Source organism: Canis aureus, chromosome 2 (genome assembly GCF_053574225.1).
Source record: "Canis aureus isolate CA01 chromosome 2, VMU_Caureus_v.1.0, whole genome shotgun sequence".
NCBI lineage: Eukaryota > Metazoa > Chordata > Mammalia > Carnivora > Canidae > Canis > Canis aureus.
The window spans coordinates 5,768,901-5,885,052 of NC_135612.1; the positions used below are offsets into that span (position 1 = coordinate 5,768,901).

General features: G+C 35.4%; 2 long non-coding RNA genes across 6 annotated transcripts; one reads left to right on the forward strand and one right to left on the reverse strand.

Moving 5' to 3' along the window:
• Positions 1-1,486: 1,486 nt before the first annotated feature.
• On the reverse strand, positions 1,487-97,899 carry LOC144290039 (uncharacterized). Of its 5 annotated transcripts, none has more exons than XR_013357912.1 (6): positions 97,599-97,899; positions 73,842-73,897; positions 69,686-69,722; positions 22,789-22,844; positions 12,335-12,404; positions 1,487-1,675 (listed from the first exon to the last, which is right to left on the reverse strand). It is a non-coding gene; the product is annotated as an uncharacterized LOC144290039 (long non-coding RNA). The 5 variants fall into 5 exon arrangements; XR_013357917.1 differs by lacking the exon at positions 12,335-12,404 and adding an exon at positions 79,301-79,398; XR_013357914.1 differs by lacking the exon at positions 69,686-69,722.
• LOC144290033 (uncharacterized) lies at positions 42,134-45,363 on the forward strand. The gene is made up of 2 exons (XR_013357907.1): positions 42,134-42,490; positions 44,473-45,363. It is a non-coding gene; the product is annotated as an uncharacterized LOC144290033 (long non-coding RNA).
• Positions 97,900-116,152: the final 18,253 nt, after the last annotated feature.

A 116,152-nucleotide genomic window follows, 5' to 3' on the forward strand; every position in this document is an offset into this window, starting at 1 on the left:
TTTAAGAGATTTATAATAAAGTAATGCTCTATAGGCTTTTATTTACTTTTGTGACTCCATCCTAAGGAATCAGTCAGTCACATAATCAAAGATTATTCATGCAAGTAAATTACTATCAGAATTACTTATAAGCATTTGGAAAGAATCTAATTGCAAACAATTGGAAAATGTTTAAATATTGTTTGAAATAATCATGAGATGGCATTTTATGCAACCTGTTAAATATTTAATGATTTGTTCATAATATAACATGAAAATAAATAAATACAAATACTACATACAATATATTATCAATATTGCCTCATACACAGGTACTTATTTAGGCCCACAAAAGATTTATATTTTCAGAGAACAGCACCAGAAAGAAATACATTAATATAGGAGTACTTCCAGATTTTCTTTATGCCTTTTTATACTTCCACAATGAAATCCTATCATTTCTTTATAATCAGCTAAAAGGATAAATGGTACAAAAGTTTAAGATAGGTGTCCATCTTTTTATTAGGTTTTATGGGAACGGATATAAAAAAAAAAAAAAGTGGTGGGCATTTTCTCATTGTTCCTGACATGTAATTATGAGAGGAAGACAGAAGAAGTAGGAAAATGGAAATATGTAGTTAGTTCCCTGTGGGTGTGTTAATTTCTTTACTACTAGAAAATACACACTAAGCAGACTTTTGTGGTTGGAAGATAGATTCATAATTTAAGAATGAGGATGTTGGAAGCTACTCAGCAGTCATTTGACTTCCAGCAGGACTACATGAACACTAGTATTGTATTGTCTTGTGGCTGAAAGAATAGCCCGGAGGAAGTTATCCTGAGTAATTTCCATGTGCTTTGTTTATGTTGTGGCCTGCCAGAGAGTTTTCTGTAAGTACCGTCATGAGTCTCGAGTGCCAGCAGGCTCCCTGGCCTGATGCATGTTCCAAGATGCTAGAGTCACAGATTAGACACACAGGAGTACATATCAAATTCTGATGAGCATCTCACTAATTACGCTCTCAACGTTATGTAACTACCCAGAGGTTCAAAAAAGAAAGAAAATAAGTCCTGCTTGTTTCCCCACATACATAACTTACACTGATACGTTCTTAAATAATTTCCTGGTTTCCATAGTATAATTTTGAGATTTAATAAAGATAAGTGGGCAGGAAAAGACAGGAAGCAAGGATCAGTACATTTTTTTCCCATTTTTCCCAAGTAACAAAACAGATTTGATCTGTCTCTAAGAGTATTATATTTGAATGAGAAACCACCACGTACTTTAAAAAGTCACTGACTAAAAAAATCCTCAAAAATATCTGAGATAAAATCCGGTTTTCTGATTTCTAGTTGGGTGACATTGTGAAGTTATATAACCTCTCAGTTGCAGTTTCCTTTTCTGTAAAACAAGAGTAATAAAATCTACTTTATAGGGCTGCATGGACTTTAAATGAGATTGTTTGATTGGAAGTGCAATACAAAACATTAAAAACATATAGCACAGTTAGTTCTCTATTGTCCTTTATTAAAAAAGATTTTATTTATTTATTCACAAGAGAGAGAGGCAGAGACACAGGCAGAGGGAGAAGCAGGCCCCATGCAGGGAGCCTGATGTAGGACTCGATACTGGGTCTCCAGGATTACGCCCTGGGCCGAAGGCAGGTGCTAAACCACTGAGCCCTCCAGGGATGTCCTTTAAAAAAAAAAAAAAAGATTTTGAGATTTTATTTATTCTACTGCCCTTTCTTTTTTAATTAAGACCTGCGGTCTGTAATAGTATGGGACTTTGTATCAAATTTCATGCGTTCAAATCCTAGAACAGACATTTATTGACTGAGTTGAGACCTGGGTTTCAATTTTTTTCATCTATAAAATGGAATATTATCTATATAAAGTATAGGATGGCTGGCTGAGAGTTTTGAATAGAATATGGTGAATTTTTAGACTCTTATCATTTATTTGCATATAATTATCACAACTGTTCCTAAAAAGCATGTACTAACAGAGAGTAAATTTCACAGGATCACACAAGTGTTAAGATGTAAAAGGCCATACTTAACTAAGAGCCTTTCTAATATCAAAGTCTCTCCAATTTTTTCATGCTGCTACCTTAGGATTGTGGCAACTGGAAGCTACCCCAACTTATGCTTCTAGGTGGCTTCATTGCATTGGATAAATTGGATAAATTTATCTGGACTTCTGTGTCATCTGTGTTTCTGTAAAACAGAAAGCTGTATGAAGTTAATTCTTTGTGATTTGGATTCACTGGAGGTTATGGGTTCCTCCAATCTTCTCAGGAGCAACTTCATGGAAAATTGAGACAAATTAGAAGGTTCTATCTCTTCAGCTCCTTCAGAAAGAAAAACTTTTCAATAGAAAAGAGATAATAATCTATTTTTTCTCTCATTTATATGCTTCTGATTTCATTTGCACAAAATATTACATTGTTGAAAACAAGCTTGAGAACTGCTAGATTAGATATTCTCTATTTTTTTTATTTTAATTCTAGGGGTACCGGGGTGGCTCAGATGGTTAAGTGTCCAACTCTTGATTTCAGCTCAGGTCATGACCTTAAAGTTGTGAGATCAAGCCTCACCTTGAGCTTTACAAGGGCATGGAGCCTGCTTAAGATTCTCTCTCTCAAAATATAAAATAAAATAAAATGTTTGATTCTAATTAAATATCTTTAAGGGCCACGGATTCAGAATAAGTAACGGATAAGTAATCAAATGAATACTTAACCATAGAAATGTTTACCTGGAGGATATGCTCAGTAAGAGTGGATGGGTGAGGCAAATTTGGGGACAGTTGCTTGTGCTGCTATTTCTGATAAAAATTAAGTACTTGGATCAAAAGAGCAAACATGAAGAAGATTAATTAAACTATTTGAGCATGTCTAAGAGAGTAGTAGACAGCTTAATAAGTAAGTATATTAATAAATACATAGCAACCAAAAGAAGAGTTGGAATCAACCAATTAAAAAGCAGATGTTCTGGGAGCACCTACAAACCAAGTGAAGTGTGATAAAGCATGAAGAAGCATAATCAAATATTCACCAAAGTCACTGATAAAACCTGTCCTGATCACTCATGGACAGATGATTGATGCAGCCGGAGGAGCAAGAAGGCACCTCCAGGGACCTTGAGGTTTACAGCTAGAATTTGAAGGCTGTAAACAAGGACATGAACATTTCATCCCATCTTCTGATTGATCCACTCATTCATCCAGTGATTCACTCAACATACATTTACGAAGAATGATATAGTCAATGAATAACTGATAGGAAAGTTATTGAATAGTCAAATTGACTTTCTGGGGCTATTACTTATGATATCAAAATCATGGGTTCTCAGGAAAGGGTAGAATTCACCTAAAATAGATTAAAGATAATGTTTGGGGAAAGATTCAATAATGTAACGAGTGAAATGTAAAACAACACTACCCTGGGGTGGGGGGGCGGGCGGCTGTGCGCAGGGCAGGGCGGGTTGTGCCTAATAAATCAATAAAACTAGATGCTGTGGGGAATAATCTGTTACTCTTGAGTCCTGTCCATCTTCCTTACTGCTACCCTAGCCATACTCTCTACCTTGGGATTCTAAAATCGCCCTTCTAACTGGTCTCTGCACTTCTTTCTGTTCAACCTCTGACTATTCCTTACTTACAAAGAAGCCAACATACTCTTTTTAAAGCTAAAAAGATTGTATCCTGTCCCTCTGGTAAGCCTCCAGTGGCACACTATCCTACAGAGATTCTCTCTATACAGGCCCTACTTCACTCTGATCTCAGTTTGTGCCACTGACCTCTGTCCACAAATACTGACCCATGTATGAACTTTGGTCTATTTCTCAAACCCTTCAAATCAATCCAGTCTTAAGGCTTTTGTACCGCCTATTCCAGCTGAGTTAAAATTCTCTTTCCTGTCATCTTTCTATGGGAGAGTCCATTCAATGGAGAACTAATTCTAACCTAAGCTTACATATAAATTTCTCAGAATGTTTTGCTGGACCATCAGATCTGAAGTAGTTCCTCAGACACTTCCTATTTCATCACTCTGACTCTCTACTAGACCTGTGAAATTATCATTTGTATCTTCATTCAGTCACTATATTCTCTAAATCTAGCTGTTATCTGATAGAGGCTTAATACCTATCTACTGAGGTGTATATATAAATGTATATATATCACAAAAAAGCCAAAGGTCAAGGTTATTACCAATCCAAAATAATAGAACAGTGTCAGAAACAATATCCATTGCTTAAGATCATTATTATAGATGCTTGAAATATGTAAAATAAGCAATGCTTATCTAAAATTTTCACGGAGACAATGTTTTCTCACAATTGTTAACCGAGAGATTGTGAGATTGAGCTTTTGTCGAAGAAACGTCAGTGAAAGAACACTTCACATTAGAAAGAGATCTAAAAGAGGCATGGAAAGGAGAATATGCAATACTCATATTCTATACTATTTCATTTAATCATAGAAATAACTCAGGAATATTTTTAAATATTTTATCCCTGTTTATCAAATACTGGAACCGAGACCCAAAGAAAATGAGGACAATCCTAATGACATAGAACTAATGGTGAAGGTATTACTTAATTCATGTTCATCTAATTTAAAATAGTTTCCCATCAGGCCAGATATAAAACACCCTGGAAAATGTACTTTAAAAGCAACAAACCACTTCCTTAAAGTCAAGATCTTATATGGAAGCCTAATATGTAAAACAAACCAGAAAAAAGTGAAAAACTCTTCTTTTTGTATGGATTTCATTGAGAGCTGAATTTTCCTTTCAGAGCATTTCACATGTTTCTTGTTTATATTTTCATATGTCCAGGCAAGTTTAGTCAAATCTAAAAGGCTTAGATGTCAGTCTGTCTTCTAAAAGTCACTTCACCGTTTTGTGCTCTGTACATTTCTCCATTGATTTCATTGACTTTTCCGAAATTCATTTAGAGGAAGAGTGTAGGGACAAGGATATTGTTGAGAAGAAAATTTTTTTTTTAATTTAAAAAGATTTTAAGAGGAAATTCATTTTAAAGCCTTATTCAGTTTTACTTGGACTAGATGTTCATTTGGAATGCTTTTAAGTCGGTGAGTGGAAGTGGTGCTACAGAACTACTGATTCATTTATAGATAATTTCCAAATGACATTATCATTTTAAAGTTATTACAACCTCCCAATACTGATCAGTTAGAGATAAGGATAGATACATACATACATACATGGATACATACATGCAGAAGTGTTCTGATAGTCCATTCTTCTTTCTTCAGTTTATGTTCTACAATCATTATTATAATTTTTATTTTGGGGGGATTCTTGATTATTGACTCAAATAGAAAATATGAGGGTGAGAAACATTTATCTCCTGAAACAACCAAGAAGAATGCTGGCTGCACAGTAGTACGTGGCATGGGCAGCTCAATTTTGATGCACAAAATTAGGATATAGTTGCCTCTTTTATGCTCCGAGAGGAAATTAAGACATTGGATCCCAGCAGGGACGTGCATGGTTGTACTGGTGGTGGAATGACGGTTTGTATGCTCAAGTGCCAAGCTGAGGTGAATGTTCCCACTATCATGGCCCTAAGCTTCACCTTTCCATAGCTGTTGGTTGGCCTTCCAGGCCTTGGGATTCCCACCTTGAATTCCACTTGGGATTCATCTCTAGCTCTGAAGCTCTATTTAAGAACTACCTTGGGAATCCACTATGTTGCAGGCAGAAATCCCAAAGATTTCCATTTTCTTTACCTCTATCCAGGGTTTTTTGTTTTTCCCAACAAATCCTCCAGTTCCCCTCAAGTGATTGGATTGTAACCCTTTCTCCAACATGACACTGCCTGCATTGTTTTCTAATAATACTACAAGCATCTAGGAAACTAAACACTTTTTTCTTAAATCTTAAAGGTAACTTATCTCTCAACTGTGACCAAGGGGAATTTCTGGCTTTTCACTTGAATATTGGGAAAAACATACTTTCTGGATAGGTATCACCCTGGCCTTTTAATACATTTTTTTTATAGTGCCTGTAAGATTAGTTCTACTCTACATCACACCCTATCCCTAAATCCTTTTCCTTGGAAGCTCTTCAGGATTGTCGTGTTTCATCTGGAGCTTCATAGTTCTGCTTCAAGGATAAGTCACCGAAATGCTCACCTCACACACAAAACAGCAGTTCAATAATTGTCCATGCCATTTTCTCCCAGGCACTTCAGAATACATGGGATGAGATTCATACCTAGCAATTTTTTCTTCTCTACTTTTTGATCTGACAGTAAATTGGTATCATTAATCCTTACACTTGAACATTTTTTATAGTACTTCCAATTATAAGTTATAAAAACAGTGATCATCCTTGTACCCTAGTCATTTTTTATTTCTTTATATTATACTATTTTATTTAAAAATATTTTTTTAAATACGTTGTTACACTATGCTATATTTTATTATACTATACTATCTTATCTTACCTTTACTTTTTTTTGTCTATTTTCTATCTCACGAATTGTATTGAGAAATCATTGAGAAAAGGAACTGTTTATATATCAATCATTGTACACTGATATGTCCCAAGCACTTTGAACATTTTGCAGCCCATAAAATCTCCTCAGATTTAAATCACACAGGTCACTTTTTTTATCTAAAAAAGTCATTAATTTTTCATTTGGGGGGTACCATACCATGTAATGAGTAACTACTATTAAATCATAGGACATTCAAAGAACATAATCAACAATATATAATCATTTGAAAAGTCAATTGACCAGAAAGACATTTCCTTTTAATATTGAATTTTGCCTCACTGTTTTTGAGTGGAGTCCTCTTTTCAAACCATCACAGGATGCAAGCCAAAATATCTATTTAAAAACTTATAGGGATCCCTGGGTGGCGCAGCGGTTTGGCGCCTGCCTTTGGCCCAGGGCGCGATTCTGGAGACCCGGGATCGAATCCCACATCGGGCTCCCGGTGCATGGAGCCTGCTTCTCCCTCTGCCTGTGTCTCTGCCTCTCTCTCTCTCTCTCTGTGACTATCATAAATAAATAAATAATTAAAAAAAAATTTAAAAACTTATATGTTCTGTTTTTCGCTTGTTCTAATATGTCTTTTATAATTGTTACATTGTAACTATCCCACAATCTTAACAATAAAAAATCAGTACTAGAAGGAAGTACATGGATAGAGTGAAATTGTCTGAAAGAAAGTTCTCAGAATATGCTAAATTGTTCTCAAAGTAGCTTTCAGCTTGTGATGCACTATTTATTTCCAGTCAGGATTATTGAACCATTTGGTCAATGAATCCAGTACGTAGGTGAGAAATATAGATCAGTTCTTCCCAAAGTTCTTTGACAATGGATCAGTTGCAATATCCAGTAGTTTGAACAATACCAGAAGTTTGTCAGATGTAATACATTACTAGGATTAAAAAGGTGGCAAAATATGACTTTGTAAACAAATCAACCACTGAGTTATGAAAATATAGTCATATGCTTTTTATTATATATGAAAAAAACAGAGAATTGCATCATCTCATTTTATTAGTGTATATATGTAAACCATCTTATGAAATGTAACAAATTTATTCTGAAATTACCTAATATGATACATGATACCATTAACTAAATCAGAAGTCAACAAACTTTTTTTTGTTTTGTTTTGTTTTTGGTAAAGGGCCAATGGTAACTCTTTTAGCTTTTTTGATCTATACAAGTCTGTATCATAACTACTCAACTCTACCATTGCAGCACAAAAGTAGCCGCGCACAATACGTAAAAAATGGGTGTAGCTGTGTTCTACTATTATTGTATTTACAAAAGCAAGAAACTGGTCTTATTTGGCCCCAGGATCATAGTGTGCCAACCCGTGGACCTAGATTATTAACTAGATTGTAGACAATGCAGTGGTTAGGTAGTTAGTATGCAGTATATCAATGCAAGGAAATAACAACCAGGCATTTGCTCAACAGAGAACTGATGGGGCATTCTTCAATATGACCTATCTATTTTTTAAAGGCAGATTAAATATATAAAAGCTAGATGAATTTTACAGGTATATGCTATATTTTACCTACAACAAAAAATATATTTTGGCTAAAAACTGTGGCTACCTTATAGCAATTTTCTGCTTTTTCCTTCTCTTCGTCTCTCCTTTCTTTTCCCCATCTTTGACTTTATTTTCCTTTGCTTTTATTAACATCTTATACAATGCAATTCTTTTCCCAACACAGTTCAGGAAATTCTTTTTGAGATGAGACAGGACAGTAGTGCATTTTGTTTTATATAATCACAGTTTTTTTTGTTTGTTTGTTTTTGCTTTTGTTTTTACTTTCAGTGCTTGTGTTCTCGGGATAATTGAGTTTTTCACTTGCTATGGCTCTAATAACTTATTTTTTAATTTATTGGTCAGGGGTAGCAAGCTAGCAGAAATTATTTAGATCTGATGTAGAAAGGTAATGTTCTTCAAAAATATGATGTTAAAAAATTAAGAAGATTCAGTTAGTAAAGACAGCAGTCACTTACAATCACTAAATAACTATTATCCTTGCTCATTTTCTATTTCCTATGTGTTCATAGAGGTCTGGAAAATTTAATTCCACTCTGTTTTTACAGACAATATTGGAATGCAGTCTTAAGCAATTTCAAACGGATTCAACATGTTTGAGATTTGGTGTGACCTGAAGTCCTTTCCTCACTTAGGATTTACCAGTAACAGAAAAGCAGCCAGGTGGAGAAAACAAAACAAAACCAACCACAACAAGAAACCTTTAGGGGAGTCCCCTCCATTTACCATTCAGGAAATAAAGCTAAATAGGCTAAGGTGTTGGGAAACAGAATACAGGAAATCTACAGAGACAGGAGGACAGAAAGCAAGGAAACAAAACAAAACTCCATAATCATACCTCAGTCACCCAGGAAAGCAGTCTTTCTTCATGACTGAATACCAGAGCATCATATTAGACTTCTTTTCTTACATGTTATATTGTTATACATGAACAATATAAATGATTGACCAAAGCACCAATTTGGTCCTAGATTTTGCTTTAGTTTTATACATTTTATTTATTTATTTATTTGAAAGATAGAATGAGACAGAGAGCCTGAGCTGGGGAGAAGGTGAGGGGCAGAGGGGGGTCCATCCCAGGACCCCGGGACCATGACCCGGGACCATGACCTGGGCCCAAGGCAGACACTTAACTGACTGAGCCACCCAGGCGCCTGCATATCTTCTTTCTTTAGAAAATATTAATAAGGAGCTTTCGGAATCACTTCCTGGAAACTGATTTGCCCCAGAGTTGTTTTTTTGTTGTTGTTGCTGTTTGTTTGTTTTCTGAATCATGGATACTTTTAATTCCAATAATTTTTCAAGCTACAAAACTTCAAATCAGTTTCTCTTTAACTTTTCTCCTTTCTCTCCCAACCAGTAATTCCCGAAGCTCTCTCAATGATGGCTCTTATTTGCATGGATTGAAAGTTTTCTTCTTATTCATTCTAACTCTGTCTGCCTTATCCAGGCCCTCATTATTTCTGTTCTGAACCACTGAAACAGCCTCAATTCTGTCTTTTTTTTTTTTAAGATTTTATTTATTTATTCATGAGAGATCCAGAGAGAGAGAGGGGGGGGGGGCAGAGACACAGGCCAAGGGAGAAGCAGGCTGCATGCAGGGAGCCCGATGTGGGACTCGATCCTGGGACCCCTGGGGTCGGCTCTGAGCTGAAGGCAGACACGCTTAACCGCTAGGCCCCCCAGGCATCCCTGAATTCTGTCTTCTAATTCTGGTTTTCCCTCATTCCACTCCGAAGTGGATCCATAGCCCCAAAGTCATTTTGTGACAATACAGAGCTGAGCAAGTTAAGGTATTGCTTTAATAGTTTAATGTCTCCTCCACTCCTTTAGGCAAAGGTCCAACTATAGTCACCGTTATATACACAATATATGATTTTACATTGCCAGGGTTTTTGCAGGCTGTTTCCTGGGTCTACATTGCCAAGATCCAAAATCTCACTTGTCTCTTGAATCTCTCAATGTCTTCCAAGGAAATGACTACTTGTCATAAATAAAGCAGCATACAAGTTACATTTTGTCTGAAATTGTGCAAGGCATCATGAGTTCAGCACCTCCCTCTTCTATAGGTTACGATAAAAATAATGCAATATAGTAGCCTCCAAAATCAGTTATTATATAGTTCATCAAGGAAAAGGATAATACTTTATTCAGGCCACAATGCCTAAGGCAGTTCACTGACCACATGAAAGTATTTGGGCTTCAGATATGCATGTAGAAAATGCACCATCTGCCAGAAACAACTAAAAACTTATTCCATCTCAGTGCTATAGAAGCATTTCAGGAGCTGAAGAGTAACACAATGGACACCAACTTTGATGTCAGGCTGTCCAAGTTTATATATCTGGATCTACCTTTAATTTTGTGGTAGTGGTCAAACCACCCAGACTAGGTCTCATTTCATCTTTAAAAAGGGTATAATTAGTACCTACAGATTCAACTTTCAGATCCAGACCTATCTGGATCTGCTATTCCTCAATGAATAATAGCAATTATTAACTAGATTTCAAAAATTTCTCATTTATAGCCATTTTAGTGCCCCTTCACTGAAATCTCTATTAAAGGCCACTGTAGGAGTAGTTCATCAATAACTCTGTGTTAAGAGCTTCGTTTTATATTTGAGAGTTTATAAATGCCAACTAGATTTAGAAACTTGGATCTAAATTTCTTTCCTCTCTCAACTGTTTGGATATGAAAATAGAGATTTCTTAACAAAATGTATAAATGTTTGAATTTCTTTCTCACATACAAGAGTCATTTTTTAAACTTTTAAGCTACAGATTTAGATCATACAGATGCTTTTCTACATTGTTTTGAGTAGTTCTTTATGTATTTATTCCTGGTGTGTCCTAATCACATAAAAAACCTAAAAGAAGAATTATACCTTATTTACACTAAAACAGTCTCCTAATTAATATAGGGTTGTAATAAAAATTTCCTGGTGTAAGTATACATTTCCTGGTATACTTTAGAGAAGCTTAATCTATTTCTTAACTTTTTGTTGGCTGCCAATATTTTTTTTCTAATTATTACCTAATTATTTTTGTTTATATGATTGTATTGATTGTATTTCCTTTCAAGGATAGGCTCATAATAGTTGTTATTTATAATTTGACTATGAATATTTGTTCAAACCTGCCATACTTTTGAATATTTCATTACTACAGAGAGTTTTTAGTATAATAAAGTGGAATAGTCTCTTAATTCAACATGTACCTTGATTCCATGTATGTCTTTTATTTCTTTCCTGAAATATTTATTGTGGTTCCATATGAAAGGAGCCTATGGTCAGGAAAAGTATAAAGTTTTTATATGAATAAAATTATCCTTTTCAATCTACAAATAAAAAGTATGTGAAGTGGAGAAAGAACAATTTTTCTGGATAATTAGAAAAAATCATCTTAATAAACAGCTAAACTCAATGTTATACTAAATCTTTACTAATGCTTCTTCCTTCTTTAAGAACAAAATAATGCTCATTTAATAAAAAGTATACATTTAGTGTGCATTGTCTTCTAGTTTATGTTATTTGAAAACTCCTCATGGTTTTCAATTATAACTAATCAGTGGGTAAATTTAATGCTTACTTAAAGAGTATGAAGTATGATTCAAGTATTGTATTAGGTTCTATTGATCAATGTTTTCTTCTCTAGTAGGCTTCCGTGACATTTAGGTTTCATCTTTAGTAATCTACATTTTTTTTCTTCAAAATTATACTTAGATATCAGCCGGAAAAAAATTCACCTACAATACTGTTTTATCAGAAACTGGTCATATGCTGGTTTTTTTTTTTTTTTTTGGTCATATGCTGTTAATAAGAATAGAAGGATACTACAAAGAATGTTGACAGCTTTATATCTGTCAGAAGCTAAGTTCATTTCCTCCTTACTTCAATTTTTTTGGAGTATAATTGTGTAAAAATTTATGTAATTCACATCACAAAATTTGTCTTATTAAATTTGTAGTTATTTATTCTGAATTATATGTATTAATGTTCTATCACAGAAATGCTTAAGTAAATTTTTTGAAAGATTATAACAGTAGTTCAATGAACTAGGAAAATTATCCTATAGGATTCCAGATAGGTAATATTAGTGACATATTTAAAGTGGTGATAACTTTAACTTTACACTTATTTTCAAGAAATTACATTTTCACAATCTTTTTTTAAGTGAAGCAGTTGAACAAGCTAACAAACATAAAAGATGTCTTCTAAAAAGAGGTTTTATGCCTGCAGTCTATTAAAAGAATAAATGATCTTTACTTCAATATAGATTAATTGCATTACCCCTAGGCCAAATGATATTTTCTCTCAAGGACAAGAGATTAGTTCGGGAGTCCAAGGTTCATTTTGTTAGCTAAATGAAAATAAATTGGTGACAACTTAGAGTCAGCGTCTAAGAACTTACAGAGAATTACTCTAACTTGAAAGGGAGATTAGGCATTCTATAAAGAAAGATATCTCTCTCAAAAATGCAAACCTGGCACTATTTCTATCAATCATATCTGTAAATCATTGGACACACAGACACACACACATACTTGATGCTCAGCCAGTATGTTCCAGTGTAGTGTAATAGGTCCTTATTACTTCTCATTTATTTTGTATTCATTCTGTTTACTTTATGCTTATGCCTCTCTAGTCATTAGATTATTTGATTATCAGCCCTTTTTATACATACACAAGTATGTGTGTCTGAATGAAAGGATCACATACTATGAAAAATCTTTCTGAGGATGCAATTAATACTAAATGGGAATTGAAAATCAAACTCTTCCTAAAGTGGTGTTTATTTGAATGCAATTCTTTTTTTATTAAGATTTTATTTATTTTATTCATGAGAGACACACACACACACACAGAGAGAGAGAGAGAGAGAGGCACAGACACAGCCAGAGGGAGAAGTAGGCTCCATTCCATGTTGAGAGCCTGACGTGGGACTCATCCCGGGTCTCCAAGACCACACCCTGGGCTGAAGACGGCGCTAAACTGCTGAGCCACTCGGGCTGCCCTGAATGCAAGTCTATATAAATGAAAAAACAAAACAAAAAAACAACCAAACAACTTGCTCTTAAATAAGCTGAAAGAATATCCAGGATAAAGACAGGTTTATGGGGGGTAAGGAGAAAAGTCTGAGGTATATGGTGTATATAGAAGACTCAAAGAGTCATTGACATATGATAAGTGTAAAGAGAAATATTTGGAAGTAACATTAGAGATCTTTGAATTAGCTAAAGAGAAAAGGCACTCTCTGAGAGTCAATGAGAATCATTGAAAATGACTGAAAAGAAAATAGGTATGATCCAATTAGTGATTAAGGAAGATTTACATCATCTACACACATACAGGGTTCAAGTAGTAAATTTAGAGGACCAGACTACATTTTTCTCATTTAGCTTCAGTGTTTATGAAGAAATAATACCAGTAAATTGAGCTCAAATCTGCTCTATAATTCCACAAACATAAGTCAGGGAAAAACATTTTTTTTTTTCATTTTTGAGCTCAAATACTCTCTTTTCTGACAGTGCGCGGTTGGTTACTAAATTTTCTTTGTTATATGTATATGAAAAAGGTTGGAATGGTGGACTCTAAAGTAATGCATAGAATTTAACTTACTCACCATGCATCTTTATCTTATTCTCCATGAGAGGAATTGGATACATATAAACACATAAAGTAAGCTGATCAGTTCTTTTATTCAAGGCCAGAGTAATGGAATCAAGTTATGGTTGATTATAGAGTTAATTTTGCTACTACGGTCATAGTTAATAAATGATTATAGTTCTAGATATAAAAGGAAAGTCGAGAATCAAGCAGAGTTGACATATCTAAGTTCAACATTGGGTCAAAAGTTTTGGGAGTTAGGCTGAATAAATAAGTAAAGGCGGCACAGGGAGGGGTGGTGGTAGTGGTGAGGTGGAATGGCTGGCCGCTTAAAGAAAATGGAAGAAAGGAGCCAGAATCAAGTGAAGAACAAGGGTAATTCTATTTTTTCAATACCAGCACCTAGATCCAACAAAGCCAATCTATGTTGACATAACCTGAACTAAATAGTTGTTGGTGCTTTGAGATCTCATGCTGTGGAACCCCGCAAATAAAGATGAGAATGCTGTAACATTTGAATCCAGTGAATGAAATATATCAAGAAAAAAATAAATACCACAAAATATGCTAAGAAATTGCAGATTGTTCTCCCCAAAGAGATATGAAAATACTCTTCTGAAGCAAAAGAAAAGTCAAACAAAGAGAAACGTTGCTAATTTTCTTTATCTGGGAATTTCATCAAAGGCTTAGCATTTTGGGGTTTGTGGTTAACATGATTCATTGCTTGTGTCCATGCTCTGCCTAGATTTTCTTAAGTTGCCCTCTAATTTCTGCTTAAGAAATTATGGTCAGCAGTTTTAATGGTTTTGAACCCAAGGAAGAGGGAAAATCTTTTTTAAAAAATACCAATTGTTTAACCGTATCTTTTGGTAATACAAGAAACAACACGACAGAAAAGTCTGATCATAAAAAGTGTCCACATCCAATCAGAGTCCTACTGTCCTCTTCTGTGTGCTCTCTAGTGACCTGTATCTGTTTTTTTTTAAGATTTTATTTATTCATGAGAGACACAGAGAGAGAGAGAGAGAGAGAGAGAGAGAGAGAGAGGCAGAGACACAGGCAGAGGGAGAAGGAGGCTCCATGCAGGGAGCTGGATGCGGGACTCAATCCTGGGTCTCCAGGATCACAACCTGGGCAGGCACCAAACCGCTGACCCATCCAGGGATCTCTAACTGGTATTGATAGAGTCTGGAAGACCTAGCTACTCCTGACACACTATTCTTTAACTATGTACTTTTAGCCCATAATTCTAAGAGCTCCTGAAATTCAATTTTCAATCTGTTTAAACCTTTTTAAATCTCTCAAAAGGGATTTATTATTGAGGATTCCCTAGAGTCCTTGTTGATACTGAGTAATTATAAAGCTTTATAAGAGTAATGCTGTTATGACCTGTGATTCAGATCTTATACAATGAAAACAGCTTCAATACATTAAAAAAAAATTTTTTTTTAGAAGTTGCTTTGGAAGCCATGGGCCTCAGTATAGACATGGGCAAGTTCGAGAACCACACCACACACAACCAGTCATGAAAATGGCACAGACACGGCATCAAGAAATCCTGGTCACAAAGGTATGAATTCTTAAGGAGGAAGACCCCAAGTTCCTAAGGAACATGCACTTTGCCAAGAAGTGCAAGTGCCTGAAGAAGATGTAGGCAAATGATGTGAAGGTCCTGAGTGTACATGCTGAGGTCATCAGTGCCCTCATCAAACCCAAGGAGGTCAAGCCCAAGATCCCAAAGGGCAGCAGCTGCAAACTCAATCATTTTGCCTACATCCCTCACCCCAAGCTTGGAAAACACACTCATCCCCACATTGTCAAAGGTCTCAGGCGTTTCCCGCCAAAGGCCAAGGCTGAGGTTCAAGCCAAGATCCTGGCTTGCAGCTGTGACTCTGGCTCCAGCTCCTGCTGGTTCAGGCTCCCAAAGGTACCCAGGCCCCAACAAAAGCTCCAGTGTAGAGGTTTCTGTCTGCCAGAATGAAGACGGGAGGACTGGTGTAACCCCTGGGCTTCTGTCTGCATGGGGCTGGTGTCCTCCTGTGTTATTTGTACAAAGAAACCTGTAGCAGGATCCAATTTTTTTTTTTTTAGAATTTCTCACAATTTTGCTAATTCTTTATTTTAACGGAATCTATCTATCTATCTATCTATCATCTATCTATCTATCTATCTATCTATCTATCTATTCATCTATCAACCTATCTACCTTTGGAAAAAACTTTTCCTGAGTTGTTTGAAAGAATAATTAACCATGTAAGTTTTGCATTGAACTATGCAAATATGAAGTGCCACCTATAAAACTTGTTTGTAAAGAAGAATCAAAGCACAAGCTCAACCTAAGAAAAACAAACAAAAGCTGATTATGAATGTTCAGAAACAGTCAGTGTCTGAGCATGGAGGAGAAATATTACTCCTGCACATCACTTCTATAAAGACTAAGAAATATTAATAGTAATTCTATAATTCCATAACTCTGTGATTACCATTCTAAAGAACAAAGGATAAAGTCCTATGGGTGATTTGGGAAAGTATATGAGTTATATAGAGAGATTAATTAAAAAAAAAAAAAAGCTTTTCACTGGGCAGCCTGGGTGGCACAGCGGTTTAGTGCCGCCTTTGGCCCAGGGCATGATCCTGGAGACTGGGATTGAGTCCCATGTCGGGCTCCCTGCATGGACCTGCTTCTTCCTCTGCCTGTGTCTCTGCTTCTCTTTCTTTCTTTCTCTCTCTCTCTCTCTCTCTCTCTCTGTGTGTCTATCATGAATAAATAAATAAAAATCTTAAAAAAAATCTTTTCACTTAAAGGAAACTCATTAAAAAAAGAGATAATATGCCTCTTTTACATGGAATTTTATTAAAGATCAATGTAGATACAACCAAGGAACCAAAGGCTCAGAAATATCTCTTCTTTTTTCTCCTCTTCCCCTATTTCACACATCTACCCACCCCACTTTCCTCTGGGAGCCGCCAGTTTGTTTTAGTATTTATGAGTCTGTTTCTGTTTGTTTTTTAGATTCCACCTATAATTGAAATCGTATAGTATTTGTCTTTCCCTGGCTGACTCTTTTCACTTATCATAATACCCTCTAGGTATGTCCGTGTTTTTGCAAATGACAAGATTTCATTATATTTTATGGCTGAGTAAAGATGTGAGATGTATCTCACATCTTCTTTATCCATTCATCTATCGATGGGCCCTTGGGTTGTTTCCATCTCTTAGCTGTTGTAAAGAATGCAAGAATTCTGTAATAAACATAGGGGTGCATATATCTCTTCAAATTGGTTTTTTTGTTTTCTTTGGCTAAATACCCAGCAATGAAATAACCAGATTATATGGTATTTCTATTTTTAATTTTTTTAAAAACCTCTATACTGATTTCCATAGTGGTTGCACCAATTTACATTTCCACCAACACTGCACAAGGGTTTCCTTTTCTCCACATCCTCACCAACACTTGTAATTTCCTGTGTTTTTCATACTAGTCATTTTGATTGGTGTGAAGTAACATCTCATTGTGGAAGTCACTTTATTTTCTAGACATAAGTCAATTATATACACATTTGTTCCATTCCACTAGAAAAGTAGTAGTTAAATCTACTTGCACATTACAAACTCCCTAGATTTTTAAGGATCCAAGCCCAGGCTCACCCATGGAGAGTCTAATGTAATTGTTTGGGAGTAGGACTCAGAGATCGTTAATTTTCTAAGTGATATTAATGTGCAGAAAGCTCGGGGAATCATTGCATTAGATCGAGGGGATGGTGATTGTGTTAGTTTATTCCGCGCTGGACATTAAAATAATCTTTTTATTTGTATTATCTCATTTAATCCTTCTAGCATTCCTACACTGCAGAAATAATCTCATTTTGCTGTTGAAACAAGCAGAAAATTTAAATACATAATTTGCCAAAAGCAACGCAGCTTAGAAATGTTGAAGCAGATGCAAACTAAGGCTTTATGAATTTAAAGCCTGCATTCCTAAGCATTCTTATTATCTAATTTCTGCATCTAGGTTACAATAATAGAAGCATCCTGGGTTTTTTCCTATCTATTTTGGCCCAAAGGTGCCATATGCCATGACTCAGGGCAATTGTCATCACTTCTTCGGAATTAGGTAATATGTGAAAAACCTAGAGGATAATGTAAAAACTTTTAGCCTCCTCCAGCATCTGGTGAATAGACATGTTTTGTGAGTTGCAGGAGATATGTAAGATTTTTCTTTAAATTATTAAAGTATATAAATATTGGAAATTTTGCTTTAAAAATTAGATTACAAGTTTCTCTTAGAAGTTATGAAATCTGTACAATTCTGAACCTAGACAAATGAAGGTCTATAGCCATAAATGGGCTGTCCTTTCTCCTCTATTTGCCATATTTCCTACAGTTGCCTATTGTCTCATATGCCAGTGCTTCCTCAAAGATTAATCATGTTCACACGATTAACTGGAGGGTCCTATCAAAATGCAGATTCTGATTTGGTATGACTGGAGTGGAGGCAGAGATTCAGCATTTCCAGCAAGTTTCTAGCTTGTGCTGATGCTCCTGGTACTCAGACTACACAACTTGAATATCAAGGTCATATAATATCTTTAATACTTATTTGCACTACTTGACCTTACTTAAATCAATTAATTTCATGTCTTCTACTTATATAATCTTTGTACTTATGTAATCTCACATAAATCAATTCACTCCTGCTTTATTGGATAAAAACAAAAATATGGATTTATAATTTTTTACCTTCTTTTTCTAGAAAGTGGTGTTCTTTCTAAGCCTATTACTTGGAATGTAAGAAAGGATAAAAATACATTATAGATTTAGAGCTTAGGTTCTCCAGCCCAAATTCTCACAAGTGTCATTAAGAAAGCCATTTGATACCTCCACACACAGTGTGCTGTGTTGTAAAAGAGAAGATGCAGAGAATTATTTCAATCACTGAGCCTAAGTTGACCCACCCAGAAGGGAGGTATAAGTCCAGAGTTTCACAAAGTCTCCAAGGGTTACCCACTCAATTTCAACAAAAGGCCAGTTTCAAGACAACAGCTGCTTTCCAATGGTGTACATGGCAGCCATGTCCAGGAAACAACAAGTCTTAACAAGGGACACCTTATGTTGCCAGAGATTCCAATTATTAAAATCCTGTCATAAAGACATCTAGTTCAAAGTGGTCTTTAGGGTTGAGGGGTCCCCCAAATAATAACAATTTTCTATAGAATCACTTTGCACTTTGCACTTACGGGATGGGGAGTAACAAGGATATAAACCATCAATACCAACTGAAAATTCAGGGGTAGAAGGCATTAAAACAGTACACTGAAGTGGCCCAACTGGTCACCCCCACTGGTAACGTTCGCTCTTACTATAAACAATTCTCAAATGCCATTAATTGACTCAATGCCCATTTGCACGTGAGCCTAGGCAGGATGTTTACTTGAATGTATACGACAGTGAATGTATACCACAGTGCCATAAATCCTTGAGTCCCTTCCTTCCCCAACTTTTCCAGCCTAACTGGATGTGTGCACATGACCTTCAGTGCTTCTAGAAAATAGGACATCAATCTTGTTTCTATTCACATTGTCATTATAGCAGTTACATTAGGGCATAAAAACTGGGAATGATCAGGTGCATGAAAGATAAAAACAGTCCTATTCCAGTAAGCAATACACATTTGTATTTGGTTGCAAGCACTATGACAACAGCAAGTAGCTCAATCAAATGAAACTTCCATATTTTCTGTTCACTCCACATCCAATATTGGGCACTATCTATCTCAGCTTTGGATATATCTGGATTTTATACCGATAGCCACATTGCTTTCCAGCTGTGTCCATGGGATTTATCCTCCTTGGCTGATTTGGGTTTGACTCAGAGTGGTACTTCCTTTTATCAAATTCACATGAACCTGGGGTTCCCTTACTTCTTTTCTAAAATAAGATCTAAGTTCTTACCCAGTTTCGGTCTAAGGGCTAAGTGAGTTTCCAAGGTAGGAGGGGTGATTATAAGATTTTATGTACATTTTGTTGGGCCAGTTTTTACCTCTCTCTTAGATAGCCTTTGTCAGCATTGTAAACCCAACTTAGGAGAATAGTATCCCCAGATAACAGTAAACCTTGCATATATGGTTTCTACAGAGAATGGTATGTCACAGCAAATCTCCCTAAGAGAGTCAAAACTCTGTTTTAGCAGCGAGGACCCACTTCAAAAAACTATGAGCTCTTTTACTGTAATCTCCAAATGGATCTAAATCTAACTTGATAGAACATACTGGGGGCCAGAGGTGGGCATGTGTTTTAAGACAGTACAACTATTTTCATTATTTAAAAAAAAAAAATTTAAATTCAATTAATTAGCATATAATGTGTTACTGGTTTCAGAGGTAGAGGTCAGTAATTCATCAGTCTTATATAATGATGCTCATTGCATCAAATGCCCTCCTTAATGACCATAACCCAGTTACCCCATCCCCTCACCCCTTAAAATAATAATAATGAGACAACCATACTTATATGTAAAAATAAATATCAGGTTGGATAATACCATTAATATCTCAGGCAGATTTTTTTTGTAAACCATAATCCTAAACCCAGAAGACAGAGAGATGTAAAGTAGGGCCTCCTGTATGAGATTTTTCTCCTTTCTGCAATTGTCCACTGCTTTGAGTGTGGAAGGTGTTAAGAAAGGGAACAGAAGTCAGGATGCTTAAAGCAGCCCAAATTTCTTCTTTTGGGTCCACTTCATTCCCCTGAAGAAGCTTTAGAGCAGAGTTGTTGTTACCTGTTCACTCACCACTGCAGTCCTGGGCTCTGTCCCATTTGTTGTATTATGCAATCTGTCAACAGCAGCATGGCAAAGAGCAAGGCCTTGACTCAAAAGTTTGATCCTAGATAATTCTCTGGCAATGGCTTCTTACCCTTCTTCTGTCTTCTCCTACCCCAGGGAATTCTTAAGAGTCTTTATGTTGATTCTTTCTATCCATTCAAAATCATTTTTTCTTCTGTGGCATCTCTAAGGTTGGACGAGGGCAAGAAGCCAGCAGCCTGACCTAGTGTACCATCTTGACAGCAACAGCATCTTTTTTCCTTTTATCTTTTTAGAGCTGTTCATTTTCTTGTCCATTTTGGCTAGAATTGATAAACTCATCCTCACTGAGTGATATTGAATGTCACTCTTTTTACTTACTATGTAATTGGATTTAAAGCTGATCCTGTTAGGCATTAAACAATCAATATATTATTTTTTCTTCTTGTTTTTGTTATTGCTGCTTTTTTGTCTCACCACTAGAAATGGAGTTAATATTTTTTATTCTTTCCTATTTCACTCTGTTATAAAATATAAGCACCCTGAATCAAAAGAAATAGTAAAATGCAATCTGGATTGAATTTCATGATAAAAGGTATTTTTGAAGCAAAGAGATTTTTTAACAGTCAAGAATTTTTTCATCAATAATGTAAGCTGCTTATTTTAAATTGCAGCACTATTACAGATGTGCATGATAAATTGCTCCTGAATGCATGCTATCCTACAGATTTGAAACATATGAGTACGATGAATATCATATTGGCTATGAAGTAGCATAGCCTTACAGACAAGCTTGACAAAACATAGAATGTATTCTATTACTAGCAAGTGCTATCTTGCCATTTAACAAGGAGATTATTGTAGAAATAAAAGGGAAAGGCCAGCCTTGACTTCGTTAAATCATGAATTCATCATCATCCTCCTTGATTTGTTCTACTAGATTCTAATTTGGACATCCAAGAACACCCCTTTGCAACTCAGAACCACTCCATCCTGACTTTGCCTGGCAGGTTTTTATGCTTGGACTATTTCTGGTCTTATGCTCTTCAGCAAAAATCCATCCATTCTGAAACCAACTTTCAACTAGTGTTGCAATGTATTGAGATTCCTACCTCTCCTTTATCAAAGGTAGTTTTGGGGGAAGTAACTGATTAAATCAGTGCTTCTTAAAGTGCGGCCCAAACTCAAATACAATTTTCAAGTAAGGTTCAGGGATTGTTTGTTTGTTTGTTTAATTAAACTTCCTGGGTGGTTCTGAAGTGCACAAATGTTTGAGAGGCATTGCCCTAAACTAAAGGAATAAATAGCCATAAAGTGAGAGGAATCAGCTGAAAGGTTATAAAAGAAAAACACTTAGGCAAATTAGACAATGGTGATTTTGTTCTACACATACCATAATGTTAGTCAACTATCAGACCCATACATAATGCTTGTCAGGAATCAGTTAAAGAGTATTTAAATATTCATTATACACACTCTGCAATTATGCGATTGCTATGTGATTTCTACCTTTTGAATACATAAGATATTCCAAATTTGTTCTTGGTATAAAACCACAGATGAACTAGTCCCATTCTCCATACAATGTAATAGGGAGGCATATGGGTTTGGGGCCACAGTGGAGAATAGGTTTCAACATATGAAACTTGGGGACATGTTATAATCCATGCCTTAAGTGCAATCAGGTTCTTCTCAGAAGTAAAGGTTTCCCTCTAGCCTCTAAAGCTGGTCCTCAACTTTCTGTCATACACCCATAATCTGTGGTTAAGGGAACAACCTTCTATAGTTCTACTTCACCCATTTCTTACTCTGGCCATTTGGGGGAATCTAGTGCTCTTTCTCTGGAACTATAATGGTATATAGGCTTTGGAAGTATCCAGACAGTTTTTAGCCCTGTTTGCCACTCACTAGCCATGCTACATAGAGCATTTATTTTTTTTACTGACATTAAAAAAATAATAAAAAAAAAACAAAAACAGATCCTGGTTGGTGTGAAATTCTTTTGGCCAAAGAGGAGTATACAAGCAGTACGTATGAGGCTTTCTTCCCTTAACTACTTCCCTAACCTTTTGTTTTAGACCTAGACAAGAGAGAACCTCTACGCTTTAAAGGGCACCACATATCACAAGCATAATAATAGTATTTAGTATATTATAAAATTTTAAGTATACATGAGTGCCTTTTCACTCAGTTCTAGGGCTTAAGGATGACATAGTACAACTCAGCTGTTTTAGTAGCTAAAATCTGTAAGGCCCCACAGAAATGGGATGTGTCTCCACATCTCTTGTATTATGTCTTCAAATCAACAGGAAAATGAGGTAATGCCACTGCTTACATTTTGACGAATAGGGACTGCTTTGGAGTGAAGGGAGAATTTAAGTTACAGAGTACCTGTAAAAGAAAAAATATGTATTAATTAACTTATTAATTCATTTATCTTATGTAGCATAAATGCCAATTGATTATTATATAAAAATATTATTTTTAACTTTCTCAGTTATGTCAGGGCATTCATTTTCTGGTTTTGCTTATTATTTTTCCCATGTACTAATTTATTTTTCAGAATTAATCATTAATTAGCAAAATTTTCATAATGATTACACTAATAGTCTGAGGATAATTTTGAAGTTATTAAATAATTCATATTGCACTATACTTGTACATGTTTAGGTCCCGTTGTAAATGCATGCCACATAGCAGCAATTATTTACATTAGCAATTGCATAGGCACTGAATATTGAGGTTAAAATATTACTGTTTTTGTAAAAGCAAAAATAAAATTGAATAAAATATTAAAATGTAAATTGTCAGCGAATTTTGATTTAAAAATCCAATATGCATTAACTATAAGTTGTATATGCCTTTTAATTTTAATAGATACATTTAAATTTTGAGAATATAACTGTTTTGAAAACACATGAAAATATTACTTTTATATTAACCTCAATATTAATTTACATGCATGTAAAATCTTATCCAAATTTTGCTTTGAATACAAATGTAATTGTTAAATCTTTTAGATAACCACTGACCATAACAGTTCATCATAACAACATAATCACTCAAATTTTTATACAATAACTAATAATTTATATATATTTACTTATGTCTCATCCATACATCATTTACCTATAAAGCCTTCCCATACATGTGTAATTATTAAGTTGTTTTTGATATTTTTTTTACTATCATGTAATAAGTATAACTTTACACATATTTTTTCTATTTTGTCATAAATTATATTTGTCATGATATACATTTTGTTTAACAGTTAGCTTGATTTATTACTTTTAATATATGGATTCACAGTGTATAGGGCCTCATTTTTACTTCTTGCCATGGATGCTATATATTTTAAGGGTAGGCCTACTCTTCCCCAAAGCATGACAAAGTGGAGACTCAGAAGTGAGAGTGAAGTTTTTATTTGAACTAAATTGTACTGTACCTATATGTATGTGTGTCTGTGTTTATCAGGTATGAGATCTGCCAGAGATGACAGTTGATGGTAATAAGAAGGAAGGAGAGACTCCAAAATAGTTTAACCAATCTAGTTAGAAAATCAAAAACAAGCACCATAACAACAAACACATTTTATGAGTCACATCGACAATGTCTGACTGTTCAATTAATTGGGCATATAATTCTAGAATTAATATTACATTGATTTTTCTCCTGTAATTAAGACAGATATATTTTCAGATATAAGTTTTCTGTAGTTTTTCAAAAGATGCCAAAATATGATAATAATAGGAAAGCAATCTGATCTTGATAGGCAAGGGACTATTTTGCAAATAAAATGCTAATTTTTTGAAGATAGGTTTCCTCTCTTCCTCTAAACAGTCAACAATTTTTATCATATGAAATAGAATAGGCTTATATATTATTCTCAGCAGTGATTCACTCCCACTGTATGAATTTAAACATTTAGGGAAAAAAAGAGAAATGTTGAATGTAACTTATTTATCAAGATAGAGCATTTTGTTCTACCCAGTAATGGCAATATGTACCCAAAATACAAATATTGCATGATTCCACTTATATAAGTTATCTAAAATAGTCAGATGAATACAGTCAAAGAGTGGAATAATGATTCCCAGTGGCTGGGGGGAGGGGAAAATCAATGGGTATGAATTTCAGTTAAGCAAGATGAATAAGTTCTAGGGATCTGCTGCTGTTCAACATCGTAAATATAGCCAACAATAAAGTATTGTACATATAAAAACTTCTTAAGAGGGCAATTTCATGCTAAGTGATCTTACCAAGGTAAGTTATATGGTGGGAAAACTCTAGATGTCTTGTAAAGATAAAGCCCTGGCACTTGAGATTATGGGTGTCCTGAGAAGATTTTCCTGAAATCTGAAGAATGATTAAGGATAAATTAGGCAATGGGTGGGGAGGGAGTGTTTCGAATATTTGAAGAGTAGGAACAGCACATCCAAATTCCTTGAGATGAACAGAAGTATGACAGGAAGGGATGGTAAAAAAGACCAGTGTGATTTTATCACAGAGATGGATGAGAACACTGGCAAAAGAATGAGCTGCAAAAAAAAAAAAAAAAAAAAAAAAATGCATAGGCCTGATGTGAATGCCGTTATTGATCTGAAGGATTTTATACTTTATCCAGAAGACAATGGAAAATCATTAAAATATTTTACATGAGAGAGTAATGCAATATCTTTTTCTTTCTAGAAGATCCTTATGGTTTACTATAGAAAGGAAACTACAAAGGTAAACATAGGGAGAACTGGTAGATGGTTACCAAACATCAGACAGAAGTTGAGTAACTCAGAATAGGGGTGATTAGATAGAGATGGAAAAGAGTGCCACATTTGAAAGCATTTGAGGAGAACATTTTGAAAGGAATTGTGATAAACTATATAGTGGATGAGTATGGAGAAAGTGGCAAGAGGCATTCTAATTTTCCACCTTGTTTATTTTCTGCATGGAGCTGGAAGGCATGCCTGAATTTAAAAAAATAATTTTTAGAGGATAGAACCATTAATTGAATAAGGGCATGAATAAATAGTATGGACCAGAGTTGAGACTGAAAAGTAAAGAATGGCTTTGGGCTGTAACAGTTAAAGGTCAGGGGAAAGTGCCAAAACAAGACTGAAAAGGGGCCAGAACATAAACAAATGATGCAACGTCATAAAAGCAAGAGAAATGATTTCAGTAAGGAAGGATGGTAAACGGTGTTAAATAAAGCTGAGGGGATAGAGTAAAACTGAGCTTGAAAATGCCCATTGGAATTAAAGACCCTAGAGAAAGTCATTATTATAGAGTGATGAAGGTGAAAAACCAACCTCTTATGGATTAAATAGAACTGTACCTCTGATTCCTTCTAAACAGAAACTAAAATTATGAATCTATTAAAATTAGGCTAAAACTTGACTCTGTGAGTCAGTATCAGTGAGGTAATTACAATATGAATATGTCTAGAGATTTCTATGCAGAGGAGACTAAACCTAAAGAGGAAATGCAACGTCCTACCAAATCAGCTTTTTTGTTTTTGTTTTTATTTTGTTTTGTTTTGTTTGGATCTAGTGATTCACTGGCCAAGAAAAAGTGCCGATATTGAAGAATTTAAGGCAAGAGTAAAAAATTTGACATAATGGGGATTCTCTCTGAAGTCTTCTGTTAGGACTTATTATATCATATGTACTTACTTTGATTTAATTGTATTTGTAACACTTTTTTTTGCCATGATTTTTTAGGAGGGGAAGCTATCTGCAGAGTGCAAATTAATGGATATGTATCAGAAATCACTTGCGTGTGGGGTAGAAAAAACATACAAGGCTCTGGGTTTGTTCTCAAGAGGCTGACATGCACAGACATGCATATATAAAGCTTTCAAAGACCTTAGATAGAACAAGGAAGGTGATAAATAAACGTGCTTGTTAATACATTTCTCAAGCCACAGGTCAACACATGCCATAGGAGTAGAGGCCTGGCTCTAAACTTTCTCTGTCGGTGTAGTGCATTATTTCTTGGAAATTGTCCAGTTAAATTGTCATTGATCAAAACATACACAGAAACGGGCAACATTACCATGTAACATTAAACCAACTTTAAATTAACTTGTACATTTAGTTCAAGGAACTTCATAAGTGCTGAATTTTTACTGACAAAGAGGATTTCTCTACTCCACTAACTTGAGGCATGTTTTACAATCTCATTCACCACTTTCAGTGTGTTTTTTCTCCATTCAAGATTTTCTTCTGCTTTTGAAAACATTTCTGTTCTCTGATCGATAGTTTCTATTTTCCTATTTCTTGTTATTTTTCTATGTGTGTATGTGTGTATGTGAGTGCTTGACTACATATGGAATGCATTAGGAAATAAAAGTGGCATTTTAGTGATGTATCAATATAACAGCCATACATTTGCTAATGTCTGCTGACCAAAATAAATGAACAAAACAGTATGTATCTTTTAATGCTCCAGCTAGCAGAATTATTATGTGACTGAAGTATAGATGATAAAGTTTTAAATAGATCTAGAATCCCATATCTGAAAACCCCGAGGCCACATATATTTTGGAAGTCAGAATTATTCAAATTTCAGAAAGATAATGCAGGCGTGAAATATATAATATTCCCAACAAGTTCTAGAACAACATCCTCTAGTTTCATAAATTGCTATCACCAAAGTTAAACAGTCACGCTACTTGGGATAAAATCATAAATTATTTGTGTTTAGCTACAGTCAAACTATATAGTAATATGTTAATAAGTGATATGGTGGATAAATACAAACTGTAAATATTCCAACACTCCTTAATTTTTAAAGTTTATATTTCTATCTCTAAATTTATCTATCTATCCATCTATCTATCTACATGTGATAAATATTCGTTATGTTAGTTTGTTTGGGAATCATAGAGAACAGGTCATCCAGTGTTGACACCTTCACTGTTGTCAGGTTGAGGTGGATATGTGATGATGCACAGAGAGAGTTCTCACACAAGGTGGCAGAACTTTTATAGTTGACTTTTAAAGAGAGATTTCACTTTTGCCTCCTCATTGAATAGCCTTCTGTCTAAGCAGAGTCTGAGTAAATTGCTATAACTTCCTGTTGATTGGCAAATGGAGCATGATCAAGGAAAGCAATTATTTGATGACAATTTTTTTTACCATATTTCAGAGATTTTCCCCCTATGTTCATGAACATTACTTTCCTCATGCTCACCATTTCAGCAATTTCTTCATCATCCATGGAACTGGACAACAGTGCATGATTGTAAATGCTCCCCATTCATTCTCTCATTTTTCTCCAAGGGCTGCGGTTTTTGTCAGTCAGAATCTTATCAGATTTGTCAATGTAATTTTCATCTGCTTCAGGATTTGCAGAAACCTTTTGCTATAGGTTTTCAGATATTTAACATAATGCTTCTTGAATTCCTGAATATTTACATTTATTCTTTTTTTCTAGTTATTTGTAATAAACTCTACCTTACTTCATCACCAGCAAATCAGTTAGTGTAAGTTTACTTCACTGTCAAATCTACTTAATCAGTACCAGTCAGTCATTATTTTTTGTTTATTTGCTGTTTATTTTACTATAAGGCATTTTCCCATTTTTCTTTAGTTCTTGTAGCCACTGTCAGGCTCAAAAAAGTTCAACAACTTAGGTTTCTATTTCTTCATAGCATATACTAAAGACTTAAAGCAATATGGAATTCTGTACGTCACATTGCCTCACGATGATACCACACACATATATACACCTTGAAGAAGCTAATGCAGTAATCACTTGTCAGATATTGATACTAAGTTTTGCTGTAATTTTTATTTTTTGTTATCATATATGGAGTTTTATGTAATACCTTTGACAATTTCACTATTCGGTTTACCCCGGTGTCATAAAATACAAACAAAAAGCCAAATAATGAGGAAAATAAGTGTGTCACTACTAGAAATACCAAATCTCAACACTTCCTTTTCTTTTTTTTAAATAGATTTTATTTATTTATTTATGAGAGAGAGAGAGAGAGAGAGAGAGGCAGAGACACAGGCAGAGGGAGAAGCAGGCTCCATGCAGGGAGCCCGACCTGGGACTCAATCCTGGGTCTCCAGGATCAGGCCCTGGGCTGGAGGCACTGCTAAACCACTGAGCCACCCAGGTTGCCCAAATCTCAACATTTCAAATAAGATTTTGGCACAAAATAAGTCTTACTGCCAAATTTCAAGAAGAAGGAGGGGGAAGAAGAGGAGGAAGAGAAGGAGGAGGAGGGATAAGAAAAATAAAATTTAGATCTTTGAGCTTTTCATGTTTTGAAGTTGCCCTGAAATATTGTAGATCTGTATTAATTTAAGATGGAAACTTTAGTATATGAGTTAAGGAGAAATTCTACTCAACATATGAACACTCATGATTAATCTTAAAAGATAATAGATGTTAATTAAAGACACATGATACTAGCTGTTTAATTCACTCCATTATGATCATTGAAGTTAACATTATATATTTATAGCCCTCTAATTATAAGATTTTCATTGATCATGAACATCCCATGTGTATCAAAAGTGCTAAGAAATTTTTATTTTATGTACTAAAAAAATTTATCATTGTTTACCGGTATTAAAGAATACATTTAGGGATCCCTGGGTAGATCAGCGGTTTAGTGATCTCTGTCTCTGTCTCTGTCTCTCTCTCTGTGTCTCTCATGAATAAATAAATAAAATCTTTAAAAGAAAAAGAATACATTTAGAGTTACAGACAGCAAGATGTCCAGTACTCTTCAAAAACTATTCATCTCACAGTCACTGATTTTTTTCAATAAGAAAACATGTACTTTACATGCAAAATATACCACAAACTGTAAATGGTAGCTGAAGCCCTGGTATTTGGAAGATTTTAGATTTTTCTGTTTTGAGTATTTATACACAATTTTCTCACTTTTAACACTGTCTGTATATTACTCTGGTTGAAATGGTTTTCATTCATATTACTAGGAAAGCAATAATTGAGGATATTACTCATCACATTTATTTATATTACTAAACAAATTTTTATTCTCTTCCTATCATGCCAGTCATTGTTTCAGATCCAGCAACGAAGGAGTCAAACCTCCTAAACTATGAAGAATAAAAGGAGTTAATACAATATGATGCTTAGAAGAGTACCTGACACACTAAACACTTAATAATTATAGCCATTAATAATATTAGTGGTGACTGCATTTTATTTCAAGCAACTCTTCTGGGAATTACGTACTATAAATATAAACATCAATTATAATATCATTTTATGTGGAGACTGATTCTTTGAATTAAACACAGCAGATTTAATAGGGCGGGGTGTACTTTAGTTAGAATAGTGAGAAAAAAAATCCTTTCAGGAGCTGATATGTAAACTTAAAACTAAAAGAAGGGAAATAACTAGTCCTACAGGATTCTGGGGAAAGAGTATTTCAGGTAGAATAATATTTAATTGCAATGCCTACAAGAAAGGAGAGATTGGTATGTTTAAAGGCTAGAAAAAATGTACCTGGTACATGGTACACCAGGAAGAAATAGGTAGAAAATGAGGTCAGAGATTTGTAGGTCATTATATACCTTGGAGGATACTGAATTCTATGCCAATTGCAATGGGAAAGCAAGTTAAGGGTCTTAAGAGGAATGATATTACCTGATTTGAAGTTAAAACATCATGCTTGCTGCCCTTTGCTCATGTTGGGTGGGTTGGGAGTGGGGGAAGAAGTCCAGTTAGGAATCTAAAACCATACTCCTGGTTAGACATAATGTTGGTTTGGGCCAGTGTTAGAAGTTGAGACGATGGGTTCAGGATATATTACAGATGGAGCACTGACAGAATATGTTGAAGAATTATGTATAAGAGATGAGAGAAGGAGAGGAATCAAGAATGGGTTTTTGAATTGAACATCTGAATAGATAGTGGTAACCTTATTCTAGAGAATGCTACAGGAGAAATAGAATTGATGAGTGAATGAACCTGTATACGTATGTGTGTGTGTATGTGTGTGTGTTGGGGGAAGTGGGAAGTGAGTGTGTATGTATGGAAATCATGACTCCTCTTTTGCTAACTATTCAAATGAGACAATGTTCCTAAAGTAAAAGCTTATGTGATAAATTCCCTAGATTACATTTCCAGAAAAAAAAAATTCTACGAAGCCTGTTTGCTTTCTTCAATCTGCCACTGAGTTTATTAGTGGACAAAATGTTTTCTCTTTCAAGTTGGCTACCTGGAAATGGAGAGATAAATTTCATGCTTAATTACAATAAATGATTAATTCCAGTACATAATACATTGCTTTCCTTCTTTTGTTGTCCTTCTTCCTTCTAACTGGATTCTGAGCAAACTTTGTATTTTAATTGATTTGCTTCATATGTGTCTTAATGTATTATATGTTACTTCACACTAATTTGAGGACTGGTTACTCCATAAAGCATAGATGAATACATAAGTGTATGAGTGAATTAACAGATATCAGTTTCTCCAAACTCAGTCCATCAACAAATTTGAATCAATAACAACACCACACACAAAATGCACTAATTAAAAAGGTTAACGGTATCTAGCGCTTAAAATTAAGCAATGCGTCAAATTTAACTTGTGAATCATAAATTTCTTCTCTTTCCTGAAGAATCAACATCTCAGTATTGAGCATCTTTTTCTTACTGAATTGACAAAGAGAGTTGGTAAAATGTAGAAACAGCCAGTTTGCTTCAGAGCCACCGATTTAATGTAAGCAAAGGGGCAAGAGATTGCTTTCATATACAGACCCAGGAAAGTCTTACACACATCGTTTAAGAAGTATCACTTGAGTGTTAATTTACATATTCTTATTCAATGGCTTAGCTAATGGAGAAACAATGCATGCATTTAGTTTTAGCCTTAAAAGAGATGTATAAAACTTACTTTGTTATGTTTTCAAAGAAGCTAATAATTCTGGCCTTTAAGTGCTTTACAAACACTGAACTCACTTGTTCTCTCTCAGTTCTGGAATAATAGCATAGCTCCACACCCATTTCAAGGAAAACATTGATTGCTTCTAGCCCATTTCCTCTTTTCCTTTGCAACACAAGAGGACTGTGCCACCAGTGCAAGCCATGGTTCCCCTGCAAACTAGCCGTGGGTGCTCTTAGACAAACTGCTTACCTTCTGAAGCTTCATTTATCATTAGCAGTCTAGACATGATAGAGTACATTTTTCTTACAATCACTGATAATAAACAAATCACTTAATAGAGTTATTCAAAAAGAGTAAGTGCTAAATTAAAATTAGCACACTCACAAAACCATTTTTGGTTTGTTTGTTTGTTTTGTTTGTTTTTTGCCTTTGGAATGCTCATGGGATTAAAAGTGATTTTAGTAATTTCTTTGTGGGCACTCTCCCTCCAGCACAACAAACAGAAAAAACTCTTGACTCACACAATGAAGTCATAGTCATGAGTATTTAGAGGTCACCTAGGAAGTGTCAGGGCAGTAGGTATATCTTCCTCATTTAGTTTTACATTAGGGAAGATAAAACATATAAAATATTTGCTTGACCAATAAGCTTAAAATGGAGAATATTGGGGAATGCATAACAATCACCAATGGCTTGAAAAATACGGTAGTTATGGTTTCAGAAAGATAAGTATAAATAAACTAAATGTAGAGGTGGGGGAAAAGGAGTTCAAAACAGGAGGAAGACCAAAGATAATATATAAAAAGCCAAAACCATATGAAAAGAACCTCAATATAACTAATCATTAGGGAAATGCAAATCAAAACCACAATGAGAGATACCATCTCACATCTATCACTACCATAAAAAAATAAGTAAAGTGTGCCCGGGTGGCTCAGTTTGTTAAGTGTCCAACTCTTGGTTTTAGCTCAGGTCATGATCTCATGGGTTGTGGGATCCAGCCTTTCAATGGGCTCCACACTCAGCAGGGTGTCTGCTTGAAGATTCCCTCTGTTCCTCCGCTCACTCACTCACTCAAAATATTTCTAAAATATTTCTAAAATAAATAAATAAATATTTTTTAAAAAACAAGTAAGGACAGAAAATAACAAATGTTGTTGAGGATGTAGAGAAGTTGGAACTTCTGTGCACTGTTGGTGAGATTGTGAAATTGTGCAATGATGGGAAAATAGTATGGAAGTTCTTCAAAAAGTTGAAAATAAGGCTACCATATGATCCAGCAATTACACTTCTGGGAATATATCCTAAAGAATTTAAAGTAAGATCTTGAAGAGATACTTACACACTCGTGTTCATAGCAACACTATTCACAATAATCAAGAGAAAGAAACAACACGGTTATCCACCTATGAATGAATGGATAAAGAAAATGTAGCATATACATACAGTGAAATATTATTCAACCTTAAAAAGGTGGGAAATTTTGCCACATCTATATTATGGATGCCTCTTGAAGCCATTACGCTTAGTGAAATAAGCCAGTCGGAAAAAGACAACTATTGATGATTACACTTACCTGTGGTATTTAAAGTAGTTAAATTTATCAAAGCACAAAATAAAATGCTGGCTGTCTAGGGCTTGCAAGAGGGGCAAAGAGGAGTCACTGTTTATTGGGCATAGAGTTATGGATTTGCAGGATGAAAAAGTTCTGGAGATGTTTTAAGAACAATATATAATACTTAACACTATAGAACTGTACACTTGTAAATAGTTAAGATAGTAAATTTTACATTATGTGTTTTTTTTTTTTACTACAATAAAAATTCAAACATAAAAACCTGAAACAGGAGGGAGAGTATTGCAATTAGTCCACAGAGGTGAGATAGATACCTTCACCCAAAATTTACCCAGATGTTGAGACTGATGACACCATAGGTGTATTAGGAGGATATGAAAATGTCTGTTATTCACATAATAATGAGGCTTTCTGGGGAGAGCAGAGTAGATTCCAAAACAGGTCCAAAAACCATATGAGAGAATAGGAAAGAAAACTAGCTTGAGGTTTTATGGTGGCTAGGAGATGGGGCAAAGCTAGGGTTCCTGCATGTGGGTTAAAGCTTGTATGGTTTGTACTTCCCTGCAGTATCAAAGGAGGGAATATCTGAACTTTCTTAGCTCCTCCAGATGTGAGGCAGAAGAGGGAGGGAGAGTAGTGTGGGTTGAAAGTCATCAGTGGTCAGAAGTAAAAAAATGGAGTCAAAGTGTTACAACTCCTAATTGTTGCAGACTGTTAGAATTCATGACGTTTGGCTGGTGACTGAAATATGCCATTTAATTATATTTAGGCTCGTGTAAGCAGGCCACCAGCATCCCCTATGATGCTTGTAGCCTTGAGGCCATAAACAAGGTGAAATTTCTGTTGCATGTTTTGTGCATGAGCTAACCATTGTTGCTTTTGCATAGTGTCTTATATTGTGGCTTTATATGTAAGGAAACATGTTTGACATTCATTTACATTTAGGATATATGTGAAGTAAGAGATTCCTAGAGTTCTTTACCCTGAAGTGGAAAAACTTGGATAAGAAATTGCTATTGGCTGTTGGTTATTGCTATTGGCTAGGCCAGACAGATCATTGGCAGTGGTGTAAGAGTTTGCAAAAGTGTGCAAAGAGGGGCAATTGTTGGCCAGGGTATCCAGTGCTAAGATGACTGTCTGAATTTAACCAATTAAGCTGACCTTCAGGTCCCATCCTGGATTGGCAGCATCCTGGTTAATGAAAAGCAGCAGTTCCCCCAGGAGTTCCCTCATGCATATGGTAGAGACATAATTCTTAAGGCATAGTTCTTAAAGAATAGTTCTTTACTGTTCACTCAACATGATCAGGACAGAGATGACTTCATTGTCTAGCACCATGGCATCTGGCATGGGACAGACTTCAGGAGAGTTCACGCCTTCCTGCAGGTGAAGTATGCCAGAGAACCCAGGCTTGGCTCTAGCTTGTAACAAGGAGAACTTGGCAACCATGCTAAGCTTGCAGGTACTGCAAAGCATAATGGAACCTAGCTATCAAGGGTCATAGGCTCAGGGCGCATGAGATCCTCTTTTTCCGGAAGAGAACAATAGCAGCCAGCAATTGCCAGTCTAATGACGTATAGCATGGAGCTGGGGAGAGCAGCTTCGTGTACCAGAAGCTCATAGGCAATTAATGGCCATCAGGAGTGGCCCATAGATTCCAAGACGCATACTGAAGATTTTTATGGGGAAGGAATTTTGGGGAGGTACTAATGGGAACGTTGCTATATTGCAACATGGACAAATTCTAGAACCTCATTTGCAAGTGGGCCAATTTTCAAGTAACAGCCAGCATAAGTAGGCCTACGTAAAACTTAAGTAAAAAATTAAGTAAAACTGAGAAATATATTTCTTCTGGAATCTAAAAGACATTGTTTTTGTTTGACTTTTATGGGTGCAAAGAGGTTCAATAACTGTTTCTTGTCAATGTCAGAGATGGAGCAGCCTTTGATTACCAAATAATTTTCAGGAACTTACTGCAATGACAGGGCCTTATCTTATGTGTGGGGCAAGGATCCATCTCCTTTTTTTATGAGTTCCTTTGTGAGCATTTGTATGTCCTTAACGAATATCAAATGAATTTCCTCAATGGAAGATACCTTCCAAGTGATGTCATACCTATGTTCTTAGAGAAAGTCAGATGTGCTTAAGATCTTTCCTACATAGATGGTATGTGATGGGAGGGCTACTGAGGTACTGGATGAGTAGCTGGGTAAAGATGCATTGTGTTTTTCAAAGAGAAATGCAAATTATAGGTACAAGCCTGTTGAAATAGGTACCAAATAGAACATATTGGCCAAATCTATGAGTGAAGTGTATTTTGTGCAGTAAAGTATATTACCTATTGCTGATTAGGTGGCATCAGTAATTTTAATAATACTGACAAATAGATAAAGACACCAGTAGAAACACATGTCAGGATCACTTTAAGGAGGGTCTTATTTCCCATAGTCATTCCTAAACACTAATTATAACTTCTGATTTAGTTTGGGAGGAACCTGTAATGGAGGCAAAGGAGAACCCAGCAGATGTAGCACAGAAAACCATGGATCTGAGTACAAGCTTGCCATTAGGCAGCACCACAACTCAAAGCACATTAACAGCAAGCAGCAGAGCTAGTTAGCAAGACAGAGCAAAAGAATAAGGATTCCCCAGGGGGCATGGTCCTTACCCAGACTCCTTGTTCTCTCTGCCAATAGTTGTGTCACCAGCAGAATGGACTCACTCATATTCTGGTTTGAAACTAACGGTGCAACACAAGTATCAAGGGGATTTAAGAACATTTATTACTCACATAAGGAGGCTTTCTGGGAGAGAGCAGGGTGGACTTGCCCACGGATCCAAGAATGGCTTACGGGGGCAGTAGGGAAAAGAGGCTGGCCTGGGGTTTTATGGTATTTAGAAGACATGGCAGGGGTTAGGATTCCCATACACAGGTCAGTGTTTGGGTGGTTTGAATTTCCCACAGGTGCCAAAGGAGAATACATCTGGGCTCTCTTATCAATTGCTCAGATGTGGGGCTGTAGGGGAAGGGAAAGTGATGGGGATTAAAAGCTGTCAGTAATGGAAGTAATGGAGTCAGACTATTATAAAGAGCACAATTAAATCACTGAGGCCAGTGAGGACATAAAATTTTAAAGTAAATGAGAGTGTGGCTAAGTATTAAAAGCAAAGCTGGAAATGAAAAGGGAAGACTACGGTGAAACGTGTTAATTATCTTAAGCATATTTTTCAGAATAGCAAAACATCTAATCTTTGCAATGAGAATAACTTAACGAAATCTACGTGAGAATGTATAAGAAAATATTTTCAGTATCGCTGGGATGGATATATTTCATACCAGCTTCATGAAGAAAATTACCTACTCTTCCCATTTTCTACCTAGAAAGTTCCAGGGACAAAAGGAAGAGAAAATGAAGGTATTCCAGTCTAATCCTGCTAACTTGTAGCTTTTTTATTTTGTACGCATTCTATACACTTTCTATTTAAATAATTCATATCAATAAATGGGCTGTGATTTCTTATACACACACATAAAATTCTGAAATTTGCAAAGCAAGGTGAACACAGCATTTTAGGTCAACTTAAAATATTTATTTTATAATAGTGACTAGCATTTGCCTATACAATGGTTTTTCAAAAGGCTCTTGCATATCTCATTACATTTTACCTACAAAATAATCTCATGAGGACAAATAATATATTGACAATCTGTGTATGTGCATGTGTGTATACATACACTTGTATGTTCTTTATGGTTCAGTTCATACATAAAATCAAAACACATTTTATTTTGCTCAAAATTAGGTAACCAGAAAAAAATCTGTCTCCTAAATTATGATCTAACTCCTTCTTAATTATGAAACATTTAAGTTCAAGTATTAGAAAAAATTATTAGTTAAAATTGACATATGTAATGTCCAGTCAAAAAACAAAAACAAAAAAACAAAAACAGAAGTCACACTAGCAGAGGTTTTTAGAAGAGATTATTTAAAGCAGGGATTTGGTTATGAAGGTGTTAGGAGACTGTAGCCAGGAAAAAGATAACTGAGAGATAACACATAGCCGACAGCGGGGAGCACCTACCATCCCTGAAAGGAGATAAAGGGAACCAAGCACTTGAAGGTGGGTTCTGAGGAGGTGGAGTAAACCACCAAGGGCAGGGTACCACCCACCTGCTGCTAACGCTGTTGAGGGGTTGTGATAAGATTGGTCTGGCAGTGGAGCAAATAATGGAATTGACAGTGGGAAGCAACTGCTTCTGCAGGAATTAAGAGCAATTAGCTGAGTGACTCTACAGGCACAGTAGGAAACAGGAAGGGAAGAGCCCTTCTTCTGCCTGCAGCTTTCACATCTCCTCAAAGGGCCGCTGTTGGCAGAGCCTAGAAGGGAGCCAGCTGCTAAAGAGGGAAATGTGGTTTACACAGTCACGTTGCAATCCCAGCATTACACAAGTGTCCATGGGTGAGTTTGGAGCTGGAAGAGTCTAGCCCAATAACGAGCACAACATGGAAACTCAGAATCTGTTCAGTGTATTTGCAACGTGGTTGTCCTTAAATGACAAATAATATGTTATATGTTTAGGGAAAAGTAAATTATTTCATGCTCATGTAGAGAAACAGAAGATGCATTTAAGGATGAGCACTTCCCCCTGACCCCTTTCTGTTTGGGACTAGAGGAATTTTTTTATAATCAACACCAGTGGTCCATAATGCAAGAATGCTTTCAGTGAGTGCTGGACCTTCAATAACTCTATAGGTCATTTCTCAGACCTTCTTTCAGAGACTGCTTCTAACTTGGTAATGGTGCCATATTGATTAATTCAACAGGTATATGTTGAGAATGTACAATTTTGTAAGTGTTGTAGGTGGCTAAAATAAAACATTTACAGGTCTTAAGAACATGATAGATTTGGAAAGCCCATTTCTCCTGGTATATAATAACAATATGAAATAAGGACACCTAAAATTTATAGGTATGCTAACTTAAATGTAGATTTATTATCAAATTCTGGACAAGTCAAAAATCGGAACTCATCATCCACCTTTTCTTTTCATCTTCCTTCTTTTCTTTTTTTTCATCTTCCTTCTTTTCTTTTTTTCTTCTTTCTTTTTCTTTCTTTCTCTCTTTCTTTCTCTCTTTCTCTCTCTCTTTCTCTCTTTCTTTCTTCTTTCTATTCTTGCTTCTGCTAGCCCAATTTACCAGGGACATGTCTGGTTATGTCATTACACGGATTACATAGGCTTTCATCGTCAGTAATCCAGTGTGGTATCCGAAGCTCAGAGGTCAGCAAGACTTAGGGTTATTGCACTTGTGGAGCTTAAACAGGCTGCCAGCTTCCAGACGGTGATTCTCTTTTCCTAAGTTGAGCAAGCAAAGAAGCCCTGCTTTCTTTTTATGGCCTCAAGATCATAAGGGGGATTTGTGCAGCCTGTACAGAAAAGAGCTCTGACTGTAAATTAAGGCATAACTCTTCAATTTTAAATATGGTATATTTCACTGCCTTCCTTACCCACTACTTTAAAATCTATAGTTTTAGGTAACAGATGTGAAATATTAGTTGACAAAAACCCACTGTATATGATAATGTGAATTTTGTCTAGAAAAACTGTGTTACGATGTTTTTAAGTGATCATCTACCTTTAGAAGCAGGAGTTTTGTGTTTCACTTCCATACGTGCCTTCCTGATGCTTCCTCACCTTCATCATCTAGTTTGTGATAGACGTTAACCCCAAAGAAATTTGTCTTAATAGATGTTAACCCCAAAGAAATAGTCCTATCCCTTTACAACTAAATAGATGGAACAGCAAGTGAGAATAAAATCAATGTTAATTTTCAGTGAATTGTGTTCATATGAAAATAACCAATTGTTCCAGTTACAAGGAGACAGAAAAATAGAAGACAAAGGGAGAAGGTCTCTGCTCAGCTTTTTAATTTTGTTTCTATTACAAATAAACTGAATCTTCAATGATTTTTATTCTTTCTCTGCCTAGTTTCACTATGTTGCAGAGAATTAAGTAATGAAAGAACAGCATCTGATTGACAGGGCATCTGTTTTTAATTATGAAATATACAGTGTTTTATATATATGTGTATGCCTACATGTATATGAGATATTACATATATATAAAACATAAATATTTTTAAAATTTCCTCCTGACTTGTTATCTACTCCTTCTTTTTCCTGTTTACTTATCTATCCTTTCATCCTGATATTTGTGAATGCTGTGAAGCTGTTTGTAGGGATAGGACCCGGGTATTAAAGGCTAGTTAAGTCTCTACTCCTTTCCAAATCCAAGCCTTTTGTAGGGATATGTAGTAAGCATAGCAATCGGGGTTGATTCTATACAATCCTCATGTCAATATGTAAGTAGGATCTCAGGAGACTTTCCTTCTACAGAAACAGGTTTAGAAATGATGCACAATTCCCCCAAAGTCTCTAATAATACCTTATTTAACTAATAACATGCATACATAATTAAGGGAATAATAATAGAAAACGTATAGGGAAGCAGTTTCGATGGAAAAAGGCATTCAGAGTTGAATTTGTGGGCAGCATAATACCCCATCCACAAGAGGGGAGGCAGGAGATGGAGTCACTTTTTACCCTTAGATGATCCACTTGAGACGGTTTACTCATCTATAAAATATGGGCAATGACATCATCTATATTGGAGTGTGAATGTGAGAAGTAAATGGGACAATACGTGTAAAGTGCTTAACACCAGGTTTGGCATTAAACAAGCTTGAGCTATCATCATGATGATGTCAGCACTTTGTCCTTTCCTCATGCCTTGGGAAATTAGAGATCAGACTCACTGCAGGAGCTTTGTTATGTCCAAGACTCAAGATATGGGTTTTGGTGTGGTAATAAAATGTGGCTGAAAACATGGGATTTCGGACTTTATGGTAGATAAGAAAGAGCATTAGACTTGAATCCAGGAAATTAGATGGAGTCTTGATGCATGAATTATATATTCTCTGTAAACTTTAATTCAATCACTTTATTTGAAAATCAGTGTAATAATATCCAGAGAAAAAGCATGGTAGATGTGATGTTCACGTTATACTTATAAAAATTATGTTGAAATATAAAAATTTTGTAGAGATGACATGTTCTATTATGATTATTACCACATAATAGTCAGGATTATCATTTCATTCCAAAACAGTTCCTTAATCAAACTTTTATTTTCCTTAGAGTCTCTGGAACAGACTTACTGTTTTCCCTTAACTATCATGACCAAGATGATCCAATTAACTCTCTTCTTAATAGATACATCATGGTCTTACAATGTTCAACCAACTTTTTAGTTTCTAAAACAAGCACAGCTCCAGTGTTGCTCAGTCTCTCTTTCTCTTTCTTTCTTTCTTTCTTTCTCTTTCTTCTTTCTTTCTTTCTTTCTTTCTTTCTTTCTTTCTTTCTTTCTTTCTTTCTTCTTTCTTTCAATTTTATAGGTTATTTTCTAATGTAAATAACAAGGTAACAGCTGAAATGTGGATAACAGTAGTAGATATAAACAAGTACATTTACCGAAAAACAGACATGTTTTACTTAGATCATGAAGGAAAAGACTTAACTTCTGATAGATCATAATTTGTTTTCAGAGAAGAAAGAAGGAAGACTGATCCACATTCATAAAAGAATGATTGAGGCTTTTTTAATGACAAGCTTTATCATAGCAGTCATGGTTCTTAAACAGAAATCACTTGGGGAGGAAATTTAAGGCCACTAGGCTGGTAATAGGATGCTGCTCTGAGGAACAGGCTTTTGAGGCTGAAAATGAGAAATTAGAACGTGAGGAAGGATGTAGGAACTGCCCTAGATTATCCTTTTATTTTTCTCATCTGTTATAATATTCTAGCAATTGATCAATTTCACAGTAAATGCCTTATCACCATTTCAGCAGATGTTTGTCTGCTGTTGACCAATAATTAGAATCTTAAAGTTTAAGTTAGGAAAATTCACAGGGGTCAACAAATATATTTATTTCCAAATTTCCCTGAGCATAAGGGATACTAGGGAACTTGTTCCCCAGAGATCCTGATTCAAAATGTCTGTGGTGTGCCCCAGGAATTTATACTTTCAACAAATGCCTAGGTGATTCTATTGATCTAGCAATTGTGAGAATCTCTCATGTTATTGCCTTGGAGCTAAAAACTTTGAGACTCAGCATAGCAAACAAATGAATTGCAAGATCTCATAAACTGAAAGGAAGCTGAAACCAGTTAGTGCCAGACTTGTGTAAAGAATCCAGAACTCCTAACTTTCAGGCCAGAGCCCTTTTCTCTTTTAATTCAAGGTCTGACTAATGTGAAACAATAGTGCATGTCTTTGTATTATTTGGTATTCACCAGTCTACACCTTGAAAGAACAATGCATGTCAAAATAAGAATTGTTTTTGTCTTGTGTACTCATGAAAAGTAGAATAATCTACTCAAAACCCTTTTAACAAATTTTCATTTGTGAGGATTTAAAACTGGAACTTGACAAGTTTACGAGGACAGTTATAAACTGAAATAAGCTCCTGGGTGAGGCTTTAGAATCCTTTTCCTTAGGGATAGTTGTTATTTTTAATATTTTTTGTTTTTGTTATTTTGTTTTTACATGGTATAGAACCAATAGATAGTGGAAAAAACAAGTTGACACATCTGGAAATATATGTTAGCACCATAATTTTATAATTTACCAAATTTTCCCTTTTGATTTCTACTTTCCTTCATTTGCAAGAAATTATTAATAATTATATGCATTAACATAGGACCTATAAATAAATACAAGGAAATAACACAGATATAGTATCTTTGATTAAACATATCATTTACAACCAAGAATTGGCAAAGCAATGAACAGAAACTCCTTTAAATTTATTTATCCATGTCACATCTCATTCTTGTCTTCTTGCCATCAGTAGTCACAAAGCAACTTAAAAAAACCAAAAGCATCAATAGTACAATAAAAAGAAAGAAAGAAATGGACTCAAGAAATACATAAGATGCAAAATCTTTAGGATTTGTTGTGGGTTGGGTATGGGAAAGGAAGGAAAGAGGTTATTTAAGAGCGACTCCAAGGCTTGCTGAATGACTGAAAGGACAATAGACCTAATCAGAAAAATGAGAGAATCATGGGTGAGGGCAGACTTTTGGTAGACTGTGGGGGAGGAAATATCAAAAGTTCAATTTTGAGGCTGTTGTGAGGGAGTTGGTTCTAAGAATTCTAAGTAACAATGCCAGTAATTCACTTGAATATTCAAGACTAGAGTTCCAAGGAGAGAGCTGAGATAAAGATATAAATATATGTTTACATGTATTTGGTAATTATTAAAATTATAATCATGAATAAGTTTTCCTGAAAATATGTAGGGCAAGAAAAAAAAAGGAAGAAAAGCAGGCCTAGGAACTTTGAGTTCTTTGAAGATTTCAACATAAACAGTAAAGGAAGTCCTGCAGCAGAAACTAATAACAGCAACATCGCTAGAAAGAAAACGAGAAAACAGTGGTGATAGAGAAGCTAATGGCCAATGGAGGGAGTCCCAAAGGGCAAAAAGTAATCAATATTTATAAATAAGATTTTATAACTAAAAAAATGAAGGCAAGTATTGACTGGATTTAGTGAAGTAGAGCAATGATACCCTTTTGATAAAGGAGAGCCATGTTGGAGGGAGTTGAAGAATGAGTAGACATATGAAAGGGGAGGCACTGATGATTAAAACAGTACTAAAATAGAAATTAAATTAGTCTTGTAGTTGAAACGGGATGTGGGATTAAGGAAGGAGTTTTGATTGTTGTTATTTTTTTCCATTTGTTTTGTCTTAAGATAAGAAAGATATGAGATAATTCAGTGGAGATAGGGGAAGAAGGAAGCACTGATAATGAGATTTCCTAGAAAAATAAGAAGCTTAGCCTCTGCTATGTCAACTGAATGTGCATCCTTTATGCTAACAGGATACTTGTATACTTAATTCATTAAATTGAGAGATTTATTTTGTTTTATTTGTTTTTATTCTAGGGGAAAGTTAGAAGTTGCCTAGATGTTAAGCCAATATGGAGTTGATTAAAGTATTGTATAAATGTAAAATAAATTATAATTGGGTCTTCAAAATTATCTACATTTTTATTATTGAACTGAAAATATTTTTAGCAGTATTATTCATGTTTTTCTCTTTTTACCTTATGCTTAGTAAAGTGTTTTACACACACATCATGAGTGTTTAAAAAACACTGACTAAATAAGTAGAGATATATACTACATGGAATAAAAACTCTATTACACAAACAGGTATACAAGGAATATTGACAGTTCTTCATTTTCTATAAATCAGCTTAATTTTGATGCCAAACTCTTACTTCATGGGAACTTGTAAAACATTCTGTGTCAATGTCCACTTGTGCTCTTTTGCTTCCAGCTCCTGGCAATGTTTATCTATGGGCTTCTTTGGCCCTTTCCAGTCTGTTATTTTGTCTTATGTGGGAAGTGAGAATCTTGGGCTGTAGGCCCAGGGTCCAGGATCTGGCCTCCTAGTGCATTAAGTATCCTTAGAGAGAATATCTTGACTCCTCTCAGGGTACCATCAAAGAGTTAGCACAGGTCCCTTTGGCTTATATGACTCCTGCCCATTTCTCTCATTTCCAGAAATGTTTAGCCAGTGAAGCACCTGCCCTTCTACATCTTCATTCTTCTAAATGGTTTTGGATTTTGGAAGCAAAAGACAGCACTATAATAAAACTTTCCTAAATCATAGAACATGTTACCTCTTATGGTCCAAAAGAGTAATATCTCAAATATTATCTGGCCAAATATATTAATTTTGTGAAAAAGTCCTGAGGATGTGGGATAGACAGATAGATGATAAATAGAGAAATGGAAAGATTGATAAAGTTTCTGTGTAATGAGACACTGTGGGGAATTTTAAATTTTGTTGCATTACTCGACTCATTTTCTTTTTTCTATTACTTTTAATGGTGTCTTTTCTAAGATATTATTTAATAAATGAAATAAATATGGAAAAAGAAAAAAATTAACTTTAATATCTGGAAACATAAATGGTTTTCATTGGAAAGTACAGCATTGCCTAGAGTTGATACATGGCAGGGTCCACCAACAACTCCAGCTTCTGAATGGCCAGGAATATAGGTGTAAGAAATCCCTGTTTCTCATGTTTGCACTTAAAAGCATATGCAACTGTTGCCTTGGGGATACACTATATTAATTACATGCTCACTTTTGAGTATTTTTCTTTTCTAAATAGTCATATTGTATGTGTTGCATACAGAATAACACCATTTTTTTTCAATGGACTCCATCCTGCTTTGCATTTAAGTAGTTTTTAGATATATTATGAAAAGGTCTCCAGTTACAGTCAGACGACAGAGTTTAATAAATCACAGAGAATGGAAATTTTATATGGGAAAAGGCATGTTCTATACCTTTGCCATTCAAAAATTTATAATTTATCCATAAAAGGATGTCTGCATGTTTATATCCCTTTTGAGCATATTCTTCAACTGACCAAGCTTTAGAAATGGTAGGCTCTATTCAGACTGTAATACTGTCCATGTTACTTGATCTTCCAGCTTTTCCTTTTTGACTTCACTCTCTGAGAAGTGTGAGATGGGGAATGGAAATCCTGTTTTCTTCTTTTCCCCGTAAGTAATCATTTGCTTTGACTAAATTCCTCTCAGTAATGCTGACAGGCATGCTGCCAACAACAGAGCATTCACTACTTATTGCTGTTGAACCTGCCCTGCTGGACTCAAGGCTACTCACCAAAGGAGCATATTCTGATCTCCTTCATAGAGCAAGCCAAAGTGAAGTATGAAATGATAGCTACCTACTGTTACTTTGGTTTGATTCTAAGAATTATACATGACCCATCTTTAATCTTCACTTTGTATAAAATTCCCCTTGCTCCTGAGGCCAACGAACTAGGAAGATTGAAGCAAAAGTAAAGCCTGTAAATATTCAAGGCTAATACTTTGTCAAAACAAGATCACACCATAATGAGTGTTATGCATACATTTAAGATGACTCTCTTTTGTTCCCTTGTGCCTTTTGGGAATTCAGTTCCAGAAAGTAGCTGTCAGCTATCAGGTCAAAACTTCGGTTTAAGGATGTTGGGCAGCTGCTACTGGATGCAGAAGCAGAACAGAGAAGCTACAACTAGAAGAGTCAGGGACTTAGTGAAGCTGAACAAAAGACTAGGCAATGGATTCACAATAGGGGAAAAAACAAAACAAAACAAAACACCAAACCAGGTATCCAGAGGCAAATAAAAATTGAAGAACACCATGAAATAGCAGTTTGGAATCATGCTGGTGAGCAAAAGTTCCAGGCACATGGATCCTGGGAATCGTAACTCCCAGGATGGAGTGGACTCCTCAAAATGTGGGACTCACAACAGTGAAGGAAGAAGATTTTAGACTTTGCTTGGAGTCACTATTTAATAAAAATTAATTAAAATGTGATTATTTTACTTTTAATTACCTTTCAAACCTTTTCCAAGAAAAAAGTCTCAATTTAAATCCGTATGTTTCATAACTCTATGGTCATTTATTTTTTATCAGAAGGAAACCTAGTCTCTGGCTTAGAGGCTTAAATGTTGGGGTTTTTATCATATGTATTTTATATCACCTCCTATTTTGGCAACTAATATTTTCCATTTTAATAACATAAATTTTTCTTTGAAACATATTTAAGGTGAATTTAAAGAGAAATAATAGGTAAATAATAGTTTTAATGTAACAGAGATGATTCTTAAAATGGCTGAAGTCCTGAAGATGGCACTCAGATGACAGACATTTGGGACATAGAGTTTTGAGTATGATGACACACTCTTACATGTACACCCATTTCCCCCACCAATTAGAAGCTTTGTCTATTTTCATAGAGACTGAGAATACTGAACGCACACATGTACACCCAGACCCACACACACAAACAGATATTATTGTGAAGTGTGAGTGTGGGAAACCTACTTCCAGCTTTTTTTCTTATCCAATAAAGGAATTTGAAATGAAACAAGGACGCCTGGGTGGCTCAGAGTTTGATCATCTGCCTTCCACTCAGGTGGAGATCCTGGAGTTCTGGGATCAAGTCCCACATTGGGCTCCCCGCAGGGAGCCTGCTTCTCCCTCTGCCTGTGTCTCTGCTTCTCTCTCTGTGTCTCTCATGAATGAATAAAAAAATTTGAAAAAAAAATGAAATGAAACAACAGCAGCAAACAATTTCAAACCACAAAAAAATAGTTTATTTTATGTTTTCAACTCCTCTGAGTTAAGGTGCTTACCCTTAGTGATCCCATTTCAGATTGTCAATGGCATTCTCCTTGGCTGATGACAACCGTGTTGTATAACCCCAGCATTCTGATCCCATGATGGAATGTAAGGTTTAAACATACTCCAAACAATATTACTTTGTGAAGAGTTTTTAGACTAGGAAGATCTTTTTGTGGAATTGAAGCATTTTTAAAATTTATTTATTTATTTTTAAATTTATTTTAGCATAGTTCACACATAAGGTTGCATTGGTTGCAGAAACACAACGTAGTGACTTAACAGCTCTATATACATTATGGTTTGAATCTGTGAATAAAGCAATACTTTTCCATGATATCGTGAAACAAAAACAAGTTAGAATGGGAGTCAACTATCATAAATCAGCCTATATTCTAATAATAGAAAAGAGCTGTCTTGTCTTTTCTTTCATCTTGGATAACATGTTTAACTTTATATCTAGTAGTCCTGTCAATCTAAACCCACTGTTTTATAACAACTGAAATGTAACATACATATAAAATAGCTGATACCATAATAGTACAGTTCAAGGAACATAAACATGTTTATAATACAAGCACCCCATCCTTCCCGATTACAGTCACTACAGTCCGACAAGGATAACTGATATCCTGGCTTGTAATAGTTTAGATTAGTTTTCACACATTTTAAAAAATATATATAAATGAGATAATGCAGCATATACTATTTTATGCCTGATTTCTTACATTCAAAAAATTTTTTTTGAGATTCAATGTTATGTTTATGAGTGCAATTGTAGATTGTTCATTTTTATGCTGTACATTTATTTGTGAAAAGATATTGAATTTCAGAGCAGAGAATTGCAAATTCAAACTACACTGAGATACTATTTTTATCTATCAGATTGGGCAAAATTAAGGAGTGGAACAACAGAATCTATTGGTGAGCCTGTGTGATTACTTTCAGACTTTGTAGGCTGGAATGCAAATCGGTATTCTGCTTAAGAAGCACACACAATTACATGCATATTTATTTTTGATCCAGTCCTCTCACTTCTAGGAATTTAACCTGCAGATATGCCTATAACAATATATATAAACACTAAAAATATTATATAATTTAGGGAAACACTGTTTGGAACTGGAAAATACTGGAAATAATCTATATGTCCATACATAGGAGGATGCTTGAATAGATGATAGCACATTCCGGGATCCCTGGGTGGCGCCGCGGTTTAGCGCCTGCCTTTGGCCCAGGGCGTGATCCTGGAGACCCGGGATCGAATCCCACGTCGGGCTCCCGGTGCATGGAGCCTGCTTCTCCCTCTGCCTGTGTCTCTGCCTCTCTCTCTCTGTGACTATCATAAATAAATAAAAATAAAAAAAAAAGACACTGTTGATGATAGCACATTCCCACAAAGGAGAGCTACATAATTTATTTTATTATTTTTAAAAGATTTATTTATTTGTGAGAGACACACAGAGAGAGACAGAGAGAGACACAGGCAGAGGGAGAAGCAGGCTCCTCAAGGGAAGCCTGACGTGGGACTCGATCCCAGGACTCTGGGATCATGCCCTGAGCCAAAGGCAGAAGCTCAACCACTGAGCCACCCAGGCTTCCTGAGAGTTACATAATTAAAAAAAAAAAAAGAAAGAAAGAAAGAAAAAATAATTTTATGTATAGACTTGGAGTGATTTCCAAAATGTATTTTAAGTAAGAAAGGCAAGGCACAAAAAGTGTCTTATTTTTCTTTTTGATTAAGAAAGAATGTAAAATTTAAAAAATACATAAATGTAGTTCTCTCTAGTGCAAAACAAAAGCTATGGGATGCATATGCTAGTTATTACTGGGACCGGTTAATATCAAGGGATGATTGTGATGGTGTGGAAAGGATAAAGAAATGGGGGAGGCATTCAATTTTCCCACAGTCTCACTAATACTTATTTTTTGTTTTAATTTTTGTTGAAAACTGTCCTAAAGAGCTGTGAGATGATTTGCTTTTCCCTAATAATTAGTGCTACTTAATATTTTTTTATATACCTGGTGCCCATTTGTATGTCTTCTTTGGAATGTGTATCCAACTCCTTTGACCATTTTGAGGATCAGGTTCCTTCCTTCCTTCCTTCCTTCCTTCCTTCTTTCCTTCCTTCCTTCCTTCCTTCCTTCCTTCCTTCCTTCCTTCCTTTCCTCTCTTTTTCTTTCTTTCTTTCTTTCTTTCTTTCTTTCTTTCTTTCTTTCTTTCTTTCTTTCTTTCTTTCTTTCTTCTTTCTTTCTTTCTTTCTTTCTTTCTTTCTTTCTTTCTTTCTTCTTTCTTTTTTTTTTCTTTTTTCCTTCCTTCCTTCCTTCCTTCCTTCCTTCCTTCCTTCCTTCCTTCCTTCCTTCCTTCCTTCTTTTCTTTCTTTTCTTTCTTTACTTTTTCTTTTCTTTCTTTCTGGAGATTGTGATTGCAATAGGAAGGAACAGTGAGAGAGGGAGAGGGAACCCTAAGCAGGCTCCACACCCAGCAAGGAGCCAACAGGCGGCTTGGTTCTGCACAACCTTGAGATCATCACCTGAGCCAAAAGTCAAGAATCTGTCACCTAACTGATTGTGTTATTCACCACCGTCCATTTCTTTCTTTTATCCCACTGTTAAGTTGTAGGAGTTCCTTATATATTTTGCAACTGTAACCTTTATGGATAAATGGTTTGCAAATATTTTCTCATTTCATAAGTTGTCTTTTACCACTTGTTTGTTCGTTTCTTTATTTACTGCTGTGTAGAAGCTTATTAGTTTGTTACCACTTGTCTATTTTTGCTTTTGTTGCCTGTACCTTTGGTGTTACATCCAAGAAATTATTTCCAAGACCAAGGTCAGGAAGTTTTCCCCTATGTTTGCTTCTAGGAGTTTTGTAATTTCAGATTTTACCACATCCACATATGCAAAGAGAGACACAAGGAAGCTTTTGGAGGTGACAGTTATATTTTTTATGGTAATGGTAATGCAAGAGTACACTATGTCCGAATTCACCAAATTGTGTACATTAATTATATGCAGTGTTCTGTATGCTGATTATATACCTCAATAAAGGAAAAAGAAATGATTTGTAAATTTTTAGTGGGAGGAAGTGACACTTCTCTGGGTATGCCTTCTGGTACTGTTTCATTTTTTTTTTTTTTAAAGTAAGGTCAAAATAGAAATGGAATTCCAATGAAAAACAAATTAATTAAGTCATATTTCAAATAAATACCATAACTACCCTAAAGGTTAAAGAAAAACTAGCCTTAAGCACAAATATATATTAATATATTGGAAATTAGCAAATGAATAACAAATAAACCAATAAGCAAATAAATAAACAGGGAAAATAAGAAAGCTCCTCTTTCTAGTATAAGACCAAGTAACCAATGTGGAAATAATGATCAAATTATACTTAAGACAATCATCATCATAAGTTCAAGCGGAGATCATTAATGTTAAAATGAACAGGTGAAAGTTTGAGAGAGTTATTTATATGGCCTTAAAGTATTTCCATACATGTATTTATTAATTACAAAGGGAAAAATAAGTGTTTAGGAGAAACGTTGCAGAAAACCACCTTAACCAAGAGATCCAAATAGTATTATCAATAATGGGAAAAATCGGCCTCACATTCTACCTGATATTATTGCTGGAAAGACCACAAAATCATTCCTGTGATATCTCTATCCAAACTGCATAATCTGAATCCAATCATGAGAAAACAATAGTGATCCCAAAGTGAAGGACATTTTACAAAATAACTGTCCTGTACTCTTCAAAAATATCAATGTACCGAAATTCAAAGACTGCAAATCTATTTCAGAATCAGGGAGTCTAAAGAATCAACTAGAGGCAATATATAACCTGTAATCTTATTTTATTTTATTATTTTATTTTTAAAAGATTTTTTATGTCAGAGAGCACACAGGGGGAGAGGCAGAGGAAGAGAGAGAGAGAAACTCTAGGCTCCATGTTGAGTGTAAAGGCTGCTACGGGGCTCGATCTTACCACCTTGAGATCAGACCTGAGCCAAAACCAAGAGTGAGATGCTCAACCGACTACAACACCCTGGTGCTCCTAGAATTTTATTTTTTATAAAGAACGTTACTGGAAAATGGATTAAATCTGAATATTATCAGTCAGAGAATCAGATCAAATTAATTACCTTTTAATAATTTTACTGTAGTTGTAAAAGAGAATGTCCTTGATCCTTAGAAAAGGAAATTTAAGTATTTCAGAAAAATGGATATGTCTGAAAATTATTATCCAATGGTTGTGGGGAAAATATGCATATATATCACATGTAGAGAAAATAAATTATAAAATATCAACTATCATTGTACACATAGGTATGGATATATATTCACATATGCATGTGATATGTATATATACTTATATGTGTATTATATATGTATATATAATACACATATTTTAAATTTGGGGTATCTGGATGGTAAAAGGTATGTAGAATTCTTTACATAGGATTTTTTTGGTATTCCTGAACTTTTCTGTAAGTGTGAAATTATGTCAAAATGAAAAGATGAAAATTTTTTTAAAAAGAAGTCTAGGACAAGCACACCCAAAATTTTACAGAGAGTGTCAAAGAATCAGGTGCTACTCCTTAGTAGAAAATGGAATAGTAGAATTCCAGGCTAGAAAAGGTAGTAAAGGGAAGGTTAGAAAGGTACTTAGACATTAGTTGCTATGGCAAACAGGCTAATTTTGCCCAGTAGAATCTCTTTCACCCAGAACTTCTTAACTCAGTAATATATGCATGTACCAAACCATATACTCTTGTACTTTAAAGTTGTGGCCTGGAATTGAACAAAAAACTCCACATTTCCTTGAAAATACTGGTGAACTTGACACCTTATCTCTCTATCCTTTAGCTCTACTGATGACTAGAAAGTGGACATTAATTAATTGAGGCAGTCTTGTACATTTCCTATTTTCAAATATAAATTCCCCTTCAGTAAAATAATCATGGTGCTTTTTATAAGGTTTTTAGTGGCTTTTATATAATGATAATGTGCTTACATTTGCAAGGTTTGCTTGACTTTCACAAGTGGTTTAAAATGGGCAAGGAAATCTTTTCAATGTATTTACATAATTAGTACTTATTTAAGGCTGATATACAAGCTTAATTATTTAAAATACAAACAGGATTTAATTAACAAGTATGCTAATTGTGCTAATTTAGAAATTAGGCTCAATTCAATCTTCTTTGCAAAACTTTGAAAGGGAATGGATTATAGTCAAATATAGAAGATGTAAATATATTGGAATTTCTTTGAAATACGTTATTTGATTTCAGTATTTCATTGTTAGTATTTAGAACTCGTGTATTGTGTGTAAAATACCTTGTAAATTTTGCAAAGTTTAAAAATGTCATTTGACATTATCTCAGCTTATTTTTTTCAGTATGAAATGTATATTAAGACATGGCTTGAACAGCCACACTGACCTTTAAATTAAAAAAAAATAAAATAAAAAGCAGTGTTAGTGTTTTTGATTTGACAGACCTCAAAGACAAGTTAAACTTCCTGCTAACAGCTAGAGGGAAAAACAAAGTGTGGTATTGGCTTGCAATTATAACCTTTGCTGAGAAAAATGTTGACTCTGAAAGCCAGCAAAACAAAGTTTTCACTTAGATATTCATAGCTATTGTTTCTTATATCTGTGAATAAATAGTGACAACAAATGATAAATAATTCCAAAATTCTACTGAAAATAAAAATTCTTTATTTTGTGGTTACAAAGAGCCTAAATAAAAAGACTTCCTTTACAGAAAGTATCTGCCATAGAAGAAGTACTTTTTTTTTTTTTTTTTGGATAAGTCTAATTTGTTAGGGCTTACCATAAGATTTCTGGCAAATGTAATTTACGTGGAGGCATCTATATTCAAAAGATTCTGATTAAGTACCTACTACATGCCAGACTAATCTGAAAATATTTTATTGAAGACAAATTTTTAAATATTATGTCAGTGTCTGAGTGATCAGCTGTGCTGATATTTATAGAAGAGTATATATAGAATACAAAAGAAATGATAAGGTTTTAAAAAATGACAAGAGGAGAGTGTCAATTGCCAGAGGTGACAGATTATGGCAATTTATTCTCTTACTTCTCGTGGATGCTTATAAAAACTAAAATAATCTGGAACATTTTATTTAATACTTTTTTGATTTAAATAAAAACTGGTAGTCTACAGTAGGTCAATTTCTGAAACTCCTTTTCTTTTTCTTTTTCTTTTTTTTTTTTTTAATCCTTTTCTTTATAAGAATATTTTTGTGTAGTTTATATGAAGCCCAGCAACAGATGCCTTTTCTTATTCAACTGGATTGAAGTGAGGATGCAATTTTTCTATCATACTTTTTAATATAAACTTTATGATTTCATTGCACTGAGGATTAGCTTTGTATTATATTATTTCTGTTATACATGATATATATGTATAATTGTGTACATTTTCTTTTTTCTCTCTTAATTTTAATTTGTCATCAAAACTACCAAGAAGTTAAAGAGAAAAGAGTCCACTATGGTGTCTTCTATAAAATGAAAGAGTGTGAAGTTTATGTACCGGAATTACATGAATTTAGTTTAGCTCTATACTTGCAATGAGTATTATAATGGCAGTTCATTTTATAATGCTTTTCTACTCTATTTTATTTTAATTAAAAAAAATTATTCATTTGAGAGAGAGAGAGAGATGGGAGAGAGAGCCCTAGCACAGGGCAGAGGGAGAAGCAGGCTCTGCACCAAGTAGGAAGCTCAATGTGGGTCTTGATTCCAGGACCCCTGGATCATGAACTGAAACAAAGGCAGATGCTTAAATGACTGAGCCACCCAGGTACCCATTTTCCTACTCTACTTTAATGTTTTAATTATTTAGAAAACTAATAGACAATTGCATCATGAAATTATTTGTTACTGAGGGATTTTTAAATAATAGAGCAAAGAGAAGAGAGAGGAAAAAATAGGAGAGAGATAGGATTTTGTGTATAGAAAACTAAATGTTTAGGGAAATTCTGATAAGTAAACATGGGAGCAAGCTAAAGGAACCTTTGTTTTAAAAGCTGGATCTTAAGAATGGTTAAATGAAACATCATTTTCTTTTTTTCCTGTGAACAACCGATAAATCAGAAGAAAATAAGACTCTCCGGCATGAAAGGATGAAGGTAACTCTAACCACACTGAATCAGTTAAAGCAAACTTTATATTGGTTTTTGTTCACAAATGTCATGTCCACTGCATTTTGCCTTTGGTTTCCTTTAATTTGAAACCCTAGGAAACCTGAAACTCAAAATAAAATTCCTACCCTTTGCTGAGCTCTGTGGGTTTGGAAACTTCTCTAGGGTTTAGTTCATTTCTTCATTCTTACCAACTGGCATAAGAATTAGACACCAAACCCAGATGAAACCACAAAAATTGGTCTCAAAACAGCCCTGGCTATCAAGAGAAAGCAAAATGTTAAGCTTATAGGTTCACTGAATGGTTCAGGGTTTTGGAAACTATTCACATTATACTTGGCCCTTTTTATCTCTATTCTCGACCCCAAACTAAGAAATCCCTTAGGATTTAAGGTTTCAGTTTTAGGACAGAAGCTTGGATCTTAACAACAGAAACTTTCTTACATAGATACTCAAGGAAAGAGAATTGTATGTATTTGAATCTCATGAAAAGATAAATTTAAAATTTACCTAAATTTGCATCATTACTATAAAAACTTGTAAAATGTAAACTAATCTAATTATAGACTAAGATTGATGAAATATCACTGACTCACTAGATTATCCAAACTGTGATGAGTGGTGTATAGTGAAGATATTTAGTAGCTAAGTAATTTAAGAAAATTAAAATACACTTAGTGTTTTTGGAATAGTTAAAATTTTAACTGCAATATAAATAAAGTTTAATATTGACTTGCATTTAAAAATAGGAACTAAAATTCCAATTACATTTTGTAATTGCGGGAATAAACAAAAGTAGGCAAAAGTGAGTCATGTTCATCTTTTATACTTTGAAAATAATCTACACATTTTTTTCTACCATCTCTGACCTACGGAATGATGGTCATCTGCTGCTCTCATATTTGAGTTCCACTAATGTCTTCCCATTCAAACCAGAAGATTTACTTTGTCTAAAAACCAATGCTAAAAATAAAACCGAAAACAAAATATCTTGCATTGACTAGATGCCTTGTTAGGATTAAATTTGGATTGAATTTGTTTTCTTAACTAACCTATACACACAGAAACACAAACACACACACTACTTTTCCTAACAAATTTTAAGTCTACAAAACAGTATCACTATAAGTCTCTATCCCTTTTAATGAACTTTTGGAACCCTTAGCCAACTGTCTATCTATTTCACTTTGGCCAGAACTGCATCAAATAGCAACTTTCTAAAGGAAGGTAGTCTGTGAATACAAGCATTTTTAATTGGACACAATATTGCCATTAAAAAATAAGCATGTTTTTAGTAAAACAATAAAGGAATCAATACTATATTAAGCCACAACCAGCACTATCTACTAATTTTTTAAAATTCACCTTATTTTTAAAAAAATTGAAAACAATAATCCTTGCCATTTATTTTCATATGGCTAAGAATAAAGAAGTGTGTAAAGTGATTAACTTAGTTGAGAATTTTCCAGAGATGCAGAAAGATAGTAGCCTTTAGATGAAAAAAGCACATAGAATAGGATAATTAAATAAATCCAAGTTTATAAACTGCAGTGGAACTCCAGGGGGTAAAGGGTGGAAGATATCCTAAAGGCAACAACAGAGGGAGGGAAAAAAAAAAATTCAGAGGGAAGGGAAAAAATATCTGCAAATGAACAATACTTTTAAAAATATTTTTTTATTTATTCATGAGAGACACACAGAGAGAGGTAGAGACACAGGCAGAGGGAGAAGCAGGCTGCCTGCAGGGAGCCCAGTGTGAGTGAGACTCAATCCCAGGACTCCGGGGTCACGACCTGGGCTGAAGGCAGATGCTCAACCACTGAGTCACCCAGGAGACCCCAAATGAACAATAACTTGATTAAGAGCTTTAAAGTAAAACTAAAAAAGCATTAGTGACTAGTTGAGAGGTGAAAATTAAACAAGATATAGCTAAAAGAATAGATTAAGATAATATAAAAGGTATAAAGAGAGTAATTTTAGTGTTTTAAAGACTGATTTTCGCAGCAGAATCAACTTGCTGATCAAACTGAGAATTTGCCATGTTGTAGGTATCCATTTTAGAAAATTAAAGTTAACCTTAAAAAGGATCAGATTAGAATATAAAGAACATAGGGAATAAAGAATGACATGATCACTCCAATTAAAAGCAATAAATGATTGAGGAAATAAAAACCTAGCACATAGAATACAAAATAAGATAGTGGACAGAAGTAAACATGCATCAGTAATGATAATAAACTGTCTACACATAACAGTTAATGCCAAAAATATTCAGAATGAGCAAACACTTAAAATTATTACAATGTGATGTTTATAAATGTGATTAAAATGTAATATCTCAGAAATTTTCAAAATACAGAGATAGAGACTATATATTAAGTTTTAAAAACTTTTGTATAAGTATGTCTGTTATAGACATTTCTGAGGAAAAATTATAGATATGAACAGTATTGGTACTTTTTTATTTTTATTTTATACCTATAGCTCTCTTAAGTCATATAGTATGTTGTCAAAAATATCAATGAATCAATTAAAAAACAACAAACAATTCTTTAGGAAGAATCTTTAAGTAACCTGACCTATATACAATATACATATGTATTAGTTAGATGAGGTCACAAAGGTGAGATCCACATCATGGGATTAGTAGCCTTTCAATAAGAGAAAGGAGAAAGATCTCTCTCTGTTTTCACCTATAAAAGAAAAATCCTGTGAGGACATACTGACAAGGCAGCCATCTGCAAGCCAGCAAAAGAGCCCTCACAGGGAAAGTCAGCTGGCACTTCTATCTTGGGTTTCCAGTTTCCAGAACGGTAAGAAATAAATTTCAGTGGGGTAAGCCACTCACTCTATGTTGTTTTCTTATAATAACTCAAGCAAATTAATACAAGCAGGTGTTAGATTATTTGGGAATAGTATAAGCAACTAACTTCCAATGAAAAGAAAACTCAGATGTAACAAAGATTCCTAGAGGTACAAAAATTACCAAAATGGAGTCAAGAAAAAAAAATACTGATAAAAACTGTAATACTCAGATTTTTGTGGGAGAGTTCTAAAAAATTTTGAAGGAAGACAAGTTCTTTCTTATAAAGACAGTTTCACAAAACAGGAAAAAGAAAGGAATCAATATTTGGCAAGTACAGTAACAAAATATAAATTATAGTATTTAATATAATATTAAAGTAAAAACCTATGAGGTATTTCAGAATAATAATATGTGCTAGAACTTTATAGGCACTATAATAACATTTATTTTAATACATATACAAATATTGAACAATAAAAATTTTTTGAAGGAGATACATTCTACATGCATATATAGGTAGATAATATATTAACAATGTCAGTTCTCCCCAGAATGAATCTATAAATTCTTTGCAATCATTTTTTTTTAATTTTTTATTTATTTATGATAGTCACACAGAGAGAGAGAGAGAGAGAGGCAGAGACATAGGCAGAGGGAGAAGCAGGCTCCATGCACCGGGAGCCCAATGTGGGATTCGATTCCGGGTCTCCAGGATCACGCCCTGGGCCAAAGGCAGGCGCTAAACCGCTGCGCCACCCAGGGATTCAATTCTTTGCAATCCTACTCAAATTCTAGTAGGATTCTTTTCAAAGCTAGAGAATCTGATCCAGAAGTTTATATGGATGAGTGAAAAGTCAAACACCAAAAAACAATTCTGAAGAAGAAAACTAACTATATTTGTGTGGGAAGCCGAGAGAGGCTCTCCTGGTCTGCCTAATATTTTGACTTAGTGTAAAAATTTAATAACTGCAATCAAATGCTGTTTGTAAAGGGATTTAAGAATTGAATATAACTAAGAGCTCAGAAGGAGATCCAAATCATATAAAAACTTGATATGTGACAGAAGTAGTACTGTGATTTTATGAGGTATGGGTATAATGGAAATACAGTCAATACCTGTCACTGGTACCTTTGCAGCACATATGAGTAAATGGTTCCTATTTTACATAGCACCCCAAAACAAATTCCAGATGAATTAATGAAAGAAGTTTGAAAAGCAAAACTTTAAAACATTTAAAAATCAGCATATATGTAACCAACCAAATATGAGTTTATGATATCAAAATGTCTCCCATATTACATAAAAGATAAGCAATCTAAAAAAACATTGGAAATTCATATAAGCAGTTCATAAAAATGGATGATCAATATGTATATGAAAATAGAATTCTTTAGTTATGAAGTGTAATCCACTTTTGTATAAAGTTATGTTTCCATGGTCATGCAATTGCTGCAAGCCTGAGACCACACTTCGACCAACAACGCCTAAAGAATCTCCCTATGTGCAAAAGGATGCCTGTAATTCCTGTGGGCAGTTGATAAATTGGAAGCTTCATAAAAAGTAGATCATAGAAATAAAGTCTTCTGCAGTCATACATTGAAATACTGTCTAGTTATTAAACCAAATTTAAGTGTAACAAGCAGAATACATTTGGAAAAATTAATGTCGCTTTTTAAATGTTGCAACAAAAACCTTACACTATAATAGCATATCCAATTAGAACATACCCATTATCCTTTAAATGTGGTTATGTGTGAATGATTATTTACATAACACGTAAATAATTCAAATGAATTATATATATCAAAATAAGCATAATGTTTTCCGCTCTGATTGGAAGAAGGAATGTGGGATGAGTGGAGTAGGTTTTACCTATAGTTCTCCATATGTGTGCTGTTTTAAAGATTTTATTTATTTATTTATTTATTTATTTATTTATTTATTTAAGAAAGGGAGTGCTGGCGTGGTGGTGGGGAGGAGGGCAGGGAGAGGTCCCAAAGGCGGAGCCCCACATGGGGCTTGGTCCCACGACTCTGAGATTACAACCTGAGCCAAAACCAAGAGCTGGATGCTCAATCAACTGAACACTCCCCTGCATGTGTTTAGTAACAAAAGGTACAATAAAATATTAGTTTTCAATCATTACAATAGTGAAGTTTTAAAAATGTAGACGTTAAGTACATAGTACATTATTTCCTGTAGGTGTGAAACATTTCCTAATTAAAAGTTTAAAATATATTACCCTTATCAATAACAATTTCTCAATAGAAAACAGATCTATATTATCAAAATGATTTTTTTAATGTGATGACATTCCCTTATATATTATCTAATTGTCATTCTGTGATCAATTGAAATTCAAATCAAAACCATTCCTAAAACATAGCTGTGATAGGAAGCACAACTCAAAACCACAGTGAGATATCACCTAATACCTGTCAGAAAGATAGAATCAAAACGACAAGAAATAATGGTGTTGGTGAGGATGTGGAGAAAAACGAACCCTCGCACACTGTGCTAGGAATGTGAATTAGTACAGCCACAGTGGAAGACAGTAGAGAGGTTCCTCAAAAACCTAAAAAAAGAAATTCTACATGATACAGTAATTCCACTGTTGGGTATTTGCCCACAGAAAATGAAAACACCAATTTGCTAATTTGAAAAGACAAATGTACCCCTACATTTATTGCAGCATTACTTACAATAGCCAAGGTATGAAGGCAATCTTTGTGTGCATAGATAGATAAATGAACAAAGAATATGTGAGATATATATATAGAGAGAGAGACTATTACTCAGCTCTAAAAAAGATGAGTTTTTGCCATTTATGAACACATGGATGTACATAGAGGGTATTATGCTAAGTAAGCTAAGTCCGGCAGAGAAAAACAGGTATATAATTTCACCTCCATTTGGAATCTAAAAAACAATTGAGCAAACAAAAAGCAGAATCAGATCTACAGATACAGAGAAGAAACTGAGGGCCGGCAAAACAGGTGAAGGGAAGTGGGGGATAAGAGTTCCAGGTATGGAATGAATAAACTATGGGGATAAAAGGAGAGCATAAGGAATATAGTCGGTGGTACTGTAACAGTGTTGTGTGGCGACAGATGGTAGCTACACTCATGGTGTGCACAACAGAATGTATACACTGGTTGAGTCACTGTGTTGTACACCTGAGATTAATGCAGGATCGTGAGTCAACTATACTCAAATTTTTAACATAGATAAATAAGTAAATACAGCAGGGGGGTGGTGAGAGACTTCTACTGTTTGGGTTAAGCTGAGGAGCTGAGCATGCAAATGAAGAAATACACAGTATTTTCCTCTAAACTAAATGTGGTGAGTCAAAGGAGAAACAGCTATGATGGTGGGTTTTAAGGGTCATCTTGACTGGGCTTTGCTGCCCCCCCCATTAATCAATCAAACACTCATCTTACTATTACTGTTCTGGAGCTGTGGTTTATGTCTACAATCACCCAACTTTAAGGAAAGGAGATTATCCTCACTAATGTGAGTGGGCCCCATCTAGTCCCTCAAAGGCTTTTAGAGCCAAAGTGAGGTTTTCCTCAGAAAGATGAAATTCTCCCTCAAGACCACATGTGACATTAGCGTCTGAGAGCTGCTACCCTGAGGGAATGTTGCACAGATCCCCAACTGGCCCCACAACTGTGCAAGCCAGTGCTTCCAAATAAATTGTTTATGTGTGTCTGGGTGTCTTCTATTGTTCTGTTTCTTCAGAGACGGGCTGATACAATTGCAAATGGTGCTTCCTAAAGGAATTCACAAGTATTGTTTAAGTTCACTTTAAACAGTTTGGTGTGAGAGTGTGTGCACACATGTACATGTGCAGATTTGCATTTTGTGTGTTTTAGAGACTTTATGCTGATTTTTTTTTTTAGTTTTTAGTTTTTATTTCTTCTGTAGTTTCTTGTCTGTAGAAAACTGTAGGCTACTGATGTGACATTATCCCTCACTTCTTTGCCAACGAAATCACAATTTTTTCAGGTCTATACCCCTAAGAAAGTTACTCCATGCCCAACTACAGGGTAAATCTTATAAATCTGAGCCTATTGTAATATTATTTCTCTTTCCAATGATTGATCAAAGGTTGTGCATAGGACAAATTTCTGGGCGTTGATATGCAATGATAGGTCTACTGGAAGGTCTACAGGAAAACTGGAAGAGGTGGTTCCTTTTCTCCTTCTCCATGTTGCGATGTCAGATGGAATGCCTGGAATTGCAACCATCATTCAACTATGACGGGAGCTCATCTGAATTAAATATGCCTTTTGGTATATTTCACAGTTTCTTCCTTTTTCGCTAATCTAGGCTAGATTTTTCTGTAACTTATAGCTTAAGTCATCCTAACATATATACTTTCATATTTTTTTCTTTAGAAATTGTAACAAAATATGTAATGCCAACTACCAAGTCCACTGCATTTCAACTAACAGGGTAATTTAAGACTTGAACATTAAACACTAGAATATTACAGTACATTCAGTGAAACCTAATATCTTGGAAGAGACTCTTCAAAGACCCAGTTTGAGTGAATTCAACTAATGACACTTAATTGCAGATTTTTTTGGCTGGTTTCGGTCAATTGAAGGCATTATTAATGTGGAGTGCAAATGGATCTAAATTCAAAAAAGCATTCATTCCAATTCTATTCTCATAATACTAATAGAGTATAGACCAATCTTTGTTAACTACTGAAAATACTTCTCAACCACATCTGATTAATTGGGTAGACTGATAGAAATCTCTATTTGAAGAGCAGAATATTGCCTTATCAGATTGCTCACCTTTGATTCTTTTTCCAAATTAGAAGCATTTACAGAAGAATTACCTGAGAGGCTATACCACTAATAACCACTCATTTTCTTTTATATACTGCCTGAAATAGGAATGTTAACTGTTTATAACACACACATTTAAATTTCTTTAGTAGAGAGAGAAAGAGAGCATGAGCAGGGGGAGGGGCAGAGGGAGAAGCAGACTCCCCACTGAGCAGGGAGCCCAGCCCAGGGCGGATCCCAGGACCTTGGGATCATGACCTGAGCTGAAGGCAGATGCTTAACCAACTGAGCCACCCAGGCACCCCATGTTTTGTATTTTTTTAATGAAAATAGAATATAATGCAGTCTTTCTCTTGCTGTGGATCTGAATTAATTATTAAAATGACAAAAATGGCAACAACAACCAAAGTAACTCTTTAATCTCAAACTTTGTTTAAATACCAACAATTCCCAGAGATCTCTATGAATCATGCCCGTCTTAATTCACCTAATTATTGCATATATTTGGCAAACTATGTATTTTCAATACTCAATACTTTCAACTGCTTGTATTTCAGTCTGGTGGGTAGGATATTCTATATCTCACCTATAAGGTTTGCCTTTTTTTTTTTTTTTTTAGGTGTGCTACTTAGATAATACAGAAGTTGACTTGATTCAATAGTCTAACAACAATATAAAGGAATGAATCACTGGAAGTCAGAGTTCATTCAGAACTTCCCCACTGATGGGGCTACATCATAGGAGATCAGGCTCTTTCACTGGGGAGCAATAAAATGTCATTGGTTTTTCATATTATCTCTTATGTCATGTTACCCAGAAAGGAGTCCTATATAATCTCCTACCTACGTGAGAGTGGGCATGGGCAGGGATGGATCAGTTTTAGCCTGGTTCTCAGGATGTAGGGGGCCAGGGTTCTCACCACTCAATTTGTCTATTTATACCAAATCTTTTCACAGCACTCCCAATCTCCACACTCTGCTCTGCCTTCCATCTCTGGTGGAATGAGAGAGGCCGGTTTCCTGACTACAGATCTAGGAGAGGTGACCCAACTTGCCCTCGAATTTGTGATACAAACTTCTAGCTAATCTTTCCATATTCAACCAATCCCTACATCATGGCCTTCAGCAATACCAGGAATCTCAAGTTCCTGAGGATGTGTTTGGCTTTCTGACCTTCATGGTCTTGCTTCTTCTTAGAATTTCTCTCTCTACCCTGCCATATTTGGTTAGACTTAGATGGTCTTCAGTCTGCAATGTAACTTACCACGTGTCCTCCATTTGTCCAATTTCTGGTCAATGGTTGTCTAAAATTCTGTTCTCATCGTCTTTGTGGTTTTATAGCTTTCTAATAGTTGCATCGTTATTTTGTGAAGTATCAGAATGGAGTAAAAATAAATGCAATGTATCAATCTTTCATATAAAAATACAGGTACTCTATAAAATGGCATTGTCATATTGCCAAGCAGTCTTACATTTGCATTATGTGTTCTTCTGTGCTTTAGGATGATTATAAAAAAGAAAGATGAATTAGATACATGTAAAATTTATAGCATTTGGCATTTCGCAGGGCTAATTTTAATTATATGTTTACCAATTTACTTAGTGAGGTGTATTTGATCTTTTTCAAATCTTAAAAATATTAAATTATATATTAAAATTAAAAAAAAACAATGTAACTGATGACATTAGTATTGAATAAACACAGCCAGTAACATAAAAACCGCATTTTGCCACTCTAATAAATCAGAATTTAGAAACTTCCCTTTACCACACACAGGCAGTAAGCTTTTATACTAGATCTGTTTCAAAAACTGATAAAATGCGCCTGCAAAATTTACAATCTTCTCTTCATGATTTACTAATACTGATACTAGTACGAGACATCACAATCTCTGCAAACTGTAAACGAAAACTGGAATGCTGTAAATATAATGAATATTCACAGGTTTTAATATTACAATAAACACATAATTTGATCAGAAGACAAAAAAATCTTTGGCATAAAGTACCCAGGAAAAACTAAGACTTTCTTATATATTACTTCCTAGTCCTCCTGAACCAAAGGGATCTGTAAGACTATTACAAAACAATGCCTCCTTATTTCAACACCAAAATTCGGAATAGTGTTTTATGCCTACATTATGACCTAAGTATGCGATGATAATTACTGGGCACTTTCAGAGAATTTCAGCCTGGGTAGTTTTAGTCTTATCCTATGCAACATGATAGACTTCAGTAACCCTTTGTGTGTGAATAGAGGAACTTCTGGCAGCATAACAAATCACAGCTTGTGACTCAGAATAGGTTTTTCATAATACATGCAATTGAGAATCATTATTCAAATGCTAATATCCCATAATAATCATCATGACTTATGGTATTACACATTTTTCTTCAGCAGTTTTTATTGGGATGTTCAACTAAAAGTCTCATCTTTAGTTTGCCATTTAAAGTTGGGCATAGGAAAGAATGGCTCTTAGAGTATATGTCAAGATTTCATAATGTTAAATATATTGACTGCATTGAGCCATAGTTGGGTGTTGTAAACTTTTGTTCCTGAGTTAATCAGGTTGCTATGTTCTTGAAGGGGCTGTAGTTCATTATTTTTAAGCAGGATAGGTTACACGTTAATTCAAATATGTCTGATGAACTGACAGGAGAGGTAGAGACAAATGAACTGAAACTTGTATTTTTTATTATAACATGTTTATACCCTCAAACCTGTAGTATAACAACAGAGAAGTCAGCATCTTGTTTATGCCAAACAGTAATTCCCTGGACAGAGATAGCTTCATAGGCTTGTATCTGAGAGTCACAGAAAAAGAACTATGGAGACAAAACTGGCTATTTTTTTTTTGTCTTTCTTCCAGAGTAGCTATTTTCTTGTTTTAGATAAGTGATCAGGGGCTATAGGTCTACCTTCCTTGACCCTAGCTTGCAGAATATGAGATGTGGTTTCACAGGGGTTGAGAGACAATTTTCCATGTGTCTCACATGGCTGGATGTCTTGTGAACAGAAGCACTGATTGTGTTCTGGACTATCTTTCGTATGTGGTGAGCAGCCTTGAAAGACAGACACAGTGTCACCCTTTGGAGCGAAGAGCAAATTTGCTTATATCCTTGGAAGCTCGACATAATTTCACTCTCTGGATAGTTTGCTTGATATTTTCTGGAGCAAAAGACAGACATGCTTGCTGTCCATAGTAATCCACTGCATGTACAGATATCATTTTGTCTTTTTTACATTTCCCTGAGGAATTTGGGCTTGAGGAAACAGCACAAGAAAATGCTGTACTCTGACTACTATTATTACTGTGAGTGATAAACCATTCTTTGTCTCTGACTGAGATGTCTTGTGTCTTCTGTCAGTGTTCATTAAACTATCATAGATTAGCTAGCTTATTAGCTTACAAGTCAGGTAAAATCTCAGAAACTACAGTTTTCACAGAAGAAAGCCTCCTATTTCTTTGCTGCAAAATCCCCCACTCACATTTTCTCAATTTCTTACATGATTTCACTAAGTATCTTGCCTTCACTTACTACTTCACTCTTTTGGAAATATTAAAGGGATCTTGTTTAATTTTGGAAAATGTACAATTTCTGAAGATACATAATCTTTTAATTTAAGACAGCACTAACTTTAGGAAAGATAGTTTTGGGTAAAAATTATAATCATAAAACACTGATTCCACAAAAAAATTAATTGCAGGTGGCTTTTCAAGTGTGTGCTCAGAATTTATTTTTACGTCTTTTTTTCTTTGACCTTAAAACCATTTGGTGTCAAAAGTGCATTACCACCCAGTGCTAGAATTCACACTCTCTCCATAGGAACATTTGAGTATGAAGCACTACAGGTCAACCCCATTTCAACATGGTTTTTGTCAGCTCTACAGATCTAGTCAAATTCTAGCCTGCCTCATCACAGGAATTCTATTTCAGATTTATACATCCTAAAGGGACATTCATGGCAGTGTGAAATGATCTTCTTTTTGTTTCTAATAGAATTAAAGGCATTTAAAAATCTGCTACGAATGCAAGTGACACTAATTTGATTGCTAATTCTGATACGTGCTTTGGTGCATATTCATGTTTATTACTTGCATTTAATGACTGCAGATGGGTGGAAAAGTCACACAAGTCGGTGTCTTTCTCTCTTGGGAGCTAGCAAATGAAACTCTGATATCTAGCCTTGGGTATTAATATCTGGTAAATAACTTTGGCTTATATTCTAATTTGAATTAATTATTTTCATTATAAATTGTGATTTCTATAATATTAAAATAAAGTTTCAAACTTTGGAAGTTATACAAAATAAACTATCATAGAGGCCAATACTACTCATAATTTATGAAACTATGATTTTCCCATTTACTGTATAGGCAATTATAAGAAGTATATGCCTATATCTATATAGGGGAATGGACCCTACGGTGCTGTCAATATTGCTGTATATGCTTTTCAAAGTAACAAAAATAACCTGGACACTCATTTGTGGGCAAATGATATACTACAGAGTTGGTTTTAAAGTCTTTAAACCATCTTTTTTTGTCAAATTTTAGATATATATTTCTTTGAAGGATTATAGGCAATGCTGTGTAATTTCTACATTTTAGAGTTAAGGAAACTAAGGATAGAGAATTATGGTTTCAGAGTTCATAAGGACATAACAGGGGAGCTAATATTAAAATTCTGATTCAGAGTACTATAGCAATGGCATCAAAATTACCACAAAATTACCATATATACACACACACACGTACTATATATGGTTTATATATACTTTAAATATATCATATATACTTTAAATATATCACATATCTCACACGCACACACATACACCCATACTACTTGGACCCATTTCAGGAAATTCTGTAATAGCAAAGCTAGAATCAGCGTCAGATGCTTCTGATGCACGGCTAGATTTGGAAACACTGCTCTACCTGACATTGCCTCCTTCAAGAGAGGAACTTATTCACAAGTAGATCTCAACAAAAGAGAACGGACTTCAAAGGGAAATGAATGGAACCAAGAAAGCAACGCCATAGGGAAGACTTTGAATGAGGTGTGCACTTTGTTGACGGTCATCTTTGTGAGCAATCTAACATACACTGAAAAGTTTCCGAAGAATCTAGACATTTGTTGTATCAGGCTCATAGTCATCTGCTTCACTCAACAATTATATTTTGGAGCATATATTGTCAGTAGAGATACGGCAATGAATCAAAATGTTGAGTATATATATATACTCAATATCTAGTAGGGGATATTTTAAAATAGTTTTACTAATAAATATATCATTATAGTTTTACTAGTAAATTTATCATTATAAGAGATATTCTAAAGGGCAGATGAAAGTAGAAAGCAAAATAGAACTCAGAGTTCATAAGAATATGTTGATGACCTAAGGTCTAGATGGTGAGTAGGAGAGCTAACAAAGTTTTTGAAAAAGTTCTTGTGAAGGAAGTATTCTTGTCATAGTCAAGGAACAAGAGAAGTTGATTGGAAATAGTGTGAATGAATATGTTATGATTAAGGCGGGAAAACACAAGTGGGATGGTTATCCACAGAAAAGGGGCTGAGAGGAACAACAGAAAAGAAGTTAAGTACCATTTATTTATTTAGAGCATGTGCATTGAGCTTTGAGGATGTACTGGATACTTTGATCAATATTCTAAAATATAAAATAATTAAAACAGCTCACCTTCTAGTTTAGGTTGGATATGCATTTGAAATAAATTTGTGAACATAACTATAAGAACAACTTTTTTTTATAATTGGGTTTGATTGTTTGTTAAAATTATTAAATGGCTTTCAAAGAAAAGTACATAATCCGGCAGTATACAAAAGGCACTAAAACTTCAGCACACAACCTTTTTCTGGGTTGCCATCGAGGAGCTTTTTGTCCGTAAGCATTCAGCATCCTGTGTATCGGTTAGCACATACTAGCAAGAGAATGACAAGTTCTGGTTAAATTAAATGGGGAATTGCTTACAAGGAGGATGGCAAAGAGAGGTTCTATTAAACTTACATTTCCAGACACTTGTATTACTAACAATACAGCTACAGTTTACTGGGTTCAATTATCATTGCAAATTGGCAAACAGCACTTGCCAGCCTTCTAATCATTCAATATATTCTTTCATGTTCAAGCAGAGCTGACAGTTTAGTTGAATAGTTAATGTCAAAAATTTCTTCAATTATATTCACCCATACATACAGAGTAGTTCGATGGCAAACAGGAAAAAAAGAAGAAAAAAACCCACAAAGTTTTGCATCTCTGTTTCCTATTTTTCAAATAGTTAAGATGAGTGGTAGATTGCCTATGTTGCTGGCTGAAATTCAGAAATATGAATTTAGGTAAAATTCTCTAACTGGACCTGTTTTCTTCCTAGTGCTAAAGTATGCAGGTTATAGCGAGATTTTCACATATTGCTCAAATTTGTAGGGCTTATTCCCTGGACGATTTATCAAAGGTCAAGATTATACTTTTGCCAATAAAAACAATAAAACTACATTTTATGTACTTTGTAGACTCCTACTCCATACTTTACAGACAAGACCTTCATAATTCTCTCTACAGAGATTATAAAGTGTTGCACAATTTTTTTCTTTCTCCTTGACTAATCTTTCATCTTGTCTTTCCTCAAGTGAAACACATTTATTTTTTAATAAGTCATTGATATTGCTTGACATTCTATTGAATTATATGATCCTGACAGAATTTATTTATTTATTTATTTATTTATTTATTTATTTATTTTAAAGATTTATTTATTCATTTATTTATGATAGACATAGAGAGAGAGAGAGAGGCAGAGACACAAGAGGAGGGAGAAGCAGGCTCCATGCCGGGAGCCTGACGTGGGACTCGATCCCAGGGCTCCAGGATCGCGCCCTGGGCCAAAGGCAGGCACTTAACCACTGAGCCACCCAGGGATCCCTCCCAACAGAATTTAATTCAAACTATAGTTTTGATCTTTCCACTGCAGGTTAGAGGCAATTCACAGCAGAGGAGAAGCAAGTTATGTTAATAGATCACAAGTACAATCACCAAAAAATGACTCTGGAGGAAAATAGTTTTCACATCTTATGTTGGGGGCAGGTCTCTTGTATATCCCCTTCAGCTTGACAGAGATTTTGTATTTTTCTTTTTCCTGAAGTAAATGCCAAGTGGGTAGGAAGGGTTTCTAACTTGCATCTTTTATTTGGGGAACTGTTCTGTAATACCCCTCTTGCTGTGTGACTTGAACTCATCATTGAGTGCCCTTCCTGGAATGCATCTTTATACAGGTTTAAATGTGTAGTTTTACAGACTAAGGGTCTCTGGGAGGGAGATGGATGGGGGGACGGGGTGACTGGGTGATGGGCATGAAGGAGGGCACCTGATGTAATGAGCACTGGGTGTTATTGCAAATGATGAATCACTAAATTCTACCCCTGAAACTAATAATACTCTACATGTCAATGAAATTGAATTTAAATAAAACCTTTTATAAAAAAATGCACTTTTAATTAGTTACATGAATTTTTTGGCTCATTTTATCTAAGATATTACCAAATATAAATAGAATTTAAGTATCTCTATCTAAAACCTGAAGCAATTAGATACTGATTTTTTTTTCCTCCTGCAATTTGCCAACTCTTTTTGGGTGAAAACATGCCATCTAATGAATTAAATACACTTTCTAACCTGCTGATTCATTTTTCAAGGTTAGAGGTGAAGGCTCAATGATTTCCACCACAGTTAATATAAACATTGACCTGATCAAATGCAGAGATCCCTGTATGCCATTAAATGGCCACAGATTTATCACTTCTGCCAAGGTTTTGCTCCTGGCATCTGATTAAAAAGCATAGGCCAATGTCTGCTTTTATCTACTTAGTTTGATCTCCTATTTGGATCTCTTCACGGGCACTGTATTTATGATGCTTTGCTGTTGAGATGCTTTCTAGCATTTATTGTCTTGGTTTTTCTTTCAGTGGTGGGCCAGTTCAACTGCATGGTATGCTTCCCTAGACCAAGATAATCCACATGGTCACCCAACCATCCTGAGCGTGATTATAATGCTGTGGTATAATAGGGAGGAGAGCAATCACCAATGACCTACAATTTGCCAAGGTGGTATAGAATGCTAATAAAATGCACCATAGGCAAAGAAAATGCATCAAGTGAGCCAGAGTTTATTATTGAAATCTCTGCAAGGCATTAAAGTTTTGGTTTAAATGATGATGTCATCTAGAAGAATAGACTTCTGGGGAAGTTAATGGAACGGAGTCCTTATTCCTGGGTTGTTCAAACCTATATGGGCCCTCCTCTCACTACAGCATTATTAAAACAAATGACTTTTGCTTCCTAATGACCAGGCTGAATTTATACCTCCCTTAAATAAAGGAGAAAAGATTGATATGCCAAGAAGACAGGATCTTTGGGTATAAATGATAGCATATTATGCTAATGTATTAATATTATAATTTTTGATAGGAGAGAGAGAAAATCGTAGGGAGTTATTGCTAAATACCAGGTAGACAGATTGTTTCCTTCTATAGCCACCAAAACTATGCATTAAATATTCTCTGTATTATGTAGCTCTGTGCCATTGACCTAATTTCACTTTTTTGTGTGATTTTGGTATTTAATCACTATATCTTTATGATTAATGTCCATATTCTATTGCAGATGACTCAACAATTACAAGAAAATGACCGTAGATATAAAATTATTATTTAATACTCACTTATCTTGAATTCCTTACAAGAAACTGTATTATGCACCTATAACATGAGAAGAATGGAGAAATGAGCTCTATAACAAATAAGCAATATTTTGGGATCTTCTGTTTGTACACTGTTTTGAAATACTTATTCATTATCTCTTTCTATGAACATTTGAATTTGCAGTTGCTAGGTGCAAAAGTCCTGTTAAAATTACTTAATGAAGAGCATGGTGAATTGATTATATATGCTATCATATGGAATATGTTCTCTTGTATAATGAGATATAATTATGCTACTTTTTACATTACTGTGTTGGTCTATATGTGTATACAATACATAATTAGTAACGTGTGCACTAATAAAATAGAGTCTGGGCAATGGTCCCTCCTCCTTCGGCTACTTTCAGTTTTACCCAGTCTTTCAAAGTACATGGGCCCAGCTGGAAACAGTGCACTTATTTAAAGTCAGTGAAAGGAAATGGACAGTTTTGTGGTGTCATTTGAGAGATTTTCATCTTATTGAAGACAGAAATGACCTCAATACCTGTTCTCATAGTGTAAGAAAAATAAAAGTATCAAGTAATATAGGATAGTGAGAACAGATAACATTTCCTCTTTGTGAATGGGTGGATAGATAGATATAGATGTAAAAGTCTATGTAGACATATATATAATTATAGTTAGTTTAAAGTCTCATTGCCAGGCACCTGGGTGGCTCAGTGGTTGACTGTCTGCCTTTGGCTTAGGTCATGATCCCAAGGTCCTGGGATTGAGTTCTGCATCAGGCTCTCCTGTCTCTGTGTCCCTCATAGATAAATAAATAAAATCTTTAAAAAAAATAAAGTCTCATTGCCTATGATTCTCAATGGCATTATCTTACTATCAAATAATTAGATAATTTTCTTTTAGATTTATTTTAGAATTCATCCCATGAGTCTTCCACATTCTATTAGGGAACACTGATAATTTATAATTAACTACCAAGGATATATTTAAGGCAAAAAGATTAATAAGACTGAAAAGCAATAGAGGCATATGATATGCAAATAAAAATAGGAATATTATGAATTATTATAATACAGGCTTTTATTTTAGCTAAAGCATTTCTTGTTTCAGGCAAACACTGAGATGCGTAAGATTAGTAAAGACTCATCTAATTTGCCTTGAGTTTGAATTAAGAAGTTAATATCTTAAAGGAGCATTTCAGTGGATAAGATTTCCCAGGTCATGTTTTCCTAATCCCCATTCTTCCTGGGGTAACCACTTTTCACATCACATACTAATTTCACACTTGGGACAGTCCTTTGTAATATCAGACCTGAATGTGATTGTTATATTTCAGAGCTCCTGGAATAAAGAAGGAATTGTACTTTGTCCCTGCCACAATATAACCTTTGATAATTAGTTAAATCCTAAATTTCACTCTATTTTTATTATTATATTTAGCCTGCTAATTTATCTTTGCTCTCTATGTATTTTACCCGTAACTGAATATTAGAGCTAAATCATATAAGAATAACAATAGGTAAACATATGTATTCAAAAAGACAATAAGACATATGGGTAAATTGGAGTGGTAGAAATAATTATTGTTTCCATCTTTGGGAAAGCTAGATGCCTCTACTTTGTGTTTTCACAAAATAGAAATAAAATGCCTAGCTACTGGTCACTGGGGAGAACTCTGAAAAATCTAATAATTGAAATGTACATGTTCTAGGCTAAGAAACTAAATATTATGTTATTGTCAACCATGTATATTGCTTCAGAGACAAATATCTACAAGTACTGTTCCTTCTTTGTTTGACATGCAGTGTGGCCAGACAATGAGAAATAGTTTTCTTTCTCATTTTTACACTTTGTAGACTCTTATTTTCTTGTGAAGATGTTTTTCTATTTCTCTTGATGAGGCAGTTACAAGACAGACATCAACTTCACCTCATTTCAGAAGAACCACCGTAGAAACAGTGCAGAATGTGGTGTATGATCCTGAACAAGTCCTCGCTTTGGGAAGCATGCTAATGTTGGATTGCTATACCCCTAACTATGGTCCCAATTAGATAAAAGGGCAATGCCATAACTCTGTTGGTGGGAGTAAAGTTCTAGCTATAAGGTATGAACATCTGCATTGCTGGTCAACCTGGGAAATAATAGATCTTGCATAATTTGGACAGCAGAGTCATTAGCAATGTTCGTTTCAAATCTAGACATATATATGTGTGTGTGTGTATATATATATGTAGTTTCACCAACATAATCATGCAAAAAATATTAACTGTGGTCTTGTCACCAACAATAAAATGTATTAACTGAGAAGAATTTTCATCACTACCATCAACAACATCATTATTTTATCATTACTGTCATCATTGCACTCATTCTGTAGCAAGAAATCTCTGCAGTGGGGCTGGGAGTTTTTTAATCTGTAATGGGTACCTACTTATGTTCCTTAAAGGAGTTTAACTACTATTTAACTTAGTGTTCATCTTTCAAGTTTCAGTTTCCATAGCTACATAGTACGGGCTAAGAAATCAATACCTGGGAGGATTCTGATGCAGGTGGTCAATCATCACTCTTTAAGAAATACTGCAGGGACGCCTAGGTGGCTCAGTTGGTTAAATGTCTGCCTTTGACTCAGGTCATGACCCCAGGGCCCTGGGACAGAGGCCCAGGTTGGGCTCCCTGCTCAAAAGGGAGCCTGTTTCTCTCTCTCCCTCTGCCCTGCCCCCTCACATGTGTTCTCTTTCATAAATAAATAAATAAATAAATAAATAAATAAATAAATAATAAATAAATAACTTAAAAAATATTGGAATGAGTTGTGGGGCAACTGAGTCAGTCCTTCCTTCCTTCCTTCCTTCCTCTCCCTGCTCTTGAATTCTGGATGAGAGATATATGAGCCACCCCAGTGGGAAGCTGAGGATAATTGGTATCAGTTCTCTAGAGGAGGCTTGGAACTGTGTTGGAGATGTTACAAGCAGTGTTGTGTGTCCGTGGCATATCACAGAAGGCACATTCAGTTGCAATTTGATGTTGACATCTATATTGTGCCTTCATTTTGTGATCCTTTTGGGAAAGGCTGATACTAGTTTGGTTTGGGGAAACTTAGTCTGGGATCTGGTAGAGTAGTAAATGTAAAGTCAAAGCTTGAAACCCATATGCCAATAAAAGTTCACAAGTGGCCAAAGGATTAATGAGAGATTAGGAAGTAATAATAGGATAGGCTAAGTGGGTACTTTGTTGGGATCTTTCTTTAGTTCAGAAGAAAGATAAGAACATTGTGATGAGGATGAATAAAAAGAGAAACAGGATGGAGCAGAGTGGTGACTTTCTACAACCATTACCATAAATGATAATAGCAGTTCTTCACTATTTTAAAGTTTATATACATTCTAATATTTATAGGTATGTACAGTTTATACTATATTTACACATACTTTGTCTCATTTTCACAGAACCTTCATGAGATAGGCGTGGCTGGAGTTGCCCACTAATTTTTTTAATGAAAAAATTGAAAACTAAATTGTTTCCTCTGCTTTCCTTCTTAGTCTTAAAACATCTTAGTTTTCCTCCAGAGGCAAGGTAGATGTTAATACAGAAAAAGTCCTGGAGTTATAGCCCTATAGTGAGAACGCATATCTAAAGCCTGTGAAGCCAATTCATTCGATCAAAAGATTGATACACAACATTTGTAAAGTAAATTTTGCAGAAGGAAAGCTTGTTTAGCACAGCCAGCTAAATTGAAATATAACAATATTTTCATTTTTAAGTCTATGGAGAACAATTATAGTATCTGAGGAACGAAAATGGTGATGAGAGAGTTAATATTGACTTCAATAACTCTAAACAGAATATGGGTTTGCAGCATCAAAGTACTTGTGTCCAAGCTTAGTAATAAACTTCTAGCCTTAAAACTGTTCTTTGGCTTGCTTGTTATAGCCATTTTTTTTTCATTTAGCCTTATTATTGGGTAATAAATGATATGAATGTGAATGTGAAATTGTCTTAGGCTGTAAAGTTGCACCAGATATTATGTGAACCTAGAAGAAATTTCATATACTACTAAGAGTATACTATCTCTTTTCTTTCTATAATGCCACAAATGATTTCAATGAAAATGAGTCACAGTACCCAAGAAGAACTAGATATTGAACTTTATAAAAGTACAAGCAGAGCTCACCGACAGGCAGTTCATCATGCTTCTACATTTAGGTATTAATTTCAATTTCAATCTTCCTGTAAAACAAAAAGGAAGAATTTTTTATTATGGAGTAATGGCCCTGCTGAAATGACATAAATTATAGTTGAAGACATTAAAGTTACACACTAAAGGCTACTTCCCACTCCTTTACCCCATGGATTTCTTTCCAGCACAGTCTGGATTGCTTCTAAAAATAACCTAGATTTTTACCAAACCAGGCTCTCTGCTTTCTATACAGAACTGCCACAATGTCCTTAGACAAAAATTGTCAGAAAGAATTGTTGTTATTTGGCCTCACTTCATGGGATACCACATTGAGCATATCCTTGAACCCTCTCACACTGACGTCATTATTATCTATGACATCATTATTATCTATGAATGTGAAAGCTGCTGATGTCCTACTTTGACAACCAAGGACAAAGTCAAATCACAGATAAAATTATTAATTAGACAAGTAAAATGTTTTATTTCTTCTGTCTCTTCTTGTTTTTCTTCTCCCCCATTATACTTCCTAGATTTCATCTATGTTCAGAGTTCCTTGAACACCACTACATATTTTATTAAGTATAAATGATATCTTAAGATCTATTTTAGCTGAAGGTGTTACAATTCTGAATACAGCAATGTGGTTTTCTTCCAGGAGCTCTTGGTAATGTTGAGGGACAGCAAAAGCTAGACAATTATGAAACAAAGTCAATGAGCATAGAGTGCTTTGATTTGGGGCATCGTAAGCAAGTCTTACAGTTCATGGAAGCAAGTTCCTAGAATAAGTAACATGGAAGTTGAGGCTTAAAGATGAGTTAGGGAATACAAATTCTCTGGAGGTTAAGAATAGCAAAACTGGAGGATGCAGGCCTGGCAAAGTTTCAAATTGAAGGGATAATATGGATGTTTTAGGCATTGCAAACAATTCTATTTTAATATCACTTTAAACATTTTCAGCATTAAAGATATAAAAGTGATATATAAAAATTAAATAGTCCAAATTAATTTAGAAGAGAAAATAAGTGTCCCAAAGACAGAAATCATCCACCACAAAAGGTTTCTGTATCATTCTACATGAACAAATTTGCAGATTTGATATATCAATGGGTAGAAATGTATCTTATTCTTTTAAACAGATAATATTTCTATTAGACATATTTATTAAATTGTTCCCAAAGTTAGTTTTTACTTGCTTATAAAACCAATGCTGTAACTAATATCAGTGGATATGAAAATGAGTGATCTACCCACAGAACTTAATTTCAACTTTAATAGATATTGCCAAAGCTTTTTCAAACTGTTTATTCCAATTTAGTGTGAGAGTATCTGCTTCCAGGCTATTCTAAAATTAATGATACTTAGCTTGAAAACTATAAAATTGCACACTTAATACATTTTCAATGGTTGAATTAGTTATTTCATAACATTCAATTTAATAGTATAATATTTATATTTACAAAATTTCAAGTGAATCAATTTTTAAATTTCTGTAGTAAAGATAAATAAAAATATTTCCAAGACAGTTTGTCTACATACCTTTCATATCCTTTGAATGTTTTTTTTAAATCAATTGTTTCCCTTTCTCTTATTAGGTTGCTTATTTTTATGATTTATATGAATAATTTATGGAAATCATTACTACCATAAATGTTGCCATTTTTTCCTGGATTTTATTATACTTTGTTCAGAGTGAATTTTATATAGAACTTGTAAAAAAATTTATAAAGAAAATAGTTAGTCTGGAATTTTATTTCAGATTTGGAAGTCCCTTACTCTCCAAGATCATGTGTGTGCATGTGCATGCACAAATCCATTATATTTCTGTAGTACTTTTATGTTTTCATTCTTTTAAATTTAGAATATTGATCCATTTGATCAATTGAACATTTTTTTGTTCTAATAGGTAAGAGAATGATTCAATCTCATTTATTTCATAAAATTTAGAAAGTTACCACAACATCATTGAATAAACAATACATTTTTTCTGCAGTGATATCAACAGCAAGTTGAAAAAAAAAATGTATCTACTAGTGTTTTTATTCCTCTTGGTTTTCTGTTATGATCTCCTGATCTTTTTGTCTGTTTATCCCTGTGACCACACTAAGTCATTTTAATAAATGTTTGTTTAATATTAATTTTGGAAAATTACCCAGGAAAACCTCTCTACATGGTTTTCTCTGATAATTTTTACATATCTATTTTTCTTCACAGAGCCAAGTTTTTATAAGTTGCACATTTGCATTTACAAACAAAAAAATCTGTTATTTTTGAGGAGACTTCTATCTATATACACATATGTGTACAGAGGGAGAATGGATATCTTTGTGATACTGATGCTTTGAATCCAAAACAATCATGTTTTTTTTTCATTGATGTAAATCTCCATTTAGATGCTCCAGTAAAATGTCAAACATTTTACATAATTCTCTCAACACTTAAAAAAAAAAACATTGGGGCGCCTGCATGGCTAAGCATCTGCCTTCACCTCAGGTCATGATGTCAGGGTCCTGGGATCGCATCCTGCGTTTGGTTCCCTGGTCAGGGGAGGCCTGCTTCTCCTTCTCCCTCTGCCCCTCACCCTGCTGGTGCTCTCTCTCTCTGTCAAATAAATAAAAACTTTAAAAAAAATCATCAAAATTCTACATACATTAGCTTAGAAAAACACAAAGCAACAAGGGCAATACCAAGAATAGCAGCGAAGACCACTGTCTCCTACCTCATACACTTGCCAGCAGTTTCAGGCTTCAGAGGCAAACATTTGTATTTCTAAGCATTTCTTCTGTTGGTTTTTGGTTGTTATCTCCATAGTCTGTCTTTATTTCTCAGTTAATCAAACTTTTAATAGTTCTTCCAGATATCAAAGACAGTGGCTTACACTAAGTGAAATATATTTTCTAAACTCCTTTTACCATTTATATCATTATCTTTATGTCAGTTCTCAGTAACTCTATAACTGAATAGTAGAATTCAAACATCATTTCTTGTGTCTCTGAATGAAGAAATCGATACCCCTGTCTTTCCTCCTTCTTCTGCTGCCTGTATACCTCTATTAACTATAAAATAACCTTGTATCATCAGATTCATAACATTTTCATTCTGTTTCACAATCATTGAAACTGCAGTATTTTGTTTAGACATTGATTCAGAAAATTAGAAATAAAATAATAAGGGGTGTTAATAATATAACTTGAAGAAGCCAAAACCCATCCAGAATTGAAAGAGAGAAGAAAACCAGCCCAGACTCAAAAGAGAAAAAGTCTTATAAAAGTTATAAAACGCTCTAGCGACACCTTACTAAGTGACTACTTCTTTCGTACCAACGATGCCCAGACGTATTTTCATTTATGACTGTAGATATCCAATTGCTAAATTGCCCTTAATTCACAATAGCACCCAATTCCTAGTTAATTTCCACTTCTTCTAATCCACTTTGGGAAGTGCAGGATTCGAAATGGATCATCCTTCTTTTAGACCTTCTTCAAAAATGTTCAGCAGAGGGGCACCTCGGTGGCTCAGTGGTTGAGCATCTGCCTTCAGCTCAAGTCATGAGCCTGGGGAGGTTGGGCTCCCCACAGGGAGCCTGCTTCTCCCTCTGCCTATGTCTCTGCCTCTCTCTGTGTTTCTCATGAATAAATACTAATAAAAAAAAAAAAGGTTCAGCAGAAACTTCACTTTGCAAAAATTGTTTCCCTCCTCTTTTAGTTGAGTAACATTTCAGGGATCGCTCTTCCCTTTGGTTGAGTGATATTCTTCAGTTCCTCCTTGAAAGATAATAAGTCTGATCCTGTATGACTGCTAGCTGGTTTTTGATAGTCTTTGACTGATTAAACTTTAACAGTTTGGAAATTTTAACAAGATTTGTTTGAAACTCAGAGCTGTGGACCAGGACCCCTGACTAGATAACAATGATATGATTAAGGTTGACTTTGAACTTGGGCTTTCATAGCTTCACTGAGATTTTCTATGTTAGTTTTATTTGTTTCTCAGGGTGTGTGTGTGTGTGTGTGTGTGTGTGTGTGTGTGTTTAAAGGTTTATTTATTTATTTGAGAGAGGGAGGGCATGTGTGCAGGAGCAGGAGGAGGAGCAGAAGGAGAGGGAAAGAGAATCCCCAAGTGGACTCACTGCTGAGCACAGACACTGCCCTCAAGGGGCATGATCCCAGGACCCTGAGCCAAAACCAAAAGTCAGACACTTAACTGACTGACTGAGCCACCCAGGTGCCCCTCAGGATGTATATTTTGATCATACTTTGGTGTCCTCTTGTGAATTTTGGCCTTTAAGGTTTTAATTGCCTGTATTTTCTTTCATATGCCTTATATGTTATCTCGTAGAGGGCGTCTATAGGAAAGGACTGGCTTATCATGATAAGCTTACTTTTAACTGGTCCAGGAGTGGAGTTCAGGAAGTCTCTACAGTCAGGCACCCTGTGGAAAAATTTGCTCTAAGTCACCTTTTTAAAACCTTATAAGGACTCTCCTCTGTGCTGCTTTGTTTAGCTCAGGATTTTGTCAGAACCTTGTTATGGCTTTTTTTTTTTTTTCAAAAACTAGATTGTACAGACAGAAAGTTATATAACAATCATTCTTACCCACTATACATTTCTCTTTGGGTCATCTCACGCAGCCTGCCTAGCCAGTGGGGATGGAAGCTCATTTCTCTCAGGTATGCCTACTACTATGTGAATTCACTGGCTTATGTCTCCAAATGCAACCCAACTAAGGACAGTTTGGCATCACTATGGCCACAGGAGTTTGGGAAAATTTTAGGATTGGACAAGATTTTTCATTTATGGGGTGCCTTAAAATAGAAAGACAATGGAAAATGTGTCTGCATTGGTATGATGGAGCTTCTAGAGGCAATTAAAACTCTAAAACTACTTTCCTCAAAGACTTCTGGCAAAAGTGTGGTGGGTTGAATTGTTCCCCTAGATAAGATATCCTCAAGTCTTAACCCCCAATATCTATGAATGTGGTCTCATTTGGGGATAGTCTTTGCAGATGTAATCAAGTTAAGGTGAGTTCATACTGTGCCCTAAACCCAACGGCCAGTGTGTTTATAATGAAAGGAGGGGGATGTTTGTACACAGAAACACTGAAAAGAGTCACAGAGGGAAGAGACCACGGGAAGACAGAGGCAACAACTGGAGCGAGGCAGCTACAGAGCCTCGCAACGCCCAGGATCATTGGCAACCACCGCAAATTAGAAGGAAGAAAGGGTTCTTCCTTACATGCTCCTGCTGACAGCCTGATTTTTGAATTCTAGCTTCCAGAAGTTTGACAGAAATTTCTGTTATTTTAAGCTGCGTGGTTTGTGGTAATGTTACAGAACCCCTAGGAAACTGATACAAAAGACAAATACAGAAAGAAGAGAAACTTGAGACTGCTTCTTTTAAGGATCCTTCTAAATTCTACTCCCCTTGCCTTTATCTTTGCCTTTCTCCAACTCTTACCTTTCTTGACTTGTCAATAATTCCCTCTCCTTTTCCCAGACTTTGTGGGCCATGCCCAGTGCCCACAGACGCTTTGCCTTTTCCTCCTTCGATTACACCTGTAAAATCCATGCAATCACAGTTTGTATTATACCTGTCTAAAGCCAAAACATCTCTCACCACTTTTTTCTTTTTCTCTTTTTTTCTCCTCACTCAGGAAATTTAAAAGGTAAATTGATCAGAAAAAAGCAATCTTTTTGTCATTATGGAACACTCTAGGAATATCTAGTTCAGATAAGCAGTTAAAAATGTGTAAGAAAAAGTTAATTAACTGTGATTCTTTTGCTTTAAGAAATGTGAACAAGTAAATTTAAATAATAGCTTTTGTTACTATAGTTACAAGATAAGAAGAAAAGGCTTTGGTTCAAGATAAAAGAAGAGCCTTCAAAAATGATTTAAAGATTCTTTAAAATTTAGTTCATGAGGATCAGATTTGTAAATTGTATTTTTTGAAGTTTATGTAGTATTTCAGATAAATAGATAAAACTTTAAACTAATTGAAATGAGTCCATAATCTTATTTTAAAGATAACTCTACATCTTCTAAGAAGATGTATATGGCTTAGTATATGAAATAACATTCTTGTTTAAAAAAGGCTAAATCTAAACTTCTTGTGATTCAAAGTTTCTAAATATATTATCATTCTTTCTAAAAGTTTTTTAAAATTACAATCTAGAAAATAATATTTAGCTCTATGATAGTATGATGATGGGTGTCTTTTTAAAGGTCTTTTAAAGAAACCTTTGTTAAGGTATAAACCACATGCAATAAACTGTACATATTTAAAGCATGCAGTTTGATTCGCTTGCATAGAGGTATACACTCATGAAATCATCACACTAACATGATGAAAAACATATTCACTCTCTCCAAAAATTTTCTTAACTCCTTCGCTAGTCTCTCCCTCTTAACCTCTCTATGCACCATCCCCACCTTCTCCAGGAAACTTCTGGTTTGCTACCTGTCACTATAGATTTAGTTTGCATTTTCTAGAATTTTATAAAAGTGGAATTTTGCAATATGTACTCTCTTTGGTCTGAATTTTGTCACTCTGCATAATTACTGTTATGTAATTATGTTATACTGTATATGGATATTTTATTTCTTTTCTATTGCTGAATAGTATACCATTATATGGGTGGATATTACGCAGTTTGTGCATTGGCTTTAATGGCAATGAAATGGTCAACTCTCTCAGGTGTCCTTGGAAACTTTGCCTATAAACTGATATCTAGATATTCAGTATGTCTCAAAATATCTCCCCTAATATTAGGCTTCGCCTTATTACAAGCTGACATTATTATGTACCCCAAAGGACTCTCATACTACACGGTACAATTGTCATTAGTTATAAGCAACCTTTTTTCAACATCCTCCTAGATAATCTTTGCATAATCTAAAACCTGGAGACCTAATTCTTTTCACGTGTTGGAAATAACACCAGAAAAAGCCATTCTTGCATCTTAATGTTTAAGGACCTTAGTAGGTACTGTTAACAGCCAGCACATCAGTGAGTGTCCTACGGTATTATCTTTGGATTCATGTTTCTCAATTAAAAAATACTCATATCACTATTCCAAAAAGCTTTCCTTATTAGAGACTACAGCTGCAGGTTCGTAAGCAACCCCCATCAAATACACACATATATTCCTACCCTTAAGCTTATAATCTTTAGAAGGGGCTAACTCCACCCAAGAATTTTGGGTCAAGTAGATGCCTACAATGAGATGAAGTAATTTATACCCAAGATCCACTGAACATGATCACAAATTGCTGTCTTAATCTTCTTTTTTTTAAAGTTTCCTAGCTATCTTTTTCTTCTTTTGAGCTTTTAAGTATGTTACTTATAGGACCTCAGTTCTTAATATTGTTTTTTACATCATTAGTTAACCCTCAGTATAAGTTAAACATCTGTCTACAATTTGCACATGATTTGACTAAAACATGATAGTTAAATTGTCTATTGGATTTCCTTTGGATGCCGTACAATATCCCTTGGTGCCAATTTCTTATAATAGATCAATTGGCTTCCTAAGTATTTGCACTCAACCATTAAGATATTTTTTAGAAGGCAAATATCACTATAATCCAGACAACCAGAAATATAATCACCCTATTAGGTCATATTTTGTCTTCACTGAAGTAACACTCAGGGCCATTTCGTGGCATTTCACTTTTATAACTGGACTTTCACAGATATAGAATTTGAGGAAGTCCTAGGGAGCACATATATTTGAAGGCTTACATTTACAGTCTGTATAAGAAATGTGTAGTATGTAGGCTCAGGATTAAATTTATTTGGTTTAGATTTACCCGAGGGTCTGTATTTGAAAAACATCATCATCCCTTGATGCCAAGCCACATTTGATAAATTGCATCAAAGCATTATAATTCTATCTGGCAAGCCCATAGGTTATTTTGGCCAAAGACAGGCCTTTAGGTGGCCCCTAATAATGAGTAACAATATTCCAGCACAAAAGACAATATTGGTCATTGCTAACTTATTAGAAAAGATCTGTTATTTTGGTAAATGAATGCTTGCCTTCAGGAGAGCCTCTGATGTCACTCAGTTCTGGTTTATCCTTTTCCTCATCCCCTTTTCAATTAGGGCCTTTTTCTCACCATCACGTCCTGGTGACAATTGATCAGTTCTCTGGAAATATTTGCTTTTTCCAGAATTATATGTTAGTGGAATCTACTGTTGTTTTTAAGACTGGCTTCTTTCACCTAACATAATGTTCTGAGATTCATTTATGCTGTTTATATCAGTCGTGTGTTCCTTGTATTGCTGAGGTCCCCCTTGTATGAATGTAACTTGATAGGCTCTTTACCTAAAAACTGTGACCTTCCTTTAGCTCTGAGGCACTGTCTTCTAATTTACTTTCATTATTTCCTTCCTCCCTTTTTTTTTCTTTTTTCTTCCTAGTCCTCTTTCTCTTTTATGCTTGGTTTTCCTCAGATATTTGGCAAACCTGTATTTTCCAACCATATGTAAGAATAAAAGCTTAGTTTAATGAATATTAATAATTCAAATAATATTAATAATTGATGTAAGTTTCCTTTACCTCTCTTTATGATTATGGAGATGCAGCATTTTCTTTTCCATAGGTCATCTGAGGTAGATACTTCTTGCACAGGAGGTGCAAGAGTACAAAAGAGGACCCAATAGGGAGGGTCATTACATTAGAACTCCCAGTTTCCCTCAGGAAGGTGGTTTAATTCCTTTAGAGAAGAGTTCTCAGTTTTACGACTGGATATAGGTACTAAGCTGACAAGTACTATTCATGGATCCAAGGGCAGAAAAGGTGATAGCTGGGATAGTTTCTCCATAGATGGTCCTTGAAGTAAGCATTCTTCTTTCATTACCAGCTGCTCTTTCTCTTTGTACATATGCTAGCAATTTCACTGCACATCTTCATTGGCAAACCTATTTTATCTCTGCTATGGCATTTTTTTCTTTGTTCTCCAGAAAATAGCTTCTTTAGTATTCATTTATCTGTCTAAATGTTCTCATTTACTTACTGTTGTCCAGAAACCTTCCAAGATACTGGTCTCAAAGAATACTGTATTCTCAACAATGTAGGATTTTTCTCTTTTCAACTCTTTCCACGTCTTTCTTGAAATACCCAAACATTTACAAAATCTGATTACTGACAGAAAAGAAAGGAAATGCATACTGCTGTACTGAAATATTTATTTTTTTGTTCACTTCAGCTTTGTCATAAAAAATTTGTAGTTTAATTGCTTAAACCATATGGCCACTACAAAGTTACTAACTAAATGGATATAAAGTATTTTCTTTCTGTTTATTTATTTATAAATTATATATGGTTTATTATATGTAATATACTATACTTAAACATGGACTATTTTACATTTTATTTTAATTGGTAGAGTATTACAAATTATATGGTTTCAATTATAAATTATTAAGTTATAACAAAAACAATTTCTTCCTAGCATATCCTTTTACAGGTCTTTTAAGAATAAATTGCATTCACACTGTACTTTGAGTCAGCAAAATTTTATATTGCATCATCATCGAATAAAACAAATAATTTTATCTTCTATGTTTAACTTTTAACTAAATTTAGATCAGTATTTATGATGGTATCAAATGTCTCACCTCAGACAGAATAACTTCCAAAAGCTTTACTTAGATTCCATGAGTTGGATGAACAAAATCAAACTACCTTCAAAAGAACTGAGTTTCTGTTTGCAGGACCTCACAGTGTTGAACAAGTGGCATCATGTAATTGTGAAAAATTTTTTAAAGATTTTATTTATTTATTCATTTATGAGAGACACAGAGAGAGAGAGAGAGAGGCAGAGACACAGGCAGAGGGAGAAGCAGGCTACATGCAGGGAGCCCATTTAGGACTTGATCCTGGGTCTCCAGGATCACGCCCTGGGCTGAAGGTAGGCGCTAAAATGCTGAGCCACCCAAGGATCCCAATAATTGTGAAATTCTTGTACCACTAATGGCATCAATGCGTTAATACCTTAATGCTTCGCCTATCATTCCTGAGCAAGAAAATGTGGAATCAAAATGAAATGAAATTAAGTTTGGAAGAGTAGTCTAACTGAAAAATCATGCTTTACAGAAGGATGTGTATATGTATATATGCATAAACAATCTGTAGATTAACACAGTAAAATGCTCACTTCGAATATATTCTTCCCAAAATAACTATAACTTTTCGAAGTAGAGTTAGATGTGTTTCCATCACATATACATCCTTCAGTTCTTATATTCACTGATATCACCATGGCCACCATAGGGATAGTATATATTGACAAAAACATTTGTCAAGTTTTAAGTTACAACGGACATTTCATTTTCAGCTTTCCTGAGAAGTGGAACTTCATTAACTTTTCATTAAACATGGACTTACTCCCTCACCCCCCCCTTTTGTTGCTTGTGGCTGCTGAAAGCAATTATTACAAAATAAAATACAGTTGGTAGGTAGTAAAATAAACAAATAGTTGTACAATTATCACACACAATAAAAGACAAAACTATTATGGCAGGAATATTTAGACTATTTTCAAACAGTTTTATTGAAGTATTGTTTGCATACCATAAAATGCACTTATTCTAAATGTTTCAAGGAGTTTTAGTAAATTTATAGAGTTGTGCAATCATCACCACAATTTAATTTTGGAATGTTTCCATCATTCCAAAAACAAACCACATGCCCAAATGCAGTCATTCTCTCTTCCTACCCCCGGGCCTGGGAAACTGCAAATTTATTCTTTATAGATTTGCCTTTTCTGAGCCTTTCATGTAAATGGTATCATACAATATGTGGTCTGTGGTTCCTGGCTTCTTTTGATAATACTGCCTTAAGGTTCATCCATGTTGTAGTGCCCATCAGTACTTTGTTCCTTCTTAAAATTTCCTTGACGGGAACTTTGAGAATCTTGAGTCCCTACACATATTTCAGTAACACCTAACCTACTAACTCTCACAATTACCCTCAAATATCCAACTGACCGGCTGCTTCACTTATCTCTCACGATACCATAGCATATAACTGGCACTTATCCCAGTGGCTGGAAGAGGCCACAGGATTAGGTTCCCCCAGTATCCCGGGGACTGGAAGATGTTGGCCATCAGAAAGTGAGAAGGATGATCCCAGGTCTCCTCTCAAAATTTCACTGCTGTTAAAGTGAGGATTCTGTTTGCTGTGTGCTGCACATGCTTTTACACCATGGAAGATGTTAGGAGTTAAAGACAAGGCCTTCCTAACCTATTCTACTCTATTTTAATGCCATTACTAATAACCACTGCTTTAAATGTGAAACTCTGGATCCTGTGACAAGAGACATAAACTGTGATTGTTCCGCACCAACTATCATGTGCGATCCTCCTAAGCCAAATACTTAATATAAGCTGCTTTGCACTTTTCTTGCCACATTGATTGTAATCATTGTCCTTGCTGCTGTACTTTTTTTGCATATTCTATAATTATATTTGGCATATACATTAAATGTCACTGATGCTTGCATATTGATATTGCTACCTCACAACTACTACATCCTCCTATTTTATCTGAAGAGATTTTTGTTGTTTCTTTTGGATTCTCTCTGTATACAATCACGTCAGATGCAAGGAGTAAATTTATCAATTCAGAGTAGGTATGGAGAGGAAACTGGGGAAAGAGAGGTCTGTCCTGTTTTAGCTAAACACAAAGGACAAAATGGGAAGGTACGAGGAAAAGGGGAGACGCAGGTGATCTTGGGGAATGTCCTGTAATTATGAGCACCAGCCTGGCAAAAGCTGATGTCTTATACTTCTGTAATGAGACAATCTCACCCTCCTATTTCAAAACAACTCAGGTCTGGTTTATAAAGCCAATCTAAAAAAAAAAAAGTATTGTCAAGTGCTGGGTAAAGAGCCCATCGAGTTACTATCATAATCTATTTCTACCTAATTGTATAGCAAGAAGAAACAGAAGAAAGGAAGGAGATGGACACTGCCTTTGCACCCTGCTTGTCAAAGAAAAGCAAACGCGTTGATTGTGGTTAGAAAGCTATCAGCTGAACAAGGCAGCTTTGCGTTAGCATTAAACTTGGGACTCTGCAAATTATTTCTTGCAAGTCACAAAGAGATGCTAATGAGTATCATGGTGAGAAACCTCTATTGCTCATCATGTGGCTTCAAAGCTAACATTAATCCAGAGGCTGTGTGAATGCTGCTAACTAAATATAAAAGACTTTCTTTTCTTAAATTTTCATCTTTTGGTATTTTCTATTTGGGACACAGCAACACAGTTTGCTGCCATGCAAACTATTTTGTATCAGGCAGGGGCTACAAGAGCAATACGGTGAACAAAGAGACAAGAAAAGTAAAACAAACAAACAAACAAACAAACAGAAACCAGGGGTTTGAAGATCTTTTGAACCAAGTCTAATATAGGCAACAATTAGAAAGAGGAGACCTGCATCACATGACTTGAACATAGTGATAAAAAAGGAAGTGAATGAAATGCACATTGAGGGAAGGATGGGCAAGAGGCTTCTTTAATAACAACACAGATCTCTCAAAATCAAAGGAAATTTGAAGGGGAAATAAATTTGTGCTATGCCAATTGCAGGTATATTTGCAAGAGAATTGGATAGATCTTGGTGTTCATGCCCCTTGTTCGTATGACCCAACGTGACCTCAAATCCTCTCACTTGCAAACCTGGTTGGCTTGGCTCATTCTATGGATTCATCCATCTATGTTCAGAGTTTCACCCTAATCCGGTCACTCATATCAATAAAACAGACTGTGTTCTCTTTTGCAACCCAGTACCACCTCTACGGATCAATCATAAGGAGTCTTGCAGTAGGTTCTATTATCAGTCTGTAGACATTCTTCACTAAGGCACACATGAAAGATGTTAACTTAGTGCGGCTAAAAATAACTCAAATGAATCAGTTAATACCTCAGGGCACTTATTACAATGTCCTTAGTCTTCCTACTTGGAATTCTCGAAGTTCACTTTGTAGAAAGATTGTGTTTTTAATTCACTCGCTTATTTTTAGATATGCAAAGGATCAACGGATGTGTTCTTATAAGTAATCATATAATAATAATAAAGCCAAAATTTTCAGTCCATAACCCAAGATTTAACTATAGATTTTATTTGAGTCAATGATCTTGGAGATCTTTTCTATGCATTTTATGTTTATATGAATGCACATAGAAAAATGTCTGAGGGTACCCATAGTTTATGTATGTGATCATTTTATATATACCTATATTTCTATTTCTAAAAGTTTCTTTTATATGCAAATTATATACCTTAGAGTTTTTCTATATTAGTGCCATTTTTCTGCCTCATTCTTTTTTAACTCTTATACTGGCTCTATAGTATGGTTACAACATAATTTATCCAGCACTTTCTTTGGGAATACAAATTAAATTTGTTTTAACATTATTAAAAATGTTGCTAAAATGAACATCCTTGTATATATATATCTTTTACAAATTTTCTTTGAGGATCTCTCTGTCTCTCTGTCTTTGTCTTTCTCTCTCTCTCTCTCTATATATATATATGTATATATAAAATATATATATTATTTCTCTCTGTATATATATTATTATATTATATTTTTTTAAAAAAATTATTTATTCATCTGAGAGAGAAAGAGAGCACAAGCTGGGGGTGAGGGGAAAGGCAGAAGGAGAAGCAGACTCCCCTCCGAGTAGGGAGGCCAATGTGGGTCTCCATCCTAGGACCCTGAGATCATGATCTGAGCTAAAAACAGATTCTTAATGGACTGAGCCATCCAGGCACCTTTATTATTGTTATATATATTATGTTTCAAAGAGAGAGAGAAGGAGAGATGGAGAGACAGAAATAGAAAATTCGAGAATTGTTCACATAGAGATCATTTTTTAAAATTTTTCCTGATAATATACCACAAAATTCTAGCAATTAGATGCCATTATATTGTTGTTGCTTCTAACTCAGTAATCCAGTCTTGTGATTAAGGCTGAAGGTAGAGTTTTGGTGAATGTCAGAAATTGCAACTGTGTCTATGTAAAAAATCATGATATAATAGCCCTTATTTCCTAGATAGTTCCCAACACTCTACGAATAAAGATATATTTCCCCCAGCTATTCTAATTTGATTGAAGAAGAATTCAGGTTAAAAGAGTCATAAATTTTGAAGTCTGACAAGTTCCCAACTTATGTTAACTATTCCCTGGAATTAGTGCATAAACTCACAGAATTGTTGAAATTTTACTAAGACAGAAATTCATTAAACTGAATGAAAAAAAAATACTTATTCGGTATCTTCTTTTAGTTTTATCATTTACTTGACAAAATTGCATACCAGAGATTAACATTTAAGATGGGGAACACAAAACCCCTTCAAGATTGACTAATGAAATTGAAAGGTGGTTTAACAGCTTGGAAAGATGAGAAAATACATTAATCTTTTATTTTCTGAAATCACAATTTTCTGAGGTAAGATAACAAATGTGGTTTTATTTCATATTTTTAAACTCACATTCTGATAACCTCCTGGTTAACTTTTGTGTGTCTAACAAAGCCTGTCTCTTCCACTTCACATTGGAATCACTAAATTATGATGATTTCTCTAGAATAGTAATTTCTATGTGAATGGAGACTGGAAATATTCAATGATAACAGCAAAATCAGTTTTAGTCTGACTTCCATCTCTCTAGGTCAGAGGTTCAGCAGAAAATGTCAGAGAGGATTCCTCGGAAGATTTGTAAAAAGAAATATGGTCGAGCTTTTGAGACAATATAATCTGAATTTGATTACTATATTTTTTTCCAAACCATGTGATCTGGGATAATTTACTCAACTGCTCTGTGCTTCAATTTTCCCTTCTGAAAACAGGGGATAATAATACAATTATCCTCACTAAGGACTAACTATGCCATTTCATCAAATAAATAGCTTAGCACAGTGCCTGGAATAATAAGTATCAGATAAGAATTTGTCTTCCTCACATTAGGAATTACATACAAATTCCATTTTTATCTAAGTAAAATAATTAAAAGTTTCCCTAACCCATTCTTACCCTTCCTAAACTTGAAATTTTCACTGCGATACAAACCATCTTTACTTTGTGCACAATATTTAACAAACTCCTGTTTACACCACAGTTTGCAAACAGTGTTCTCTGGATAGTGCTCAGGTAATGGTAGATGCACAGTGACTAACGAAGCACAACATAGGTGTTAGGAATCATCACACCTCTTGGATTCTTTTTATATTTTTCAGGACTTTATGTGCTATCAGACACTGAATTAGGGACGCCTGGGTGGCTCAGTGGTTGAGCATCTGCCTTCAGCTCAGGGTGTGATCCCGGGTCCTGGGATGGAGTCCTGCATCGGGCTCCCCTCAGGGAGCCTGCTTCTCCCTCTGCCTGTGTCTCTGCCTCTCTCTGTGTGTCTCCCACGAATAAATAAATAAAATCTTAAAAAAAAAAACCAACAACAACACTGAAGTATATGCAACTGAAACATATGTAGGTATGTGTCTACTTTTAAGCTATGCAGAGGGTCCTCCCACTTCTTACACTGCCATCAGTTGGTGCACCAGTGATAAAGTTAATGTCACACTTCAATCTTTCCCAGTGGGCTGCAAAATAACAGGACTTTTTGGACTTTTCCATTGTTTTCCTAGAAGAGATTAGAACTGAGGAGGATGAGAAGATTTTTTTTTTCCTTGTTGCTTCTGCCTCCAAATCTACCTTTCTATCTTTCCTAAAAAATTTGCCTTAGGAGTATGCTTTTATAAATGTAAATATATAGAGATGTTGATAAACACGAAATTAATATTTTCTCATGCCATTCCAGACATAAGAAGTATCCATGTCAATATATATATGTTGATATTCTTGCTACAGAAACTCAAATGGTATATTATCTTTGAAATAAATATATATATGAAATAAATAAATATATACACATATGAAATAAGTGTATATATATATACATATATATATATATATATATATATATATATATATTAGACACACGTTTTCCCAAAAATCATATGGACTTATATGATTTCCCAAAAATCATACAAATGATTTTTTGGTTGTTAATTTTTGTTGTCTCATGAATGTGAGACAATGAATGACCTATGATGAGCTTACTTTTTCTCTGATCATTGACTACATTGACTACAGAGACTGTGAATCAATCTATGTCCCAGTTACTGTAAAGTAGAAATGACATCTCTTTTGCCTCACTGGATTATCCACTATGGTTTGAAAAGGATAAATTATAGAGTTAGAATTTTCTGTCTGACAATAAACATTTTCCAAATACTCCATATGGTTCTTTAGGTATTTGATATGTATATATGTAAGGTTGTGATTTTTATTTACATTTCTCCACCAATTCTTTACCTACTCATTTTGGCCCATTTCTTATTCTGAGAGCAATGTATTATCTTTAGAATTATCACTACACTTACTCTGTCATCAATTCTCTCTTACAGATTATTTTTAATTTTATTTGATTACTATCCCAGTATGCAGTGTTTATGGCTCAAATTTAGTCTATATAATATTCGATGTTCATGTGAGTATTAAACACTTGATTATGTTCTTATTGGTATGTCAGAGGTCAATCAACATGCCTGGAGTCATAGCAAAATGGCTGTGAATACTGGTATTTAAATGTAGAGTGTGTGCATAAATGAGCCATTTGAGATTCACAATGGCAGTTGTGCAGTTAAGATAATGTCAAAGTTATATATTCCAGGCCTGTAAAGAACCTAACAAATACTGTTGTTACCTATAGTCTGAATGTCATATGGCAGGAGTTTTTTGTTTTTTAATTCTGTTAGTAAGATATTCTCATACTCCTTTTCAGATGAGATCATTAAGTGTTAGAGATGTTAAGTAATTTCTCTAAAGTCCCATGGTTAAAAATTTATCCATATGGAAAGTTTCTCAAATTTTTTTTCTCTTTTAGTATTCCTTTTACTTTAGTGTCCTTTTAAGAATAATTTAGCACGTCATTCTAGAAAAGGATATATATGATTGTAACGCTTGGCATGCTGAAGAGAGAGCTGGATAGATAGAGGAGGCGTAAGGTTTAAACTGGCTCTACTGCATATTAATATTATCATATTACATATTTAATTTTTCACTTCTCACTCTTCTTATCTATAAAATGTACAGGCTATATTGGATGAGTTCTAAGTTCCCATTGGGCTGCTCTGATACTCTAACTCAGATCAATACCCCATAATAACTCTTCTGCATTGTGAAAACCAAGCTCCAACCCAATTTCAGTCTTCAGAGGTGCCAGGATATGTCCTGTGGCAGGACCTGCTTTTATAATCACATTCATGTTCTTATATCATTCCGATAATCTTTTTATTCTAAAGAAGTCTGACAAATTATGGAGCATTTGGCTGACTGGCTTGTCTGTACATTCTCTTAGCCATGGCTTCTCAATCTTGGCACTATTGAAATTTTGGGCTGGATAATTAATATGCTGTGGAGGGCTGTCCTTTCCATTTAGTATGTTTGACACCACTGTGTGTGTGAGCAGCACCAAACATGAGGAGTACCTGCCACCAGTGGTGACATTCTCAAATATCCCTCCAGTGATAATCACTGATACACTCATAGCAATATGAATAGAATATTGTTAACTAGACTTACTGCTCCTGTGTTTTAACAAAAAATAAATAATTCTCCTTCTTATACATAAATTTTAAAACTTTGCCCCCAAACACATAATTTTCCTGATAATAGTCCCATAGGGAATAATTTCAGGTGACCATAATCATCAGCTTATCAGCTACCAAAATTCACTCTAGGACATTTGGGAATACATCCCTCAAAATCCAAAGGATTGTTTATCCTAGGCCTTCCTAATTTGGGATATATCTTAAATTTCTACTCCATATCAGATCAGAACAGATAATGTGGCTCCCTTCTAAAACTAAAACAAAAACCTGCTAATGTCTTTACCTTTTAGAGAATGGAAAATCTGAAGTAAACACAATGGTTAATTCTCTCTTCTTGCTTTCCTTTCTCTCTATATGGGTGTAATGCATTAAGTATAGACAATCAATGAAATCTTGCCTATTCCCAAGTTCATGTGGCTTTTCATTAAACGCCTAATGTTATTTAAGAGAGACTTTTGTAGCTCATTATAAAAACCTGCTGCCTTATATTGCAACTGGGGCTCCCAGGGAGAAACACATTTTTTTTTTTTTTTTGCTATTGTTTCCATTTACATGGCATATTGCTTCTTAGAAATTCAAAGCACTTTGCTATCTTTAAATAAACTGAATTATGGTTTATGTTGGGGGGGTGGGCAAGAGGGACTGAAACAGAAACAGGAATAAGAGGGGTAAAAAGAAAGAAAGTTTTAGAGAAAAAGTTCTTTTAGAAGGTAGGTAGACTGAGAAACATCATTTGTTTAACTTCTACATTGGGAAACGAGCTGAGAAGGAAATTTTTTCCTACAATTACCTCATTTGGTTTCTTACATAGAGAAACAAGGGAGTTTACAATCAACAAAGAGCAATTCCTGCTTTCCAGACTCCACAAGCATCTAGAGTTAATTCTGGCCCCTTTTTCTTGTTTTAAGATTTTATTTATTTGTTTGTTTATTTATTAGAGATATATAGAGAGAATATGAATGGGGGTGGGGGGATGTGGAGGGAATGGCAGAGGGAGAGGGAGAAACCCAAGCAGACTCCATTCTGAGCGCAGAGCCCAATGCGGGGTCGATCCCAAGACCTTGGGATCATTACCTGAGTCAAAATCAGGAGTCGGATACTTAACTGACCAAGTCACTCAGGCTTTTCTTAACAGGTGGCTAATGCTATTATTTTCTTTTCTTTCATCTCCTTTCTTCTGTCTCCATGTCCAGTTCTAGTGAACAAGGTTCTTCTTGCACATAAGAAATCTGGCTGGATAGAAATCAGCGCAGATGATATAGAGAGCCCAACCTTCATCTAACACATAAAGTCAAAGGTTGGACAGAGGTTGGAGACATCCTCTGCATTCCATCTCATGTTCCATTAAGAGAGAGAAAGGCTGACCCAGAAATTGCATTTCAGAGGTTGCATTCTCACCCTCCTTGTGGAGCCTAAGCTCATTATTACTGCTCAGGTGACTATGGGTTCCAAATGGTTCCTACAGTTTAAAGGTGTTTCTCTGGGCCTTTGAAATGGTCTGTGAACAAATATACTTTTCACAATAAGGATGATAAAAGCAATATTATCTCTAACAAATGATTGTACGGGAATTTGGGTCTTTACCTTTGTAATTTAAAATAATATACCTAATCATGAACCATTCCATACTATTGACATCTGAACAGAAAGAGTTGATAGCTCAAGCAATATCACCTCTTTGTTTGTTTTTTTGTTTGTTTTTGTTTTTTGTTTTTTGTTTTTTGTTTTTTTTTGCTATATTACTTGCCTAAAGTATCAGCATATGGACTATGCATATAGTGATTGGGGGTTTTGTTTCTTTGTTCATGTGGCATCCACGTGAAGTTAGGCTTCCTTCCATTGTCACTCTTTTTGACACTGTTCCCAGAGAAGGAAAACCTCTCTGCACATGGCAGAGGTAGAATGGACAAGAAGCCAGGTCTACATCCTAGAACAATCTACCATGATAATATGTGACCTAGCAGGCTGCCTTAGAAGGAGAAACCAAACAAAATAAATAAAAGCAAAGAAACAAAGAAAAATATAATCATAGAATTACGGGAGAAGAAACACGGAAAGGTCCAGAAGATCTTTCTAAAATTCTAACTCTAACTTGTATCTCTGTTAATATAAATAGGTCCTAATGTGGTGTGACTTAATTTCCTAATCTAAAAATGGTATTCAAATCCCTGAAACTATAATGATGTGGTCCACATAAGGTAAGGCACTTGTACTTATAAAATGGTTAAGTACCATGTAATATAGGATATAAAATTATATATATATATGTATATATATATATATATATATATAGAGAGAGAGAGAGAGAACTTTTTTATAGGACTCTCCAAGAGATGTGTTTTCTTCAGTTATCAATTTTTATCCTATTTCTTTTAAATCCAACATTCTGAGTGGACTTTTTTTTTTTTAAGATTTTATTTATTTATTTGACAGAGAGAGAGCACAAGCAGGGGGAACAACAGAGGGAGAGGGAGAAGCAGGCTCACTACTTAGCAGGGAACCTGTCCTGGGCTCCATCCCAGGACCCTGGGATCATGACCTGAGCCTAAGGTAGGCACATAACTGACTGAGCCATCCAGATGCCCCTCTGAGTGGACTTTTATGCTGACTTTAACAATATCAAATTGTTCTAATTGTTTGACATGCTGGATAAGAGATTGAATTGATTTGGGATTAGAAGAGAGACATTTTAAAATGTGCTCAGTACTGCATAAAATAATTGAGATTAGTTGAAGTCATCTCATAAAATCAAAGTTAATTTGTTCATATTTAAACAAAAATTAGATATTACTTTACTTTTATCTTAATAAAAATAAACACGTTTGTGTGTTTCTAGTGTTTGTGTCTTAAACCTGTTAATATGTCTTATTAGCTAGTTCATCTTATGTGTATTTTTTGAAGGAGACTACTAAATCTCCAATGGTTCTCTCTTGAAATTTTGTGTGTATGGTTTTATAGCATTCTATAACACTTTCAGAATAACTAAGCCTCCTTATCCTATTGTCTTTCCTTTGCATGATTTTTAAAAGCAGGGTATATTAGAAGTTTCAAAGCTAACTAATTTCAACACGCATTTTACAATCACAAACATGGTGTTCTAGATCTTCCCATCTCATCGAGTGGTGTTATCAGATCTCTACTTGTACAATAGATATAGGTAGGCTCTTTTTAACGTCTTCATTCACTCTCATTCCTATCCAATACATTTATGCTCTTTTTTCTTCTGAATATCTCTCAAGTCTAGAAGAAAACCATTGGGCACTCCTTGTTACAAGTCACTTAACAAGCTTTAGCAATAACCTCATATTTACTATAGCCTACCGTGGTAGCTAGAAATATGGCCACAATAGGTTTTTTTAATTTTGAATGACACCCCTTTCCCATGTAATTTTTTATACTGTCCCATTCTAACTCTGGGTTCTGGCATGCGATTTAAATCTGGTTACCAGGATGTTAACAAATATACATAAAGATGGACTTGAAAGACACTTGGATAAAAAAGCTTCTCTTACCTTTATTTTCCTGAGACCCCTCTATTGGCATTAAATGACAGAGCCTTAGCCTATTGGATGATAGAGCCCCATCACCTCTGTTGCAGCAGCCAACAGACAACTAACCTCTAGAAGTACAGACACCTAGCTGACTGGTAGGTGACTGCACCTGCAGGAGCAGGTCCAGCTGAGACTCATGTAAACTGCTGACCCCACAGAATAGTGAGCTAGATAAATGATTGTTTTAAGCCATTTAGTTTCTTGGTGTTTTGTTGCACAGCAGAAACAAACTTTAATTTTTTTGTTGTTGTTGTTAAATTTCTCTTTTAAGCTTTTTCCATTCTGCATCTACAAATACTTTTTGTAAAACAGTCTGGTCATGTCATCCCTATGTCATCATCTAATAGCTGCCAATTGCCTTTAGGATTCAAAGGCAACTTTACAACATGGAATGAAAAGGGTGAGCATATTCTGGTTCTGGCATCTACCAACATTTCTAATTTAATTTCTCATGATGTGCCCCTTGCTCTTTCAACAAACCATAGTAGGCTTTTTTCTTCTTTCAGAAGAGCTCCGTGCTCTCTACTAGCACATGGCCATCATATAATCCAACTGTTGCCTAAACTAACATCCCTGCAGGTAGTTTTACCCATGTAGTCATTATGCATCCTTCATATTTCAATTTGATCATCATTTTCATAGAAAAGATCACCCTGACCTCTCTGACAAGGTCAAATCATACCATTTGTTACACTTCCTTACAATGTAACAGTCCTTATAGAACTTATTTGCATTGTGATATTACGTTTATTTGATTAATATCTCAGTTATTTTAGTAGAATGTAAGCTCTAGGAAGACAATGACCTTATCTTTCTGTCTTTCATTTCTAGTGCGTCACTGTGTCTAGCACATAGTTGACACACTGTAACTGTTGAAATAATAAATGAAAGAGGAAATTAATGAATTTAGTTGAAACATGTTTAGAACATAATTCTAAAACTTGTTAGCTATTAGAATAACAATGATACAATCCAGTTTTTAGAAGTAGATGACATTGATTCTGCATTATAGGACCATATAGGTTGCCAACGTTTAGTATGTTTAAGAATCAGCTGAGTAGTGTGTTAAAATAAAAATTCCTGATCTATAGTTTCAGAGAAGGTAGTAGGAATTTCTGGAATATCGCCCCCTAAGACTGCATTTTTTTAAAATTATTTTTTATTTATGATAGGCACACAGTGAGAGAGAGAGAGAGAGAGGCAGAGACACAGGCAGAGGGAGAAGCAGGCTCCATGCACCGGGAGCCCGACGTGGGATTCGATCCCGGGTCTCCAGGATTGCGCCCTGGGCCAAAGGCAGGCGCTAAACTGCTGCGCCACCCAGGGATCCCCCAAGACTGCATTTTTATTAAGCTTCCCAAAGTGATTTGTACAGATTCCATAGAATTTACTTTGAGGAATACCAACTATTGAATTTTGCTCACCTACTTAAATACCAGGCTATATTATGTATTCCACTTAGAATATTTCTGGTTACCTATTGAAATGTGCTCAGAAAACATAAATTGATTTTAATATAACTCTAAGGAAACCACAAATGGGAAAATAAATATGTGCTAAAAAACTAAAATAACAGAAACGAAAAATATCTATTACGCTGTAGCAACAAAGGCTTTTTGATTCATTTCTGTTTAGATTTATTTATCCTGTCTCTTCCCTTCTCCCCAATTATCATTGGTAATTGACAGCTAATTGCACATAAAGAGATGGAAACCCATCTTGTTCTAAGTCACAGAGAATCTGCTATTTCCTACGGAGTATATAGATTCATCCAATCGTAGCATGTGAAAGGGATTTTAGAAGTTTTCTAGTTCAACTGACACATTTTGGGTGAATGTCCTGATTAAGATGAAGGTCTCAATTGGGAATAATTTAGTTCCCAGTGTCCCCAAATTGTAAACTACTCACTCAAAAAAAGAGAAGATTGATATTTTGTTATTTTTGAATATACAGGCTCAGCTACATTCCTTAGTCTAAAGGCCTCTATAGCATTTCTTGGGTCACATGGACATGGATGTTTCTCCTAAGTAATAAAGTAGGAAGAGAGAAATCTAATCTATCATATGTTTAGTCTCTGAAGGGAATCTCCAGAAAATCAGGATGGTAAGAAGAATTATTGAGTAACTTCCTTACATTTGCTCATTTGACTCTCTCATATCTGTTTTTTGTGGTGATTTTAAGTAGTAAAATCCTCTTACAGTTTGGCAAAAATGCAGTAGTGACAATTTCAAACAACTGCCACCTAAAAAGAAGGATATAGATTGCTTTAAGAATGCTTTTTGGGGATCCCTGGGTGGCGCAGTGGTTTGGCGCTTGCCTTTGGCCCAGGGCGCGATCCTGGAGACTCGGGATCGAATCCCACGTCGGGCTCCCGGTGCATGAAGCCTGCTTCTCTCTCTGCCTCTCTCTCTCTCTCTCTCTCTCTCTGTCTGTGTGTGTGACTATCATAAATAAATAAAATTAAAAAAAAAAAAAAGAATGCTTTTTGGGATGCCTAAGTAGCTCAGCGGTTGAGGGCCTACCTTCCAGTCTAGTCGTGATCCAGGGTCCTGGGATCATTCTGTATGGGCTCCCCGCATGGAGCCTGCTTCTCCCTCTTCCTGTGTCTCTGCCTCTCTCTCTGTGTGTCTCTCATGAATAGATAAATAAATCTTAAAAAAAAAGAAAAAGAATGCTTTTCAGTCAAGAATATACTTGCTATGAAAGATGCCAAAGATGGGGCCTAGAATATGGTGGCACTAGTAAATACTTAGTGAATTTTATTTTTTCCTGCCTAGGGCTTCTTTTTGGTAAAGTGGAATGTCCAGAGATCTGCTGGTCATCTTGTCAGGTGACAAGCAGCTCCTCCCTTATTTAGAGCCGCTAGCCCAAGATAATCTTCTAAGACGACATAATAATTTCTGTAAAACCAGCAGGCTGTCATGGCAATTAGTCCCACATGCCTCTTGTTAAAGCATAGAATAATACTGTTACCACAGTAACCAGCAAGCACAGCTCAAGTAGGATTTTCAGCTGTTGCCTGTATTTTGAGCTGTGGAAGTGTCCTGGTTTACCTGTGTGCTGGTTAGCATCACCACTGGGAGAGGGCGGTAGCAACACGGAATTGAAAAAAATATATATAAATTCTAATGGGTTCATGGGAAGGTTTCTTTGTTCCTTACCTTCTACTTAAGAATTTAAATAATTACTTTGATTATGCAGGGAAGTCAAGCACGCGGCCCAGGAGTTTACAGCGGCAGCTCCTCGGTGCGCGCAGGGTCCTGTACGTGTGCGCATGTTCGAATCCACAATCCGGTGTGTATTGGGTTTGGGGCCAGGCCTTGTACGGACGACAAGTAAAGCATCTCTGCCAGCTTCGTCAGCTGTCCCTTGAGCTCCTAACATCGTGAGGATGATGTAGCACAGGTTCCTCTGACCCGGTGGAGAACATACACAGAAGAGGATGGAACGGTTTAGTGAGAAATACACTCATGTCTCCTCTCTCTGTTTCTGTCTCCTTCCTTCCTCCAGCTAGTATAGGAACCAAATTCTGCAAATAGGGGTGGGGCAAGAGGGCAGGAGAGCAGGGGCCTCACCCCGGCCCCCGCTCCCCCGGGGACTGGAGCAGGGCGCAGACGCCCAGCACGGCCTCAGGGGCAGGGAGGACAGCTCCGCCGCACAGGGACAGGGGGTTCGCCTCTAACATGGTAGGAGGGCGGGAAAAATGAGCCCCTGAGGCGGGGGGGGGGGTGGAGGGGGCTGAGCCCCGATCCCTGGGGGGGCTCCGGGTGGAGGGGGCTGAGCCCCGATCCCTGGGGAGCTCCGGGCGGAGGGGGCTGAGCCCCGATCCCTGGGGGGGCCCGGGCGGAGGGGGCTGAGCCCCGATCCCTGGGGGCGCTCCGGGTGGAGGGGGCTGAGCCCCGATCCCTGGGGGGGCCCGGGCGGAGGGGGCTGAGCCCCGATCCCTGGGGGGGCTCCGGGCGGAAGGGGCTGAGCCCGGATGGGGGGAACACAGTCAGGATCCTGCTGCCCCAAGGGGAGGGCGAGGCGGGGAGGGGGAGGGCGGGGACACCCCTGCTGTGGGAGGGGGGAGGGTGCGGGTCGGGGAGGGTGTGGGACAGGAGGGACCCCCGCTGTGTGTGGGGGGGAGGGTGCCGGAGGGTGAGGACCCTCCTCCTGCGGGGGTGGGGGGAGGCAGGGAGGCATAGTCGGCGGGGACCCCCCTGCCGCGGGGGGCGGGGGCACAGGCCCGTGGGGCGCCCCCACGCTGTGCAGAGCAGCACCCCCCCTCCTGGCTGCCAGCACCGAGGCCAGTGCGGACTGGGAGCTGCGTTACTCACCGGGAGCTGCCCCCGGAGCTGGAGATCCGACCCCGTGTGGTCGCTCCTCCGTGTTCAAGGGGGGGTGGGGGGGGGGAAGGGGCCCCAGGGCACAGGGCCTCCCGCGTCCACAGCTCACCTGAGCGGCACCCCAGGGGCGGGGCATCTCCCCAGGTGCACACACCTGAGCATCCGCGGCAGCCCCTCCCCCAGAGACCCGCTGGGAGGTCGGGGAGGAGCAAGTTCCCGACCCAGCAGCGCTGAGAAGCTCCGGGACCCAGGGAAAACCAGGGAAACGAGTGTACAGAACTAGAGGGTCCTTTTTCCATTACGACTCCTTTTTATATCAGACTAAACATTTCCAATATATTTTCTCTTTTCCCACCTTAACTATAATACTTTACTAGCTCTTCATTTTTTAGGTGTTTTTCCTTTTTGACTTTCATATTTCTACAATTGCATGTCTTAGATATATTTTGCACTTCTGGATTTCCTTCAATGGATTCAATTTCATTTTGGGAGATACACGAGATATGGTTTTTGTTTTGTGTTTTTTGTTTACCTGCCTCATTTTATTCTACAGTGGCAGAAGTTATACCTTCTAAAACATGACCAGCAGTGCCCAGAACCAGGTGGAACACCTTGCTGGTTCATTCTCTGAGATTCTTCTCTCTTCTTTCCCATTTGCCCCTCTCTTTTATCTTGTTTATGTTTTGGTGGGCAATGTTGGGGCTCTCTATAAGTATTGCTGGTTTATATAAATTTGGGATGGAGCATCTTCTAACATACAGAACTAAATACACAGAACCAAGAGGATTACCCTCTAGGACACCTCAGTAAACTACATTCTCTCTCCACTACCACTTCTTCAACACCAGCATCCTGCCCCCACCCTTTATTTCTTTTTTCTGTTTCCTCTTCTCTTTACTTTTTTTTTTTAATGTTTTCATATTCTTTGTGTTATTGGGCCTTTGATTTTTACTGCTTTGTTTTAACACTTGTTTTTCACTTTAGTGGTCCTTTTGTTTTATTTTGCTTGGTTCTTCTTTTCCATTTTCTGGTCTCTGACCTCTTTGGAATCATCTAGGGTGGATTTTACTTAAGTTGTGGTTGATATTTTTGACTCAGCCCACTCATACAGCCACTCTGCACTGGACAAAATGACTAGAAGGAAAAATTCACCACAATAGAAAAACTGGAAACAGTACTCTCTGCCAAAGAGTTACAGAATATGGATTTCAATACAATGTCAGGAAGTCAATTCAGAAGTACAATTAGAAAGCTACTGGAGACTCTGGAAAAAAAGCATAAAGGACTCTAGAGACTTCTTTACTGCAGAATTGAGATCTAATCAGGCTGAAATTAAAAATAGATTAAATGAGATGCAGTCCAAACTGGAAGTCCTAACTGCTAGGGTTAATGAGGTGGAAGAGAGAGTGAATGATGTAGAAGACAAGTTGATGGTAAGGAAGGAAGCTGAGGAAAAAAGAGAAAAACAATTAAGAGACCACGAGGAAAGGCTTAGGGGAATAAATGATAGCCTGAGAAGGAAGAATTTATGTTTAATTGGGGTTCCAGAAGAAGAAAAGAGGGACAGAGGGCTGCAAACTATATTTGAACAAATAAGAGCTGAGAACTTCCCTAATCTGGGAAAGGAAACCGGCATTCAGATCTAGAAGATAGAGAGGAACCCTCCAAAAACCAATAAAAACCATTCAACACCTCAACATTTAATAATGAAACTAGCAAATTCCAAAGATAAAGATAAAATCCTTAAAGCAGCGTTGAGACAAGAGATTCTTAACTTATATGAGGAGAAATACCAGATTAACAGCAGATCTCTCTGCAGAGATCTGGCAGCCAGAAAGGGCTGGCAGGATCTATTCAGGGTGCTAAATGAGAAGAACATGCAGCCAAGAATACTCTATCCAGCAAGGCTCTCATTCAGAATAGAAGGAGAGATAAAGAGCTTCCAAGACAGGCAGAAACTGAAAGAATGTGTGACCACCAAACCAGCTTTGCAAGAAATTTTAAGGGGACCCCTGTAAAAGAAAGAGGAAGCCCAAAGAAATAATCCACAAAAACAGGGACTGAATAGGTATTATGATGACACTAAATTCATATCTTTCAATAGTTAACTCTGAACATGAATGGGCTTAATGATCCCACCAAGAGACTCAGGGTTTCAGACTGGGTATAAAAGCTAGACCCATCTATTTGCTGTCTACAAAAGACTCATTTTAGACCTAAGGACACCTCCAGCCTGAAAATGAAGAGTTGGAGAACCATTTACCATTCAAATGGTCCTCAAAAGAAAACTGGGGTAGCAATCCTCATATGAGATAAACTAAAATTTATCCCAAAGACTGTAGTAAGAGATGAAGAGGGATACTATATCATACTTAAAGGATCTATCCAACAAGAAAACCAAACAATCATGGTATTTATGCCCCTAATGTGGGAGCTGCCAAGTATATCAATCAATTAATAACCAAAGAAAAGAAATACTTAGATAATAATACACTAAAACTGGGAGACTTCAAGAAGGTGCTTTCTGTAAATGACAGACCTCCTAAGCACAACATAACAAAAGAAAAAGTCCTTAAATGATACACTGGACCAGATGGATTTCACAGATATATACAGAACTTTCCATCTGAATGCAACTGAATACACATTCTTCTCAAGTGCACATGGGGCTTTCTCCAGAATAGACCACATACTGGGTCAAAAATCAGGTCTCAACTGTTACCAAAAGATTGGGATTGTCCCCTGTATATTTTAATACCACAATATTTTGAAACTGGAACTCAATCACAAGAAAAATTAGGAAGAAACTCAAACATGTGGATGTTAAAGAGCATCCTGCTAAAAGATGAATGGGTCAACCAGGAAATTAGAGAAGAATTAAAAAGATTCATGAAAACTAATGAAAATGAAGATACAACCATTCTAAATCTTTGGGATATAGCAAAAGTGGTCCTTAGAGGGAAATAAATCACAATACAAGCATCCCTCAAAAAATTGGAAAATACTCATATACACAAGCTAACCTTGCACCTAAAGGAACTGGAGAAAGAATAGCAAATAAAACCTACACCAGGCAGAAGAAGGAGGATAATAAAGATTCGAGCAGAACTCAATGAAATAGAGACAAGAGGAACTGTAGAACAGATCAACAAATCAGGAGTTGGTTCTTTGAAAGAATTAATAAGATAGATAAACCTCTAGCCAGCCTTATTAAAAAGAAAAGAAGACTCAATAAAATCATGAATGAAAGAGGAAAGATCACAAGCAATACCAAAGAAATACAAACAACTTTACAAACGTATTATGAGCAGCTATATGCCAACAAATTAGGCAATCTAGAAGAAATGGACACATTTCTGGAAAGCCACAAATTACCAAAACTGGAACAGGAAGAGGTAGAAAACCAGAACAGGCCAATAACTAGTGTAGAAATTGAAGCAGCCATCAAAAACCTCCCAAGACACAAAAGTCCAGGGCCAGATGGCTTCCCAGGGGAATTCTATCAAAGGTTTAAAGAAGAAATAATACCTATTCTACTAAAGCTGATAGAAAGGGAGGGAATACTTCCAAACTCGTTTTATGAGGCCGGCATTACCTTGGTTCTAAAACCAGACAAAAACCCCACCAAAAAGGAGAATTATAGACCAATATCCCTGATGAACATGGATACAAAAATTCTCACCAAGATACTAGCCAACAGGATCCAACAGTACGTTAAGAAGATTATTCACCACTCTCACCACTGTTGTTCAACATAGTTAGAAGTCCTAGCCTCAGCAATCAGACAACAAAAAGAAATAAAAGGCATTCAAATTGGCAAAGAAGAAGTCAAATTCTCCCTCTTCTCAGATGACATAATACTGTATATAGGAAACCGAAAAGACTCCATCCCAAGATTGCTAGAACTCATACAGCAATTGAGCAATGTGGCAGGATACAAAATCAATGCCCAGAAATCAGTGGCATCTGCACACGAAGACTGAAGAAAGAGAAATTAAGGAATCAATCCCATTTACAATTGCACCAAAAGCCTAAAATGCCTAGGAATAAACCTAACCAAAGAGGTAAAGGATCTATACCCTAGAAACTACAGAACACTGCTGAAAGAAACTGAAGAGGACACAAATAGATGGAAAAATATTCCATGCTCATGGATTGGAAGAATTAATATTGTGAAAATGTCTATGCTACCCAGGGCATTGTACACATTCAGTGCAATCCCTATCAAAAAAGATATCATGGACTTCACAAAGTTGGAACAAATAATCTTAAGATTTGTATGGAATCAGAAAAGACCCTGAATATCCAGGGGAATATTGAAAGAGAAAAACCAATGCCGGAGGCATCACAATGCCGGATTTCAAGTTGTACTACAAGGCTGTGGTCATCAAGACAGTGTGGTACTGGCACAAAAACAGACACATAGATCTATGGAACAGAATAAAGAACCCAGAAATGGGCCGTCAACTCTTTGGTCAACTAATATGAAACAAAGGAGGAAAGACTATCCACTGAAAAAAGGACAGTATCTTCAATAAATGGTGCTGGGAAAATTGGACATCCACATGCAGAAGAATGAAACTGGACCATTCTCTTACACCAGACACAAAGATAAACTCAAAATGGATGAAAGATCTAAATGTGAGACAAGATTCCATCAAAATCCTAGTGGAGAACACAGGCAACACCCTTTTTGAACTTGGCCACAGCAACTTCTTGCAAGACACATCTATAAAGGGAAAGGAAACAAAAGCAAAAATGAACTATTGGGACTTAATCAGGATAAAAAGCTTCTGCACAGCGAGAGAAACAGTCAACAAAACTCAAAGACAACCTACAGAATGGGAGAAGATATTTGCAAATGATGTATCAGATAAAAGGCTAGTTTCCAAGATCTATAAAGAACTTCTTGAACGCAACAGCAAAGAAACAAACAATCCAGTCATGAAATGGGAAAAGACATGAACAGAAATCTCACAGAGGAAGACATAGACATGGCCAACATGCATATGAGAACATGCTCTGCATCACTGGCCATCAGGGAAATACAAATCAAAACCACGATGAGATACCACGTCACACCAGTGAGAATGGGGAAAATTAACAAGACAGGAAACAACAAATGTTGGAGAGGATGTGGAGAAAGGAGAACCCTCTTACACTGTTGGTGGGAATGTGAACTGGTGCAGCCACTCTGGAAAACCGTGTGGAGGTTCCTCAAAGAGTTAAAAATAGACCTGCCCTATGACCCAGCAATTGCACTGCTGGGGATTTACCCCAAAGATACAGATGCAGTGAAACGCCGGGACACCTGCACCCCGATGTTTCTAGCAGCAATGTCCACAATAGCCACACTGTGGGAGGAGCCTCAGTGTCCATCGACAGATGAATGGATAAGGAAGATGTGGTCTCTGTATACAATGGAATATTACTCAGCCATCAGAAAGGATGAATACCCACCATTTGCTTCCACATGGATGGAACTAGAGGGTATGATGCTGAGTGAAGTCAGTCAATCAGAGAAGGACAATCATCATATGGTCTCACTCATATGGGGAATATAAGAAATAGTGAAAGAGAGCATAAAGGAAAGGAGGGGAACTGATTGGGAAAAATTAGAGAGGGAGACAAACCATGAGAGACACCTAACTCTGGGAAATGAACAAAGGGGTAGTGAAGGGGAGGCAGGCGGGGGGTTGGGGTGACTGGGTGATGAGCACTGAGGAGGGCACTTGACAGGATGAGCACTGGTATTATATGTTGGCAAATCAAACTTTAATAGCAAAAACAAAAAATCAAAACAAATTATGTATAAGTTTCAAGGAGAATATTAACCTCTGTAAAAGTTGTCTTCTTCAAGGCCACTGTATAAGGTCATCAATTGTGACAATTTCATGAGACCATTGTGTGGGTATGTGTGTGTAAAGCTTAGTTTTGCCTGGAGGCTGCCTTTCAGTTGATCTTTAGCTATCTCTAAAATTGGTTTTTAATTTTTTATTCCTTCTCAATTCCAAAATGTTTCATTGTAATCACTGAATGCTACATGTGTTTTCTCCAATGGCTAATTCAACAGTTAAATGCTTTAAGTTTTTTTTTTTAAAGATAACAGTGTAATAAATAATGGTGGCTGATATGGATGTCATATAGTTGATGTAATTCTTATTGACAATACAGGTCTTACTCTGTAAATCTCTATTGTTTTGCTTTCAGTCTTCTCCAAATAGTCTGTCCATAATTAAAAAAAAAAAAAGGTGACAGTATGAAGAAAATTTAGTGGACACTCTTAGTGCCTGATGCAGATCTCTTTCACAACACGAGAAAATCCATCCCATAGCTGCTGTGAGTTTACATGCTACTGGTTCAAAGTCACTTTTCTTTCTCTGCAAAATTATCTAAGGAATTGCTTCAGGCCAGAGGTTCTCAACCTTTAGGGGGTATCAGAATATTCTGGAAGGGATGCAAAAGCACAAATTGCTAAATCCCATTCTACTTCCAGAGCTAGAGTAAGTAAGAATTTTCATTTCTAACAAATTCTGTATGCTACTGATGGTGCTGATCTGGGATGCTAGGCTTTAGGGAGCTGCCTTTTCAGGGTCACTTTGCCTTCCTACAGTGGAATGGCCAAAGAATAGAAACCTAGGACAATTCTTGGTTGTGATTTTTGCTCAAAAGACATCCTCTTCTTTGGCTCAGAACACCAATGGGCTTTTCCCTGGGTCCACCGTCTTGCTCAGCTCTTTCCCCTTCACTATATTGCTTCCCTTATTCTCTTAAAGGCTTTCCTGAAGCACATTCTGTGAATAAATCACATGCTACAAGCTCTGGCTCAAGCTTTACTTCTAAAAAACAAACCTAAGAAAAACTAAGACAATTATTTTTCTTCAAAATAATTTAACAATTTTGAAAATTATTAATTGTGTTCATACCATGTTGGTATTTTTAACCTTGACTTGTCAGATTTGTTACGTTGGGACTGGAGGATAGAGTCACTGTTGTTGGAATCAGTGCTGATTTTGTACTAGCTTCTGTTCAGACATGGTTACCAACTGAGCCAAAAGAAACCTCTGTTCTTGGACTTTATTGCCTCCTTACCTGCCCCCCTCTCTTCCCACCTAAGACTGAACAGAAAAATAAGTTCTGTTGACTGTTTTGCAGGTAAGACAAGCCAAAGCTCATATTTTCAAACTTAATCAACTTGCCTTAATGGAGATATGATCTATAGAATACATCTGTGTACACGTGACGTTAAATATACCTCTAGCCAGGAGATGTAGAGATATAAATATAAAAAATAATAAATAAGGAAAAGGAAATGTATCTGGTTTCGATTCACCTACCTGTATTACCATTACTGCCCAAATTATGTATTTTTATATTCCATTTTTTGTGTTCAACTATTAATAGATTTTTCTATACTTTGTTTTCATTCTGTTATTTTTTTTTAACAGAAGTAGTCTCATCACTATTCATTTAACAGATTAGCATTTATGCTTAATTTAAAGAAATTAACATGGAGTTGGGTCTTGTATTTTTAGTCAGCTTCTTAGGGAAGGAGTCATTTTGAGAGATCAATAAGACACTTCTATTAAATAAATTTAATAAACATAGGGCTTAGTAAATTATAGGAGAAAAGGAATTGCTTGTGATGTGGTTACTTTCCTATCCACTAATGTATATATCATGGCTTTTATAGCTCTATGGAAACAGGAAACACACACATGCCATGTTTTATGTGGTTATGTGGCCAGGTAAATTATGGATTGAGAAATACATGCTGTAAAATAAAATCTTTTATGATTACATGAAGAGTAAATTATGTTGATAAACTTAATTTGCAGTCCCATGACATGGAAAAAATTCAGAGGAAATATGCATTTGAGTGTATAATATTGCTATAAAACTGATGAAGAATTATTTTGAAGTGGCAAAAGCTGGGTAATAACCCATCAATATTTTATTAGTTATAGATATCCATCTATTATTTGTTCATGTAGGATTCAAATTTAGCAATTTTGTCTAGATAAACATGTCAGTGCAACAAGTGGAAAAGGCTCAAAAGGCTTACAGAAGGGAAATGCCATCTTATCTATTTGCCAAATATGCCTTCAGTGGAAGAGGAGTTGGGTATGGTTATACAAAGTCTAAATTCTGCTTCTCAAAAAGGAGGGTGTCTTGTTTTTTACTTAATTGCAAACATTACTCTATGCATTTTGAATAAAACAGCAGAGATTTTAGGATTTAAGTGCCTATAAATTGTTTTGTTGTTGTTGTTGTTGTTGTTGTCGTCTTTAGGATTTTACTCCTTGAAGGGAAATGGGGAATACTTTCTCTTATTTTTCTCATTCTCAAATCAGGTTTTTATCCTCTGAGGCAAGCCTGTTGATTCCAATTCTAACACATACTACCTCCATAAGTCTATGTCACTTCACACGTCTCAGTTTTGTAGACTGTGAGGTAGGAAGTAGAACACTGACCTCATAACTACTGTGATGATTAATTCAATTTATATCTGCAAAGAATGTCAAGTAGTGAGTGTCTGTCACATTGCTCGGCAGATGCATTGGTATTTTTTATGATTGCCCTTAAGTACCCGTATTCTAGGTCTTTTTTTTTTTTTTTTTTTTGTCTTTTAAATGTCATAAAAAACACTTATTTCAAATTCAAATACATTTGCTTTTTGAGAGATAAAGTGCCTAGCTCTTGCAAAAATTGTCAAACAAAACTATATTTCATTTTGGCACTTATAAAACAACTTAAAGCCCTCAAAAATACACTTGAGAGTTAAAGTTATTATACTAGTGTTTTAAATATATTGTCTGGTAGATAAAATAAGAGGTCAGAAATATATTCATGAAATTTTGGGGGCATTCTTATCTATGCTCCTACTTTCCACCTTAATAAGAGTTTTCATAGTGGACATTTTCATAAGTATATATGGACTTTCCATAGTTTCATAAATGAATACATTAATTAGTAGTAGCTTTATTTTTCATTAACTGTGAACAAATATTTTTCTAGGCCTGCTATATAACAAGACAGAGGCCTAGATTTTAGAGTTTTACATTCTAGTGAAGAATTACGTATTAACATCTGTTCATTACATGTCAACAAAGGAAGTTTTAGATATTGATAGGCACTCTAAAATAAAAGAGCTGGGCGATGTAGTAGAGAATAATCTGAGGAAAGAGGTGTATGAAGGAGTCACTTTAGCCATGGTGGTTAGAGAAAGCCTCCCTGGAGACCTGAAAGAAGAAGCCAAATTTGGGAAAATCTAGTAGAAGAACAATCATAGATGACGAAATCACAGGGTAAAAGACCTGAGTGTGTTTAAGCTACACGATAAAGGCCAATGGGAATGAAATGTCATGATGGAGTGGAAGAGAAGAAAGAAAGGAGATCAGAGATCTGCACATTGGTTGGAACGTCCAGTACCTTGTCGAACAGAATGTAAGTTGATATATTTATTCTGATTGCAATAGGAAGCCACTGGAGAATTCTAAGGAGAGAAGTGTGTCATGAGATTTACGCTCTCCGTAGCTGCAAACAGCAGACTATCAGAAATCCTAGGAGAGACCAGCTTATTAAAGTCCCATCTGTCAAATTGTAATATATTTATCATTTTAATAGGCACTGATCATATTTTGAAGATATTATACATTCAGATGTTATCTTGTAAATCATTGGGTTTTTATACCACTAACAACATTTGGACTCAGAGGTACAAGTGTGGGGAATAAAACTTTGGTAGAAGAATCACCCTGCACATCTCTAATCAGCCATTGTTCATAATTAGCTAAGCAACTGTTCACATAGGTACCTTCATGTTGCTTCTCTCTCTAGGCTTCCAAGCCTCAGTGGAAACCTGTTGTATTTATTGAGTAGTAAATTAACATCACAGTGCTTCAAGCAACAACATGTTTTTTAATTCTGTTACAATTGCAGTCCTCTGCCTTCCGTGCTGCAATTCTCTGACAACAGAGCCAACTCACAAACCGAGCGAATGCTGAGATAGCTTTGTCAACTTGGCAAATCATTTTATTTTCCTCCCCTTGTTTGGTAGAAAGAACAAGAAGATTCTCTTTTAGTATAAAAATAAAAAAATGAATAGTAGAAATTGTGCAGAAACTTAATCCTCGAACATTGTATATAGGCAATACTGGATCATCCCCTTTCACAACAAGAAAAGGCATTGCTGCTCCACATGTTCTAATACCCTTAAAGACCCATTCAGGATACTTTCTGAGAAGCATCAACGGAAGTAGAAAGAAATCTTTCAAAGGAGCCTATTTTATAAGCTTTAAATGGAGAGCAACACTCATATACTCACACTGATACTATACAGAAGGAGAAATCGCCATTATAAAATAAAAGATGTGAATGTTCTTACTCCAAGTATCCTCCATGGAGTCACTTATACAAGGAATGACTAGGAAATCTACTGCTTTGAGCTAATTGTACAAACCAGAGGAAAAAAAAAAAAAGGTCATGGCAACCTCCCGACAGAGGTTATCAAATATGTTGAAAAATGTGTCAAAAAAATAATGAGTTAAATTAAAACCAGGAACAAAGTGGTATTTGAATTTTGAGGCCAAATGGGGAGATTATTTATTTATTTATTTATTTATTTATTTAGGGGAGTTTATTTATTTATTTATTTTTCCAATTTAAAAACAGGTGTCTAGTAATGCTAAAACATGCAAAGAGAAACTGGCTAAAGTAGAAAGTGAAAGAGAGAAGAATGGTTCCTCTGCTTCTCTTATGTTGGGTGGGAGTGGATGGGCGAGGTTACCTGTTGATATTGGCCCTTTAAGAATTATGGATATGATTTTTCTTTGGTTCGCATTCACCTTATAATCAAAGAAAGGGCAGAATTATTAGATGTAGACCATGATCCTCAACTCAACACACTGATAAAATGCCAGTTACATTTTAGCTCAATTGCTTCAACAAGTATATCTCAAGTATCATCAGCAGCTGCTTATTTCTTGGCATTTAACTGATTTATTATGCGCAGGGAGCTAAACCAACAATCCACTTTCTTTTACATACTTCTAGAATGGGGATAAGAATATTTGCCTTTCTGTGATGCTTAGAGTCAAGAAAAAAATGTTTCTGTTGATCTATGCTAAACACACAAACTATATATTAGGTTGCTAATTCAGAATAATGATAATTGGTGAAAATTATCACTATGTCTCAGTTTTCAAGTGCATGTGACTGCTGAAATAGAAAATAAGAGGTTTCTGTTTTCTTTTGTGTCTTCGGGATATATTTACTTTATCAACTTGCAGAAGAATTCGAGAAAAGCAATTTGCTCTCAGCCCACATTTAAACAATTTTTTTTAAAATTTAAATTCAGGTTAGTTAGTTACACTAGTTAACATAGTGTAGCACTGGTTCTAGGAGTAGAACTTCATCCTTACATTTCACATCCAGTGCTCATCCCAACAAGTGTCCTCCTTAATACCCATCACGCATTTAGCGCATCTCCCACCAACCTCCCCTCCAGCAACCCTGTTTGTTCTCCTACTCATAATCTCTACGGTTTGCCTCCCTCTCTGTTTTTACCTTATTTTATTTTTCCTTTCCTTGCCCTACATTCATCTGTTTTATTTTCTTAAATTCCATGTAGGAGTGAAATCATGATATTTATCTTTCTCTGACTTATTTTGCTTAGCATAATATATCTCTAATTCCATCCATGTTGTTGCAAATAGCAAGATTTCATTGTTTTTGATGGCTGAGTAATACTCCTATATGTATATATATACATATATCTATATCATCTATATCTATATCTATCTATCACTTTTTCTTTATCCATTTATCAGTTGATGAACATTTGAGCTCCTTTCCTATTTTGACTATATGGTTACTGCTGCTATAAACATTGGGGTGCAAGTACCTCTCCAAATTAGCTCTTCTGTGTTCTTTGGATAAATACCTAGTAGTGCAAATGCTGGATCATAGGGTAGTTCTATTTTTAACTTTAAGGAACCTTAATACTGTTTTCCAGAGTGGCTTCCCCCACCAACATTTTGCACTCCCAACAACAGTGCAAAAGGGTTCCCTGTTCTCCACATCCTTGCCAACATCTGTTGCTTCTTGTGCTATGAACTAATTTTATAATTAGCCATAATTTTATGCTAAAATTATTTAGTCATTCTGGCAGGTATCTCACTGGGGTTTGGTTTATATTTTCCTCATGATGAGTGATGTTGAACATTTTTTCATGTTTGCTGGCTATTTGTATTTCTTCTTTGGTGAAATGTCTGTTCATGTCTTCTCATTTCTTAACTGGACTGTTTATTTTTGGAGTGTTGATTTTTGATGAGTTTTTAATAGATTCTGAATACTAGCCCTTTATCTGATATGTCATTTGTAAATGTCTTCTCCCATTCCATAGGTTGCTTTTTAGTTTTATTGGTTGCTGCCTTTGCTGTGCAGAAGCTTTTTATCTCGAGGAGGTCCCAGTAGTTCATTTTTACTTTTGTTTCCCTTGCATCTGGAATGTAAGAAGTTTGCTGTGGCTGAAATCAAAGAGGCTGCTGCCTGTGTTCTCCTCTAGGATTTTGATGGTTTCCTGTCTCACATTTAAGTCTTTAGTCCATTTTTAATTTATTTTTGTGTATGGTGTAAGAAAGTGGTCCAGTTTCATTCTACGTGTGGCTGTCCAGTTTTCCCAACACTATTTATTGAAAAGGCTGCCTTTTTCCCATTGGATATTCTTTCCTGCTTTGTCAGAAATTAGTTGAACATGTAGTTGAGGATCCGTTTCTGGGTTATTTATTCTGTTCCATTGATCTATGTGTCTGTTTTTGGGCCAGTACCATACTGTCTTGATGATTATAGCTTTGTAATACAGCTTAAAGTCTGGGATTGTGATGCCTCCCACTTTTTTTTTCAACATTAATTTGGTTTTTAGGGTCTTTTCTGGTTCCATACAAATTTTAGGATTGTTTGTTGTAGCTCTGTGAAAAATTCAGCCTGCATTTTAGCTTTCATAGTAGATTTCAACATTTTAAAACTCTGCACCTTTTATTGGCTTTAATATTTCATTTACTTGGCAGGGTTAGGGGAAGAACTTTGCTTTTCTTAGGCTAAATTCTTTTATGGAAACCAAACTCATTATGATGTATTAAGTACTTTTCCTTGGAAATGAAACATGTTGACTGGTCCTCTCTTTGTTCAGGAAGGGAGAAAGCTGCCATAGAAACTACAATACCATAAAAGCCACAAGAGTAGGGGCACCTGGCTGGCTCAATCAGTTGAGTCTGATTCTTGATTTTGGATCAGGTCATGATCTAGAGCCCTGGGTTTGGAGCCCTGTGTCGTGTCAGCCTCGCTGCTCAGCTAGGAGCCTGCTTAGCTCCTTCATCCTCTGTCCCTCCTCCCACTCACATGTGCGCGCTCTCTCTCTCAAATAAATAAATAAATCTTAAATAATAAAAAAGCCACAAGAGTAGGGAATGTCCTAACACTGATCTTTGCTGGAGTTACTCATTCAGTACAATTTACTGAACTGAATTTTAGGAAAAAATAAGTTTGTGCCAGGAAGATTTGTTGCTTAATGTCTACCATTACACAAATATCTGTTCCCACACAGTTGTATATGACAGAGTAATCCTGGAAAACAAAATGAAAGTACACACTTTGTGTGAAAGGTACGTGATACGGATTTCATTGAACCGTATTTACATATTTTAGGTTATACTTTCTCGTGTATATAGATTATTCCACATCATATACAATTTTCTAAAAATGTGAACTATATTGAAATTTTGTATTCCATATATCTGAAGTATTTTAGTGTAATAAGATATACATTTTAACCTAGTAATACAAATTTGTGTGTATTGTCAATTTACATCTGACATACTCCCTGATGGACTCTTGGATTTAATACAATTAAACCATGAAGGAGAATAATATGGTGTAAAAGAGCAATAGAATTTTGAAAATATTAAACAAAATTGCTTAAAATAAATTACAGTAAAAATTAGAAATAAATTGCAATGAATTAGTTAATGGCAAATTTTATTAAGTTGTAGAGAGAATTTAGAGATTTGTTCATCAGTTTACTACTGGACTTTTGACTTACATATATACAAGTTAGGAAAAAAAATACTACCTTTTTGTATTTGTTGCATAAACTTGAAACATTAATAAATGATTATTTTCATAGAAATTCTGCATGCTAGGTTATTAATTTTTAGAAGTTTTATCAGGCAATACAAGTAATATAGTGGTCATTTTGTCCTGGTTAGCATTTCAGTTAAAAGACTCTTTAATTTGATGTTTTTTATCTTTACAATTATTTACATTTCTTAAATTTGTGACCTTTTAAAAATATCATGTTGTAGTTCCAATCCATAATTAAACAGATCACTTTAAAATTATTCATATAACATAAAATATGCTGAAATGATAATATTAAAAATTATATTTTTAAAAGATTACATAGAAAATTATGGAGGCAAATAGTAAACTGAACTCAGAAAATACAGAATGTAAGTTTGCATATTCTGAGATAAGGAAACATGTGAAAAAGTATTTCTACATAAGTAACTCAAAAATTATGAAAAGAGCAAATAATGTTTATCTTTAAAATTATATGCATTAGACCAGCTATGTATTAAAGAAGATGTGGTTTATGTATTCACAGTTTCTTTCCTACTTGTCTATATATTATAAAATGTTGTCAATACTCATTAAGGTTTCATACTGTTTAGAACAAAGTACAGAGATTGTTGTTAAAATATTGTTTTTTGCTCACGTTTTACTGAATAATCATGAAATGTTTTCCAGTACAAACTGATAAGTTTTTGTCACTAGTGGCAGGCAAGACCCCAAAAACTAAAGAAGCATCATCATTCAACCTACTAATATGGTACTTTTGTAGAAGAGGAAAAAATGAGTTTATGTAAAAATTATTTGTTTAATAGTAGAGTGATATTCTGAGTACCAAATCAGTACCCTGACTGCCAAGGAAAAAATGCTCCCATGCATTTTGCTACTAAGAGAAGACATAAAATATTTATTGATGGCATTGATAATACACACAAAAAATCAAAATCAGTTATTTCATGTGATCTGCTACATTGCATAACCAGGAATATATTTAATATCTTGTGTAGTGAGAGCCTATAATTTCACAGATAAAAATCATTCCTTTTAACCTTGAGAATAAAAATTCAGTTGTTTAAAGCACAAATTCTGATATGAATACTTTGAAATCTAAAAGCTTGACTCATTACTCCTTTCTTAGACTATGCATTATTGGCTGTCTTTAAAAAAAAATCTAAATATGCCACAGGAATTAAGATATTCTTTTCACTGTTTAAACATAAAGACTGATTAAGACTTTATTAGGCTCTGGCTTGCAAATTGAAATACTCAACATTAAAAGGTTCAAATCATATACATACATCATGTTAGCATATTACATAAGATTGTTAAACATTTTGGGGACAAATATTTCCTTATTTCTGAGTCCATGCCAAATATTCAGATTCATATTGTGAGACACCACCCACTTGCTGCCATTCCCCAAACTATAGCTATGAGTTGAGAATTTTAAAGATTATAGAGAAATAATTATATAAAAAAAGAAACTGGAAAAAGAATCTGAACTAAAGTTCAGTGTGTCAATTATCAAGTCTCAAAAAGATCCTTTAGAGGTCACTGGATAAACCATATAATCCCTCTTAAACATATGAATTATTAGTTTCATTAATATTATCATATTAACAAAATGTATTTTATCCATTTTAGTTTGGAACTAATCTTCCATCACCAAAATTTACCTACAATGGAGTTGGGCTCCAATTCCATGTTGAAGAACATTATGTTGACCTCAGTTGCAAAAGTTTGAGAAATACCTATCTAAGTGAACTGGTGAAAAAAAGAATACATAAATTTGGGATATAGCATACTATATTATTAAAAAATGGAACATTTCAGATTAATATATTTTTATTTCCATGGCCATCTCATTAGACTTCATCATTAAGGTTATTATCTTGCTTCAAATCTAACTGTTACTTTGTGTATAATATGCCTATGTACATATAATAGAACATTATAAAAGGCAATTGACTTTCCTAGCTGAAGTTTAACTCACATAATGACTAAGATAGTTTACCAGAAATTCTATTCTTTGCATGCATCTTTAAAAAATACAATCTTGTTTAAAGTATAAAAAGATTTTAACTAATCAGATTAATTGACAATGAGGTCAGTGTTCTGGTAAGAGAAATACAGTTTAGTGGCTCAATATAATTCTTTGATGTGGAAAATAAACCTTTGGGGAAGTTGGACAGAGTAGACATACATGTATTATCATTTAATATAATAGATTTGCTAAATTATATTTATGACAATGACCATGCTTAATTAACTTAATCTAATGTATGATTTTCTAAAAAAAAATTACCAAGAGCAATTTTGTTCATGCCTATATTAGATTTAGATAAGTCAATTTGTTATTATTTCTATAAAGTATATCTATCTTAAATTATATTTATCATGCCTTAAAGAGTTGAAGGCAATGCCACATTCAACCTAAGGGAAAGCTCAGTAATAAGATCAGATGCTTTTAAACCTTGCCCTTCCAAGTGCCCTTCCAACTTTTCATGGTTATAAAATCAAAATGACAATCATACATATCTCATATAATTTTATAAGATTTAAATATGATAATAAATGCAGATAGCATATAATTTTGCAGGGGGCATTTATGGATATCC